The sequence below is a fragment of the Mytilus trossulus genome, chromosome 5, assembly GCF_036588685.1.
Source record: "Mytilus trossulus isolate FHL-02 chromosome 5, PNRI_Mtr1.1.1.hap1, whole genome shotgun sequence".
NCBI lineage: Eukaryota > Metazoa > Mollusca > Bivalvia > Mytilida > Mytilidae > Mytilus > Mytilus trossulus.
In genome coordinates this window covers 35,863,133-35,984,914 of record NC_086377.1, presented here as the reverse complement: position 1 = coordinate 35,984,914, position 121,782 = coordinate 35,863,133, and the positions used below count along the sequence as shown (strand labels likewise).

The window sequence follows — 121,782 nt, the reverse complement described above, 5'->3', positions numbered from 1 at the left end:
TGACCATTCTGCAAAAACTACACTACATAAAGAATAATACTCACTAAAATTGGTAACAAAATTGAAAAGATTGACTTCGAATCATTATGTCTTCCCTTAATAAATTGATTTCCGTCATTTTTTTTGGGCGTTTATCCTACCTTTTGACAAGAATAAACTTATTATCATTCCAGAGCACCTCATATTCGTGGTGGAGGGCCGTTCTTTGTATACTCACTCAATCGTTTTTAAAAGCTAATGTATCATTGCCATGTAGTGGGACTGGTGTACATTTAAAGATGATCGAATAGGGTGCGGGAATTTCTCGTTGCATTGCAGACCTGTTGGTGACCTTTAGCTGTTGTCTGTTTTATGGTCGGGTTGTTGTCTCTTTAACACTTTTCCATTTTCATTCTCAATTCTATGTTTATATGACGTGTGTCTTCTCATTCATATATAAATTTAAATTATGAATTTTAACATTGAATGACAAATGTCAGCTTTTTATATTTATATTTTTCTTATAAGGACAGACATACAATGCAATAAAAGTTATATTCACGTAAACAAAAAATGTAACATGAATAATTTATAATAATAGTGTATAATAACTTAATTAAACAGCTTTTAAAACATTGAAAATTAGCAGATGCAAAACCATTCCTCATGTGATGATTGTATAGTGAAGCTTTGAGGAGAGAAAATCTTATAAAGAACAAAATGAACAAAGCAACATAAATTCGAAATGAAGGAGTAAAAAAGCTAATTAGAGCTTCAATCATTCTAAAGCTGCCCAAAAGCTCAAGTGATCGAAGTTTGTTTTACTACAAACAGGTCAGGTATACACTCAACATTATACATTTTTGTAAAGGTTGGATTTTTTTTAGTATGATCCTTAAGTTAAACATATTTAGGGGGTTGTGCTGGATGTTCCAATTTTAAAAGCTAAGTCCACTTCGAAGAAAAAGTAAAGAAATAACTTGATCGTACACTGTAAAAGTGTGGAATGTTATACATTCTCATACACTTTATTAACTTTACTGCTTTACACTTTTGGAAGTAAGCACATACATGTGCTAGGGATATGTAATATGTTGTCAATGTGACAACAATGCACCAACATTTAGATGAAATGTACTGATGCAAAACTAGACAGCAGTACGGCCTTCAACAATTAAACAAACTCATACCGCATGTTTTTTTATTAATTTACTTGTTAAACCGTTAACAATGATAGATGTAGTATAATAACAGAAAACAATACAACTAGGGAAAGGTTTGATGAACCTCAACACCGATAAGGGTCTTATACTGGTAGGATACCAGTGCAATTTCACACATGTGTCTTGCAATATTTGTGTTCCTTATATTAGTAAAGATATAAAGGTAAACATTCATGTTCTTAATTGTTTAAATGAAATATAACATTTAAAAATTACCTGGTTTGAAAAGGTTACATCCCATTGGACATAACTTTGTTTACATTTGTGTGAATACTTTATTGACTTACTGAAAATGCGTTAATATGAATATTTGTGTGAGTTTATTTTTATGTTGCAACTGTAATATATATTTTATATTATTACCTTATAAAGGGCTTTTAACTGTTTAATCAATATTTCTATATTATTTGCTATTTTCTGTCATTATTTGTTCCATGGTCTATTGCACTGGAAATTATCCTTCTTTTGCACCTGTGTACATTCTATTGCACTGACCTGTTATGAACTCTTATTCTGAAATCTGATTAGTTGAAAGGTACTTATGTTGTTCAATCAAATTTGGTCTTTTAAATGTGTAAAGCCGTTACATTTTTTAGAATATCTAATATGATGACTTTCATGATTTCTTGTCATTTAAATTTCTCTGATTTCATTGATTTTATAGAAATTCTAAAGTATTGGTTGTACATGTGTGTTCCATACACATTATAATTAATACATTTTTTACTTTCATGTGTTTTATTTCTAATAATTTGTTAGAACTGACTCAGTATGTATGCGTCAATAAAACAGTTATTGAATGTGTAGCAGTGCAATAGATCAAAATATGTTCCCCTTTGTTGGCTTGGGGCAATGGAACAATGAGCTGATTTTCATACATCGGGAAATATATTTTAATATTTAGCATAGTACCATATTAAATCATTGTATATCATTCCATATGAAGGGAACAATACCACTATATGCAATAGATCTGTATACATCTTCACTAGAGAAAAAAGAAGAAAGACTGAAAATAAAAGAAAACAAATTAAAAAAGAAAAATTATATATTATTAAAATATCTGCCTCATAAAAATCAGAAATTGTTTCATTCCGCAAATACTGAAGCAAGAAAAAACATGACATTATAGAAAGACAAAATATAGATAATATGTTGTTAACACTGTATAAAAATACATATGTACTGATATAGTCGCAAACAAATGTTTACTTCTTACTTCTGCTTATACACATGCGTTGTAAAATAGTTTGAATTAACTGTTAATGTATATACTGTATAGTCCTGCTCTTGTATATATTACAGGTACAATTGAAACAAATTCTATAAAAGCAAGAAGACACCAATGACCAACAACATCAACTGTTTAAATCTATATTTAAATTCTAAGCTATTATCTGCTTTGATCAAGCGTTTTGCATTGCGTTTGTTTTCGTCTTTTTCATTTTGTGTACTACCCAGGAACATGTAGCTGCCTCCGAATTTTGTAAAATAATCTTGTAACTTCTGAGGAAGATTCTTAATATAATTTTCCTTTGTTACACCTTCTAAACGTTCACTATACGTAAACACTATTGTGATTTTTCTACGATCTTCTCTTTGACGATACTTCAGATAAGTTTCCAATAAATTTAAATCTTCACTTGTAAAGCGGAATGAAACAGGGATGCAAAACAATACAGAGTATTCTTCTGAAATTATTAGTGACGATAACGATTCCTTGTCGTTTGCGTCCACAAATGTTAATTTTACATGTCTTCCGTGTTTTCTTTTAGAACCGTGAAATTCTAGATTTCTTGAAGAGGATGTATTTTTTGTCCCTTTGGTTCCAAGTGTGTGGCCATTATCTCTTGTTGGAGAGTTATTTGCATTATCTTTTCCAAGTAAAGCATTACAAACTAGATCGATACCATAACCACGTTTACCAGATATTATGATGTGCTCTTCTTGATGTCTTCTTTCTATTTCCTTTAAAGACAATAATACTAAACTTAAACACATCTTTTTTAAAGATAGAGAACTTTTTACGCATAAAAACAATAATATCGCAATAACGATTTGTTCTCAATTGGTGTGCGATTTAACGCCTATTATATATAAGTAAAGTCGGTACCATAAGGGGCATACAGTAAATGTCCGATGATGTTGGTGTGATATTTTTGTGTTCATCAACCTTTTGATTTTTTTTAAAACATTCAATATATGAAAAAGCTCCCAGTACACACTGATTAAAACATAACTGCTTTTCCACAGGAGGAGAGATATTCATATAAATTTATAATGTCAACTTTACCCGCCACATGCTTTTCATATAAACGCTTGTTGATAAGGCTTAGCTACAACATTGCATTAGACATCAAAAGTATAATTGCGTATTCTGTTGCATGTTCCTACTCTTTTTATTAAAATGAAAAACATGTAAATCCATTTCGCCTTTTTCTTTTAAATGTAAACACAATTATACGCAGTTTGTGTGGTTTTTTTTTTTATTATATTAAAAGTAAACCCTCGTCAACGCAGTTTGTCATTGTAACATTAAAACGCTGACATACATTTTACATAACAAGCTTCTTAAAAAGCTATTTTTTTCACAAATAAACAGATTTGCGCTACGTGTCTCATTCAATCAATTGAAATATCAGAACTTACCATAAGTAACACAACGGATATTCATCCGGAATTGTATTTGTTTTTGTTTTTGCCGCTTCATTATTTTTTAAAGAAATTATTCACATCTTAAATTGATGTAGACACTTCATTAATCAATTCCCAACTTTCAATCCTTCCCTTTTATATCAATCAACTAAACTTGAGGTGATAAAAACGCGGTGTAAATTTAAGTATAGTATAGACTCTTTTTGTGAACACCTATTTATCCTAGGTTAAAGAAAAATGTTGTAACATCTTATCTCAGAGAAAGGGAAATTTGCAAACACGTTATATTGGTGCCGACAACTTAAACAAAAAATGTCATCCCTTTATGTCGACCAATCAATCAAGTGATTCTTAAAAAAGTCAATTATCTGACCTGAAAGCGACCATTGTTTGAAAAAGTTTTATCTCCAATTTCGCATTCTAAATCGATGCACAAGAATGTTTGAAAAAACGTAAATCTCAAAATTGAGTACATTTCATGCAAAACTGAATGTGTATGCACACTTATATTGTTTTTCAGCAGAATATTTTGTTTTCGACAGATTAAACTGGGTCAGGCTTAAAAAAAATATCATAAATCGAAAAGTTTTGTTTTCGGAACAATCCATTACCTCTTGGGAATATAAAAATGTAATAAAAAAAACAAAAACAAATACAATTCCGGATGAATAACGTGCACTGGCATGATTGTTAAGTTCCTAAGACTAAACTGTTTGCCATAAAACATAGGAATGCCTTCGACGGTCAATTTGTTTTACAAAAAGAACAAATTGCTTTGGTCAGCAGGAATAAACCAATTATATAATTGAGCCATTATATAATGTGTATATAGTTCGACCAATAAAAAAGTTGACATCATGAAATTGTAGCATGATTATCAGTCCACAATAAACTCAGAAGATTATAGTTCTCATCAAATATTCACAATATTTGTTTTGATTATATAGCTATATATATAGAGTATTTGAAAAAAAAATTATTTCAAGGATTGACACTATGTCATGTGGGTTTTTTTTAAAGAAGAAAAATATGCACGAAGTGCCAATGAAACAATTATAATAATGACTCACAACACACTCAATCATCACTGACCTTTAAAAAATGCGGCTGGAATTCTAAAAAACCAACAGCCATCTTAAAAGTCTCTGACAATCCATTACCTGAAATATTACAACAATAAATTTGTAATTTACACTCGCATATATCTTACTGCATGTGTCGATTTTTTATAAACAAAGAAGACCTGTAAAATAGCTACATAGCAATCGCACGGGTAGTATGGTCGTCATATCGAGGAGCGTTTAGTACAGTGATTTTGTCATAATTGGTTAGGTTGGTCATAGATAAGCTATGTTATTTCCCAAATGAGCAAATAAAAAGCAAATTAAATGTTTGAATCTGTATTGTAAGTCAAACTATCTAAATTGAAATTGTTGTTTTTAAGAAATTAACCCAGGATAACCAAGATATCCAAATTAGTATGGTTTGGTTAAGCGATTGAGTTGCTTCAGTTAAGAGTCTAGAAATTCGTCATGGTTTTGGTTACATTTGTCATGGTTTAGGTAAAAATTGATACAACTTTGTGGCACCTTAATATTTTGTTTGAATACGAGTGTGAAAAATTAAAGTAAAATATTTAGTATTTGAAAATGTACATTATTACATTGGATTGAGAACATAATTCAATGATACACGTACTGTTCTGCTTAATACAAGTACATTTAAACTGTGTACAGCCTCAATAAGATGAGCATTATTCTATTCTGATAAAACAACGTCATATCTGAATGACATTGTATAAAGACTACAGTATGTTATGCACTGGCTGTTGTTTTTTCCTGTATATTATATTTATTTTTTGGTTTTGTTTTGGACATAAGTCAGGCTGTAGGTTATATTATTTGAATTGCAGTATCTTTAATTTGGTCGGAGCCTTTAATTACTTACTAAAAGGTATGAATTTTGTTAATTGTTGAAGGCCGTACAGTGACCTAACATTTACGTCATTTGTTCTACGGTGGATAGTTGCATCATTGGATATCATATTGTATTTACTTATTGTATATTACTATGTGCTTTCTTAGATCATACATTGTTATAGTGTATTCAGAATACCCAAACAATACAAAAAAATGTTATTATTGAAATTCATTTATTATATATTACTCTAGTGAACTCTTTATATATGCTTGTTCTATAATTGTGATAATTATAATGATAAAATCTTAGTTTTACTGAAGATGACTTATTTTCTTACAGGTGTATTCATGCGAGTAAAAGGTCATCTTTAATATGTAAAACTCAGATCTACTCGTCTGGGTACAAAACAATAACATAGAAAATAGCGACACTATATCGAGTGAAAATAGGATAGTATGGGTTAAACACGAGTACAATTATCAGCGAAAATATTGTTTAACAGTATTTTGATACTTGTACATAATGAATGTTTATTTTAATCGTTACACTTCCATCATTCACGACAGGAATCACATAACTGAACCATGTCGAACATGAACTTAACCATGACACTAGTGAACCAAACCATGACACCGAATTTTCTGTAATCTTAAAATGTGTGCAAATGTAGGCTTTTTAAGGAATATTTGACGGCAGATTTATACCATAACGAAATATGGGATCTAACAGACAGTAAAAAAATAACTTTACTTTATGCATTAGCAACGAACAACAACTTATACATTTTGACATACGCAAGCTGCATTCTGTGTCAAATTATAATTATATGAAAAAAACGGTAATGTACTAACATATTAGCAATAAAAAAAGATACTTACCAGCTTGAATTTGAGGTTCATTTAGGGAAAAATTCGATTTTTTAAGTTGTGTCATTGATTGTCAATAAAAACTCTTAACACAACCATGTCTAACTAAACCAAACTATGACAAAATCACTGTACTTAAACCCATCGATATGACGACCTTACTACCCTGAAATCGTTGTATTCAAATGTCAGCCAATCAGAGAACGTGTTACATACAACTTAAAAACAAAGCACAATGTACGATAAGCATCAGAGAACTGTCCACAATTTTCGTTCAAATTGAAAGTGACGTGCCATGAATTATAATTCTATATTTTTGAAGTTTAAAACTTTTATTTTTGAAAACAACAGATTTGTCAATTTCTGCTTAAACTATTCATGCTTTGCTGCTAGAACACATCAAAATTCGCGAACAGGGCAAAACAATGGCAGTTTTAAACCTTTGTCAACATTTTTAGAATGTGAGCTACCTTCGGGCCACGATCATATGTATACCTGACTTTCTTGAATATAAATCTCGATGCAGTTCAAATATCTTATTGGGTCATATACTCATAATAAAAAAAAACAAAAAAGGTGAACATATTATAGTCGTTATTTTAGATTATATCTGATATTCACAGGATCTGATGACAGACGCTTTTCGTGCTTTAAATTAGTAAAACGGCTAGTATCTTTAAAACGTAAATTGTATACGAAGTAATACGATACCATTCAATTATGTAGGTGTAACAGTAATGAACATCAACTAAAATTGTGTTGTAGAGTTATTGTTTGGTCATGATTGTTTTTTTATTTATTGTTCTGATGATTTGTAATCGTCCTACGACTTCTCAAACAGCACTTAGTATTTCTTGTCTGAAATTTGTTTTCTACAGTAAATTATGTCATGATTATGCATGAAGCATTTGTCACAGGCTGTCAGAAAACAACTTTCAATCATTAAATAACTGATCTTAGCTGACAAAACCATAATGACTTTAAATATATTATAATACAAGATTCAGTTGATTTTTTATCCGATATTCATACATCGAAAACACACCGAATATCAAAGGAACAGAAAACGCATCATAGTCATATATCATGCTTGTAATTGGGTACGCCAGACGCTTGTTTCATGTACAAAAGACTCATCAGTGACGGTAAAAAAAAACAAGTCAAAATATCATAAAAAGTTCAACATTCAGAAATGTTTTGTCAAATACAGCTAAGCTGATCTATTCCTGAATAGAAAATCTGTTATTTTTTAAGTTATTGAAGATTTTGTCAACAGTTAATATATAAATTTGACTAAATCAATGATAATTCTGTTATCACAGCTGACTTCTAAACATTAGCTGTTAGCGTCTTTATTTTTAATTTGCCAAATATAATGACAAATAACCATAACTATAAATTATGACTCCGACCCAAATAGTGTTTACTCTTCCTCTTAATGTTCTGTCATTAACAAAAATCGGCAAATACCAATACCTAACTCTTTGGTTTGACCTGGCCGGGATCAGAAACCACGATATCCGAGACAACCGAAGTGGTGTTTGTCTCATGGATGGAAAATGGCTAATGAAGCGAAACAGTGCATCAAAATGTGAATTTTGCGAGAAAAAAAAATAGATTTATTATAAGCAATTTAACCACAACAAACAAATGTAATTTTAAATGTTTTATATTTGAAACTTGGAAAACATGCTATCCCTTTATTTAAGCGGTATCTGTATGCGCATTTAATAAGTGAAATAACAATTTATGTTTGTTGTTTGGGTGTTAAAGCAATGACCGAAGCACATGTCGGATGAAGCGGGAAGGTTACAAAAAAGACTTTACTGTCTACAAGTGAGAGGTTTAGCTATGAAAACAAATTAACCGTACCAATTCAGGAATATAACAGTTTTTATCCATCTATTTGTTGTGTTTGAGATTTTGATTTTGCCATTTGATAATGGACTTTCCTATTTGAATTTTCGTCGTTGTTAAGTATTTTCATGATGCTACAATCGTGAAAATCGAGTTCCATCAAATTGCTTTTTTTGCTTATGCATTCTTGTGACATTGCTAAGGGAAGTACGTGATGTCAAGAATGTAGCATTTGTTTTAAATATCATCTGATTTTGAAATGCTTATCAATGGTTGTTATCCAATCAAAATCATGGCTTGTTATGAGACATAAATGTAATGAAATAATTCAGAAATAATTGATGCAAGCTATACTTTATTGTATTTTTAACATGGGTAGGCATTATATTCGTGATTAGTTTTGCCCGAGCGATAGTAAGGTAGTAAGGGCTAAAATAACACGATGATAATGCATACCCATGTTAAAACTACAATTAAGTATAACTTTTATCAATTATTTCGATTCAGATTAGGACAATTTAGGTAATTTATATGTCCGATGTGTATAAGGGTAAAGCAATTGTGTAGGATCTTCCATGAACCTCCCTGTTTTGTTTGTAAAGAAGCAATCAGCTGGCACTGTGATTTTTCTGAGGGAGGAGTTTTTGAACAGCCAGTATGAACGGTTGTCGTATATAGATCAAATATGTCAATTTCGGAATGCAACACATCACAGTCATAATAAATGAATTATTAACAACATATGCATCATTAAAGAGTTTTGAAGTCTTTTAAGATAATGAAATATATTAAATGCATATCAATTTAATAAAATTCATTATTCTACAGTAGTCAATATACTCATGTGCAAACAAATATTATGGGATTTAGAGCATGGGTTTATTCATGGAGCGAAAGAAGCACTTCATATTAGAATTGACAATAACAAATTGAGAAAACAAACGTCATTCTATTACAATTCTTAGAATTTTTTTATTTGATAACACATTAAATATGCGGTAAGTTTTGTCAAGATTTTGTATAGTTTTAATTTAGTTAACTATACTATTAATTAAAGGAAGAAACCTTATCATAGAAATTTTAAAGAACTGTTTTTCTAATGTTTTTTTCTTGGGTTTTTCAAATTTATTTGCATCCAAAACTTAAATAAATACATTTAACAATTTAAACAAAGATTCAGAGTCATTACAATCTTAGATGTCATGCAAATAAATAGCGCACAACATTCTTTTCAAATTGTTCTGAAATTGTCGGTTACATTTACCTCTCATAAAAATCTGTTGTAGGATTCCCTTGTTCTCATGCGTTTTCTCAGGTTCTTCAAAACTATTGCAATGAACTGCTTTTCGTGCTGGCGCTAGTTTGTAGGTAATTCTACGCCACATAGTTATTCAGTAGAAAAAAATCTAAAAGACAAGAGTAATTTGTAACATCACATCTCTTATTATTATTCTTTTCTATTGGCATTGTAATATAGAACTTCTGAATGTATCCTACATTTTCCATCTTCCTTTTTACGAAAAGAGATTAACGTCATGGGTACAAATTTAATATGCAACTTATTTACAAAGCTTACAACGGCTTGGAGTGTACAATACCGCGTTATTTTAAGCAAATAACTGATTCAGATAGTATTTTTGTTGTTAATTTTTATTTTTTTTTAATTATCATATAATGTGAGGCAAACATATATAGAAGACAATGTGGGTTCCTGACATTGATCACGCTAGGGTCTTTTGCTTTAAACAAGCCAAGTGACAAACTATCGTGCAACTTAAACAAGAACTGTAAGGGCATACGATGAAGTATGGAGTGAAGATTAAATGCACCAAATTCTAACGTCGTTTTTGTAACGTAGTGTAGAGTTTAATTTTCTCGAAAAAATTGTTAACGTCATCTCCAAATTGAGCCATCAAATGCAAAGCACATAAATTATGCCTTTTATTCTGTTCTTCTAATTTCATGTAAAAAACTTGATTTATACTTAAAGGTGATTAGTTCCAACCGAAAAGAGAACTTTTTGGCAACACAGAAAGTCCTGTCTTGGCTATTCAGATGTCAAAACATTCTCATTTGTTTACAACCAGGATCATTTTCCTATCAAAACATGTCTCCAAGGCAGCCTTGAATCCTCAACTGTATTGGCGGATGATTCAGATGCTTCTAAATGATTCCAACCCCTGCCGATCTTAAGAAATACTGACTTTTTTCTTTGTGATCAGATATTGTTTACATTCAATATCATGGACCATGCTGGAATGGCAAACTCGTTTTATTTTCCTTCGTCCTTTTATGCTTATATATTTTAATGTATAAATAATATTTTTCATACAGGCACATATTCAATCTGTGCAGTTGGTAATCACATATTTTTCGACTCTTTTCTGTACTTGCATTGGTTTAATTTATTGTATATGATCATACCCTGTGTATGAATATTTTACTGGATATTTGGATATATACTAGTATACATCTAAATGTACCTGATGTAGCGAAGACCAATTAATGACCTACTGTTTGCTGCACTTTGGCCGGTTTGTTGTCTCCTTGACACATTCCAAATTTCCATTCTCAGTTGTCTCGATCTTTACAGGTTTTGTGAAGCTTGCAAAACTCCCGCACATTAACTGTAAAGCTTTTTCCTTCTCGAACTGTAACTGTATTGTCGATATGTTTATCCAAGGATACGTTGATTTTTATTATTATTGTAAATGTACTGGCTTCAACTGTGTAATATGTAATACTGTGGAGTTTGCATGCTTTTTATATCACTGCCGGTTTTTCTTTGATATTCTTATAACAAGTCTTGTTTTGTGTTTTAACATTTTTTCCATATCTTTTGCCAGTCTTCTTTATATATATCAGGTTGTTTTTTTATGAAGGTCACTGTCTACTTGGGTGGAAAATGGTACAAAAGAGAAGGCTGTCATCGGCGAATGGTTTTGTTTCAGATTTCGTTGATGTTTTGTCAAGTCATTAATGCAGTGTGGAACAGTAATATTTAAAAAAAAAAGCTGTAGATTTTGGTCCATCAGCAAGTACTAGTACTTATAAAGGGACAATTCTTCCCAGTCAAACGTTCTGTTTGCCTTATGATGATTTGTGTGAATGTTGTTAAGCCTGCCAAGACGAGTCAATATTTAGGTCTTTGGAGATATTTTTTCTTTTGTATTAATTAAAAACGTAATTTGAAGAACGTGGGAAATAGCAACATAACGACGTTACATAACGACGCAGTTAAAACCCACAAAAATACTAGCAACAACAATAATAATTCCTGTGAAGATTTGGATATTTTATTCCGACATTCATTTATTCGTGTCTTTCATTTTTGTTTATGTGTTGTGAATATTAACCGTCTATATGCCATTTTGTTTTTCAAAAGCTGTCATAGTTGTTTACATTTAATAATATATTATAAAAACGATTTGGACTGTTTTATCCAATTTATTTTATATTTCAACTTTATTGCTTCCACATTTTTGTCTTTATTGTAAGGAAATTATGTGAAATTGTCATGCAAGTGAGAGGTTAAGCAAACGTTAAAGCAGGTTTATTTCATCCAGTTATCTACCATACTAGGAGTATGACAGTTTTCTTCCATTTGTTTCAGGTGTTTTGGGTTTTGATTTTGCCATTTGAAAAGGAAATGAACATACATTTAGTATATTAGGAACTTACATTACTATAAATAACGTGTATTTGCTTTTTACTATCAATTCTTAGTTTACTTATCAATCCACGGCGGACATTGATATATTATATAGCTTATATATAGACCCTCTCTATTTAATATACTGAATGACCCGATGATTTTTATTTTTTTAAATTTTTTTACACTTTTGCTGTTAACAATTTACTCAATCTACAGCTTCAATTAAGTAACCCGTAAATTAGTTATTGAATATTTAGGGGACATGTTTACGCCGGACAGACAGACGGATAGACGGACAGACGGATAGACGGACAGACGGATATACGAGCAGACGGATAGACGAACAGCCAGAAAAACGGACAGACGGACGGACACCGAACATTTGTATACCATAATACGTCCCGTCAAAATTTTGACGGGTGTATACAAACTGCATTTTACCACCATGTTCTATGTTTAATCATGGCGCCCATATTTGATGATTGGAAGGGTCATCGGATACATTTTTTTTCAAAAGGCTAACCCTAAGGATGATTAATGCCAAGAATAATTTAGTTTGTCTCAGTTGTTTCAGAGAAGATGGTTTTTGTTAAAGATTTCAAAAATGTTCGAAAAATTGTAAAAATTCAACTTATACGGCAATATCTCCTTTTTTGGTAAAATAATAATTTTGGTCCTGCTGACTTTTTTGTAGAGCCAAATTTCCTGAATAATTTAGAGTTTTACAGTTTATCTATTTTCTATTATTATATACAGGATAATAATCAACAAGAATGTGTCCAAGGTACACGGATGCCCCATCCGCATAATCATTTTCTATGTTCAGTGGACCGTGAAAATGCGGTAAAAAAAACTCTAATGTGGCATTTAAATTAGATAGACCATAAACTTTAATATGAATTGGGACGAACGGACAGACCAGACAACAAAATGCCCATAAATGGGGCATAAAACTACATTTCCTTTTAATAACAAATTCAGAGGAAGTTATCCAACAACGGGTTTTCAGACGCGTCTGAAAATTTCAGGGTGAACAGATCTTGACCTGTTAAACATTTTTAATCTCATGTCAGATTTGCTGTAAAGGCTTTAGATTCAGAGATATATCCCAAAACTGCATTTTACCCCTATGTTCTATATGTTAGCCTTTGCGGCGATCTTGTATGATTGGCAGAGTCATCGAATTCATTTTCAAAACTATATACCATAAGGATGATTTAGGCCAAGTGTGGATTAAATTGGCCAAGTAGTTTCAGCGGAGAAGATCTTTGAAAAAGTTGACGAATATGACAAAGGCGACGGACGACGGACAACGGACGTCAAATGATGAGAAAAGCTGGCCAAATGATGAGAAAAGCTAAACACTGTCCAAATTATATCACGTTAAACAGGTTTATAGATCATAATTAAACATGTCTGTTATTGCTAGCTTAAACAATTATATAATTATCATTAATAATTCAGAACTTGGTAAAAAAACGAAATGAAGACTGTCGAATATCTTCATACCAACACATGAGTTTATATAGTCAACCAATTCGGAAGATCCACCAACATATAAACATAAATAATATGAATTAACTTTATCAGAACAGGTAGTAAAAAAAGTTAATTAAATAAACACAATGGTTGCATTTTTTTCTGACTAAATGCTTATTTCTTGAAAAAAACATAAATAAAGGATAATTTTTATTTAAAAAAAATTGTTCTGTTACACAGACGAGTGTTGAAACTGAGGTTTAACTAGTGGAAGTTATGAAAACATATGATGGAATCTAAAAAAATGACAGTTTTATGAAACATTATCTATACGTTCATTTGTACAGTTAATCAATGAATTTTGTAAATTATTTGAGAACAGAAATGTCTTAACTTAAAAGATCAGGGAACCGGATAAGAGTTAAATATGGTTGATGAATAGTAAATTATAACCATTTCGATTCTATCACAATACGTATATATATATGCATGCAAAATAAAAATGTCTTTACGTATTTCATTGAATTATGAATTACCTATGTTCCTTGTTTAAATCTGGAGAAAGAATACGTTTTAGCTGATGCTGTAACAGTAACTCATATTAAGATGAGAATTAGTCTTACCTTTAAATATGAATAAGTATTCTGTGTTGTTAAATAATTGCTTATTTATATTTATGCGTGTCTTTTTGCTTTCTGAGAATTAAACACTCGTATATTTAAATATACGTAGTTGGTTCTTCAACTTGATTCGCTGAGCAATAAGTCACCTACTTTTAAAGAGAAGGGTGACCGGTAACCTAATACTAACTGTAATGATGCGAATTAAAGGTAATTCAATATACTTTGTAATAAGTGAAATAATGCCGACATTTAGATTAACTAACATTTTTTTCAGAAAAAAATAAGATTGTTTGTTTTATTTAAAATTTCGCAAATTCGATTTTTTTTTCACACGTTTTACACGTATTGTCTTTTATCGTCTGGATATGAAGGATGAAACAAGTTCAAGGACATGAAACCCAACTGCATGTTGAGGTTATACACTCATATGCGCCTTAGCTTAGCGAAAGGTAGTGCGACGTAATCAGTCAAACAAACTTTATTTCATTAACTCTCTAAGGAACGATCGTTTCCATTGGTCAATTCAAACCTTCGACCTCACACCTTCGAAAATAGAACACGCATACTATAACGTTGAATGGACTGATTAATATTCACGTATCTGGTCAAGGTCGTTTAAAGCTTCCATCGACGTATTCTCATACATGATTCCAATCACTATTCTAGCTTTTATAAATGTGCATGTGAAATTCGTTGGTTTTATAGTTTTCTGCAATTGGTAGTAAAGTTTAAACTTTAAAATATTTTAACAGTTTTCACATCTAAACATTCAATTTAAATGTTCAATGTAGGATAAAAAAAAAAAAAACTCATTTCGCATATTTTTCAGTTTCATTTACTTCCCCTCCTCCCAAGTTGCTTATCCTGTATTTTATTTCCTCAATGGACTCGATAAATTAACGTTGTACTTGAAATATGAACCGTATTTTACTACAAACACTTCATATTCTTTTCCAAGTTTTATATATTCGACCTAGGATAGCGATTTTTTTTCTGATTCCGTTTACTTGAAGGAAAAAAAATCCCGAAATTGTAAGTAAATTCATAACATGTAACCAACCATGCTTTGTTAAGAAAAAACGGAAATGGCCAATCATGGCACAGGGGATGATTAAATGTAGTTTATAAACTCCAACGATATACTTTATTAGGTTTTGCTATTCTCGGTGGAAAAATGTATTGTAAATATTTAAAGACCGTTGGTTTTCCCGTTTAGTAAATAGAAACAAATATTTAAAAAAAAAAGTGTTTATTCATTAAATCATTTAAATGTATCAATAAAAAGTCGAGTTTCTTCTTGTACATACATTTAGTCATCCTTAATGTCTTGATATTTTGTTTATCAGTTTATCATACACGTTTCGTTTTGTATTTCATTTTAAATACGAATACATACTACAAGTACTTTAGCGGATAATTCAACAATGTTATGCAGCTCTATTCTTACAGTATAAAATTGAAAGATAAATGTTCATTCATTTAAAATCGAAAATAGTACAATCATTTATGTACATTCATATTTTAAAAAAGATGTGGTATGATTGCCAATGAGACAACTCTCCACAAGAGACCAAAATGACACAAAAATTAACAACTATAGGTCACCATACGGCTTTCAATAATGAGCAAAGCCCATACCACATAGTCAGCTATAAAAGGCCCCGAATTCAAACAAGAAAATTGTTCCTTATAAACTATGATTTCTCACAAGTATTAATTTATTATTTAGTCTAGATCCACACATGCATAAGAAATAATCTTCGCTGATGTAACATTTCAATTTATTGCAACAACCTGCCTTCACTGAATTCATTCTCTTTGGGGGACAATTTCCTCCGTTTATGGTACGCTTATAGCTACATTTTTGTTCTGTGTGTATGTTTTATAGCATGAAAATAATAAAAGAGGAATGTCAGTGCAACCCCTCATTAATTATTGTAATGGATCAGTATTATGAGATACTTATCATAAGTGACTATGACATTGTTAGGATTATAACCTATCGTCAGTATGAAAGAAATTAAAAGTGGTTCACATATTCATTCGTATAAAAGCGGCACAAATATTGTATTATATCCTTATATTTCTCATCATGCCGGGTACAAGATAATTGAGTTGCTACATGCATAAAGAACTTAGAATATTACTTTAAACAAAATATCAGTATAATATGTCGACCCCACTATTTGAAGATAACAATTCTTTTGACCAAAGGTTTGTAAACTATACAAATCATTGTTTTTACGTTCGTAGTAACATAGTAAATTCCATTGTCGGTCATCTGTGTCAATTCACGTGCACACTGACTACATTGTTGTTGTATTTAAATCTTACGGCCAATGAAATGAGACGTAACAAGTTGTTTGTTTATGATACGCCAGAATGTTATCAATGAACTATCAAATGCTAAAGTTGACTGCGTTTTAGTATAATACAGGTTTCCCTTAATTGAAAAGTGTCTTAAATGTAAATTGAACTTAGTTATCAATATTAACAAAGTTAGTTTTCCTGATTAAAACCTTCAGATGTCCATAAGGTGTCGTTATTCTTTGAAACACCAGGTTTATATTTAAGATTAGTGTCATTCATTTTAGCATTTGAGTTTTTACCCAGGCAATTCATCTTTAACAATTGGGCATTCATGAATATATAGCTGATCTGTAATAACAACATATCCATGCCTTATACATTGTATATCATGTACTGTAGTACGACGCTAGAGTAAAACTGATGAGGAAAGGTAACACACGGCCACCGAGAGCTTTATTAATCTGAAGCCCAGGTGGTCGTGTGGTATAGCGGGACGGCTGCAGTGCAGGCGATTTGGTGTCACGATATCTCAGTAGCATGGGTTCGAATCACGGCGAGGGAAGAACAAAATATTTGCGAAAGCAAATTTACAGATCTAACATTGTTGGGTTGATGTTTAGACGAGTTGTATATAAATAATGTACACAGCCATATATCACCATCATAGCTGGTGATCCGATGGATAAATCTGTTGTAGAGTTGTCACTGACTCAGGCGTACTTTTAAATTTAATTATTTTCTGTGACTGTATCTTGCATTAATTTGTAGGATCCTTTACTATATATAATTGAGCTGATCTGTAACAATAACATCTCTCCATGCCTTATATATCATGTACTGTAGTTCGCCGCTAGATTAACACTGACGAGGAAAGGTAACACACGGACATCGAAAGCTTTATTATTGTGAAGCCCAGGTGGTCCTGTGGTCTAGCGGGACGGCTACAGTGCAGGCGATTTGGTGTCACGATATCTCAGTAGCATGGGATCGAATCCCGGCGAGGGAAGAACAAAACATTTGCCAAAGCAAATTTACAGATCTAACATTGTTGGGTTGATGTTTAGACGAGTTGTATATACATAATGTACACAGCCATGTATCACCATCATTGCTGGTGATCCGATGGATAAATCTGTTGTAGAGTTTTCACTGACTCAGACGTACTTGTAGTTATAATTATTTTCTGTGACTGTATCTTGCATTAATTTGTAGGATCCTTTACTTTAGATAATTGAGCTGATCTGTAACAATAACATCTCCATGCCTTATATATCATGTACTGTAGTTCGCCGTTAGATTAAAACTGACGAGGAAAGGTAACACACAGCCACCGAAAGCTTTATTATTGTGAAGCCCAGGTGGTCGTGTGGTCTAGCGGGACTGCGATTTGGTGTCACGATATCTCAGTAGCATTGGTTCGAATCCAGGCGAGGGAAGAAAAAAAAAATTCCGAAAGCAAATTTACAGATCTAACATTGTTGGGTTGATGTTTAGACGAGTTGTATATATATATATATATATACATTTAGACGAGTTGTATATACATTATGTACACAGCCATGTATCACCATCATTGATGGCGATCCGATGGATACATCTGTTGTAGGGTTGTCACTGACTCAGACGTTTATATATATATATATATCTTACATTAATTTGTAGGATCCTTTACTATAGATAATTTAGCTGATCTGTAACAATAACATCTCCATGCCTTATATATCATGTACTGTAGTACGCCGCTAGATTAAAACTGACGTGGAAAGGTAACATATGCCCACCGAAAGCTCTTTTTTTGAGAGCCCAGGTGGTCGTGTGGTCTAGCGGGACGGCTGCAGTGCAGGCGATTTGGTGTCACGATATCACAGTAGCATGGGTTCGAATCCCGGCGAGGGAAGAACCAAAAATTTGCGAAAGCAAATTTACAGATCTAACATTGTTGGGTTGATGTTTAGACGAGTTGTATATATATATATATATATACAAGTAAATTATTTATATAAACTACGAGATAATTTGCACTGCCGATCTTGTGATCAATTGACTGATCCTGAACTTGACGAAATTGAAACACGTCTTGGTGATATTAACCGTATTGAATCACCTAAGCTCCACGTCAAACAGATCAATAAATTTAAACTTGATGGTGTGCAAATTAATCACCCTTTAATCAGACCTTCTAACAAATCTCATAAAAAGCCTCGAACTCGTAGATTTCAATGAAAAATCCGAGTTCCGACCAATCCCAACAACACGGTTGTCAATTTATCCACAGTCTCTTTATCCGAGGACGAAACTAAAGTCTTGTCTAAGGGTTTAAATTTTGATAAACAAACATGTAACACATAAACAAACGACAACCACTAAATTACAGGCTCCACTGAAGTTCTTTCTGAAAACTTAGATTTGCACCGATATGTTTGCGTGTGGTTTTTTTTCGGAAGCATAACATGCAGAGAGTTTTTCAGATCATTTAAGCATTGTATTGCCAACAAAGGATTAAAGTAATTATTTAAAAATATAAGAATCAGTGAGGAAACGTTATTTTACCTAATGATACTTCAATTTTATACTTTAACTTTTTCACGTAAGGCTAAATAAACAAAGCCTTGTGTATAGGATAGTTACGAAAACTAGGACAGGAAACCGTAAAGAGAGTAAAAAATATGATAACAAAAGATAAAATATACTTTTGAGAATGTCGTTGAATCAATCTTAAAATATAAATAAGAATCGTTTGATACTTACACAATGATGAGCAGTATAATTATACACTTCCTTAAATATACGTTGTGTAATAAAAGTTACTTGTCATTATGGGTTATACTATTAGACAAAGGCTACAATTGTGTATTATATGATACTCACAAGGGTAATATATTTGTATATACCAATAAAACTTCATATGATATACTAGGGACAATGTATACAGATCAGGATGTGTCTCTTTATTTATTAGATGAAATTGTCAGTTTTCATTCATGAGTTATTTTACACTAGTCTTTTTAAGGCCGTTTATAGTTTTTACCTAAAGTTGTTAACTTTTAACACAATTTGACTGGGACGGATATTTATCGCATTTACCACATTTTTTTATTCAAATTTTGTTAAAATAGCTTCTTGTGTTCATCCTGTTTAGTGACAATATTTTAATTTCATCAATTCATTTATGTTCACAATGTATACCTCTCAACTAAAGAAAATGAAATTTACTGGTAAAACCATAAAAAGAGCAATCAAACTTCATTTAAGAAACTCAATGTGTAATTGACTGACCTTTGGATACTTTTTTTGATTTTATTAAGTGTTGGAGAGAATATAAATCCCTTTAGAACGGTATAGAAACCAATTGTAAAATTCATTAAATACATATTGATGGTGTGAAAATAATAGGAAAGGAGATCTACAAAAGCAAAACAAAAAATATATAAAGATAACAATAATAAGAATTATTTCTTTGTTAAATGACCGGATATCCTTCATAATGTGTCTCAAAGATCTCATATTAATAAGAAAATGCCTGTGCCAAGTCAGGAATATGACTGTTTTTATCCATTCGTTTGATATGTTTGAGCTTTTGATTTTTCCATTTGATTTGGGACTTTCCATTTTGAATTTTCCTCGGAGTTCGGTATTTTTGTGTTTTTACTTTATATTAACTTATATAGACTTTGATCATATATTTGTGTGATTAGTCTGATACATATTTAAAGCCAGACAGTAAACTTGTTTGAAAAGAAAACGTTTTTAATACTGATATAAGGCATAATTACTTGAATGAAAAACATGCCAATGTATTGAACGTTATACTCATGTTGTAAATGTTTTAATATCTTAAGCCATTTTTAAATTCAAATTCATGATGTAATATGAACTTTTTAAATGTATGCACTAAATCGAACGCTTGATCAAAACATAATAAGTATATCATCTAAAAATCTGCCGAACTATTTGATAAAAATTAGGAGATGATGCATGCCGAACTAGAGTTGAATTGTCCGTCAAAATACAATCTTTGAAAAAGAAAACACAAGGTGATTAGTTCGAGAAGATTATGCCATTTTTCTTTTTTCTTAAATAATTTTTATGAAAATACAATTTTTAGAAATAGCAGAACAAACATTCTTTCTTTTTTAATTTTCTAAACAATATAGATTTCTTTTAAAAAATTAACAATGACATGCACATAAGCCATGGTCGCTTATATGAACATTAAAACCTCCTTATGTCATATATTCATAGTATGTTGCTGTCAATGAGTCCAGACAGCTTACAAACCTGAAAAAAAATGGAGAGAGCTGATAACGAATTTGTTCTAAGAAACTACATTATTACACTTGTTTTGTTTTTCCTTATTCTAAAATTATAGCCAGTTATCAAAAGAATATGTATATTAATGTTACCTTTTGATTTATAAATCACAACGCAGTGTCGTAGAATTTTTGATTCTGATAAATTAGCAAATATCTAATTACTAAATACTATCGTTACATGTGTATTGGTATTAAAAACAAATACAATTCTTTTTTTATTATCCTTATTATTACTGTTATTTGCATTATCATTATCATCAATATAATTATTACTTATAATTACTTTTTTATAACTTATTAATATCATAATTACGATGATTATCTCGTGGTTCTTCAGATAAAAATCAACATTTACATTTGAGAAGAGAACTTCTTTAAAAAATTTCAAATATCAGATCCATCTGCATATATATGCATGGACAAACAAGGCCTTTAAGATTTGGGATTTCTTCTTTGTAACAAAAAGTATTTTATAAGCATTTTCAATCAACAGTTCCCTGTTCCATTTCTTTATAAATTAAAAGAAGGACGAAAGATACCAGAGGGACAGTCAAACTCATAAGTCGAAAATAAACTGACAACGCCATTGAACTTTAGTGTCTAAGCCATATTACATTGATGATTTTTTCAATATAGATGATTACACAAAAACGCTAAGAGAAAGGAAGTTTTAAGACGGAATGTTAGATGTTAGATCAATATTTAAAAAAAATATTTGCATAATTCTCGCTAATTTTTACAAGAGTTACGAGTGTATTTAAAAAAATTCAATAAAGGTTTGGACAAAAAAAGGCCGTTAAGATTTGGGATTTCCTATTTGTAACAAAAAGTATTTTATAAGCGTTTTCAATCAACAGTTTTGTTTTCCATTTCTTTTAAATTAAAAGAGGGATGAAAGAAACCAGAGGGACAGTCAAACTCATAAATCGAAAATAAAAAACTCATAAATCGAAAATAAAATGACAACGCCATGGCACATTTTTTAAAACTTGAAAAATCAGCCTCTTTTTTGGATGAAATATAATAAAATATGTGTATAATAATATTAAAACATAGTTTATGATAACATTGGCATTGAAACGAACAAAAAAATTTTGAAAAAAAATGATTTATATAACCACAATTTTTATAACAAAATGAAGTGTTTTTTTTTGTACAAAAAAATGTATTTTACACTTTTTACTGTAGTCGAACTTTACAATGTCAGACATTTCAAAATTAATCTTCAGATAACTGTTCACATCATGGTAGGTCGTTATAAGCAACAGAATTAGTACTTTGTGCGCAGCCTCAATTTAAACGGATAACCGCATCTAAACGTCTTCTGATTCCTGCCATAAATCGGCTAATTTGTTGCTAAGGTAGCAGCAACCATTTCTGATGAAGGGCATTGTTTATTTCATGATGTGTTTGAACTGGGGTGTCCTTTCGCGCACTTTCCGCCTAATAGTGTAAAAAATATCCTAGATATGGTTCAAATCCGGGCTTCGATCGGGCCAAGGAAGATGAACCGACTTCTATTTGAACATTGGATCTTCCTCCACGCTGCTAATTACCAACTTTGGCGAGCTCTGCACTACATTGGATACGGACAACTGTGTGCCTGTTCGTAAGCAAAGGTCTCCAAAATGTTCTTATCGCACGATAACCAGTAGCGATTAGTCGATCTCGAACAGTTCTTGTAAAATGGCTCCTGTATGGCCACCACTCTCTTTTTAGGATTGTCTTGTATGCAATGGGTTTCCTTCTGACCAACCTTCATTATGTTTGTTTTTTCCTAGCAAAAGGTATAGAAGGTCTTCATCATTTCGAAAGGTCTTTAACAGAATTTATTGCCTGATTTTTATTCTCAAAACGACTTATAGTGGAATGGTGATGACCAACAATACGTGCAGTTGTTACAGCGACATCGCCGCTTCTCTTAGGCTGAAAATCTGCCATCTTGCTGCAGTTAAGAGTTGTTCGTTAGCAAAGGTCTCCGAACTGGTCTTATCGCACGATAACCAGAAGCGATGAGTCGATCTCGAACACGTTTTGTAAAACGGCTCCTGTATGGCCACTACTCTCTTATTAGGATTGTCTTGTATGCAATGGGTTTCTTTCTGACCAACCTTTCTTATGCTTGATTTTCCCTAGAAAAAGGTTTAGGGGGTCTTCATTATCTCGGAAGGTCTTTAATAGCGTTTATTGCCTGATTTTTATTCTTAAAACGATTTATAGTGGAATGGTGACAGCGACATCCCTGCTTCTCTTATGCTGATAATCGGCCATCTTGCTGCAGTTAAGATTTGTCAAGGACCCATTACAAGGTGTCAATCACATAACTTTAAAAATTTGGTTATTAAAAGTGTTGAAAACAATGAGGATAAAAACATCTGTTTTGCTGTTTATGGGTACAGTAACTGCATGTGCAGGTAAAAACTAATCGAGTCGATATTTATTGATTAAACTTAGGTGATACTTAAATAATGTTTAACTAGTTCTATTTTACCAAATTATATCACAAAACAATAAAGAGTGTTTTTTTAATTTCAATTTCAATTTGGTGTTGCAATACTTTTTTCCATGTGTATAGATAAATACACAAAATACTAGGAGAAGGGAAGTTTTAAGACGGAATGTTAGATTAATTTTAAAAAAAAAATTTGGCATAATTCTCGCTTTATTTAAAAAGAGTTAAGAGTGTATTTAAATTCAAGCCATGTTAACAGAAACAAAACACAGAAAATCTCATGAATTCATTTTATATTGTTTATTTACTCGGGACCTATCAAATGTTTTCCGATTTCAAATCTATCACATTTAACAGAAATTGCACAAGAACAAATGGAGCAAACTGATTCCAATAATGAACTTTTCATAGATATAGGAAGATGGGATGCGAGTGTCAATGAGACAATTGTCAATCCAAATAACAATTTAAAAAAAAAAGTAAACCAGTATAGGTCAATGTACGGCCTTCAACACGGAGCCTTGGCTCACACCGAACAACAAGCTAAGGGCCCCAACATTACTAGTGTAAAACCATTCAAACGGGGAAACCAACGGTTTATCAGTTCGTTTATACAATCTTATATCAAAACACATCTGTCTAGTTTTTGTTGTTTTGCCATACCACATTTTATTATTGATTTAAATTAATTTTCTCTACAAAAAAATCAGGATAAAGGTAATTATTAATACAATTTACATGTGAAACATATGAAACAATTTGAAACGGTCGTAATTCAAAATACATCATGCAACTTTTTTAATACATATTTCAATCTTTATATACTATAAAATAATTCTATTGAAAAACCAAACCAAAACAGTGCTATATAGCGGATCGTCTAAAGGAGACAAAATTAATTATAAATATGTAAGTCTCAAGAATAGCACGAAGGTACTAATATACGATTATGTAAACATGTGTTGACAAATATATATGATAAACATTGCTTTCTTACGTTACAAAATGTCGCAAGTGTCACATGTGAATACATTAATTGAGTTCTTCACTTGACAGTGCAGATGGTATTTGAGCGTAACCGATGTGTCTTGTGTAGACAAAACGCGCGACTAGCGTATTAAATTATAATCCGGATACACCTCATTAACTATTTACAACACTGGGTTGATGCCACTGCTAGTAGACGTTTCGTCCACGAGGGTATCACCAGCGCAGTAGTCAGCACTTCGTTGTTGACATGCATATCAGTTATATGGTCATTTTGATTAATTTCCTGTTATAAAACTTAGAATTTTTCGAAAAAATCAAGGATTTTTTTATCCCAGGAATATATTAACTTTTTTGGCACAACTTTTAGAATTTTGTGTCCTCAATGCTCTTTAACTTTATACTTGTTTGGCTTTACAATAATTTAATCTAAGCATTACTGATGAGTCTATATATAATTTTGGTACCTATTACAAATATGGTAATTAGTATAATTTTGTTTTAAATATGAGCTGGTGTAAGTTTTGCTAGTATTGACAGCTTTGCAACATAGGTAATTCCTTTTGCCACGTTATTTGTACAGCTAGTGTACGCTATTGTGAAGGCTATAAATGATGGTGATATCTTTTTTTTTCAAATTAGAGTCATTCTCTTTAACCCCTTCCTGTTCCCATCGGTACTCTGGTACCGATGGACTATATATTTGGGCAACTAGCTTGTGTAAAGTATTGAATCTTTGACATTTGTTGACGTACAGAAGTGGTTGATGGCTCAAATCAATTCCCTATATCACAGCTCGGTGATTCGTGGTGCCTAACACCTCTTTTGAGTACGGTTTGGTATCAAATCGCCCCTAACGGACAACGTTTCCTCCTGTGAAAACCGTGTTTTTTTTTATATTTTGAACACAATATTTCCGTAGAGTTAAGGAAAATATACTGTTGATTTTGGGGGCAATATAACTTTTTTTTTATTAACTTCGCCGTGTATTTTTGAAGGAAAATATTTTTAGATGGTGACGTTCCCTTGTCACCATCTTACGGTGTTTATAAATCTCAAGTTGTACGATTCGCTCGTGTTTGAAACAATGTTTTAGATTTTAACGAGAGAAATTTATGTATTACTGAAAAATTATTACACCAGGGTTTTCGATATCACAAACTAGTCAAAACTTTTACTAAATTTTATCATCGGTATAAAGACATCATTCGTAAATATAGCTCAACATGCAGACTTTTTAAACGTTCAGGTATTTCACATCCAATTTTTTATGGAAATATTCTTTATAAAGCACAAAGGTGTCAGTATTCACCTCAGAAACTTACAAAACCTTTAAATAGACTGATTAAGAAGGGATATAATTATGATACTGTTGTCAAGTCATTAAAGATTGCATATTTTGGCGTTAATATTGAATCACTGATAAGGTCTTTGCGTCGGAACTAAAGACATTTATTCTAAAAACAGTTGTTGGCATGACACGGGTTATGTTCTTCTCATATATGTTATGATGGTATGATACTAAACCCCTAAAGGGAAGGATTGTGCCTGATGTTCATATGATGAAATCATAATCTTTTAGTCAGTTTAATTGAAATCTGGAGCTGGCATGTCAGTTAACTGCTAGTAGTCTGTTGTTATTTATGTATTATTGTCATTTTGTTTATTTTCTTTGGTTACATCTTCTGACATCAGACTCGGACTTCTCTTGAACTGAATTTTAATGTGCGTATTGTTATGCGTTTATTTTTCTACAGTGGTTAGAGGTATAGAGGGAGGGTTGAGATCTCACAAACATTTTTAACCCCGCCGCATTTTTGCGCCTGTCCCAAGTCAGGAGCATCTGGCCTTTGTTAGTCTTGTATTATTTTAATTTTAGTTTCTTGTGTACAATTTGGAAATTAGTATGGCGTTCATTATCACTGAACTAGTATATATTTGTTTAGGGGTCAGCTGAAGGACGCCTCCGGGTGCGGGAATTTCTCGCTACATTGAAGACCTGTTGGTGACCTTCTGCTGTTGTTTTTTATTTGGTCGGGTTGTTGTCGCTTTGACACATTCCCCATTTCCATTCTCAATTTTATAGTATGATTAAAACTTGTAACCAAGTAAATAAGTGATTGCAAGTGTACCAACGCAATCATTTACTTTAAATGCACTCTCAATTTGTGGTCAGTTCTTTCCAAATTAATTGAAAAAGAGACAAAAAAAGACAAAAAGTCATGATTTTTTTTTCGAAGTTGACACTTTTGTTTAAATAAAGAAATCGGCAAAAGTAAAAAAAAAATGGCAGACTAAAGTATGATATCATCCTATATTTGTACAAAATGATGGGATTTACAACAATTATATGTTATATCAAGACTTAATTTTTAAACGAAACCAGACTGATTATTTGTTAACTCTTACTTCGTGATTGGAACAGTTAACTACTAAAATTTCAAAAATTAAACTGGAACTACCCTGGTTCAGTGGGAAGCTGCACTAGCCCACATCAGGAAGATTGCATGTTCGAACCTCAAAGCCAGAGGTGAAAAAAATAATATCCTATATTGAATGTAACTTTACTTTCAATTTCAAAAAGAGGGTCATGAATACATACAAAACTCAAATAACAAACAATGTTTGTATGTTTTTAAATAATGTGTGTCCTAATTGCACCCCGCCCCCTTTTAACTAAAACATATTAGGCCCAAAACACCAAAGTAATTATTGGTAATTCATTGAATATTTACTTTTAAGGTCAAAATTATATGTGCTGCTTGAATAAACATAATTTATCCTGAAATTTGTGTCAAGGATAAGATTTTTGACGAAAAAACGGCTGAAATCCGTTATTTTGCATATTGCGGGCATCAACGTTTGGAAGGCATACATCACGTATTTCCCCCAACTATACCATAATGGTAACTTTCGTGTTTCTATCAGACTTAGGACATTGCTTTGACACCAAAACTATATCCTATTAGCCATTATAAAAGTCTCCAATCGACCTTTTTCGCAAGATTTTCGTATTTTTTAACTTTTTTTCCGCAAGTCACGTGACTTTTGGACAAATAACACGTGAATTCAAAAGACAGAATTTCTGATATAATTATTTCTTTGAAATATTGAATCAATTATCTCTCCAATGGACCCAAAACGACATTTGTGTCAGCTTCAGTGCGAATGCTATATGCGATTGAAATTTGATAGTGTCTTTCCATAAGTTTACGTCCAATTTGGCGGAACGTGAAAGGGTTAATATCCCTATGCTTTCGATAATGTATGCCATAAAATCAAGATGATAAAGAGATGTTCTGTTGACTGATTTATGCGTATCCTTGTACTCCAGAAGTTCTCGGTTACTTCTTTTGATGGCATTTTCAAAAACTGTTGCTATTGTATCCTCGAACAACAACATGTTTAAATAGTTTTTCACATGATTTTTGTCGTTTTAAATCCATATCATTTACTACTTATCCGTTTCCAATAAATCTGTATGACCAGCAATATTTTGTTTTTGTTTAGCAAATTTTGTTTTCTTCATATATCATTTGTATATCATGTATATTCAAAACAATAATGTTTTGCATTGCAATATGTCTTACTGAGAATGTAAATTGCCGCCAGATATTAATTTGCTATTTACTAATGACTCAAATTACATAAATGCCATGAGACAAATAACTTTTCTAACATGTTCTTTTCTGATTTTTTTCCCATTATTTAAGTTAGCATTTACATTGTAATGAATGCCGCAATGATGAGTCTTACATAGTCGAAACACGCACCTGAAATTTCAAATCATTATTCCGTTTTTTTTTTAACAATTACTTACCTCCCCCAAACGATTACCATGTACGATTCTACATTCTGTTTGTACAAAAATTCAAAAGTAATTAAGGATTAAATCATGTATTGGTCCGAGAACACATTTATAGTTCTTTGATTTTCGTTGTCCACAAATATAGTCCCTAGTGTCAACAGTGTATAACTTGCCAATTTATTTCATACCCTTTCCCTATTTATTTCTTGATATTTTATGCATGAAATATTAAGTAAGGGGATGAAATTACATGATAAAAAAAAAATTGGTGCTGAATCTTTATGTTAGGTAGTGATTTGGTCCAGTATAAAAAGGTCGAAAATTAGTATGTCTGAAACTGTCACACTAAATTTTAGATCCCCTTAACACAGAATTGTCAATATTTTGAGTTAGAGCTGGTAGAAGTTGTTTCTATAATTTTGATATAATTTGTCCTAATAGTAGTGAACTCCCCTGTAAAAATCTTTTTGAGATTGAACAGAGGCGACTTAAAACTTAGGTAAGACGACAAAACTTGTAGCAAATATCACACCCTCACTATGTAACCATGTGAATTCAGTTTCTATATTTAGTTAGGTTAGTTATTAATAATACTGCACATATCCTTTTTAAAAGTCAATCGGGTTTTTGTACATTTTCGGTCTTTTGTTTATAACCTTTCAAAACGGCTAAACAATTTTGTTCTGAAAGTTTCAAACAAGACAATTGTTTCATTTGCAAAAAAAACTCGTGCGTTTCTGCCAAGAAAATCACGAGCTTTTGTAAAAAAAGGGAAAGAAGATCATAACGCGGTGTATTTGCGCATTTCAATTGTTTCAATATTTGTTCAACACGACCAGTTCACTGCTTCTATCATCATAAAAAGTACACATAGAAAAAAGGTACATATTACCAATAAAATGCTATACATGTATCTTTTGCTGAAAGTGTAAGCAAAACATCTTATAGGAAAAATTTATTAAAATTGTTTTCAAAAAGATAGATTGATTTTTTTTATTTTAAAGTACAAGTGGGTTTTAAACATTTGCAGTCACAAAACATGTATATGACGCCCGTCAGGCAAAAATAACACTTATTGCATTTGACGTCGTTATTGGTAGTTAAACTGATGAATATTCTTCTATGGTCTGTGTGGTAGGCCCTGAATAGGCCAACAACGAATGGAAGACAAATCATTAGTTACATTGTATCATTAAAATATACGAGATTCTAGAGGCTTGAGCTAATTCAAAAAGTGGTTGATTTTTGTATACTATTTTGGATGCATACACGAGATTGTTTGAACAAGTTAACCATTGTTACAATGTTGTCATGCATATTTAGTGGTCACAGTTCAATTTCTGTTGTATCAATTTTCGTTGATTATGAATAAAATGAAATGTGGGATATTGTTTGACTTAAATTGCGTTATTTAATTTGTTAAAATGCATATGCAACTCTAGTACAAAAATTAAGACAACAAGCATACAATTTTGAAATGATGTGTGTGTGGTTTAATGAGCAGAATACACTGACAATAACACCCGTAGTGTAAATCTCTAAAATGAAAGAACTTAAAAAGCAGGTTAACAATCCGATAGTAAACTTTCAATGGTATTTTTTTGACGCCATGTTAAATCAGAAACATAAAACATACAGCAATAACGTTGTCATATACTCTAAAATGTGATGTATCCAAAGAAGCTAAAGACATGTATGCATTAGGTAAAATACAATGAAAAGGCGTGGATAAATCCCGTTTTAGGTACGAAAAAGCGAACAAAGTTTGAATATACTTGTGACGACAGATAAGTTTGTTGAGATGAACATCACCTCATTATATTGGAGAGTCTTATTCAAAATCTTATAGCAAACATGTGAAAATACCAAGAACATATCTACATTTTAAAAGACGTCCAAAAAATGCATCTTCATTTGAGGGAATTTTAGATATTGTACAAAATTTGAAAAATTATGCTAAGTTGCATGGTTGACCACAAACAGTTCCTCATGACTCAGAACTCAAATTGTTATATCCTCTTGTGAATCACAACAGTCGGGTTTTGACACATATGTTATGGCATTTCAATCAAATGGAACTGGATGTATATATAAAGATGTGGTATGAGTGCCAATGAGACAACTCTCGATCCATGTCACAATTGTAAAAGTAAACCATTATAGGTCAAAGTACGGTCTACAACAAGGAGCCTTTTAAAACTGGATGTGCACCCTTAACAGAATGAACATATGTCTGAATAAGATTTGCATCTACAAATGTACATATGCTGATGTGTGTCTTAGTCTTTAAGAAAATTTACGAGAATCCGTTCCATTGGCACATGAAAAAAAAGAAAGTTCTCAAAATGACATACTACATATTGAAGCTGTCAGAATATAACTGGAGCGGAACAATGAATTATTGTCAAAATCGCGAGAAAAAAATAAAAATTGCACTTGGATTTGGTCAAATTAATAGTTAGCCGCATCATACCGATCAAGTTTGACAATTGTATTATTATAAGTAAGGAAGGTTATCGTTGTTGGTGTATGTATGGAAGGGAAAAGGAAACTATAAAAATATTTTGTTGATGAAGAGTAAAGCAATTTTATAATAATGTACCGAGACATAGGGTTCCAAACGCAACAATGTGTATGTTTAAATTTATCATACTATTGAGTGTTATAGACTGAATGAGACTAAATGAATTGTGATAAATATCCTAGTACGTTATTTTCACTTTTATTTTATTAAGTGTTGGTTTTAAATAATAAATTCTTGGCAATATGAAAATAAAAAGATGTGGTATAATTGCAAGTCAAATAACTTTGACAAAAGTTCAAATGAAGTTGATGTAATCTTTTATAGGATTCAACAATGAGACAGTACGTACCGTATCGTCGGCTATGTAAGACCCCGATATGAAAAATATAAAACAGTTGAAAAAAATTATTCAGAGAACAATTGAAGGTCTTTCCACAAGTTAGGATTGTTTTGAAGGTCAAATACAGCGTCAAATGACAGCTTATTATACGCTGAACCCAAAACAAGATGGTTTCTATACAAACCAAGATATATTAGGGACATGATTTTGTTCTTCAGGTTCAAAAAATGTTACTTCTGGTATTGTTTGATAGCTAACTTGACACCGAATCAACGAATAGCTGGTTATATATACATTTACATTATTTAAGAACAAAAAAGCTACTTCCGGTTTACAAACGGTCCCTTCCGGTTGTTTTTTAAATGTCACATTGCTTTCAACCTACTACACAAAGTCCCATGTCTTTATCATGTATACATATGAGGTTAAAGGAAAAGTTATAATCTAGAACGTTAAATTTACCTATTACCTTGAGCTCAATTTCAACCTCATTAACCGGAATCTCAAATTGAAAGACTCTCAGCCTCTATTTTATGTTGTTGATTAGTCATATTACCATATAACTTATATTAGATATAAAACGGGGAAAACTCACAGCAATGTCTGCTTACCATTTCAACTGAAATTGTACGTGTTACGACATGTCGCAACTAACAATTCTTAAAAAATATTTTTTCGATATCTTATTAGATTTCTGGAAATAATTGATAACAAACCAAAATTAAAATTTTGAACATGAACTTGACCTTTGACCTTCACCTCTTTTTCATTTTTTTTAAACAAGGACCTAAAATCAAAAGGCCCTAGGTGGCTATCATATATGGTTTTCCAGTTAAAATACATTTCATTTATATCAAATCTTGCGATACAAAAAAACAGCGAAGGAAAAAATTAAGCGCAAAGTAAAATAAAAAAAAAAAGAAATGTTCACAGTACTATTGAAGGTCTTTCCACAACTAACAATATATTTTTATTTCACGAAGAAAAATAATAAATTATAAAAAAAAAACAATATATTTTTATAAGAAAATATTAAAATTCAGTTTAGAATGTCAGTTCATATTGCTTTATGATGTATAAATATAAAATTAAAGCAACGGTCAAACTCTAGAACGTCAAATCAACCAAAAACCTTGACCTTTATGTCAAGGTCATTGACCAAGAACATCAAATAAAAAGACCATACGTCTTTAATATGTATGGTTAATGATTATTATCATTTTACGAATAATTCTAAATATGAGATGGACCGACACTTCAAGTTTTTGTCTACACACCCTTTCAACAAAAATTTACATGTAACGACCTGTCGCAACTAACAATTTAGTAAAAGTAATTTCTCGATCTTGCATAAGGTTCATAAAAATAAGTGAAAATAAGCCAAAATTAAAATTTAGAAAATGACCCTGTTATTTGACCGTGACCTAATTTTTTAACCAAGGATCTTAAATCAAAAGACCCTATGTCTCTATCACTTATAGTTTACCAGTTAGAAATGCATATCACTTATATCATAACAAATAGTCAAAATTCGCATAATTTTATGGAGTCTCCAGATAGCTGCGGTGGGAATCAATCAATTCATCCTTAGTACATAATTTGTTAAAATAAATTTGTCTGTTTCTTAAACTGTTGCGACATAAATAATAACAACACAAACAGTGTTCGGGGAGATAACTCTCACATGAAAAAGGTTTTGGTTACGCGGTGTTATTAACTGTTCAATATTATATACCTTATGTGTAAGCGAAATCTTGGAAAACAAAAACATAATGAAAAAAAATAATAATTCAAAACCAAATGTTCAAAGAACAATTAAAGGGTTCTACCAGTAAAGATCTATTTTGATATGACAAATATTAAAATTTTGTTTTAAATGTCAATATCAGCGTCAAATGAAAGCTTTTTGAACGCCGATTCCAAAGATACATGGTTTCGATATAAAAGGATATAATTAAGGGAGATATGTTTTACTTCCGGTTTTAAAAATGTTACTTCCGGTATTGTTTTATAGTTAACTTGACACTGATTTCGCAAATATATGGTTTAAAACATTAGATGGACAACAGCTTCTATTATTTGTCTAACGCCCTCAAAAAATTAACATGTTGCAACTAACAATTTAGGTAAAATAATGTGTCGATATCTTATAAGCTTAAGGTTAGTAAAAATAAGTCAAAACAAGTCAAAATCAAAATTTAGAATATGACCTTGACCTTTCACCTTGACCTTGTTTTTATTGACCAACGATCTTAAAATCAAAAGACTCTAGGTCTCTGTCAATTATGGTCTACAAGTTAGAAATGCATATCACTTATATCATATTCACAAGGGGGTATAACTCTAATATGGGTGCTCTGAATAGCTTCGGGTAAAACTTATCAATTCATCCTGAGGATATAACGAGCAATTTGGTGAAATAAATTTGTCTGTTTTTAATGCGGTTTCGACGTATTAGTAATAACAAACAACAAACATTGTTCGGGGGAGATAACTCTTACATTGGAAAGATTATGGTTACGCTATGTCAGTTTCAAAAGCATATTAACTGTTCGATATCATATACCATATGTCTGAACAACATCGTGCGAAATAAAATAAAAAAACAGCGACGGAAAAAAAGTTGTCGGAAGAAAGAAAAAAAGTAATCAGAGCAAAAGCAATAGCTCTTTCAACGGATTGTTGGAAACACTTACCAATATTCAGAACAAAATCAATATGTCTTTCCACTGAAAGGTGGACAGTTCTAAAAAATAACCATCAGAAGAAAACCAATAGGTCTATATACTGAAAAGTGTAAGGACCTAATAATAATAATAAAAAAAAACCAGATGCTATTTACAAAAAGTGTTGTAAATGTCACTCCTTGATGAGATGATTTTCCATTATGACAAAAGTGTGTTAGAAATCATATCTGATATTCTTCCTCAGTCATAATAACCTTCCATCATTACCGAACTGAACAAGGAAATAACATGACGGTGCCATATACAATGCAGTAAATGCTTACTCTTCCAGAGCACCTGATTTCACTCCCGGTTTTTAGAGGAGTTCGTTTTGTTTCTTGTTTATTAGTTATAAATGTTGATGTAAATGTCTTTTGTTTTTTTTAGTCTGTTAACTCCGGCTTTGTTTTGGTTGTTCTTTGTATTTGTCTCTTCAAACTGATATATTTTTTCAATGGAATAGTCTGAAAAAAAGATACTTCCAGTTAAAATACGGTCATTACCGGTTGACCTTGTACATGATGAAATGTCTACAAATAAATGCAGAATACTTCATTGTAACATAATGAACAAGACAGAATTTTTAGCAAAGGCAAAATTCTAGAACGCCAAATTGGCTTTTGACCTAGACCTCAATTTCAAGGTGATAGATCATTGATCACAAATCAAAATATCCCATGTCAAACACTTGTTTGGTTGTGGAGTAATACTGATTTCAAATACAAAAGGGTAGATAACTCCTTCAAAGGTGACTAAACACTTTGACGAAAAGGGGTTGAAGTAACGCCATATCGTTTACAAATTTTTGGCAAACACATCATATGATTAACTGTTATGGTTTCTTTGATCAAGATAACATGCAAAATTACCTTGACCTCAATTTCTTCAACATGGACCCAGGACTTCATAGCAAAAAACGTTAGGCCTCTACGACTTCTAATGTATGAATTTATCCGACATATCAGCTTTTTTTCCATTTTTATAGGGAAATAACTCCCTTAAGATATTATCCGATCACTCCAGCTCAAATTAACCAAACCATTCTCAAGATTAGACGATCAATTTGGCGTAAACAGTTTGTTAAAAAAAAAATACGGTTCAGAGACATAAAGATAACAAGCAAAAGAGGAGGCAGGGAGATAGTTCCTATAAGAATAAGTTTTCGGTTACATAGGGTGAGTTTTGAAACTCCCATTACTGTACAACATCATTAGCCAAACTTCCTTTCCATATACAGTCAAACCTGATTAAACCGGACCCTGAAAAAACCGGTTTTCTGTCCATTCCGGCCGAAAATGAAAGTCCCATATTTATCTATTCAAAGTCTTTGTTAAAATACCCTTTGTAAACCCTGTGTATTCCGAATTCCGGTCTATTAATGAAGTCCCATAACTCTTAATTACATTAATTATTACCTGTCAAAACCGGTTTGTCTAATTAATTTCAATGATCGATAATATGCAATCAAAACATATTTGATAATCAATTAGTCAGGTGTGAAACTGTGAACCTACACTCGAACAGTAGTGAACTGTATTATTTATTAAAACATTTTATACTTGTCAAATAAACGAAAAGACACACCGAATATATATCTCGGATTGAACTTACGTTTTAACTTGGATAAACAAATTAAAATCGCGGAGTAAGAAATTAACATCGTGATTTCGAAATCCTGGGTTCCCTGTTGTGAACCCCTAAACAAATGACCTTGAAAATGGAAAACACCCGGATGACAACAATCAATGGATATTGTACACTGTACGACAACGTTTCGAAAGTGATGAAATTACGTTTGATAATATTCTGGCTTTTTAATCGGCCATTCCAACATTTCAAATTATTGATCATGGGAGTAAATCGAAACTTTCGTCTTACAATCCAAACAACGCGATCATTATGATGCAAATGCAAACAATGAAAAACGAAGTGAAAGTTTTTTTAATTTATCAGATATAATTTACAATCAGAGAGAACTTTCACATGCAAAATGTGGGACGTTACAAGTCATAACGGTCAAAAAGGAAACCTGAATAAACCGGCTCACTGTCTAAACCGGCCCTTTTTCATAGTCCCGTAGCCAGCCGGTTTAAACAGGTTTTACAGTATTCTGAAACAAAACAAAAAGGATCTCTGACGGCGGTAAAAAAAAATAATCAGAAGAAAATAACAAGGTGTTTCCACGAAAAGTTGAGAAACCAAATAATAATTAAAAACCAGAGAACAATAGAAGGGTTTCCACCAATAAGGCTATATTTTGATAAGAAATAGTGAAATTTGGTTTTAAATGTCCGTTTTTCTACGTTCACCAACATTTTTTACGACACCATGTTGTCTTGCAAAAGGGGTTATTGTTTCCCAAAATGGTAAAACCTGAATATCAAAGTGTTTTTTTTCTGCAAAGTCATGTCGCTATTTTCTTCGTTTATTTGAGTATCGATTTCTCTTATGTTTTTGTCATGCTATAACCGTTTTGACCTTGATTCCGAATTGCAAATAACGCTTCCTTTTTTTCTTGTAAAACAAAGTATTGTAGATGTATATATATATATAAATAGTATGTGTTTCTGCTTTATGTAAAATCATTGCATTTAATAAGGCTTGAAACTATTTAGAAGGTACATGTACGTCAGAGAGAAAGAAATGTAATTCGTATTTTAATGCGATATATAGTAAAAATACTTTTATAAATTCCTTATTTTCTGAAACTGTAATATGTGTGCATGTAATTTGTTGGTAAGTCTTAGTTTATGTCCATGTTATTGTATGGTTGATTATAGCTTGTGTAATAAGTATTTGTTTGCTTAATATTGTTTTCTATATAAAATTTGATATTCAATTGATTGGAATTAATAAGCCAAAACTCTACGGCCTAGATCAAAAGACAATAGTTATGGACTGCTCACGTGTTTCTTGCAAAACTTAGTTATCGTTATCAATGTCAAAGTTCAAGGTCAAATGAAGGTCGAAACTCTGAGAGCACACCACTTCTTGGTGATACATCATTATGTCAAAGACGTAAGGTATAGGTCAAAAAACAAAGTTATTGCCTGGTTGTGTTTTTGGCAAAACGAATACATTAAGTTGATCTCGAGGTCAAATGTTAAGGTCATATGAAGGTCACTATGAAACAAGACACCTAACCATATGACTATACATCCACATATCAAGTATCTAAGGTCTCTATCATAAGAATAAAACGTTAGGGCCCATATAAATATATACAAATCAATTCTGCTACCTTCAGGTGTCGAATGTTTACAAGAAAGAGGCGGTGTATTCTGACAAATTTAATATCGTACAAGGTGAAAAAATGGTCTTTACCGGAAATAATTACGTCAAATCATAATAAGAAGCAACTTAAATTTGAAAAAAAAACAGAATACGATTCAAAATCCACTGCTTGTCGGCCAAGAAAAATTGAAAGTTTGGATGCTAGTTCTGTTGTTTACGTATAATTATAATACAACGTGCGTCTTTTGCTTTGTAAACACCACCGTGTAAAATTCTCGATATATCGATACTTAGCAAAGACCTAGAAATATACTTCATACTAATGGTTGTTACAATATACCTTCCACGTAAATCCACATATGATTGAACCTATTTGCAAACGCTTTGCAGAATTCATTGTATAAGCTATTATTGTCAAAAATACAAAAATAGGGAAACAACAGTCAAAATTCTGTCAAAATTTTAATCACTATAAAAACAAGCAAATATATCAACAAATATAAACACAAAAAGGTATATACACAAAGCACATTAGAAGGTTAAACTGTAGCGAACAGTCTAGTACACATTCATTTTTAAAACAGCTACAAGTAACTAAAAAGAAGTAGCTCCGGTAAGGGCCAATTTTTGCTTCAAATTCTAAGTTCACCGGACAAAAGATTTTGGACACTTTTCAGATAGATTGGCAACACGGAGGATGAAATCTCAAAATAACATGTTTAATCCCGCCGCATTTTTGAGCATGTCACAAGTCAAGAGCCTCTGACATGTCTGACCTTCGTTAGGCTTGTTTGATTTTAAATTTTAGTTTCATATGTATATTTAGGAGTTTAGTATGACGTGTATTATCACTGAACTATTTGTTTAGGGGCCAGCTGAAGGGCGCTTCTGGTTGTGGGAATTTCTCGTTACAATGAAGACCTATTTGGTGCCATTGGCTCGTGTCTGATAAACGGTAGGATTGTTGTCTTTTTGACACATTCCCCATTTCCATCTCAATTTTATTAATTAGCACCAACATATTGTAACCAACTCATCAACACTATTTCGTCACAGAAATTCTCTGCTCCAGATTGTTGTATTTGTTCAAACAACTGTGAGCACATACTAACCTTCAAATACAACAAAGTTATTGCTATGCGTTGCAAATAAATAAATGATTAATGTTATTCATGTTCGCGAAATTATGTTATATTCTTTTGTATTTTAACTAAGTGAGCTCATTGATGTATTTCCGGGATCAGTCGTAATCATCGGTAGTCTGCTCAGCGTAATCTCCGCCTCGAAATATAGTAAAGTTAGGTTCAAAGAAGAAGTCAAGGTGCATAAAAAGTCTATTTACTTGGAATTGAAAAAAAAAACCAAAAAAAAACATGTCAACATGGTCAATGCATTCTGGCTGGAAATCAAGATGTTGGCTAACTTTTTTACAAACATGTATATAAATAATTTTACGCTGATTATCATTCGATTTAGATCCATTTATCCAAATAAAATGAACGTTTGAATAAACTTTTAATGAAAACAAAGTGTAAGCGCTAAAAAATATATGTATTACTCTTGCATTTTTATTTTGCAATGTCGTAACTTCTCCAAAACGGCCCCAATAAACTGTGCAAATTACGTCATTCAATCAACGAAACGACACCGTTGTGCAAAATGATTCACAAAATTAGGGATCATTTTAACTTTATCTCTTGAAATGTTCATTATAATCGGATATTTATTGATATTGATTATCGTTTCCTGCAATTTGTCTTCTGCGTGTTTAGATAGCTTGCAGCTGGCGAATTCCTGTTTTCTTTGGTCCATTGACTTTGTAATTTTGTTGATAAGGTCATCAGTGTTGTCCTCATCATCGTTTTTTCGTAGAATGATTAAATCATCCTCCTTCTTACCGGTAAGTGCAAGCAGATGTTCAAAGTCGAATTCGTGTCCCTTTTCACTTTTGAGCTGGTCGTATCTAGTTAATGTTAATACAATAAAATCAGAAATGTCCTTGAAATATCGTTTGTAAGGCTCTAAAACTTCTTCATAGCGTTCAACAGATGAAGTTGCTGAAATGCACACAAGAAACGCGTGTGGTCCTGGTGCCGATAAAGCTATAGCCTTTTTTATTTCACATTCTACATCCTCTCTTCTTTGTCCAGTGTTGACATTTGCTGGTGTATCAATGATATCAATCTTGTAAGTTTTTGAATCCTTTTCCCATGTCAGTGTTCTAAGTGTCGATTTTTTAGTTTCTGAGTTTGCATAGCACGACGTTTTAAATCCTTTTTTGTTTTTCAGTAAGTGATTTCCTGCAGAACTTTTACCAGATCCAGTAGCTCCAAGGAGAATAATTCTGAATTCATTTTCGGGAGGTTTTGTTTCTGTTAATCCATCCGCATGAAACGGTTTTTCCTTTTTCTAAACATAATGAATTCATAAATTAATTATATAAATAGTGTTATATTTCCCCGACCATTTTGAGTTGAAATTATGAAAGCGTTCAATTTCTTCTTAAATCTAATATACAAAACGATGTGACTCCTATATGATCTACTTAACATCAAACGATGGTTTTAAAATGTATGCCAATTCCTCTGGAAAGACATAGTATGTTCCTTTTTGGTGTAAAGTATCGGCCTATCCTCGCTCCCAACCAAATATATAGAGGCCATGCATTTTTTTTTCTCGGTCAAACACAATACTGTAAACCAACTTATTTTCGCGAGCGATTTATTTTCGCGACTTTCGCGGTTAGAAAAATAACGCGAAAATAAATCGTCGCGAATATGCAAACCTTGGATTTTTTCATATTAAACTTCATCAAGTAAATCAGAAAATCGCGAAATTAAATAGCCGCGAAGTGGTCAAGAAAGGGTAAAACGAAGTATCCGCGAAAATAAGTTGGTTTACAGTAAGCTGAAGTTTCATTTTTGAATAAACAATATAAGAACTCATATAAAGACACAAGTTGATACTTACGTATATCATTACACTGTTTTTGCCTGTTGATTTCGTGGCTGCATCAGTACTCTGGCACCTGACAAATATTATTTTTATATATATTACGAGAAAAAAAGCTAATGACAAATAAAACTTTGTTCGGAAAAAAAGCAAACATTTAAATTTCTATGTGGCGTTATGTTAAAGCAAGTTTTATTTGTATATAGAGGTTTATTAAGTTGGTTAATTGAAAAGTGACGCAGATTTGAATCAACAATATATTTTCTGGATCCTTTGGACGACGGAAATAGACATACAAATATACTATGATTAATCAAGGCATATTTGATTTATTGATTATAATAAGTAGAATAACTTTTTAAACTTTGACAATCATAATCTAAATCACGGGTGTCATTCGGTTTATCGAGAGAAATGAGCGTGAAAGAATATCTAACGGCTGTCAAGTATTGAGCAACGATCGTGAAATATCTGGTAACGGATCGTGAAAGACATTTAATGGGAATTCTTAGTCAGAATCTTTAAAAATATTGCTTAATTTTCAAAACGCGGAACAAGTCCGAATACAAAAATATGTCTGTCAAAATGGTTTAACTTCCCCAACATAATTGTGAAATAAGAAAGAGAAAATATGCAGTACTTTATGAACAAAAAACACAAAAGGCGCAATGCATGTATATGCAATTAATTACAAATAACACGCTTTTTGTTACTATAATGGTCATGTTTCAGTTCATCGTGATATATTTGAAATGTAATCTTTGGAGTATCTGATAGTACAGTAAAATTAAGATATATTCTGCTCTTAAAAGCATTAATTTGTATATGAAAACCTTGAATTTGTTGAATATCCATCAAACTTGATCGTGAAAGATCAGGCAACGCATTATTTTGATCGTGAAAGATAATGCGTGATCAGACTTATTACTAGTAATCAAACATCAGTATTTCTTTTACCATTTGATAAGCCTGAAACTGGTTGAAGCCTGTAACTATTTTGATAAGGATGAACATTTAAGCTTTCTTTTTTTTATCTAACGCTTTACATCGAAAGTTAAAAAACAACAACTAAAACATCTCTAGATAAGTTTGAAAGATTCAGCTCTGAAAATCGGTCAAGTGCAATTCATGCAGACTGACTCTACTTACTAATAGCCACAAATATGGATATTCAACGTTTAAACCAAAATGATATCCATCAAACAAAAAATTACAGCAAAACAGCATCTTTCATGAGTAGTTTGAGATTGAACGATACCCAACATTTTGTGCAACAGTACTTTCTTAAGTTCTGTATATACAACGCAGATGTGGATTGATTTAACTATATACTACAGACTATAGAATACCAAATCGCAAATGCTGTAATGTCTCGTCTGCTTTACTTATGATAGTTAATGTTATGGAACGTCTATCATATCAAGTGTTTTACTAGAAGTGTCAAATGCGCTTAATGCGCTTAATGTATTTTTGTCCATCTGATGAATTAAGCCTTTTCAATTGATTTTTATAGTTCGTTCTTATATTGTACAGTTATACCACTGTCCCAGATTCGGGGGAGGGTTGGGATCCCAATAACGTGTATAACCCCGCCACATTTTTAATGTATGTGCCTGTCCAAAGTCAGGAGCCTGTAATTCAGTGGTTGTTGTATGTTTATGTGTTACATATTTGGTATTCGTTCATTTTTTTATACAAATAAGGCCGTTAGTTTTCTCGTTTTAATTGTTTACCATTGTCACTAAGTGGGCCTGTTATAGCTGACTATTCGGTATGGGTTTTGCTCATTGTTGAAGGCCGTAAGGTGACCTATAGTTGGTTATGTCTGTGTCACTTTGGTCTCTTGTGGATAATTGTCTCTTTGGCAATCATACCACATTTTTTTTTTAAATTATGATTGTCAATGGTTAACAAAAAGAGTGCAAGGTCAGATGAACCATGACATACAGATCTCTACAATAAAATCAACGGTACCAATTGTGTTGCACCAGATGCGCATTTCGACAATACACGTCTCTTCAGTGATGCTCGGGGCCAAAATATTTGAAATCCAACGCATATATAAAAGATGAAGAGCTATAATCCAAAAGGTCCAAAAAGTATAGCCAAATTCGTAAAAGGAATCAGAGCTTTGCATGAGGGAGATACATTCCTTAATTTATAATAATTCCTAATATTTTGTAACAGCAAATTTCAATAACACAAAAAATCCGTATTTTCATGCCAGTATCGAAGTACTGGCTACTGGGCTGGTGATACCGTCGGGGACTAATAGTCCACCAGCAGAGGCATCGACCCATTGGTAGTAATAAAATCAACGGTACCAATTTTGTTGCACCAGATGCGCATTTCGACAATACATGTCTCTTTAGTGATGCTCGGGGCCAAAATATTTGAAATCCAACGCATTTATAAAAGATGAAGAGCTATAATCCAAAAGGTCCAAAAAGTATAGCCAAATTCGTAAAAGGAATCAGAGCTTTGCATGAGGGAGATACATTCCTTAATTTATAATAATTCCTAATATTTTGTAACAGCAAATTTCAATAACACAAAAAATACGTATTTTCATGCCAGTACCGAAGTACTGGCTACTGGGCTGGTGATACCATCGGGGACTAATAGTCCACCACCAGAGGCATCGACCCAGTGGTAGTAATAAAATCAACGGTACCAATTTTGTTGCACAAATATCCCGTAGACCAAATAAATGTGTTCCGATCCTTACAGTGCCTTAGAAACTGACAAATATACAAGTTATGCTGGCCAATTAATTCGAAACATAAGGTCAAAAGTATATGAACCCTGACCGACAGCCAGCCATGGACATCTTTCTATCATTCAATATATCAAATACAATTGACGTCATTATGATCATTTATGAAACATGCAAACAGACATGTACACCATACACGAAATGCCATGGCGCTATAGCATACAGGTATATATCCAAAGGCTAGACAACATAAAACGAGCATTGTCGAATGATGCATGACAATGGGTTCAATGTCAGTTGAAACCTTGCAGAAGTCGAAAATGTACACCTCACAATCATAACAACAGACAATTATTCTAAAGCTTAGCGAATCCGCGATACGGTCTTGACCACAAAAATGAATCTTCATCCATGAAATAAGGCAAATTCGGGGTCAGGTGAATCCTGTCTGACGGACATGTAGTTTATAGGATCCAATATACCAAATGTGGATATCCTATAACTCGTGATAAGTGGGTACTTCACATGATAATAAAAAGCTTCATCCTACAATCATCCACATATTTTACATTTCATTTTCTGAAAATATTCATACTTTGAAAAGCTTAGACCTATTGAAGATGTTGACCTATATAGCTTTTCTCAATACCAATAACCAATATTGACTATGATATATCTATAATACTAAAATTACGAGGTCCAATTTGTCAGCCGTCATCACGTAAAAACGACGAATCGCAGAATTTAATATTATATATAACTAATATAGTACAAATATGTAGATTAAAAATTACACCCCTCCAGGCCTTTTTGTTTTCCACGTTATTAATATTGCCAATAATTAAGAAGTTCCGAGTCGAGTCCGCTACCGATACCAATAGTATATTCACCTGTTACCTATAACCTTACCTGTACGTTCCGCATCTGACAGGCGCACCACCAAACAGTGTTTTCAGGATTAATATGCTATATACACGGGTCAATCATAATCACATCTATAGTCGAGATTCACGTTGATAGTAAACATGCATATTTAGAGTATAAATATGGTATATTAGTATATATATGGTACAAATAAGTGATATTTATCGAAAAATTTGAGATTTATGATAATAAGGGGGAGGGACTATGTGGGGCTCATACAGGATCCTGTCCACAAGCACCTGTGCTAAAATAAGGCTTGCACATAGTTATATACTTTAATTCATTCACGGACCCGTGATCTCACGGGTGTGTTCTAGTTTGAAGAAAAATTAGAACATCTTCGTAGCATCAGATCTTTCACGATCCTTTTCATGATCTTCAAAAATACGGTACATGATCTTTCACGATCCAAAAAATCCATTTTTGTGCAAATAGTTCTTTTTTTACCAAGTTTCATATTATGTTTATACAAATAACTATAAGAACCATTTGATTAATTCAAATAGAATGCCCTTATTCGTATTAAAGTAGGTTTTCTAGTCGAATTTGTGACAAAAAATCATGTTTTTTTACATTTTTTATGTGATTGAAATGTCGAGAAGCAATCTGCCTTTTGTTGTTTTGTAATAACTATGTACTTTTAAAACTGGATATTCTGACATACTGATCATAATGTTGAACCATTTTGACAGACAGTTTTATTTTGTCGTAAATTTGTCTGTGTAATTAATTTAATTAGAATATGTTTTGACCTTTCATATGTCTTCTCGATTAAATGTCTTTCACGATCCGTTACCAGAACTTTCACGATCGTCGCTGAATACTTGACCGCCGTTAGATATTCTTTCACGCTCATTTCTCTCGATAAACCGAATGACACCCGTGTAAATGCTACTAAATCCGTTAGTTTAAGCTTACTTGGCTTTAGTTTGCTGGATCCATGCAGTATACCATTTACGAACTTCATAAGGAATAGTCTGATACTGCAAATAGTTCAGTGCTGCATATGACGATGCAGAAAATATGCCAGTGCATACAACTTTAACGTACATTCCTTGTTTACCTAAAACAACACACTTGATTTGTAAATAGATATTCCAACTAAATCGAGAAATTTAATCTGACTCATTGTTAATGTTTCTTACAGATGTTTGTTTAGTGATGTGAATCGCTCCTGTATTTAGTCCTCCACCTTACGTATCACAAAACACACACTAGCCTTACGTCTAGTTATAGCTTATATTAGAAACATACATCGCTAGAATAAAAACAACCATTTGATTAGAAAAACCGAGTTTTCTAAGAAGAAAAAAATTCGCAGAGATATTAAACCATATTCAAGATCAGACACACCAACATAGTTGAATGATCCAACAATTTTCCTTTAAATAGAAAAAGTCGCACACTATCTCAGTCGATATTTAGTGCCAATTTTCATAAGGGATTTCGTCAAAATAACAGATAGAGGTTAATCATAGTATGAGGGTTGTCACACATGTTCAATTAAAAAACAAAACAAATTATCAGTGAGTTAATCGAGCAAACAAACGAATGGTTTGTTGCAGACGACATTCAAGTCAAACTGTATATGCTATATAGAGTGAAGAGTTTTTTTGCGATGTCTGCAAAGAAGGATTTTGTGGCATTGTCTGCGAAAGTTCGGTGCAGATGGTCGTTGATCCGTATTTGTCCTTCTTGTAAGCGCATGGTATTATTATGGTCTGGGATGTATAACTAACTATGAGGTCGGACAAACAACTTGTTTCAAATAGAAAAATGCATTAAAACAAATTGACATTATTCAAATAAAACATTTCGCAAGAGGTTGTTATTCATTTTCAAAAAATGTGTTCGGGATTATTAAAGAAATCGGGCCTTATCTAACCAGCTCAAAAATCTTACTTTTATATCATCAAAATTCTTTTGGTGACAATGAAAAGTTGCAAAACCTTACTTTAACATGAAGAAATGAAAAGGAATGAGCAGATGAAATTTTCATTATATACATGTACGACCAATATTGAAGATGGTAATACCAAATGACCATGGCTCCATGAATCCGATTACAGAAAAACATTTTCTTCCTTCCATGACGTTATTGGGCAAAATTATTTTCTGGGGGACACCATTTACCAAAGAACGGTAATTTTAAAAAACAGAAGTTCAAACTAATAATGCTGAACTCTCATTAAAAGATTATTACAATGTTTGCCATCAATTTGTTTTAAAAATCATACAATTTCTTAATTTATTGGTAAATCGAAATTCGGCCCCATGAGAAATCGGTCAAATTTATACATCGTGTTTGTGGATAGATGTTCTTGTGTTCTGTTAAATTGTTTCTTTTGAATTGTTAAAGGATGCAACAGACGCACTGACCAGAAAACATAATGCCCCTCTTTATTCGTAGCTTGGGCATAAACACAAACCAAGAATATTTCAAGTTAAAGTGGTAGACTGTTTATAATACATCGTGATTCTATGTTCATGACACCATAAGCAACACAAAGGGTACCAAATCATGTGGAGCAGGATCTGCTTACCCTTCCTGAGCAACTGAGATCGCCCCTAGTTTTTGGTTTTTGGAGCTGTCAAACAGATTTATAGACCCTTTCACAACAAATTATTTAAATTGCAGGTGAAAGATGCTCAATTGATTTTATAAAAAGTCCACAAAAAAGTTTCCAACACTATAGCATTTTTGTTTTATTTTGCAGTCATTGTTTTAAAGAAACGATTACAAAAGGAGGTCGGAGTAAAACCCGTATGCTTTCCATATCCCCCTTTTCCCTATATCAGCACTTTGTCATCTCGAATATTCCATATCCTCTCTTTTTACAGGCAATATCCTTAATTCCCTCTTTTTGTAACCCTGTTTATTCGTCCACTTCCAAAAGGCGTGGTATCCCCTCAAATGAGTAATCAGGCTTTATACAAGTTTCATTTATGGACTCTAATTAAACTTCATTGAGTAAGATATGTTTTGGTGAAGGATTTCTTCTCCAATCTTGCTTTGACCAGCTGTTCCACCTTTAAAACATCTTTAGCAAGTCAAACTTTGTAAAAAATATAATTTTCCATTGATTTTTACTTCCTTTTTGTGATTTTAGTTTTTTTTAGTCCATTTTTGTCTTGTATGTTCATACTACATGTTCTATCGTATTTCTGTGATCGGAGTGCACGCCAAACCCCTGGTCCTGCTGAAGATAATAGTACACGCGCTCCCGCAAGCACATGCGAACTTTAATGCACGGACAAATTATCTTCGCACTATTCGTCCGGCTAGCTTGACAAATTGCCACTCATTACTTTTTAAGAATGCATGAGTCATATTGAACTTCAGCTGAGCACATTCATATCTTGCGGCAATGAACTGTTTATGTGTACCACTGTCACAATTTTGTTGTTGATACGTGATATCAATTAGAATGATAATTGAAGAACAATAATTACATATCAATGCAGAACAACAAACTATATAATCGTTGATCGTAAATATATATTGTATAGTTTGCGTTGATACATTTGATAAACTTTACCTTTGAGCAAGTTTGCAAATTTCTGTATCCCTGTATACATGTTGGTCTTGTGTTCGGTCTTTTTCCTTTTAAAAGTACACTTCTGAGGAGCCAAACAATTCTAGAATTAATTTTTTTTCTTATCCTGATTTTTGAATTTATAAGACTGTAATAAATAATTGGTGAAGAACAAATCATATGGTGGTGCACTTTTTTTTTTGCTACGGCCCTTTGAAAATGCCCAATTTTGATGATTTCCCCATCTTTCATCGATTTTTACATTTTTTGGGGCTGTTATCCTGAAAAAATCACAGCTCCAAAATTAAACCTTTTTTTTCATACTTTCTACAATGATGAAGTGGGCCAATCTGCAAAGAACTTTATGTAGGTGTTAATATAAGAAAGTTTTATCATATTTTGACGCTTTTTTGTGTAAACCTAACCATGGTGTCAATTTTGTATTTTTGAGATTTTTCTCAGTTTTAAGAACAAGATGCAAAATATATCAACTTTTTTTATAAATGATTAAAAAAATACATATCTAACAAATTTGAAAAGACCAAAATGATATGGGATGTACATGAATCCTGTAAAATATTTTATTGTATCCCTCACCCATTATCTCAAAATTTTGGCTAAAAATACAGACTTGATTGGTCCTAAAATTTGAAAACTGGATTACTCAAAAACCTTTCATTGTAAATAAACAATTTTTTTCACAGAATTATGTTTGATTATTATATTTTTGAAATTCAATGATATTTACACCATTATCACACGTTGGTCCGTGTATATCTGCGTCCAATCGTTTTTCGTTTTCGTTTTCGTTTTTGATTTCACAAAAACTAAAATCAAAAAATTAAAGTGTTTTTATTTTTGATTTAAAAAAAACAAAAAAACGAAAGTGTATTTATTTTATCTTTCCAACACTGTTTAATTGTCATTAAAAAATGACAATGTTGTCATTTGTCATTCTTTTAAAGGTCGTTAAAGTATACATGCACAGCGGTTGTCAGATCAATACTACTTTAATCGAAGTTAATGTCGACGGATGCAAAAGTCTTTAGCAATCTAAACAATAAGGATGCGTGAGTTTACTTTTAAGTTTGGAAAGGTTAATCTAAGATGATAATACTGAAGCGTAACTAGCCTCTTTTACACTTTCGTTTTTCATTTTGGTTTTTAAGAAATCAAAAACGAAAAATGAAAACACTTTCGTTTTTTGTTTTTTGTTTTTGATATTTCAAAACGGAAAACGAATGGACGCAGATATACACGGACCTATACACGGACCCACGTTTTGGTAATAATTCAAAAACGAAATTTCAACGAGACTGAACGAGACTGAAAAGTCAGAAGAATACATCCTCAAATGAAAATCATGCATAAAACTAATATACATGCTTTCAAAGACTACCATATGAAAAAAGGTAAAAAAATAAAATAAATGTAATATTTGATTTGATTGAAAATATTGTAGGTATTTTTGAACTGATTGGTTATTGTAAGAATCTGTAAGGGTTATTATCTGAAAAAATGCCAATTTTACAGAATTGAGAGTCTTACTTACAACATTATTTACCACGTCAAAAAAGGTGAAAATAGAAAATGTTCAAAGTTATATGATTCCATCAATTTATTAAATCTATTATTTAAAACTGCACATTACACTTTTGACAAACAACTCATTAAAGAATTTCCTCTATAGTTATTTAACTCATATTAGTCTCCTGATTTTTCCCATAATTTTGTGTATCGCATTGAAAAGTTTTGTTAAAGATTTGAAGGTAACAGGGCTACTGATTTAATAATTTCATTTAAAAATGTATCAGGTCCTGAAGATTTACCTGTTCTTTTGTTTATTTGTATCAATTTTGATCTCAGATTGTATGAAAGGTTGTGTTTATATATACTGAGTGCCAATGAAAACGCAACACTTGGTTTTTCAAAAATAAAATTTATATTAGAAATGATAATCTTTCAAAATAAATTGTTCTTGAAAATTTACAATTTTAACAATAGATCGATATCAAACAAAAATGTTTCATTGTCATCTGTCAGACGCTATAGGTAAACGAATTATCCGATGTCGAATCATCAACTCACAGTCCTAACAAAACATGTTACAACCCCGTTGTGCAGCGCAATCTCGACAGCACCGTGGAACTAATCATCCCGGATGTTTAATGTGATCACGGGGAATGTTTTTCCACTTGTCCCGCATATCAAACTCAAGCTGACTGTATGATATTGGTGGTGGTTTTCATCGTCTAATCCATGTCCAATCTGATGCAAAATATGCTCGATCGGACCAAAATCGGGCGAAACACATGCATTTTGGCCAAGATTGGTGCCAAATGTCTATGTAACCACCACTAACGGTTTTTGGTACACAAAGAATGAATTTTGGTCTACAGAATTCTATATTTACGCCTTACGATCGTTTAGATGTCACTAAGGAAAGACTTTGGTGCTCTTTAACAATTTCTGCGCAAATGGTGCTTCACTGAATTTGTTTCCAAAGGATCTACCTTGACCACCATTGAACTCTAGTTACCTTTGTACACCAATTAGTGTCAATATCGAATATGTTTAAGACCAAATGTATCGGTCTGGCTGAGCTTTTCCTGCTTTTTGTACCCCGGGATGTCACTTATCATTAAATGATCCATTTTGCTTGAATTTGTGGATGATTTGGGTTATTGTAGAGGCTACAACTTCAGTCTTCTCGTAATTGTATGCAGTGAAAAGCTTCATTTCATCATGCCCAAAACTGCTTGTCGCTGGTTGTCAGAAAGTCCTGGCATTTACTCAGATGTTTATTGCATTTTTTTTAAAATAAGGGCGGGAAAATTCACGACATTAGCCAATCTTTAAATGACAAAATCGTGAAAATGGTGCGTATGTTGAAAAGCGGTGAACTCGGTTTATGTCCGTTCAAAATAATCCTTACTTCTCATTTGTTTCAAAAATCACTCAACCGTAAAGTTGTTGTCAATTGTCTTAAAAGTCATTTTAAACCAACTATATACAGTTCTTATATAAATAATTTAAAAAGTATAAGATCTTTTTGAAAAACAAAAGTGTTGCGTTTTCATTGGAACTCAGTATATAATAGAATTTTATCTTTGATGTTTTTAAATTATGTTTCTATGTGAGTTTTTTTATATTCTTTGTTGACAGAAGAGCAGCTTCTTTGTTTTGAATATGTTGTTCTAGCTCTTCTAATTATTTCAAATATTTCTTTTAGAGTTATTTCCGTTTGTGTGGCCTATTTTTATGTCTCTAGGTATTTTCCAATATTCCGCTGATTTTTTTCTACAGCAGTTTTCAGGTTTTATATTAAAGTATCTTCTTTATTTTAAACTTTTTTTTTGTTTAATTATCGTTTAAAAATAGCAGGTTTACACATATCTAGTTTGATATTTTTTATCAATATAATCTTTGGACTCTTATTTAAAACAGATGCGTTAATGAATAAGTTATTTCATAAAATTCAAGCAGATACAACTGAGTAGTCGAGGAATCAATCTCGAGATGTTTAAAAAGGGATGCAATACGGGTTAAGGTATACGACACAGGTTGGATGATACGAACTGGAATAAAGAACGTTCATGCAATATACAAAATATATAAATACTAAATATATGATATTTGATAAAAAGAAATGTAGATGGTCAAACATATAATCAACATTACATAAGGCAATGTCAGTTTTGAAATAATTTACCCACATATTGAAAAAGATTGCGCTGAATTCTACTGGTTGCTCAAAGTTAACATACGGAAAAATATTTTTAATCTTAAGTATTTAGTTTAAATATGTTTATTTATAGTGGATTGGGAAACAAGTTATTGCAACTTATATTAATCTCTTCCCACTTTGCGGGTGCGAGTGCTGCCTTGTACCGGCATTATCATGTTATCTTTCAAAATCTACATGGCTGACGTTTACGTGCAAGATATATGTCTCTCTCTTAACACGGGTAACCAATTATTGGATCCTTCGACGGACTATCATCGTGTCCTCAAGACCATACTAGCAAATGGTGTCAAGGGTTTCTGAATGGATTATAGGTAGAAACGCTGTTATAGTTTTATTCCCCACCTTGTCTAAAAAAAACGGAATCAAAGCAAAGGAAATAACAATTTTTGTTTCTGTATTAACATTTTTAATTTTAATCTTATTGTAACATTTTTATTTTAGTTTTTTTTATTAGGTCACACAAGTTCTTAAAAAAAGTTTCCAATCAACATTGATAGTTTCGTTGACTGGCATATGAGTTTGTTTGACTATTGCGCATCATTTTTCAATGACAAGTTGCGATGTGCAATCATACACACAAAGACAAGTAAGATCTTATTTTTTTAAATTGATACATGGAATAAAAAAGAAGACTTACCCTGATTCGGTGAAGTTATACGCCAGTTTGTTAATGGAATTGAACAATTTTGTGCATTTTAAACTTCTTTGTCAGAGCACTTTTTTCAAATTAAAACTAATCCCTTATGCTCAGGTATTTAAAGTAATACCCCGTGACAAGTTTGACAAATCGAAAATACTTAATATTTAAATCGCTTTCTTTGATACCTTATTGTAATACCTGAAAATGCTATAATTGTGTAATAGGTATCTGAGTGACTATCTCAAATACATGCACTGTTAGTACTTACTAGTTTCATACACATTATCGGGTCTAAATCAAACGAAATAAAACATTACTATGAAATACTCATAGATTGAAAAATTAGAAACAAAACAAAACACATACGGCGAAACAAAATTTTTGAGATATATCTTTTTAATCAAATTAATTCTTTACCTGGACCAGCAAGTACCCTGAACGAAAAGGCAGAACATTCCATCGTTCAGGAATGAAACCAGAAAAGCTTGAGCCTGCCTTAAGATTTTTTATCTATAGTTCATTCAACTATCACCATTTGGAATTCGTAAATTTTAATTAGAAAATAATGATAGAATAATGATTCCAGAAGTGATACAATCAACATGCAGCTCGATTTTAGTAAACATTTACATTTCTTACGGTAAAAAAACGAAATTGTTCCATTGAGTTCTATAACACTCTACAAAATCTATTATCCATGTTCAGCAGCCACAAAAATAAACCTTCGAGGTTTTAATAATATTGCTGCAGACGGTTCTTCAGCTTGTGATGACCTATAAAACTAACAGTAGTATACGGCTGTTCAAAATTCCTAAATCGATAGAGAAAAAAAAAAACAAATCTGGGTTACAAACTAAAACTGAAGAAACGCATCAAATATAAGAGAACTACGACACAACAGTAACACAACATACAAATGTTACACACACAGAAACGAACTATACTATAACAATGGGAATTTCCCTGACTTAGAATAGGGCATTGTAAAATAAAAATGGTGGGTTGAACCTGGTTTTGTGGCCCGCCAAACTTCCCGCTTTAATGGCGATGTTAATTATAACATTTAAATGACAACATTACATGAAAGGAATACAATACAACTTAATTGGAGGAAATATAGCACAGAGAAATAAATAATAATGAATAAGAGCCAGCAAAAAGTAACAACGTTAAAAATGTAATACGCCAAACGTGCGTTACGTCCACACAAGACCAACCAATGACTCGAAGTGACGTTAAGTCTAACAGAGCTCTTAAAGACTATTGCAAGTAATTCTGTGTTGACTAAAGATAATCTGACGAAATTTTGCTGCACATCAGATGTTCTAAGACAATAACAATCAAAACCAAGGAATACACAAAGACTCAAAATTCCAAAGGACATTTACATGAACAGTTATCATTAAAAAAAAAGAAACAAAACGAACACCACTAAAACCGGGAATGAAATCAGATGCTCCGAAATGGTAAGCATTGCCTGCACGGTATACGGCCCCCGTCGTGTTATTTCTTTGTTCCGTTCGGTTATGAAGGAAGGTTATTATGACTGAGGAAGAATGTCAGATATAATTTCTGACACACTTTTGTCATTAAGGCCAATCTACTTATGATGGCGACCGTAACATGTCTTGAGTAATAACCTTAATTTGATTGATTCATAGCCCTGTTTTAGCAACTTTGTAGAAAGCAGTATTCCCCGTGCAACAAAATCAACGTACTTTGAGCTAGCTTTAGAGTAATGTATCAATCGAGACACATATACTCCATATGCTGGTGCCTCTGGAATGTTGCTACACAGAAATGGAAAGTTGACTATAGAAAAATTAAAATCATCGTGTGTGTCGTAAATTTTTGGTATTAAACCTACCATAAGTAGTCATTTCAAGAAAAAAGGTCTGAATATGAAACATATTATCACCAGCCCAGTAGTCAGCTGTTCGGTGTTGACATGAATATCAATTATGTGGTTATTTTTTATAAATTTTCTGAATATAAAACTTTGAATTGTCGAAAAACTAGTGATTTTCTTATCCCAGGAATGGATTTCTTTAGCCTTATTTGGCACAATTTTTTGGAATTTTGGATCCTCAATGCTCTTCAACTTCGTACTTGATTGGCTTTATAAATACTTTGATATGAGCGTCACTGCTGAGTCTTATGTAGACGAAACGCGCGTCTGGCGTCCTAAATTATAATCCTGGTACCTTTGATGACTATTATCTGTGTCGGTAGTATCTTAAATTTCCGGTTCACTTGGATATATTAAATGTGAGTGATCACTGAATCTATTATTATTGAGAGACAGTACATCATCAATATACTGAAAAGTGAAATTAAAAGACTAGGCTAATTTCTTTTCTCCTTGGTGTACAAGCCCTTGGATATATTCTGTTTCATAGGACTACAAAAACAAATCTGCAAGTATAGGAGCGCAATTGGTATCCATTGGGATTATAATAGTCTATTGGAAGATAAAACCTCCAAATTCAACATATATGTTGTCAATTAAAAAGTCAAGCATTGCAGTGATATCCTCTTCGATGTATTTTTTCCTAGACTTTGTATGAATTTTCACAAAGTAAGCTGAATTTCTGCCCAAAACAAGATATTTAAACGTCTAGTGCCCTTTGTGTTAAAAAAACATATGCTGACGAGTTCTTTCAGTCGAACGTTAAGTTTCGTATGTGGAATATTAATAGTGCTATAAAGAGTTGAAAAATCAAAGGTTTTGATGTTGGTACAATGTAATAGGTTGCACTTTGTAAATACAACTGTTTCTCAAAACACGCCTCTTTTGGGGAGAAATTGAACATTCATAGAAAATTAATTTTGTTTACATACTGGTTCCCAGTTATTGTCTCTGTGTTCCATATCAGAGACAGAACTTGGGAATGTTACCAGTAAACAAACACGTGCATATTGTTTACATTAAAATCTGTGGTAACCTTTCATTCGGGGTAGGGGTAGTTAAGAAAATTAGTGTAAGTTTAAACTCTGAGAAGTTCTGGGCATATACACGTTGAAAATATGCCGCACAGCCCTATAGTTTGACCTTTGAAAAAAATTGTGGTGCATATAAACTTTCAATTCTAAGATAAGATTTTTTCCAAAACTTCATAGTAAAAGTGGTACAGTTTTAGCCGTAAAAGGAGTTCCTATTGGAAATTGCATTGTCAATATTTACAGAAATGCACCCTTTGATGATTGACATTGTAAATTTAACAATAACTCTTTTGAATTTTTAAGTAATCCTCTGATTTACACCACTTCTGAAATATGCCGTTTCGGTATATTTCTGAATTCCTTTGACTGCAGTGATTATGGCAGTAAGAACTTCAGAAAGGGGTTTAGTAGAACACTTGGAAGAACCTGCAATATATCTTTCCTTATAAGGATTCTTGTGATGCTTATGAATCCAGTAAAAGGATGGAAGATCCTGGTCTTCATCCTTTGTATTCACATCAAAAGCGATTAAAACCGATTTGTGGTAACTTTACACGAAAATGGAGTATAAATTGCATAAAAACAAAATGATGAGTGTGCAAACCACTGTATTAACTTGGCACTTAGTGACCCTATAGATGCGCTCTTACAAAATCCCTGCCAACACACACACAATATAAAGTGTGATAGATGTTAACTGTTTCCTGATCTTATTCGGTTACTGAAGGAGACAATTTCTAACAAAAACGGTATGTACCAATTTAAAAAATCCTTTCACAACTTTTCCTATATACTCAATATTTTTTTTGAATTGACCTTTAAAACTCCCAATTTTCAATTTATTTTGCATTATATTTATACTAGATTTTGCCGAAATCGCAGACAAACTGCATTGAAATGTCTCTTTCCTTTTCAGGTCGAAAAAGGGTTTTTCGATCCAGAACACACCGGTTTGATAATTACACATGATTTTAACGACAGTATAAAGACAGTGTTACTCTATCAAAGAAAAGAGCCAAAACAGTCGAGTCAGAAGACAATGTAGAATTTGAACAGGAAGCCACAAGAACTGGGGATTCAGAAAATTTATCTAACTCAAGTTCGTCAGTTTTTTGTTGGTCTGAAATCGGCTGCACCACACACTACCAATCCTTCTCTAAAATACAAAATCATATAGAGTTATGTCGTCATGTGTACACATTGGAACGAAAATCCACATATTATGAAAGCAAATTAAAATCGGCAGAAGTTTGTTACGATGTTGATATCAGACTGAGAAAATTAGAAAATGCCAAGAATCATGTAATGAGATAAATGAACACGAATTAGATTGTGGATGGGCACATAGAAAAGGACAGGAAGTTATTAGGCACTCAAAAGCTCATCAGCTCAGTAGTCAGTACTTTGGTAGTGACATGATTTAACAAACATTACTAAAATAGTCCGTTTATAAATTTTGAAATCATTAATAAACTAAGCTCTAAACTCCCCCAATCAAAGTTGGCTATAGATGAATTTGGCTTTTCATGTTAGGAATTTTTAACATATAGCTCTTCAACCGTTTCGGTACTTATACATCTTCATATTTCAAATGTTTGGCTTTGAGCGTTCCTAATGAACAGAACGGTAAATTCAGAAAAGTGCTTCAAATGCAAGAAATTGTTTAACGTGTTGTTTTAAATATTGTATGGACTTATGTTTTGGTTATTGGGATCGTTACATTCAACAAAAACATAAAAAAGGGTTTATAAATCTTTTATTATCCCTTTTGAATGATGTTTTGTAGGAAAAATTGTTGTTGGTATAGTTGTCTTTAGTCAATCCTAATTATGCATGGTTCTCGAAAAAGACGAAATGAAAAAGATCCCCTCTGAAACTATGCAACAGAATTTCATGAATCTATGTCGGTGGTAAGAACACTATAAATAAATGTGCATATAATAGCCTAGGGTAATTTCAAACCGCTGAATATTTTTTTTAGTTTGAGCCATTAAAATTTCCATAAATCTTCAACTGAAACAGTTGTTCAGCTCAACTCCTGAGACCACTCATGAGAATTTCATGAAACTAAGAATTTAGTTAGGACACACTTGTGCATATTATCAGAAAATGTTAATCCGAATAACTTCTTTGGAGATATAGCTTTTTAAAAGGAAAAAGACATTCCACATGCAGTTTGTCAGAGCAACGTCTTTGAAGGTTTTGCGAAATTTAATGATTTGTTACAAAAAGAATTTATCTTGAATTAGCTGTTTGTGACTTATTGCAAAAGTAGGATTTTTTTTGTCCCAATGAAACGATTGAATAGTGGAAAAGTTTCATTTTGACGCAAACAAGCATTCTTAAAACTTAGTTTGTCCCCAGGAATACTAGTTATTACAATATATAGAAAAACATATTAATTTATGAATTTGGGTCTATTTCAGGGCTTGTATTATTAAAAAAATAAAAATGATTTACTTCAACACAAACATATATGTATATTAGAGTGTTCATTTTCAAGTGAAGACATGAAAATATGGCGTAAATTAGATTTATCTGGATTTTCTTTGCCTTTAAGGTGGTATGGGAGTCTAAAATAAAAATGATAGAATTTGTTCATACTTTGCCAAAATGTAGTATCTATTGATATATGTTGAAAAATATTATAAAAATGATAGGTCACCGTGCATTTTTTCAAGCTACGGATCGTGACAAAATGACACATTTTGTATGGTTTATACAGGAAAAAACACCATTTTGTGAATAGAAACTAAACGAAATGATAGAATTGTAAAATAAATTAGGAAAATATAGCTTTCAGACAATGCTTTGATAATATCAAAAGAAAAGATAGGGTCACCGTACGTTTTTTCTGGCTAAAATACAAAGTAGGAACATTCCATGAACAATCCTTCAGAAAATGCACTGTTTTAGAGTAACCTCCCCTCAAAATGACAATTTCAAAATATTTAAAAACAACCAAAAATAATCTACACTTGTACATATTATATTAATATGTATAAGTTATATTCTTATAAATTGGATCTTTTAAATGTAAAAACACATGACATATCTGCATTCTTGCATCAAATTTTGCTAACTTGATAGAAAATATGGACCTTAGATTCTCTGTTTTTTACAATCCAAGATGGCGAAAGACACCCATACCACCTTAAATTGATAATTTCAGTCTTTCCAAAGACTGTCGAGAACTAACTAGAGTTGTGTTATTTGGTAAATGCTTCATTAAGATATATAAATTTAACTGAGAAATTATGAAATTGCTTTAAAACAAAATCTGGTTAAGTAATCGATATAATACATGTAATCCATAGATTTCCGAAAATCCAACCAACAATAAATTAGCAACATCCTTAAATCTGATTAAAAGTGGGAAATAATATAAAAACCTTTTAGGCATTGTCTAATCACTACTATTTTTATATTAGAATGTACATGATGTATAGTGTCATGAAAACAATTCACAGTTAACTTCTTCAGAGGAATTGTATTTTTTATTTTTTTTTTAAATTTAATGTTTATCCACAAAATAAATTACTTTAGGCCACACCAATTTGATTCCTTGTTCGACGGACCCGCCCGCACCTATTTTTTTCAAAACAGATTTTTTTTATTTTTTTTTATATTCCCGCTTCCCGCATCCGGAAATGCAATCATGTCCATTTCCCGCACCGTTTTTTTGTAAATATTATAAAAAGATATCAAATTGGTTTATTTCCCCCTTACTTATATTCCCTCTAAATAAATGTTCGTTGTTAGAATAAAGTACAAAGAACTTCTGAAGGATTTGCCTTCAACTGCAATTATATTGTATGCTGGCGAAACAAAACTATCCATAGCCGCTGAATATTTATGCAACTGTCCTGATTGATTCAGGGGCCTGTCGTTCATCAGTTATCGTTTGTTGATGTTGACATTGTTCATTGGTATTTTCCCGTTTGGCTATATAAATTAGATCGTTGGTTTTCCTGTTCGAATTGTGTAAGCTAATAATTTTAGGGTCCTTTATAGCTTGCTGTTTGGTCTGTATCAAAGCCCTGTGTAAAAGGCCGTACTTTGACCTGTGTTATTATCAGGTTGAGAACAACCCTCCCTCAGACAAGGGGTCATTTTACTGATGAAGAAAAGAAAATAGAAATACCAAGGATGTGTATAGTTCTTATATACAAAACCTTTGAAAACTTAGAATGTTGTACTCAAAAAGAGGAGAGTTACATCATATTTTAAACAACTTTTTTTTAAAGAGGGGTCCACTTATTTTGAATAATATTAAACTATTAAAGTAAATGTGTTAATTTAATATGGTTAAAAGTCCAGGAATAATACAAAATTCTTGGACTTTTTTTCCATTAATTACAAGATAGATATACAGATCTTTGAGAAAATATGACTCCTTTTGTACAAACAAATATGTTATAACTTATATTGATCACTCATAAAACATGTAAAAGGGATATTTATAACATTAAGGGGTTACCCCAAAACTGATTATGACTTGGATGGAGAATTGCCTCATTGTCAGTCACACATACATAGACCAGATTTAATCATTTCTTGGTGAACAGGGAAAAAATACTTCAGAAAATTAAAGAAATGTAAAAGTACAAGTGATAAATTAAGTTTTTATATAGTCAAAACCTACTATTTTATGTTTACAAAAAAAAATTATAATCGCTCGCTTTTACTTTTCAAGCTTCGCCTCAAAAATTAGCAAATTAAATATTTTTTTATTAAAATTTTCAAATCGCTCGCTCGCCCCAAATTTTGGAGTCCAAAAATCCGTAGAACAAGAAATTAAATTGGTGTGGCCTTATGATAAAAGTCACACGAATTTCGTTATATTTTCTTAAAAACCAATATCTGAAGGCAATCATTTAGATATATTCCATTTACTTGAATTTTATTCTTTTAGGTTGTTAAATGATATGACATCCCGAATCGGGTTGATATTTGAGATTGAAGTGGGGTTTTTTTCAGGTGTAAAAAGTGTGAAAAACAGCGATTTTTTTAATTTATGGTTTAAACATCGTAACCATGGCAACGATTTATTTGCAAATTTGTTTAAATGATAAATCATAAATTTACACTTGAATAGATACATATGTAGACCCCATTTCTTACTAAATATTAAAATGCCATTATATCACCATTTGCATGATTTTTTTATGAAGACGGGGACTTCATTTTAGGCGAGTGACTTTAACCATAAAATTAAATTTTTAATGCACCTACCTAACACACGGCTAAATTATATATCATTTTAAAGATACACATCTGTACTATCTGTTTAGCCCGGTCGTAAAAAAATCGTACGGTGCAATTTTCGTCAAATCGAGATCAAAGGCCAAGGACGAATAAGTGGATATTTTCAAATATTTCAGCCTGATTGCGTTATATGACTTTAATATACTTAATTCACATATGCAAACAATTTAAACTTTCAGCAGAGCGATTAACAGTCATTATTCAAATGCATTTTTTAATATTCAAAGCGTGTTTTTGACAGAGAGCACATGTTTCCTGAAATTCGAGTAAAAGTTAAAAAAATGTGTGAAAACCCAAAATTTTCTTTTTGGTGCAACTGATAATCACTTTAAACTAAGTAATACCCTGTAATGACTATCAAAGAAGTTTTTGACATCATAAAATTTCCTAAAAGTGTGCTTACTTCTAATCAAACAGCAAATCATAACAACTCATACAGTTGCCCAAAATACCGCCATCTGCGAACACACTGCTTTTAAGAATTTCTTCCTATTTAAACATTGTATGTGGTCAATATAAGATTTAATAAACAAATTCTTAAGAATCTGAAAAAATTTAGAGTAAAAAAAAATGTGCGCGAATCATCTTATTGCTTGAAATAAAAGGGGTGAAACTTAGAGATTGCAATCTGCATTGTAACTACCAGTCTGAAATAAACATATTTTGACTTTTCTTATTGTTTGATTTGTAGCTTCATTATAAATATTGATGTAGTGAAAAGACCTTTTTATTTATTTTATGTGAATTGAAAATTTAGAACAAAATAAATAAAAATAAATTGATGAAAATTGAAATTTCAAAGAAGTTAAAAAAAACAACTAGTAAACACATTATAAAACTTGATTTCTTGATTGCTTGAATTGCGTTGTTCATTGTTTACATGTATTTATTCATAAGATAAGAATAATTTTGAATTAAAATTATCCATTTATACGCAAAGATTCTAGTTACAACTAGACTTCCTGAATAGCTTGAACGACTAGATCATTTTTCATACGAGGATGACTTCATGCAAGAGCTTCTGATGACGACAGCAGAGAAGCTATCATTATCTTGAAACTTCACTTTCCACTATATAGAGGATGTCATCTCACTAAAGAGTGCAAAATTTGTGACAATGTTGGACTCGTTTTTTCCATTGAAATTGGAAATAAAAGACCCAACAGATATAGTTTACTCCATCACGTATCTTGAAATCGATGATGAGGGTTGGTTGAGAAAAAGTTTTACGACAAGAGAAATGTGCATAAAACAACCCATAAAACCACCCCTTACTAAAAAAATATAAACGTCTCATTTCCATCTAACAACATTATAGCAACGCCTGCATATCTATACTACTGAAGGAGGAGACCGATTTCTTTGAGTCGCGACTCCTCTGAAATAAAGGCAACTATAGTATACTGCTATTCAATAGTGATCAATCGATTTACTAGTACAAAATGTAACTGAAATAAATCCGGGTCACAAAGCAAAAACTAGGGAAACACATCATATAAGAGGAACACACCGATATAACAGAAACACTGAACTGCTACAAAAAAACTCACGCCAACATACAAAGAAACAAATTATTCGATACCAACTGTCATATGCCTGACTTGGTACAGGACATTTGAAGAAAAATGGTGGTGTAAACATAGTTCTAAACCAGAGTTCAAATGCAAATTTAAAATCAGCCCTTTGAAAATTTCATGGACGCCACTACGAGTTGGTTGACAATTTTGAGATATCTGTTTCGCCAGATGACGACTGATAAGTTCCATCGACGTAACCAAGTTGCCGTCATCTCTGCCGTGAATTTCACCAACCGATAAGGCTTGGCACCGAGTTAGGAAATACATGAGCCACAAGACGGGTAAAAGAGAGCAGTGGTGTAGTGGTTAGTGCATCGAACTACTAACAAAAAGGTTCCAGGTTCGATTCCAGTTCCGTGATGAAAATTTCAGGGACTGAATTTACGGCTCTTCCTAGACAACATTTGTGAGTATAGCCTTAACGAAACAATGAAAGTCCGTCTAACTTGCACACGCAAAGTGGAAAGAGATTAATTTAAGTTGCAAACTTGTTTCCCAATCCACTATAAATAAATATGTTTAAACTAAGACGGTTGTCACATGTGGAACATAATCTGCCTACCCTTTTAGAGCCCCTGAGTTCACTCAACATTTTAGGGGAGATTGTGTTACTCAATCTGTAGCTTTATATGTTGTTTTGTATACTGTTGCTTGTCTTGTTCGTTTGTTGCCCTGCTTTGTCAGTTCGTTTTTAATTATGAGTTTGGTGTCCCTATAGTATATTTCGTCACTATTCAAGTAGTAAAAGGTTTTGAAATGATAGATCAGTGTTGCTAAATGTATCATGATAACGATTCGGTTATATATATATATCACCGTGAGCAAATTAAGTTACTTAGTATTTTCGCGGATATTTGTCTTATTGCATTTATCTTCTTCACTTTACTTTGAGGTGTTTTTGGCCGATTTTCATTACTGCAACTTAATGTCTTTGAAACAAAAAAAAATACCAAAGGGACAATCAACATATAAATCCATGAATCAAATAAAGTTAATTAAAACCATGAACAAAATAAAATTAAAGTCCAAGAGACGAACAACAGTCCACAAAACACAGCATACCATGAAAACGAACAGAAAATGATCTTATAAGTTAAAGAAGGGTATTTAACTTTGTCATTTTGTTATTATACACTGCTTATAGTGTTTTACATCTACAATGACGTAATTTTGTATTTAAAAAGCTTATCTAGAAATTTCTCAAAGCATCTTTTATTCAAATAATTAAAGCGATTATACTTCTTAACACATTAAATATGATTTAATATAACACGATTTTAAACTAAATAAGAAACAGCCGCATTTCATTTAGTTCGTTTACTTCCTGCTCTAGACAACCAAGTGTTTCTAACCAAGGTTTCTTATTTCAATGTTGCCTACGATTTAGTAGCAAAGTCATGTTTGCATTTAAATATAATTACAAAAAGTAAAAAAGTTTGACTTAGTAAAAAACAGTTTAACCTCAATTACCTCGCATATATTATGTTCTAACTTTAAATATCCCTTCTTTAATATGAAATATCATTCTCCTCCCTGATATTCACAATTAGCAATGTGCTATTTTAACATAAGTTAACAAAATGATCGCTATTTGAAGATGGTAGATTTTTGGGCAACTGCAAACACTTCAATAGAAGGCTGTTCCATGAACAAAAATAAATAATAACATCTTAAAATTACAAAACAAATATTCCTTGACCTAAAATATATACATTTATCTATTTTTTTAGCATACAAATATCGATTTCCCAAGCTATATTTTGCTTTTTGAAAAACAATTCATTTTTTTAGGATTTGTGATAAATTTCAATTTTCGGAACATTTTGCGCATCGAATTTCTTATTTTTTGTTTGATTTGGAAATTATGTATCATGTTCCATAAAGTTCATATGATTTTTTGAAAAATTTTAGGCTACAAGAATTAGAAAATAGCGTTTTATTTAATAATCGCAAAAATTGGAATTTTTTTTCATGACCTTTAACCTTGATTTAACAGAAAATGCACCGTACGATTTTTTTACGACCGGGCAAAACAGAAAGTACAGATTATCAGCTTTCGAATGATATATAAAATAGCCGTGTGTTAGGTGGGTGCATTAAAGTCGTTAACTAAGCGTCTTTTTGAAATAAGTCACTCGCCTATTTTGGGAAATAAACTACCCCCGGCAAGTATTGCACACCACATGCAAAATGGAACACTTGGGGAGGTTTTTCGATCGATGATATGGCCGATAACTTCATCCAATTTCCTTATGTTCTCCTCTTCACTTAATGTGTTACTTAATGTGATATGTTTTTTCATTTTCTTTAAGACATGGTGTTGTTCCATGGCACGATTGCTGTCGAACTCACGGTTGTTCTCGTATTTATACTGATCACATCTAGTAAAAACAACTATAGTAGAATCATAAAGTGCACCATCAAAGTATTTGTTGTAGTAATCGACATCCTCTGTAAAATATTCCAAAACTCCATTCGCTGGAATGCACAAAAGAAAAGCATGTGGTCCTGGTGATGACAGTCGTTTCGCTTCTCTCATCTCATTTTCGAATTTCCAATCTGAAAGTCCTGTATCTCGTTTTGCAGGTGTGTCAATGATATCAATTTTGTATTTCTTGCTTACTTCGTGTGTGTCCATTGGTCTGTTAACAGATTGTAATATAGACGATTTCGTTTCTGATTTTGCAAAACACGATGTGTTGAACCCTTTATCATTTCCATGTTTTTGTAGCAACACATTTCCTGCTGTACTTTTACCAGAACCGGTGGCTCCGAGAAGAATAATTTTTAATTCAACCTCGGGTGGTTGACTGAGTGTGTGTTTCTCCTGTGATTCGTTTGTTGAACTGTTTGTGTCTTCCTAAAATATTGTATTTTGTTAGCCAATGAAAGTTAAGTGTTTTTCAATAATCCATTGAGACATTAAATTTAGTACAATGTTTGCAATCATTGAATACATTGACATATGACGAGATATCCCCGTACTTTTGAATTACAGTAAATTTTTTATTGAATATACTTTTGAAACGACAACTGGGGATCCCGTTACTGTGGTTATGTCGTATGTTGGAATTAGTTACAAAATACAAAATCGAATATGTAGCTCACCTAATTAATTTATACAATAAGAATATTATATACATACTTACACTTCGATATGTATTGTTTGTTGAACTGTTGTCTTGAAGCACCATACACCTGCAACGTTAGTTTTAAAGTTATGCTCATAACCGTAAAAGTTTTCAGGGAACACTGAAAGATATTTTCAAATTAAAAATGGCATTTTCTTGTAGAAAATATAAGATTATTTGATTGAAGGGTTAAATAGTTATCAAAAGTACCAGGATTATAATTTAGTACGCCAGACGCGCGTTTCGTCTACATAAGACTCATCAGTGACGCTCATATCAAAATATTTATAAAGCCAAACAAGTACAAAGTTAAAGAGCATTGAAGATCAAAAATTCCAAAAAGTTTTGACAAATACGGCTAATGTAATCTATGACTGGGATAAGAAAATCCTTAGTTTTTCGAAAAATTCAAAGTTTTGTAAACAGGAAATTTATAAAAATTACCACATTATTGTAATTTATGTCAACACCGAAGTGTTGACTACTGGGCTGATGATACATGATTCATTAGGAAACAAGAATGTGTCCATAGTACACGGATGCCCCACTCGCACTATCATTTTACATGTTATCTGGACCGTGAAATTGGGGTCAATACTTTAATTTGGCATTACAATTAGAAAGATCATATCATAGTTAACATGTGTACTAAGTTTCAAGTTGATTGGACCTCAACTTCATCAAAAACTACCTTGACCAAAAACTTTAACCTGAGCTTCACACTATCTTTTTCTTTGTTCAGTGGACCATGAAATTGGGGTCAATACTTTAATTTGACATTAAAATTAAAAAGATCATATCATAGGTAACATGTGTACTAAGTTTCAAATTGATTGGACTTCAACTTCATCAAAAACTACCTCGACCAAAAACTTTAACCTGAAGCGGGACGAACGAAAGGACGAACGAACGGACAAACGGAGGCACAGACCAGAAAACATAATGCCCCTCTACTATCGTCGGTATATAACTCAATATATATATAGCTTTTTTTGTTGAATTAAGCTTGATATAAACTATGCTATAAAAAAGTGTTAAACCTTTTCATATATAAATTGAGTTCATTAATGTAAAAATCTAATACAGAATTTCGTGGAACATTTTTGTAGAATTCAAATGCAGATGGTGATCGAGACACCAAATGATAGTGTTCTTATTCATTATTAGTTTAAGAATCAATTATACAAAAGTCCTTGAAAAGTTTTTTTTATCTCATGAAAGGTAGAACCTACAAATAAATTAATCTACATTACTGTATGATGTCACAAGTTGACACAAATTGTATAGTCAATACCTTGATTGATATCGAAAGAACGCGTACAATGTAAGTTTGTGTTACTTGTAGTGAAATGATGAAACGTTTCATTTAAAACAAAAATTTACCCGGCTTTATGTGTACTTCTGCTGGTCTTACATTTCTCAAAATGTTTATAAAATACTGCTGGAATTGAAAACTTCCTTTCCGAAATAGTGTATGTAATAAACATGGCAGAACCTATTACTTGAAGATTTCTACCTACAAAAGAGCAAAAAAAAAATTAATTGTGCTGGTGGTTTGTACCACAGGATTGTGTATGCGTCTAGTGTGGTTAGGGCAAAATGCTCTCTATCACCTCTGGATAGCCCGCTTTGCAGGTGAAAAGAAAACCGAGTGCGTAAGTCTTTCTGCCAGTACATAGTATCTACACTAGTCAAGACTTCTACAATGCCTACTCTCGACAGCACATGGTAACTAGGAATCCTAGGTATTATTGTAGAGGATTTCGGAGCAGCAAGGGCCTTAGAGATGCAGTGTGTAGACAAATCTGCGCGTGGACACGTCCTTGCACTAATCAAACTTGTCCCAACTATGGGTAAATAGTACCACTGCCTTGTGGTTACATCTGTGAAGATCGCAAGGCTATGGGAGCAGACACACAAGGAAAAGCCGGGATGATGGAACTTGTCAGCCATGGTAGGTAATCGTCAATGTGACGGAAAACCTAGACATCAAAACTCCATCCTACAGGTAGTAGGTGTCGTATGTCTAATCACCAGGCAGAGTAAAAAGAAGCTGATTACGGAAACCCAAAATACATATAGTAATCAGCATAAGGAGAACACCTCCGCTATACATCATGGTTTAAGGGACATGACGCTGGTGGATAAAAGCCCACGGGAAGTCCACAAGCTGACACCCTTGTGTACACCAAAATATAATATACTTCTAGGCAGTTGGAATGTAGGAACTATGTATGTCACTGGTAAAACTGCAGAAGTGGAGAGGGAAAAGGACAGATACAACATTGTACAATTGGCCTTAAACGAAGTCAGATGGCTAGACAGTGTAAAGCTTACACTTAAAATGGTAAAGTATTATTATACTCAGACAGGAATGACGGATTACTACAGGCAGAGTTGGAATGATGCTGTCAAACCGAGGCAAAAAATCACTGATTGAATGGAAGCCAATCACTGATAGAATAATGTATGCCAGATTTCACACAACAAACATTAAAATAAGTATCATCACTGTATATGCACCGACCACCGATGCTACAGATGAAACAAAAGAAAGCTTCATAGAACAACTAGATAGAGTCATAGCAGGAATACCTAAACATGACATCCTCTTAGTAATGGGAGACTTTAATGCAAATGTTTAGATGAACAATGAAGGTCTTGAGAACATCATTGGAAGGCATGAAATAGGGAGAAGAAATGAAAATGGAGAAACCTCTGTGATATTTGTCAAAGGAACAACTTAGTCATTACTGGCACAATCTTTCCACATAAAGACAAACACAAATATGGATATCACCAAAAAAAGAAAACAGAAAACCAAATAGACCATATCCTGGTTACTAGACAACACAGATCTTCAATACCGGAAACAAGGGCAATGAGAGTAGCAGACATTGTAAACGATCATGAACTCCTCAAATGCGAATTAAGAATAAAACTTAAGAAATACAAAATAGTAACAGACACTTCAAGATAGAGATTTGATACCACCAAAATACAACGTCCAGAAGTAAGAAAAGCATTATAAATTGAGCTAAAGAATAAATTCCAACTCTTAGACAATCTAGAGGACATAGAAACATTCTGGGAAGGTATAACTAACTAAGAAGACATCTAAAGGAAAGAACTAACAACAGTAGATCAGAACGAGTTAAGACCAGTTTAAATGCCAAGTATCGTGACAAAGACATGGAGGTTAAGAAAAGTATGAGAAATGACAAAAGGCAATGGACAGACCACTTAATAGAAGGAGCAAAAAAAAGTAGCAAGCAATGGTATGATGAAAACGGAATATGAAGTAACAAGAACAATTTGTAATGAAACACAGAAACCAACTCAAGTCATCAAAGATAAGGCTGGAAATCCATTATTTAACCATGAGGGAAAACTTAAAAGATAGAAAAAACACTTTTAAGAAGTATTGAACAGACCAGAACCTCATATACCATTTAATATATACTATGAAATCGACAAAAAAGAAATTGATACAGGTCCAATCAGGAAAGAGGAAATTACAAAAGCCTTGAAAAGATTGAAAAATGGGAAGGTAGGAGGCATAGATGGCATAACAGCTGAGATACTACAAGCTGATACAATAGCAACGACCAAGTATTTACACAAGCTTTACAATATGATATGGATTGGAGATGAAATACCAAAAGAGTGGAATAAAGGTCTTATAGATAAAATAGTAAAAAAAGGAGATCGAATATGCTGCGATAACTATAGAGGCATAACACTACTTTCTGTGCCAAGTAAGGTATTCGCAAAAATTATCATCCAAATAATACAAGAAGGAATAGACGAAGAGCTGATACAAGAACAAGCTGGCTTCAGAAGGGGCAAACACACAACTTTTCACATTAAGAAACATCATAGAAAAATGTTCTGAATGGAATGCTCCTTTGTACAACTTTGTAGACTTTAAAAAAAAACGTTTGATTCCATCCACTGGGAAAGCTTATGGTCCATACTTAAAGCTTACCACATCCAAGACAGATTCATCACAGTTATAAAACTATTTTAAGATTCATTTGAGTGTGCAGTCATAGACGAAGGAATACATCGGAATGGTTTGAAGTAAAAACAGGAGTAAAACAAGGATGCGTGATGTCTGATTTCCTATTTCTGTAAGCCATTGACTAATTGACTATGTCATGAAACAAACGATTAAAGATCATGAAACAGGAATTAGATGGAAAGTTACCACCAAACTAGAAGACCTTGATTTTGCTGACGACCTAGCACTACTGTCTTCCAAATTCCAACACATACAACTTAAAATAAATCTCCACCAGCAGTGGCATCGACCCAGTTGTTGTAAATAAACTCATCATAGATACCAGGACTAAATTTGATATATACGCCAGACGCGCGTTTCGTCTACAAAAGACTCATCAGTGACTCTCGAATCCAAAAAGGCAAAATACAGTACGAAGTTGAAGAGTATTGAGTACCGAAATTCATAAAAGTTTTGTAGACAGATACTAAAAATAAAGATGGCCTGATACTATATCAAACGAAAACCTTCACATAAAAGCTGGAACAAAGGAGCTAAGACACCGTTGGAGATGGATTGGCCATTTACTAAGAATGGATAACAACAGTAAATGGTCAGTTTCACTGACATTGAAACCAGAGGGAAAGACGAAAGTTGGACGTCCCAAAACCACATTGAGACGGACTGTAGAGACTAAAAGAACATCAATTTGATGGAACAGCTTGGCTACAGCAAGAACAGCAGCTAAAGACCGTGTAAAATGGAAAAAAAAATGTATCAGGGCCTTGAATGCCGACATGCATGCAGAGGATAGGTGTGAGATGAGGTCCTAAATCAGTGTGCTCATTTAACAAATATATGTGCATGTATGAGCTACCAGGAGCACATGCATTTATTCTTATACTATGATCATGTGTTCATGTTAATACTATCTGGTATTCTTATTTACATTATTCATCTTAGTTTAGTAATTGAACAAAGTATAGTTGTTCGATAAAATATACTGGTTATTTGCTGTACAAGTTATCATTGAACACATAATTTTATATGTTGATTATTCGGACCTTAATCTAATTAAAAATAGCATGTTTCCAAATCCATCATCCCATGTGAACATTTGATGTGCATTATTTATCACTGTAAAACAAAACGTTCTGATGCAGTTTGAATATACACCTAACTCACACATGTATCATGAAAGTATTATACTGACAGGAACTCCAACAAGCGGACCTCAAATATTTATAGTGCGATGCCGCGAAATCGTTAAGTATCTGTTAATTGACTCAACATGTCTAATGGATACATGGGTTCTTTTTTTTTTTTTTGAACCTCGTGAATGATCGTAATTACGGAACATACCGAAATAACCGGATGTCGGTACTTAACACCCATTCTCTGTAACCGTCAACCAAAGTTGGGCACGGGTGGTCACCGATTTTGTTGAAACTTTCTGACAAGAAACATTTATATAAAATATGAAAAAAAGTCTGTACATGCCACCTTGAATTATGTATGGTTACCATGGCAACGGGCTTTAAAATGTTGAAAATAGCTGATTTTTGCTATTCTCAACTTACAGTGACTTATATACAACATAATATGTTTGATGAAGTTTATATCATATCAGTTTCTTTTAGATACTTGTTCCGGGACATTTTTTCACTTTTTCTGATATTAAACTCAAATTGACCTTTTTCATCTAGGTTATTAGTATGAATTTTGGCATATTCTAATGCAATTATGAACCAATTTTCCTCCTTATTTATGAAAAAACGCATCCATTCCTGAAAAAACTAAAACATAGCTTTTATTCCAAAAGATTTATATTTCTCATTTCTGCAAAAACATTTTTGGGGCTCATTAGATTTTTTTTATAAAAATTGGATAAAAATGCCAAAAATTGCCTGAAATCTACAAGAGTTATTTCCCTTTTTAGAACTCACCAAAGTTTAAAAATAGAAAAAGTCATTCGTTTATCTACAGAAAAATGGAGACAGACGTCTGTAACATGTTTTGCGTGTTTAAATCAACATATTTTACACTTTACATCTAATATAAATATATCTGTATACATTCCTCATAATGGCTGGTCAGTTTCATAACAATGATAAGCATTTACTATGACAATGTATGTTCAGAGGACATAAAAGTCATAACAAACTTGAGAGAACATGTGAAAATCGTGATGAAGACCATGATGAACAGGATGCTGTTTGTACAGAATGTGATTTGCTCCCGCCACCTTCATCAATATTACAAATATGTTCAATCCATTGTTCAATGTACTTGGACACAATGAAAAAAGAAAAAGGGGGAAACTAATGTGAAGTTCCGTTTTGATCAACACCTGTGACATGAACAGTCTGCTGCTAAAAAAATGACTGTCACTGTCTAATGTTGAAACTATAAATACACTTCATGGATTATTCCTTCAACTTGAAACAGGTAGGCATACTTTTAACTAAATTATAAATTTCTATTTTTTGCAAAGACATGTGTTCCTTTAGGCATAACGGGGGCTGTCCCATTTCTTTGCATGTTATTGAAATATGAAGATAGGTAAATAGATTTCTTTGTTCAAATTGTATAGGCCTTGCTGTGATCTAGGACAGTTGCAAAAAGCTTGTTTTAATACCAGGTGGAAATGATGACCAACTTTGTCAGTGACTTTTAATCTATTTCCATGACCAAAATTATTTTATTCAAAATGTACGGTCTCACTAATTAGCGACAACAAGAATTTTAGCGACAACAAGCGTCAACAAGCGACAAGAAGCGACAGCAAGAATTATTTTAGCGACAACAAGCGACAAGAAACTATTTAGCGACAAGAAAACATATTTTTTTAATTAAAATTAATTATTGCAATAGATATTGAAAGAATATGCAAAAGAAAATAATTTAAGCGACAAGAAAGTTAAAATTGATAGAAAAAAAGGAAAGATTATATACATAATATTTTATCATCTATTATGTATAACAACCAGTATTACGTTTAATTATTGTATTATGAGATTACTTTTCCTTGTATTTTAGAACATATTATTTATCTTATATATTGTTTTTTAAAACTCCTTTCGTGCAATACATGTATATATTAAGCTCACAAAATGAATTATTTGTGCATCATTGTCCTGAAAATATTGACACAAATGTTGGTTGAAGACAGGGTTTCTAGACAAATATTAAATGACAAAGCATGATTATTAAAGAAAGAATCTCTTTCTTCCCGGTCACAAATGTTTCATTTCTTCGTCTATCTAATAGTATAATAAAACATTTTAATAACACATATCTGCATGTCTGCTTGTATATTTAAATAAAACCATTACATACAAATTTCTTAAATTCTAATAAAAAAAAATGTTTTCTTGTCGCTAAATAGTTATCTTGTCGCTTGTTGTCGCTAAAATAATTCTTGTTGTCGCTTCTTGTCGCTTGTTGACGCTTATTGTCGCTTCTTGACGCTTGTTGTCGCTAATTAGTGAGACCCAAAATGTATGTTTGCTTTGTATACAGTTCCAGGGAAGAACATTTCATCTAATATCCAACAGCCACAAGTTTAAAAATCTATAAGGATCTTTATGTCAGAGTGGGGTTTAAGTCACTTTCTTTAAGAAGGCAAATGTGAAAAAAAATGTCTACATATGGAGCACATTTATACATGTACATGTTTGTATAAAACTTGAAAGAAGATGAGGATTATTGCCAATGAGACAACTGTCCACAAGAGACCAAAATGACACAAATAGGTTATGCTCCATTTTTGCACATTTGAATTAAGATGCTGTGCTGACCTGGTCAAGTTGTAACCACATACATTTTAGTGGCATGCTAAATTAAGTATATACTTTTGGAATAAATCATAATTAAACAATAATTATAAAACATATATGTCAGACCATAAAAATGTTTATGTAAAACAGTTTTCAAAATGATACTTTTATATATAATTCCAGGTACATGTATTTGCAGAGACTGTAGTCTAGACCTGGTAGACAAATGTTAATAAATTGCCAAAGCAAAGCAGTGCAACATTAAAAATATGAATGTAAATAAGGTTTGTATTAAATACAGTGATATAGGGTAATAATTTTACATTTGATGCATGTATGTTTATTTCTTTAAAAAAAAAAATTGAAGAAGACATGCAAATGAATTAATTTTGTTTATATCTATGCAACTGAACAACAGTGTATCTCCTTAGTTTCATACATGTACATGCATGTTGTATTTTAAATATTTAAAGTTAGAAAAAAAGTTCTGATATAAATGTGGCTTGTGCATGCTTATTTGAGGCACATACATCATTGTACATGTATATACTAGTTTTGGTATAATTTTTTTTAAGGATTTTAATAAGAAATACAGACTAATTAATAATTATGATCTTCACTGTCCAAATATGCACTTTCTTTTTCTATTTTGAAATAGATCATGTCACAGCTTTAGATGATTCAGGTCCAATCAAAAGAGCAAGAAAGGTAAATAGCAGAACACTGTTACAGCTATTCTATAAAAGCATGCAAAACAAAACTTTCATAGACTTGTTTACTATATTTGCTTGGATGTTTGCAAACAATATATATACTGTGACTTGATTGGACAATAGAAATTAACATGAAATGAATTTAATGTTTTTTGTCCAATCAAATTCCAGTATATAGTAAACATACTGAAACAGACTACATACTTGTTGTTTACAAATAAACATAAATGCAAACATACAAATGTACACAGTCGATCAAATGTTTGCTTTGCATGCTTTCATAAAAGAGCTGTAATTAAGATTCAGGAGTAGATCACACTTAGTCACAATGAAATAAAAGTTCCAGTACTTCCCAATTAAAGAAACAAGGGGTTACCCCAAAATTCTAGCACTGCTTCACTGGAATAAATCTGACCTCACTAAGATCTGATACCAGAATTGATGTCAATTAAGGAGGCTTACAAATATTGACTCAAACAAGCTTTGTCATTTATAATGAAAATTGTGATTAAATATTCTAATATTGTACAGGCCTAAACTTAAGTTACAGGAATAGATATCCTTAACATGAAATCTGGGATTAATTACTATTAACATAAAACTTGGGAATATATATATCCTTAACATGAAACATAGGAATATAAATCCTTTACATAAAACAAGGAAATAATTATCCGTAATATGAGACAAAGGAATAAATATTCTTAACATAAAATATGGAAATAAATATTCCTTTCATGAACCATGAGAATAAATATCCCTGACATAAAACATGGGAATAAACATCTTTTACATGAAATCTAGGAATAAATATCTTGAAAAAAGATCATAGAAAAAATATCCTTTCCATGAAACATTGCAATAAAATTCTTAAGCAAGAAATATTGAAATGAATATTCTTCACATAAAAACTGGAAATAGATATCCTTAACATGATTCAAAGAATAAGTGTCCTCAACATGAAACCTAGGAATAAATATCCGTAACATGAAAATTAAAATAGATATAGCTTGATTAATACAATTATTCATTGTTATTACACACATTAAAACTAATATATGTAGTAAAGAATTTTATTTTTATTGTTATTTTCTCCTTATATTTTGAATTTATTTCAGACAATACCAGTTAAAGGTGTCCATTGTTAATCCTAGAAGACACAATTAAAAGTGAGCAAGCTGATTTGAGTCAAAGTTCAGATTCTTCTATTTGTAATCCCTTAAAGCTGGAAGCCTTGGACTGATTGCTCAGTTTTTTAGGTATGAAATATTATTTTTTTTTAATTTGTATTCCAAGTACATATTTAGCTCACCTGGCCCACAGGGCCAATTGAGCTTTTCCCATCACTTTGCGTCCGGCGTTGTTAACTTTTACAAAAATCTTCTCCTCTGAAACTACTGGTCCAAATTAATCCAAACTTGACCACAATCGTCATTGGGATATCTAGTCAATTTTTAACCATTTTTTGTAAATCTTAGTTAACTTTTACAAAAATCTTCTCCTGAAACTACTGGGCTAAATTAATTCAAACTTGGCCACAATTGTCTTTGGGGTATGTAGTTTTAAAAATGTGTCTGGTGACCCGACCATCCAACCAAGATGGCTACAACGGCTAAAAATAGAACATAGAGGTAAAAATGCAGTTTTTGGCTTATAACTCACGAACCAAAGCATTTTGAGCAAATCTGACAGGGGAAAATTGTTTATCAGGTCAAGATCTATCTGCACTGTAATTTTCAGATGAATCAGACAACCTGTTGTTGGGTTGCTGCCACTGAATTAGTAATTTTAAGGAAATTTTGCTGTTTTTGGTTATTTATCTATTTAGATAAAAATAAACTGTAAACAGCAATAATGTTCAGCAAAGTAAAATTTCCAAATAAGTCAACACGACCAAAATGGTCAGTTGACCCCTTTAGGAGTTATTGCCCTTATTAGTCAATTTTTAACCATTTTTCGTAAATCTTAGTTATCTTTTACAAAAATCTTCTCCTCTGAAACTACCAGGCTAAATTAATTCAAACTTGGCCACAATCATCTTTGGGGTATGTAGTTTTAAAAATGTGTCTGGTGACCTGGCCAACCATTCAAGATGGCCACCACGGCTAAAAATAGAAAATAGGGGATAAAATGTAGTTTTTGGCTTATAACTCACAAACCGAAGCATTTAGAGCAAATCTGACGGGGATAAATTGTTTATCAGGTCAACCTCTATCTGCCCTGAAATTTTCAGATGGATCGAAAACAACCCTTTGTTGGGTTGCTGCCCCTGAATTGTAATTTTAAGGAAATTTTGCTGTTTTTGGTTATTATCTTGAATATTATTATAGATAGAGATAAACTGTAAACAGCAATAATGTTCAGCAAAGTAAGATCTACATATAAGTCAACATTACCAAAGTGGTCAGTTGACCCCTTAAGATGTTATTGCCCTTTATAGTTATTTTTTAACAATTTTCATTAATTTGGTAATTTGTTGTACATTTTAAAAAAATATTTACCTCTGTATCTAAAGGAGATAGATAGAGAAAATTTTAAGTAGCAAGAATATTTAGTAAAGTAAGGTTTACAAACACATCACCATCACCAAAACATTATTTTGTCATGAATCCATCTGTGTCCTTTGTTTAATATGCACATAGACCAAGGTGAGCTACACAGGCTCTTAAGAGCCTCTAGTTTCTAGGAGTAATGCCCCTTTGAACTTATTTGCCTCAATATACTACTGCAAGTTTTTCATAACAACTCCTCTAAAACCACACAACAGAATATCATAAAACTCTAGAAAAAAAATATTGAATCATAATTTCCTGATAATATGCACATCTACATGTATGTATAGTATGTTACTTAAATACACTTTTAGTTTTAAGGTGTTTACAAGAGGCCTCATCAAATTGATTTTTTTCAATGTACAAAAAATGGTGAGTTTTTATGTGACAGCTTTAATTTTTAAATATTTTTTTCATTTCAGAAAATGGAAATCGAGAAAACTATTGAGGAAGACAGATGCACATAAGATAATTCTTAACAAAAGCATCAGTGGAGAGCATGTTATCATGCAACATAGACCTATAGTCTATACTTTGTTAAATGATGTAAAAATTAAAATATCAGAAACAGTGAATAGATTGTATGCAGATAAGATAAATTCAAATCAGCCTAAAAAGTCTATATCTTTAGAATCAACAAATAATTCATAGGCACTTAATTCAGATAAAGTTCTTCAAATGAGATGGGCATCCATGTTAATAAATCCAGAGTCACATTACTTCAACAACTAAAGCAAGATATTGTACATGACTGAAAAATCTAATATTGAAAGGCAAGTGATAACAAGGTAGATCCTGTGGCTGCTGATGAGATGAGATCTTTATACAACATGTACAAAAAGGAGAATTTTGATCAGACCGACAAACTGCTTCATTTTTGTCCTGCCTTTGTCAGATAGAGAAAAAAGACTTCGTTGTTCTGAAGATTATGTAGCAGCAGAGAAAAAAGACAGAACAGATATATAAAGTACTTTTGGAACCAAAAACAGTTAAATGTTTTTAGTTTTAAAATTCTGTTCATGCTTACCGCTTTCTTGGCCAATAAAACTAGATATTAGTGTCTTTCAGTTTGTAAATACATGTATTGACTGCATTATTTATGAATATAAAACTTTATTTTGTCTGTGTCACTTTATGTTATTCCTCAAAATTACAGTTAACATTTCTGATCAATTCACCTTTATTGCCATGTGTAGTGTCTCTTATTTTTGTAAGACGACTTTTTATGCCCATCATGTTTTTTGGTCTGTGCCTCTGTTCGTACTTCCGTTCATACGTTCGTCTGCCCGTTCATTCGTCCCGCTTTAGGTTAGAGTTTTTGGTCAAGTTAGTGTTTGATGAAGTTGAAGTCCAATTAACTTGAAACTTAGTACACATATTCCCTATGATATGATCGTTCTAATTTCAATTTCAAATTAAAGTATTTTCCCCAATTTCATGGTCCTAAATAGTATTCTTCTTTAGCATATCAAGGCTATAGCAAACATCTTGACAACATTGAAACTACTTTTTATGTTTACACGAGATATGTTTTAGCATTTTTAATATTTACACTTCAAATTTATTGCAACAAATAAATAGTGTTGATGTTCATTTGCGTCCAAAAGATGACATGTTAGACCTTATTTCAGATCTCCAGATATAATCCATATATTTTCATGGTAACCATTTTCATTGTCAGATTTAAGCTGAAGTTAAACTTTAGTCTGTATAATTGCCATTTGAATTCGCTAATTGTTTTAATTTTTTTTACTTTTCTAAATTTGCAGATTTTACAAATTTTTACAATTTTTGGCTAAAAAATGCAATTTTGAAAGCCCTGTTTCCATAGCAACAGACCTTTTATTTGTCATTAAGTTAAATTTCTCCTGTAGGTAATAAATAATAGGTAATGTAAGATTAAATAAGTTATTGGTTAACTTTTTAATTGCACTTTTTAATGAAAAAACTGATAAAAATTTGAAAATTTAACTTTTTTGTTTCCATGGTTACAGCTCTTGGAAACAAAATCCCCAAGAATTTTATTCCATATATCGAAACTATAATATGTTGCCTCAAAGGAAAGTATAATGTCATATTCCAACATGGATGCGTAAGTTTGCTACACGTCCTCAAAAACTGTCTAAATTGGGTATTTTATATACCTGTTGAACTCTTCCATGTATCCACGGATCAAATCAGGGCAACATAAAATATTTTATATTTTTAAATTCAATTATCATTTCAATTTCTAATGATATTCATATAAATTATAGGTATTTTTACCAATATAATGCTATTTTAGTAGATATTAATGCCCAAAGTAGACCTATTTCATAGTTGAAAAAGAGCAATTTTGAAGGTAAAATTAGAATATCCCGTTACCATGGCAACCATAATCCATAGCAACAATATCAATATTTTTTTTTCATTTATACATAAAAGTGTATTAACTTACAAAGTTTGAAGCTTTTCTGAGACTATGCGTGCCACGACCTATATGTGGCATGGTTGATATTTACAGAGAATCCATGTAAATTGTCAAGGAAATGACATTTACCGACCATGTGAATGACAAATATGTCACATTTTACGGGTATTGCTGCTTAAAAACAAATAAAAAGAAAAGAAACGAAATTCCCGCGACTGTTTTCACCAAATTAAAAAACAACAAAAAAAACCTGAAGAGTTAAAATACTTACAAGCCATTATTTCAGTTAAAGTTGCAATCAATTTTAAAATGGTAAGATTTTTATTCATGAGAGGGCCGTTGCATGGCTAAACATGCGTAATTGTTATATACATGTTAGGCTTGCAAGTCATAAAATTCTCATGTAGAGTAAACGGATTTGTTTTTATCAGTAATTATTATCGCGTGTTATGCTAACTTTGACAAACGACGTGTTAAATGAAAGAATTTCCAACAAAAATTCTATCCAAAAGATGGCCGGGGTTACGTATACGGGGTTTAAGAGCTTTCATCCGAAAAAAATATCAAATATTTTGATTTATTGTTTACTGAAAGTCCAATGGCAAATATTTCATGCAATTAAACAAGAAACATAAATTGCTTAGCATACGGTGTTAGATGTTTCAGAACTGTTAATCTTTTTTAAAACCCATCAATAAATTCTAATTTGGTTTCCATGATAAAAAAAAATAAAACATAAACTGCATAGGGCCCATCATGTTGATCGTTCTTTAAATGCATCCAGAAAAATTTAAAGTCATCCGTAAAAAGAAATCTGTCAGACGTTAGGGTAATCTCGGACTAGGTTGAATATTTAAGGTTGTTTAAACTTTGGAATTATCATAAAAGGTGGAACAATTCATCTGCATGTCTCGTAACCTGATATTGCTATGTAGTGGTCATATCACATGCGTTTAATTATTTACCTCTTCAGTCTTTAAAACATATTTGAAAAATAAGTTAATAACATTTTACGATATTTTACGATAGATAAAACCATAAATATTTGTGTTAAACTCGATAAAAGTTTACAATCTGTAACTTAAAATTTGAGTTAACTGGCAATATCGGGCACACTACACGCGCATCCCATTATTGTCTGTAAACACTCTACTTCAGAATCACGTCATTTCCATAATCGGTTATTTCCCGATTTTCAAGTTTTAATGATTAAAAATATACTCAACAAAATTAAAAAAATAAGCTGGCCCTCTTTCCGAATGCAGTTATTTTTCTTAAGTTATTCTGTTAAATGTGGACCGAGTTTTTCGATCTTTTCAGCTTTGTTCTTCATTTATTGAATGGACACAGGTGTTGTTATTCATGTTGCGATTCAGAAATAAACACGGGAGTTTCCGTGTTTATTTACATTGGTAGGTAGATAAGACAAACGATACGAAATCACGTGATAAGATCAGCTTCAGTTATAAGAACAGGCGAAGGCGGCATCGCAGATACCCCACAAAGAAATTATCACGTTCTTGACAAACTGAGTCGGAACCTTTTATTTTACAAAAAACAGTGGGATGGGAAGGTGCTAATTTTTCGTTGGAGTTCCTGTCAATATAATACTTCCATGCTCATATATTGATTTATGAAAAAGACTTGGACAAATTGTATTTCTTAACAAAAATTAAAAAAAAAATGTTTACACGACATGTAAAGGCGAGCTGTAACCATATGTATAGTGCAAAAAATATGCAATTGTGTTCACGCGTAAGTTATATATAATGCATATTTTTAAGGTTTTCCATGCCGAGGTGTGTCAGAATGGTTAAAATTAAACACTGAATGAAAATTGGAAAAGTGATTGAGAAAACCACTCGGCCAAAAAGCTGAAAAAAGCTACACAGTCTTCCGCACGGAGACAAAATCTCGCACATGGAAGAGGGATTCTGTTTGCCACTAAAAAAAGTGGAATAGTTAAGTGAGAATGAACAAAATATATATATGAACTGAAATAAAAAAAAACGTAAAAAATGCGGCATAGTCAATATGTTTTATGAGATACAATACCCCCTTTATACATCTAGTCAAAGTAGAACATACAAACACACATCAATACGCACAATTAATTTCAGTTCAAAAGAAGTCCGAATCCGATTTCAGAATAGGTTACAAAGAAAATAGGCAAAATAGCAATGAAATATAAATCAACAAAGGACTTCAAGCATTTCAGAATTAGATATCAATTAAACTGATTGAAACATTATTATTTCATCATATGCAAATCAAGCACACTCCCTCTTGTTCAGTATTTTGTGATTTTACTTTTTTACAAACTCGGGATTGAACAAATTGAGATATGTACACACAATAAGATGGTCACAAATGAATGTCAACAAAAATAATTGAAAATCATCTCTTTTATAAAATAAATTGGTATTAAGATTTCAGATAAAGATATAGATGGCACGATTCAGGAAAGGGCACGGTTCATTCTCAGTATAAGCTTTATTTAAAATCTGCCCAGCAGGATAAATCTCTTTTGTGTATAGACTGAAGTTGGCGTTATCGAGAGGCAAGATATAATCCAAATATTTAAAATCGCATGTTATTATTTTTTTGTATCAGATGTTTCGATGAGTCTTTACTGATTATAGTCATAAATTGATACTCATTACATTTAAAAACTGGTCTGCAATTAGTGTTGCACAGTGATTTTGTATTAACATTCCGTGCTGTTGTTAGGGTACTAATACTGGTTCATTGAAATGCAAATTCTTTTGTTTTTTTTTATTTAATTTTGATAAAAATTACTCATGCGCATCCACACTCGTGAGGCAAAGTAAAGATTTATTAATACCAAAATAGTAGTCTAATTTAGTAATTATTATGTGTGTCTTCCAACTTACTTCGATTCGAGTTTTTAACTCTATATGTATTCAACAAGCAAAAAGTAAAATCACAAAGATATTGAACTTAGAGGAAAATCCATTCGGAAAATCCATATTCACATGGCAAAATAAAAATAACAAAACGCATCAAAAACGAAAGGACAAAAACTGTCAAAATCCTGACTAAGTACAGGCATTTTCAAATGTAAAAAATGGTTGATTATACCTGGTTTTACAGCGCTAACCCTCTCACTTTGATGACAGTCTCATCATATTCGTTATATTTACCAAAAAAAATCTGTTTTTCAAATGTATTAGTAATGACAATAGTCAATATCATAAAGAGAGGTTTATATTTTAAATAACATCAAAAATTAAAGATAATCCAAAATACCAAAAAACGTAAGGGTACAAGGTTTTACACATGATTTAAGACAATTATTGATGTTGTTCTTACCTGTCAGAAGAACTTGAAATTGCGAATGTAACTCATTATTTCGGCACTCGGACCAGGAAATGTTGGATGCAATATGAATTTATGTACAAAAAAAAGGTTCAAGTTTTATTTACATGTAGAGATATTATACTGTTGATCGGTTATTATTTTTTTATATCTAGAAAGTCTCAAAAAATTGGCGTTAAAATCAGCCTTAAAACTTTTTTAAAAGATTAAGCTGAAATTTCCTATTGCTTACACATTTCAAATGTATAACTCGTGCGTAGATCGTATTTCCCTCTCATAGACTTATTCAAATGTGTTTATCTCATAGACGGCGTGAAAGTATCACTACACCAGGCATCGAATATACATTTCTGAAGAGGCAAACGAACGCACCCATTTATCAAGGGTACACTGTGGGACGGGAAATGTCCAGAAATGTCAATATTTCTATACCCAAGTTAATCATGTGGCCACTTACATGACGGTGAGACCCCTTTGATCTTTCTATGTCAATAAAATAACAAATAAAAAGACTCTGTATATACAAAATTGTATCAAAAGGATTTTCCAGAATAATGTCATCTTCGAAATATACGGAGGGCTTAAATTATCACTTACAGCTAAAAATTGTCAAAATTTCAGGACGCAAATTATTTATAACCTCGTTTGTATCTTTGTATTGACTAACTATCATCATTATAACAGGAAGATTGAGAGATCAGGGGCTCTAGACGTCGCCCTGTGCCCTTTATATATATTATTATTTCAGATGGACATCAGGATACACATGCTAATTATTTAAATATAAGTGTTGTCTGCGTTTTGTTTATGACTAATCTAACTTAAAGTATCGAGCTGTTTTTCGAACTTGTTCAGACAAGCGATTTTAACTTTTGCAATATTAAGAAAAATGTTGTTAAATCATGTATTTATTTTTATTTGATGCGAGTTTAAAATCAAAACGAAATAAAAAGCTTTTCTAAGGTCAATAAATGTGGCAATAACGTTTGGATTGTTTTTTATGATGATGTTATGGGTGACTATATGATCCTAACCAGATTTTTGCGAAAGCTATTTTGTTCCTCATAAAGTAATCATTATCCTCCAGATATGAAGACACTCTAATCCACTGTACAGCTTCGAAACACACGACAACAAACGGATTCCTCGATAATGTAGTGGAATGCGTTTATCTGATGATTTGTATATAATTATCGGCCAGATATTGGCTTGATGCAATAATAATGGTACAATGCTCGTGTCGAAAACTTGTTGAAACATAGAATATAGGACGGCGATAACATTTTCTGTCTTCAAATCTTCATAAGGAATATTATCAATTCCACACGGTTTACCGTTTTTTTGTTCTCAAGACTAGTCGCATAATTTCATCTATAGTCAAAGCTGAATTCAACTCTTCATTTTCAATAAACAATGTCTTCTAATAAGACATTATGACTTTTAAATGATTTAAAAGTTACCATCGGAATCGTCCACGCAATTATCCATATAACATTTATTTTGGAAATCGGTTTTCAATTTTTCTAAAACAAACTCACCATCCCTGTCATATATTTCCATTGGATGAGAAGAATGTCTACGAGGCCTTAGCTGTTTGATTTTGTTCCAAAAAATCCGTTTTATTTTTCGTCGTCATAGTTTCAATGTCAGTGCACAGACTTTCATCCTGGCATAGCTTGCGGTCAAACTTTTGTTTGCGCTAGCTGACACTTTGTTTCAGTCTAATGTTCACATCACTACGTCCCTTGAACTTCAAATACTTCTTTTTCTGTTGATTGCATATTATTCCATAATGTTTGAGGGTTAACGTTTCAAAATTGACTTTTAAAATTTAGACTTTTTTTAAGGACCCACTGGTGTTAAAGTAGATGGGGTAACTAAATTATAATCCATATATTTTTTATATAATGCATTTTAAAAATAATAATAAAAATAATGGGTCACCCGCCTTATTTTCACGCTACGCGGTGTTCAAAATTGACAAAATTTGTACAGATTATGCATGGAAAACATAATTTTCTGCAATAAAGCGTAATCTACATCCTATAATTTTGAGATAACATATGAGAAGATGGTATGCTTTTAGTTAAGAAACAAATGGGATCACCAGACTCGTTTTCTTGCTACGTTATAAAATAGGTAAATTCCTAACAGATTCTATTGTAAAAGTACCTTAATCTGAATTATTTGTCCTTGCATTTGAGTTGCCTCCCCTTATGTGGCAAAGTTGGAAAAAAAAATGATCAAACAAAAAACTTGTTTTTTGTAAAATACAACCATAAATATGATAAAACATGACATTTTCTGTATTTAAGTGTAAGTTCTTAAACATGAATTATCTACTACTCTAAAAATGTTCACATACTATTAAAGATCTAGAACTTGTTTTCTGGTATTTCCAAATCCAAAATGGAGGGAGACGCTTTATCTACCTTAAAACTGGAATTCTATCGTTATAATCCTGGTATCTTTGATAACTATCATACGAATATTATAGATTTATATTATGTTTCTAATAGATATAGGAAGATGTGGTGTGAGTGCCAATGAGACAACTCTCCATCCAAATAACAATTTAAAAATTAAGACTGAATGATCCGGGGGTTGCTACATTCACCAAGGAAGTTGAAAAGATTTGCCTTTCCTACAATATATCTTGTTGTGGTCTAGATATTCTTGTCGGACACAAATGTAGTCTACCACGGATTTCACTTTCCCTGAAATGAATGTGAATTTATCTTTATCTCGATCGAATCTTCCATTTAGGGTGCACATTTTCGATTCGTTCAACAATTTCAAGAAAATGTTTCCATGTTGGTTTAATCAGGCGATAATCGTAACAGTTACTGTAATTCATCAAAATCAGAATAATCCTTCAGTGATCCTATTTTTGAGTTAACACTGCCACAGAGAGCGTCCGTATTGCATTGTTGGTATATATCAGATGAGATTTGTGCAAAATGTTCTTGTAAGTCTCAATCACAAACTGAGTTTTCATGAGATAAGTAAAATAAAAATTCAATAAAGTTGAAATCTGTGCCTTTTGACAGAAATTTGGGCCATTCCTCTGCATGTTTTGTCAATTTAATCCTTCCCAAGTATAACCATCAACTTCAATTTCATCGATTTCTTTCAAATTTGTTTCCATGGTAATATAAGAAGCCTTAGAAATAAATTGAATTATATTGTCGATATTATTGAAGATTACGATGTCGTATTCTTGACAGAAACCCATTTAGACTCAAATATTACAGATTCTGATTTATATATATCCGGTTTTGAAATACCAGTTCGAAAAGATAGAAATTCTCATGGGGGTGGCATTATTATGTATTATAAAAGTTATGTTCGCATAACTCGTCGACATGATTTGGAGAATTGCCAACTTGAGAGATGTGGTTTGAGTTAAAAACTAAATTGCGATCAATATTGATAAACATCAATTATAGGTCGGAACGGCAATCTTCAGTTTATTTCTGGCAGTATTTTGATCAAATGTTGAAAAATGCCCTTGATGAAAATAATAACATAATTTGCTTAGGTGCCCTGAATAAAAACTTAATGTCAGATCTACCGTCAAATATAAGAGATATTTTTTTCATCAGTGGCCTTGTTAACATAATTGACAAAGCTACTCATTTTGACACACGCACTGGTAGCACGTCTTTACTTGATCCTATTTTAGTCACTGATTCGATACCGGTTTTAGATAAAGACACAATACCTTTTGATAGAGGTATTAGTGATCATGATGGAACATACGTCACAATTAATTGTGGTTTTAGTAAAAGACGAACTTATAATAGATCAATATGGGATTATAAAAAAGGTGATTATGACCTTATGAAACAAAAAGTAGTTGAAACAAATTGGGAATATTTGATTTCTGATGCAAGTGATGTTCATGTTGCTGCGACTAATTTCACGAACTCATTTCTTGATATAGCCTCCGAGTGCATACCTACAAGGGTAGTAACTATAAGATGTGTCGATAAAGTTTGGTATGATTCGGATTTGCGACGTGAAACGAGAAAACGCGACAGGCTTCGTAATATTTTTATTCGCTCAAATAGTACATCCGCAGAAATGAAATTTAAACAACAAAGAAACAAAGTAAATAATTTGAAAAAGCAAGCAAAAAAATATTTTTTTACCAGTATTAATGAAAATTTAGATGAACTAAAAGTTACAAACTGTAAACAATACTGGAAAACGGTTAACATGTTAATTAAAAGTGATACACCGTCTCATGATTTACCACCCATGACGGACCCTGATCACAACTTTAAACTTGCGTATGAGGGAAGCAAAAACTCCGACATTTTAAATAAATATTTTTGTTCAATTTCTAATTTAGATGGCGCTAGTAAAGATTTGCCGGAACTTGACGACCGATGTCTTGAATTTATTTCACAAATTGTAGTTAGTGAACAAGATGTACTTGATATTCTTTCAACGCTCGATGTTAATAAAGCTGTTGGGCCAGATATCGTTAGCAACAGAATGTTACTTGCCGTTAGAAATGAAATTTCCAAACCATTATGTCTACTTTTTAACAAATCTTTAAATGATAAAATATTTCCGGACCAATGGAAGATTGCACATGTTATTCTCTTATTCAAAAGTGGTGACAAGTCATTACCGTCTAACTACAGGCCAGTCTCCTTATTGTCATGTGTGAGTAAAGTCTTAGAAAAGATTTTTTTTTTAAATATTTTTAACCATTTACATGGAAATAAATTATTATACAAGTATTAATCCGGATTTATTCCAGGATACTCAACTTCGCATCAGTTGATAGAATTGTATAACAAAATTTTGAGTGCACTAAATGAAAAGCTTTTAACAAGCATTACATTTGCTGATATAAGCAAAGCATTTGATACTGTTTGGATTAAGGCTTTATTACATAAACTTGAAAAATATGGTATAAAAGGAGACTTGCTATGTTGGTTGAAAATTTACTTGTCTAGACGATCTCAGAGAGTTGTCATAAAAGATTCATTATCAAACATTGGAAAACTTAACGCTGGTGTGCCTCAGGGGTCAGTATTAGGACCCTTGTTGTTTTTAATATACATAAATGATATAGCTGATGGTATGTCTGGATTCGGAAGGCTTTTTGCAGATGATACTTCAATAGGTCATACTGCACCTGATGAATCCACTTTGAAAAATTCAATCAGTAGAGATCTTGATTATTTAAGTAAGTGGTCAGAAAATGGCTAGTGAAGTTTAATCCTAATAAAACTGATATTATGATATTCAGTTTGAAAAATATTTACAGTGATATTACTTTTGATTTTGGTGGTGCTACATTGAAACCAGTTAGTGCGCATAAACACCTAGGTGTCATATTTAGTAATGATTGTAAATGGAATAAGCATGTTGATAAACTGATTGAGAAAACTACGAAGCAGCAGGAAGATACAGAAAAGAAGAAGAAGCAGCTTAATGTTTTACGCAAACTAAAATATCGACTAAAAAGGGAATATTTGGAAAAATTTATATGATTTTTATTCGTCCGATACTTCATCAGAAGTTTGGGATAATTGTGGAAACACAAATTCTGATCGGATAGAAAATATTCAAATCGAGGCTGCTCGCATAGTTACTGGATAACCAAGTTATGCTAGCCGAAACGCTATTTACAGGGAGACGGGATGGGAAAAATTAATCGTAAGGCGGGAGGTAAAAAAGTTAGCCATGTTTTATAAAATCATTAACAATCAGGCTCCAGATTATTTACATGACTTGGTTCCAGAATTTGTGTCTGATATTAGTAATTACAATTTACGAAACAGACAGAATATCACTATTCCAGTGAATCGTTTGTCGGTTTATCAACATTCTTATTTCTCAGCATCCATAACATTGTGGAACACTTTAGATATTATTATTAGACAGAGTCCTACATTTTCATCATTTAAAAGCAAATTGCACATGTTATACTATTAGAATAAAAAATCTCCGAGTCATTTTTGCTCTGGAGACCGCTTATTATCTGTATTACATGCAAGGTTGCGAAACCATTGTAGCACTCTTCAATCTGATTTGTTTAATGCAAACTTAGTACAAGATGCCAATTGTTTATGTGGCTTCATCAATGAAGATGCTAAACATTATTTATTATATTGTAACAATTTTTCATCAGAAAGACTATTAATGATGAATGAAATCAATATTTTTGCTATCAATATTACAATTGAGTTATTGCTCTCTGGTGATGAGTCTTTGAGTTCTGAAGAAAATGATAGTGTTTTTCTATCTGTACAAAAGTATATAAAAAGTACCAAGCGTTTTTCTCAACTTTGACAACCTTATTCTGTAACAGATCTTACTAGAACATGATCAATGTATGTATGCTCTTTTGGGAACGATAATCGAATGATCTTTATGATTGACTTTTGTATTCTGAAACGTTTCAATGGATTTAAGTAAAAAACAAAATTGATACTTACAATTACGTGTAGATTTATTCCGTTTTTCTGTTAATCCGTAACTATAAACTATGAGTGTGTAATTTACATTTAAACAAATTCACACACACACATGACTAAAGTCACTTGTCATGTACACTAACATATTTAATTTACAGTTCGGTGTGTTTGCATTTATTTCTTCTGAAAATAGGTGCATTCGATTGGTTATATTAAGTGTTAAATATCCATTGATTCGATTCTAAAAATTTATATGTAATTTATTTTTTATATCTTCATGCTAAAATAATAATTGGTTAAAGTCAGATTTATGTAATGTTCATTCATGTGTATATTTATGTATATATTGGAGAAGACGTTACTAAGTTGGAAAACTTGTGTCTATTCCATTTGTCTCTTTTTGCAACAATAAAATATGTTTAAACTAAATTTGTTTCACAGATACTAAAAATATCGGCATTCACTTCCTCTAAAAGTGATGTACGTAATTCCTTTTTTTTTAGTCCATCGGCATATATCTAAATGTCCCAATTTAACATTATCGTTGTTCCGGATGCTGTTCTTTGTTTTCATGTCTGTATTGTAAGTATCAGTAACTGATACATTTACATCATTTGGTCTTGGATAGATATGTGTCTCATTGGAGGTCATACTGTATTTACTTATAGTATATTACTATGTGCTTTCTTAGGTCATATTATATTCCGAATACAACTAGTTTTAAAGAAAATTGCTATAATTGAAGTACATTAATACATTACTCTAGTTATCTCTTTATATGTGCTTGTTCTATAATAATTATTATCTCACATCCTATAGATTTATAGATATATGTTATGTTGAGGGACTACACGTGGTGACTATGTTTATTTGATATATCGTGTCCTAAAAACCTATGATTAGTTACCATACATGGTTAGTTACCATATGGGGTTAGTTCTGGAGTTACCCCCCTTTCATAACAAAAAAGATGCCACAATCCTTTATAAAAACAACATAGTGTTGAGGTAAAATCTGAATGGATTCAACAGACGACAAAATTGATGATGAAAGGTTGAAAGAAATTCATTCAACATAATTAATATTGGCATAACGGAGTTCCCTCTCTTTCAAAACCAAAAAAAGAAATCTAAAAGGATTCAACAGACGCAGAAATTGATAAATATAACGAACGATTGAAATAAATGCATAAAACAAATTTAAAGCCAACAAGTTGTTTTTGTTGGCATTTGTTTTCTGTATAGACAAATGGAAGTAATACTAAGTATTGAAGACTTGGTCACTTTAATAGGCCGCTAGTTTGAATACCACATGTGGAGTTAGTCGGTAAGATAAATGTGTTACACGGTTTGCTAGTGACCTTAGAGCTCACCCAATATAGAATTTACTGGCCCCATATATTTCGTATTATGTCATTAACACACCATTTAACTAATAATTAATCTGAGATTTACTGTCGACGACTTATTTTCTCCAGCGATGTATTTTTGCCAGTAGAAGATTATCGTTAATATGTTAAACGCATATCCAATCGTATGGGACAAACTAACAATATAAGAAAAAAGCGACACTATACTGCCTCAAAAAAAGATAGAAAATGTTAACACTGTTAAAAATATCAGCGACAATATTGTTTAACAGCATTTTAATAGTTGTACATACTTTTTTTTTATATTGATCGAAAGGATAGGAACAAAATAACTGAACCATGTCGAACATGAACTAAACCATGACACCAATGAACCAAACAATGACACCGAATTTTCTTTAGTCTTTAACTGTGTGAATATATAGTTTTTTTATGAAGTAATTGACGGCAGATTTATACCGTAACGAAAAATGTGATGTAACAGACAGTAAAAAAATCACTATACTCCACGCATTATATATACCCCTTTTATGACAAGAGTGCACACACTGAAATACCTCGCCCTATTTACAAATCATTGATATTATTTTGATAGTTCAAAATATAAAGCTTTAATACAACTGTCACATACCCTAAACATTGACCAATGAACCATAACATGAGGTCAAGAACAGATGAAAGGGACAAAATTATCCGAAAATTTGATATAATTTATATTTTCAATCCTAAACTAAAGGAAGTAATTTGATGAAAAGGGCCAAAGTCAGGTGGTACAAATCATATGAATAAAATACCCTTGATTTTTCCATATACTTGGAATTGTGTATCCTTAACTAATGCTCTTCAACGTTGTATAAATATTTTGATATGAGCGTCACTGATAAGTTGCATGTAGACGAAACGCGTGCCTGGCGTACTAAAGTATAAGCTTAATACCTTTGATAACTATCAAAATTAGGTTAAGTGTTATGCAAAAAGAGGGACGAAAGTTACCAGAGAGACAGTCAAACTCACAAATTGAAAATAAACTGACAACGCCAAGGCTAAAAATAACAAAAGACAAATAATAGTACAGAAGACACAACATAGAACACTAAAGACTGAGCAACACGAACCTCACCAAAAACGATCACAGGTGCTCTGGAAGGGTAAGCAGATCCTGCTTTATATGTGGCACCCGTCGTGTTGCTTATATGATTACAAATCCGGTTTGGCGAGTGTACTTTCCTTATGTTTTTTACGGTGTGTAAATAAGTGAACGTTCAATGATTAAGTTAATATTAACATAAACAGACCTCCTAATAAAAAAGACTGTTCAAATACCCTGGCCCTTCGGTCACGGAGATTTGAAAATCATGTTTCGTTTTTGGTTCTTTTAATACCAATATAAATATATCAAAGAGTGTTGACTATAGATTTATTTCCCCTAGGGTATCACTACCCCAGTAGTCAGGACTTTTTTGTGCTGACATGAATAATCATTGATATGGCTATATTTATAAATTAATTGTTTTAAAAATTATGAATTTTTGAAATACTAAGGCTTTTCTACCTCAGGCATAGATTCCCTTAGCTGTATTTGGTAAAACTTTCAGGAATTTTGGTCCTAAATGCTATTCAACATCGTTCTTTATTTGGCCTTTTTAACTTTTTTGGATTCGAGCGTCACTGATGAGTTTTTGTTGACGAAACGCGCATCTAGCGTATATAGAAAATGTAGTCCTGATATATATGATGAGTTTATTTACTAAAAAACTCAACAGTTCGCATGGAGTAAAAAAAATAAGAATGCAGTCAGAAAAATCACTGCGATGTATATTAGGAAATTAAAATCCCTGTCTATTTATTAAATGATTGTTTTTTTTTGCCCCACTATATAATATAAACATTTAACATTACGTGTAGTTCCATTTCTCATTGTCTTCATCCATCCATACATTTTTTTCTTGTTTTGAGATTCTCTTGACAGAAATGGTGGACCTACAAGATAAATCGAAGAGTTTAATTCTTAAAAGTTTAAAAGAAAATTATAAATATAATAATATATTGTTGCAGAACCAATGGTAATATTGCCTAACAATTGATTTGATGCGAGGTTAAAATACCTTGAAAGACACATAGTTTTTGTCAGTACACGATCTCCCAGAGTCAAAGGCCTTAAACTTTACCTATAACGAAAAATAATCAAAAAAACATGCTGGCATGTTTACATGTACTTTTGTTTAATCGATAGAAGTTTCGCTAATTAATAAGAATATTTTCTATTCAGGATTCAATTTGTGTACACTTATATCTACTATGAGGGGGAGGACAGGGGTACCCTTCTCCCACCCCTCTTCTCCTTTCTCCTACCCCTTTTCTCCTTATTTTTTTTTAATTTACCGGAAAAAAGAGAGATATTTTATTTTTTCATATTTTATTTTTTTTCTCCAACTTTTTCTCCTTTCTCCCAGCCTTCCTCTCATTTCTCCTTCCTCCTTTCTCCCTGTCTCCCTTACCCCTGTCCCCCTCCTCTACTATTCAAGCCGACCTTTGGACATTTGAATTTTTGTTGTTATTTGTAAATGCAATGTGAAGGTATTATCTCATTAGCTCATTTAACAAATTAAGTTAGTCACAAAATATTCGTTATAGCAAGTCTGCCGTTGTCACAAGTTTCGTGCCTTTTAAAAATACACGGGCTTTGGATTACTTTGACGTATATAATGCACTAATTTGTCATGTAAATTATGTGATACTCTTATAAGACCTATTTTGACATACAACTCTTACATTTAGTTTATGGATAATTTTCAGTGAGCTTTAAAGTCATCTAACATTTTTGTCGAATAGACCAACAGTAAATAATACTTTGTGTGATGCTCTTGCATTAGCAAAAACATACACCTTTGAGAAGGTTCATTCTAAAATTTGTAAAGCAGTATTAGGACTGAAAAAGACAGCCACTAACATAGGTGCTAGATCAGAATTAGGTAGATTTACTTTGGACTCTATATAAAGACTCAAACACTCATGTATTTTAAAAGAACAAATTGTAATGATATAAATCCCCCTGGTTAAAGAATCTCTACAAACAAACATAAATTTACATTCGGCAGGACTTTATTCTTGGTACTCATTAGCAGATAAAAGTTTTAAAGAAATGAAAATAAACACAGACAATTACTATCAAATTAATTAGCCTTTTAAACAATCAAAAAACGTGTGAAGATATAGTATAAAAAGTGTGTGTTATGAGGAATATGAAAAAACTACTTAAAACAAAAAATACATAGGCAGTTACTCTCAAAATTTAGACTAAGTGATCATTCCCTTTACATTGAATTGGGAAGGTACATAACATTCCAAGAGCACAAAGATTATGTAAAAAAATGTGGAGTTCTAAATAATTAATTTCATTTCTTGTTTATTGTGACATTAACAGGACATTGCTTTCTAATCTTTTTACTATCATCGTTTATCAAGACCATACACGCAAATGCTGTCAAAGGAGAGCCGAAAATTCAGTACCTGGAATTTTCTCCCCAAAATGGGGATCGAACAAGGAACAGGCGTTAGTAGTCAACTGAAATAACCAGTACACAACGGCTCAACAAAAATATGTGAAAAAAACCAAACACATAATAGAAAAAAATATGAAATAACACACTTAGTCATTTTACCCATATGAATCATTATTCATTGCTAAACTCATTGAATAACCGTCTAAATGCCGTTACATTGATGTATTCAACAACACTGATCGTCATCTGTATGGTATATTTACGTAAAATAATCACGAATTCTCTAAATATACTGTTGATTTAACTGATCCAAAAGAATTAACATAAAACATTGTCCTTTCATAGATTTCCCAACTAAGTTGGTATTTGAGTGCTTGCGGCTGCTACTCATACTTTGTTGAATGTCACGGATGTATGCACAGAAAGTGGAAGAACCAGGGATATGTCAAAGTTTTATTTTCATCGGAAGATACAAATAACTATTTAGAAAATATACCGTATTAATTTCACTAATAAACACAACGGTCTTCAAGTATAGATTCTGTATACTTACGTTGTTTATCATTTACATAACATGCTAAAGTATTCTTTTATTTGTCTTTGTGAATTATAACTTTTACTGTTTAGTCTGTGTTTGTTAATATTTATTTGACGTGGCTCGGTACTTATTCATCTCGTCGATGTGTTATTTACTATAGATTTAAGAAATTAACTAATGAAACCATACTGAATCTCTAAAACAATAGGTTTTATTGTGATCAAATTATCATTGTATAATGTAAAACAAATCACCGTTTTTAAAGATTGAATGATCTAACATTCTTGTGAATTACAACATTGCAAATATTTTTTTCATTCACTGCAAAATAGATTAAAGATACTATTGTTTCTGTCCGAATCCTTGATAATTAAAGCTTGTATGTTGCATAAATGTTATGTTACAAATGTATTCACTGTTCAAACATGTGGGACATAAAATAAAATTTAATATTAATATTTTTAAATTGAGAAATCTAGTGTCAGAGTTTCAACTTAACAATTTAAATGGATTTGCTCCATATCTGTTCATTTATTTATGAAATTACGAAACAAAAATTGACATACATATCGGTTATTTTTTTGGGACGTATTTCAGTTTTTTTTTTTTTGTTATAACATCGTGGAAATGATGCTCTCACACAAGCCTGCGTTCTAATGTCGTAATAACAATTTTTGAGAATATCTCTGAAAGCGAGCTGTTCCTAAATAAAGAGTAAGCATTAACTGTTAGAAACCTGTGTTAAAAACTGCGCTATATTTCATTGCCTAACCAATGTAACCTTGTTACTAGTTTATTATTTTCCCGAAAAATATAATGCTTTCTGTGTATTAAAAAGTAACCAAGTGTCGTTTAGATCATCTTCTAGGTCGACTTGGACCAATTTGTAGTGATGCATATACAGGTTGTAGGTATTCGAATGGGAAACAATTGTACCCCTTTAATAGCAGGCTTGTTTATGTACTGTTCTGAATCACATTCTATGACTATTTTGATGATACCATATATTTTGATATATAATCAAGAATTTTCAAAACAGCTTCCGAAATTTACCCAAAGGAAGATCCATGGTATACTGCCATCTTGGATTGTACAATCACAGTACAATATCGGTTTGGTTTTTGTCTAAATCTGCAAATTAGAAGACAGATTTGCAATCCAATGGTTAGACTGTTGATAGGGGCTTTAAAATAGCTGTAACTGTGAGTACTCTCAAATCTTTACTTAGTATCTTTTTGTTGGAATATTTGAGAACCCGGCCTCGTGCATTCTATGTTGTATTTCTGTGTGTATCCATCTGATGAATTAAGCATTTTTCAACTGATTTTTATAGTAAGTTCTCTCTTATGTTGTTCTTTTACAACACTGTCACGTGTTAGTTGGAGATTAGGGATCTCACTAACATGTTTAACCCCGCCACATTATGTATGTATGTGCATGTTCCAAGTCAGGAACCTGTAATTTAATGGTTGTCGTTTGTTGATGTGTTAAAAAATGTGTTATTCGTTAATTTGTTTTGTACATAAATTAGTTAGTTTTCTCCTCGGAATTGTTTTACATTTGTCATAGCTGACTAAGCGGTATGAGCTTTGTCTATTGATGAAGGACGTGTGGTGAACTATAGTTGATAATTTCTGTGTCATTATGGTCTCTTATGGAGAGTTGTATCACTGGCAATCATGCTATGTCTTCTTTTTTATATTTAATTGTTTTAAAGTGTACTTTTTCTCTCTAAATCTGATTTTGGCCCAGATTTGAACTTATCTGTATAGCAATGTTTATATCAATAATAATATGTATAAAGACATGGAAATACGCAATATTATTATATCACATTGATGGTTGCCTATCTTTAATACAGATTGCCAGTCAACTTGAATTGCTTGCCCCATTACTCTCCAATAAAATGTTCACCAAATTTTTTTTCTCATGTGAATTTTACCTAGTTTGTAAATGTTTTTTTTGTAAGAATACAATTTCCCTTGATTGTTCATTTGACTGGCTTATAATCTCAGCAGGTTTTTTTCCATGTTGTTGCAGGCTATTGGCATTCATCGTGCATATATGTATATTGTCTTTCATTTTGGATGATTTTGTATGATAGGAACCATTTTCTAAACTTATTTTTTTAAATAGTTAACGTACATTTTATATATATAAAATACAGGTATTTTCATGTTTGTGAACTCTATCTGCTATATAATTGAATTTCTTTATTGGTTTGCCGAAGTGGTTATCCTCTTTATAGTTTTTTTACTATTCTTAAAAGAATTACACATGAAGGTTCTAAACAATTTGTTCTTAAAATACATGAACAGATATTTTACATTTAAACAATGTGTCTTTAAGGTTTATGACCCCTTCTGTAGCCATTTTTGTACGAACTTTTCAAACCTCAATTGTTGCAAAAATACAGATATAATGAATAATAGTGTATTTTCTATATAAATCTTGATTTATTTGCCACAAAGTCTTCTTTTTCAATTAAATGCAATGAAACAGTAAAATATAATGCTTTGCATCAAGTTTCCCCTTGGAATATATACAAAATGGCCTATCTCTATTATTCATTATATCTGTAGTTTTGATACAATTGAAGTTTGAAAAGGTCGTACAAAAATGGCAACAGAAGGGGTCATAAACCATAAACAATTCTAAAGCTTGAAGAATCGTGTGAAACTAAGGCAATCGTTTGGTTATTCTTTTTCTAGTTGTAAGTTTATCGATTTCTTTTTCACATAAATAGCAATGATTACTAGTTTACTAACGATATTACGTCTTGTTAAGGAATCTAACATAAAATTTGATATTTGGTCACTTTTTGATAGTATGCAGTTAGTGTTTAGTTCAAAGTTATTAACACATGTGGTATTACAAATTTGCCTGCAATGCATGAACAGTTACGTTTAATGCGCCGCTATTAATATCATGTATGTTAAATGTGTTGTTTAATATTGAACCTATTTGTGTTGATGGAATGTTTTAAAATCGTTGATTAATAGATGATATAAGATGATTTATCTGTATATCTTGTTGTGCGATCCACCTATTTCGAATGTAATTCCACCTTATGTATAAATGCTGTATTGTGATTGGATGAGAGACATGGTATTTTTTACCAATTTCTATGTATTGATATTTTCTTTTCTCTACCGGGGTATTTGTCATTAGGGAATTCCATGTGCCGGGGTATATAAATACCATGGCAGATGGGGAATACCATGTCTAAAAATAACAAATGAATTATTTTATTTTAATATGACAAATACATGGTCATTTTAAATATACGGTTCCAGATGAAATATTTAAAAGGATAAAAAGCATCATTATTGAATGACGTAAAAATTCCAAGACACTGTACATTTAATGACCTCATAAATAAAATTCAATGGAAATGAATTATGAGGGTGGTAAAGTGGGGTACTGAACCCGTGAAATAAAAATCGCAAAAACGTGGCACAAAAAATAAAAATCGGGAAAAACGAAACACGAGAAATAAAATCGTAAATATTAAGAAAAAAAGTATGAGTAGATATTACTCAGCCGTTCTTGGAGATCATGAAGACATTGTAAATGGACATAAAAACCTTGTGGTAACCTTTAAGCGTCTGCTATTTGCATCTGATTTGAAAAAAAAAATTATTATGATGAACTGTATTACATGTATAGCATACCTATAAAATAGAAAGTAGAATGGTAACAATATACATAAATTTCTATTATTTTACACAAGTTTCAAAAGGTACTATAACTCACTGACTTTCAGTTAGTTCAAATTTACTTTTAAATCAAATTCGGAAAAAGGCAAGAACGAGAAATTAGGACCACCTACACGAAACATGGAAAATAAAAAAGGGGAAATACGAAGCACGTACATCGAACCAAACACGAGAAAACAAGAAAAAACGTTGCACGAAAATAACCCTTTACCACCCTCAATTATCAACTGGTCATATAAAACTTGAATCCTGTTGTATTACGCCTCACTGAAAGTGATGAACTAAGTGAAGAAGTCAGCCGGGAATCAGCACATTATCACAAAATAGTCAGCTAGTGACTACATAAAAAAAATGATTATACGGTCAATGCAATTTGACTGCGCAAATAGCACAGCGGCAGTATTTACAAAAAATATACATTTAAGTAGAAGCTACATATGATACCTGATTATAATAAATTTACTGGGGTGGAACATTCGGTGTAATTAAACAATTATATCATGCTTACAAGGGGTGTTTGCCAAAAATACCGGTTTCGAGGTAATCAAATTTCCCTCGCCTATCGGCTCTGGAAATTTGAACCTCTCAACCGGTATTTTTGGCAAATACCTATTGTAAGCATGATATATTTGTATATAAAAAAAATATCTGTGTAAGGTCAAATTTCCTATATTTACTCTTCCAAGTGACACTGTATGTTATAAGTTATCTAAGGTACCAGGCTTATAATTTAACAATCTGTTTTTTTTTTCAAACACACACAATGATAATTGAATATGTATGGACTTGTCTTCCCGATGGTTTAACGAATTTATGTTGTATAAGATTGAAGCACATATCAATAATGTCGGACTACTAACACAAAGGTTTTTGGTTCGATTCCCGTTTGGGATGAAAATTTCCGGAACTCAATTTCCGGCTCTCCCTTGACACCATCTGCGAGTATGGTCTTGAGGAAACGATGATAGTCCGTCGGAAAGGGACGAAAAATGGCTGACCTGTGTTAAGAGAAAACCACATATCTGGCACGTTAAAGACATCCTTGTAGATTTCGAAAAAGAGTAGGCTAATGTCGCTACAAGGCAGCACTCGCACCCGCAAAGTGGAAAGGGATTAATATAAGTTGCAAAACTTGTTTCCCAATCCACTATAAATAAATATGTTTAAACTAAACTAATTAAACTAATCAATTATGTGGACAAAAAAGGGAGATCATCGGCAGGTTATATTAATAATAGCAATTTTATAACACTAATAAAAATATGTCGATCAAAATATACTTCACTAGATTTCACATCTTACCTTCTTATCCTTCTTAATCTAGAATATTCATTTCATAGGAAACCACCTCATTCGTTCTACACGTAAAATGTCAACTATTAACTACTTGAAATACAATTTAAATGCGCAGTTCTCATGTGACAGATCGATAACTCGTTTAATTAAACATACCTTTATAAACGATACAGTACTATGTTTAGTTGAGTAGAAAACGAAAGTGCATTGTTTAAAGAACTTCTACAATACCTTTGTATATAAGTATGATGATGTATAATGTTTGAAACAAAAATGACATTAAAATGAATTTGCCTTTAATAGCAAATTATACAGTTACAGTGGAAGATATTAGCAGGCAAAATCGAGGGAATTGTGCAAATGATGATACAAGCATGAAAATTACCATAAAGCATCATTATTATATACTTTTAAAGAAACAACTGCTGGCCATTAAAAAAAATCATTTTTTCAAGATGGCCAGCGCCGTTTTCTAAAATGGCTGTTTTTTCAGTTTTAAAATACTGATTTTTTTCTAAAAAACTTTTCGTTTACCTTCTTTTAGTGAAAAACAGCAGTCATGTTTGGTAGCTACCTTCTTTACATGTGAATAATTCACTAGACATGAGTATTTGACACAAACCTGGTTTGCGCATGCGCGAAAATGTAACAAAATTCATTAAAAAATATTTGAACTATTTACTATAAAATAAGTGATTTGGGATTTTCAATGACATTATGATTTGGTTTGATTACATTTTTTAAGGTTATAACACACATGATTCAACCATTTTGCGCATGCGCAAATCATTTATAGACATAATGAGTAATTTGTATGCACTACCAGGGCAAACTGGTATAAATCGTAGTTCATCTCATTACTCTAAAAAGTAAGTAAGTGTAAAATCTATGATACCACTGTTTAAAAAAAAGCCAATTCATTTGCAATGATCAGGCATTTGATAGATAAGACGGAAAGTGTGGTTAAAACGAGAAAAACGCCAATAGTAACGGCAGATCAGCCACTTTTGGTAATAGATATTCAGTGGGAATTGCCTGATTTGTTTAGAGAAGATAAGTTTATTGTCATGTAAGGTGGATTTCACATTGAAATGACTTGTTATAAAATTCTGGGTGATATATAACGTGAAGGTAGATGGACACCTGTGTCATGTGTCCTCACTAAAACAATTATTGCAACACCTAGAACGGCATATTCTTGTATGTATGTTCAAATGTACCTAGGACTAGACACGCGCATCAGATAACTCTATGTGTTTTAGCTTGAAAGGTATATATCGGCTTAAGAAAGCTAAACACAGAAATTATAATCATGTCATGACTCTGTGACGTTCAATGATTTGATAGACTGGCATAAGAAAATATAGTCATCTCTACTACAGCTCAATTCCTGGCGTTCAATTATAAGATAAGAACTTCTTTTGAATTTGGTAGTATGCTTATTCATGTTATTTCATTAGTCAGATTTTGTACAAACAGTCCATAGTAAGCATGATACTGTATTCATTTAGGTCTTGATCGTGTAACATATTCTCGATCGCGACCGACCTTCTCCGAGATATGGCTTCCCTTCTCTTAAGTCACCCACAGGTGGCAATTGATTTTGAAAATAATAATGTTACTGTACGTAAGACCAGAAAATATTTTTCTTATAACACAATTGATCAGACAAAAACAGAATAATGCAATTGTAAAGGGCGATGAGTTGTCATAGATTTAATTGAAGACCTCATTTAGACGTATGGATGGTAGTTAGACCAGAAGTCAGTAGGCTATCAGATAAATTTGCAAGATCTGTGGTTAGAGGCATTCTATAATAGATGGACGACTTAATGAACACACAAGGTTTTTTTTTAAAGATCAAAGGCAAATAATTTGAAGATCCTTTGAAGCAAAAACAAAACGAAGGAGAACCGGTTTCTTATAACCAGATTAAAACAACTCCTATTATGTCGGTAAAATAAAACTGTAAACGTTTTTGTAAAAAACAAAGCTAGAGCGTTTTGGTATCTTTTCTAGACTTTTATTTTTTGTCGCAGTGGACAAATTGATTTGGAATATTTCTCAATCCATAAAGACAAACTGCTCCTCCGTTTTTGTCTTCGGATGTCATTTTTAACAGTGGTATTAAATCGGTGCAAATGGATAAACTTGAAACATTTTGTAATTTGCAGATCCAAATTCTGACGCATTTATCGTTGATAGAGCAGCAATGGCTAATTCCAGGCCACCTTGTAGGGAATCAATATTGGATGATTTTGCAATTGTGCTAACGGCCTTAAATAAAATCTTGCATCGATAAGTATGCAAGAGAGATATTGTTTCAGATTTACTAATTGAATCATTGAAAGGCTAGATGTGAGAAGACAAAAGTTGGGTTCTGGAGTAGTTTTCTCTATGAAGATGACAACGAAACGAAATTTTTCAAGTGTCTTGTCGACAGAAATGCTTCTGTAGAGACTAATAAGGATACTTTCCACCTACCCCTTGTAAGCATGGAGAATCAGATATACGAATGTTTGTCCATGTTCGGCCTGATTATGAAAATTGTTGTAGGACGGTAATTTAAGGTAGCACCGACACAGATGTAGTAGTAAAAATTACAGCACTCCAAAAATATGATGGAACAAACTGTGGATAGGTTTTGGCAGGAATGAAGACTTTTGATGGCTTCCTGTACGTGATTTATCAAATGCGTTTGGTCCTCGTGTAGGAACTCTTCCTTTCATTCATACATTCAGTGCATGTAACACTAAGGGAATAGGTCAGTTTGGATGACATAGAAAGTATTTCAACATGTAAGGGACGTATTTATTTATTTGCTGAAGTGTAAAGACACGTACAAGGACATAAAAGAAGCATTTTTTTGCATCATGTATGACAGAACAACATCACTATTTGCTGTTAAGGAAGCAGCGGCATTGTGATGTAGTTCCGCCTACAAGAGGTTTTATTTCGGAGCACATCCAAAGAGCAGCATATCAAGGAGGATAAGTTTGGGCTCAGCCTTATTTATGTACCAATTCATGAACACTGGGGTTGGATGAAAGAAAAAAAAATCGAGGACTTCTTCGGCTACCGTTAAAGTTGCAGGGAACTTTTAAAATGAGGAGGCGAAAAATCCAGTTGTGTTGGTGACTGTAATTGCTACCGTTCTGTCCTTCCTTGTACGAGTTTTGTTATTGGCTTCTGTCCGATTATTTTAAGATAACGAACCTGTCTTTCTAACAAAACTAGATATTTAATCTTAAGAAAGAATGTGATATCACTTGTTAAGTTGATGAAAATTATAAAAAAATACATTATCAAAAATTTTGCCGCCATTTTGAAACCGGAAATCACTATTTTTTGTTATTTGTGTGTTGTTTTTCAGTACTTTAGGAACTGTAATTTACGCTTAATAAAACCTTACATTGGATTATACTATAACACAACGTTCAAAGATTTACAACTGGATATGACGCCATTTGCAAAATGATCGGTGGCCATCTTGAAAAAATGGAAATTTTTGATGGCCAGCACCTGATTTCTTTTAATTATCGTTTAGTCTAGCTGTATACCAAATTTTATGCTTGTATTTCATGCTTGTGTTATTACTTGTTAAGTTGATGAAAATTATTAAAATATTGTTTACGTATTTGCACCTAATTTGGAACCGGAAACCACTCTTCAGTTATGTGTTGTTTTGTCGTACTAAGGGGCTGTTTTTAACTTTTTATCATATCTTACATTGAACTATACATAACACATCTTTCAAGGATTAAAATCCCTTGTAAAATTGCTTGAAAGTAAAAAAAATCTAAATCTTTTACTCGTAAGCCGACATTTTGAAACCGGAAGTCACCTTTAGTTTCATTAATGTATTGTCTTGTCTTTGTTTATGAACTGTCGTTTTCTTTTTATCAAATCTAACAATGGATTTGACATATAACACACCTTTCAAAGGATTAACAAATATTGGCTAATTTGTTATGACGCCATTTTCAAAATATGTGGTGGCCATCTTGAAAAAAATGATTATTTTTTTCTGGCCAGCAGCGGATTTTGTATAAGTATCATTTAGTTAACCTTTATACCAAATTTCATGCTTGTATCACGATTTGCACAATTATGTCCATAATATCTTACGATGCTACGGTTAAATGTTATTTTCGCGACCCCAAACTGTGTCATATTGGCAGAAGATGCATTTACCACTGTTTTTTTTAAATTTAAACTGATTTAATATTAAACGAGTACATTGTTTTAAATGTCATTACGTTTGGTTACGTATGAATAGTTTTTGTACTAATTTAAATGAAGTTGTCAATTTTAAGTTGATAAATATACCTACAAAATGTAGTTTTTTCCTGAAATGCTGAAACTTTAAAAAAAAAATTATAATATTTGTTGTATACATGTAAATAAACACATCATAGACAATAATGATAGACAGGACTAAATTTTGTATATACGCCAGAGGCGCGTTTCGTCTACATAAGACTCATCAGTGACGCTCAAATTCAAAAAAGGTTTAAAAGGTCAAATAAAGTACGAAGTTAAAGATCATAGTAAAGAAGAAGTTCATAATTTTATGACTTTTATGAAAATCTGATTGTGTTTATCTGTTGAAAAATAAGCAAGTTAAGTATGTCTATCCAAAGGATAGATGTGTAAAAACACGAAACTTTTGGGTAAACTGTAGACCCCTTTTACTTATACAGTTTCCCGATAAAATGTCATTTTTATAATTTTGAATTATGTTGTTGGCCTCGGCGAGTTATAAAAGAAACCATAGGTCACCATGCTTGTTTTCGAGAAATTTATGGCTGAAAATTGGGGATTTGTGCAACTTAATAGAAAAGTTAGGCAAAGTTATAATTTCTTTCAAGTATATATTCTTCGTTGTAAATTTATAAGATCATGTTCAATCTAAAGCTGTAATAATTGAATAAGTGAAAATAAGGGGGGAAAAAATACTACAAGAATGACTATACTTTTCAAGCCTTGCTTTAAATTGTGGACCAGATTATCAAAATGGATTTTTTTTAACTTAGCAATATGGAACTAGAGTGGTTCTGAATAAGAATTTTCTACAATAACTGCATTTTGTCATTTTGCTCCAAATCTCAAATAAAAATATATGTCACCGTGCTTGATTCGCGGATAAAGACGATTTATCCTAAACATTGCGTCCACCCTTGGTAACCTCAATGTTAGCGCTCAAAAGCACAACATCACTGGCAGAAAAGTTTGACGTCTCCCTCCAATTATATCTGCACGTTATTAACGACATTTTTCAGATGTATAAATGTTGCTTCTAAAGAATTACATATAAATAAGTAATATTGTTTTAGGAAATATAATCATTGTTAAGCGTATATACCTCTCTCTGTTTATTTGGCTTTTAAAATTGAAAGACTTGCGGCAATTTAGAACTTAACATGCACTTAAATGTACTGTAAAACACTCGTGTAATGTCCTTTTCCATATGTTTACCTGTAGATGTTTGTTTTGTTTTGAGGGCTACTGTTTCATTACAATACCCCCTAAAATTGTTTTATTCACGTTTTAATCATTTTTAAGAATTTCACATTTATTTATAAAATCAAATTAAAATTCAGATTAATGATTGCAGTTGATTAAATTTAAATGCTCCACTGGATCATAACACAAATGCTACGTACATGAAATAATTTCCTGCAAACGGAACTTGTCAGAAATAAGAAAAAATCTTATTAAGCAGAATCTTCAATTTACTAAACAAAGATACAATATCATAATTTAGATTTTTTTTCATATTTTTACATAACTTTTGAAAAGTCCCTTTTAGTAAGCATTCATGTACTTGTACTATTATATACTTTCTCCGCAGTGTTAATGTTGGGTCGTTTTGTTTTGTTATATTTTGTTGGGGGGGGGGGGGAGAGGATGGCAAGTTGCGATTAAAACCCGGATCCTTCTTTTATAGCGTGATTTTATTGGTAAATAACTATATAGGTTTGTCCACCGCACGACGCATTGCAGGGTACATAAAATATCACACGGTCGGTCCTCTTTCTGTCATTCCGGTCCTTCCTTTTTTAGATTTTTCAAGAGTATTGATAGCTGCAAAGGTTAATTTCTGTGCTCAAATGTGTTGTTTGCTTTAAAAAAAACTCTGTCCTGCACCAAACTTTGTGTCATGAAAGTACAATGTTCTGTAATGCAAATATGAATACCATGACGAAGAAAGTGATCCACATCCCTCTATATTGAAGCCTATAAAGCTATTGTATGTAGCTTCTAAAAGACAAGTTATATAAGGGTCATGGCCAATTTTAAATTACAGCATTAGCAAATTGGCATTACATTGTATTTTTCATTACTTCGCTATACAAATATGGGTTTTCACTTTTTTACCAGAATATTCAAATAAGACATAAGATAATGTTCATGCACCAAAATGAGTTTGTTTTAAATTCAACCAACCGCAACTTTGTTTCGGTTTACTATGATATTTTTTGTGTCATAACTGATCTGTCCGGACTTTGCAAATACATAATATTTATTTTTCCATAACTAGATACAAATTTTCACAAAATGCACAGCATTTTAAATGCAAAATCAAAAACACTGTTTCAGCGCTTGAATTTAGTTTTTTTCAAAGATATTAAAAATATTCACATAATTTGATAAACTGGTGTGTTATGGTTTAGAAAATAATTCTGTTATATACTGTAATGAAAAATTATAAGAAATATGAAAGGTGAAAGTTGTACAAAGTTCAAGGCCACTTCTACTTTTGCTAAGTCTTATTAAACCGTTGGTTTTCCCGTTTGAATGGTTTTACACTAGTAATTTTGGGGCCCTTTATAGCTTGTTGTTCGGTGTGAGCCAAGGCTCCGTGTTGAAGGCCGTACTTTAACCTATAATGGTTTACTTTTTAAATTGTTATTTGGATGGAGATTTGTCTCATTAGCACTCACACCACATCTTCCTATATCTATTAAATGGAAAAGAATCAGGAGGTTCCAGATTAACGCCATTTTGTGATGGCAGCTCTTCATATAAATAGTCATTTTTCGTTTTAATATTCTTTGCAGCATATGCTTATGATTGAACCGTTTTTGTAGCAATCTTGTGAATGCATATCAGAAAGTTTCTCCTTTTTGTCCTTGTGGATTAAATACTGATATATTCAGGCTTTACAAAAATGTGACCACTCTAGAATTTTACGACTAAACTGTTCTAATTCACACGCTTTCGTCTTTCCATCGATATATAATTTAGGTGTGTGTTCTTCTGTAGCATTAAAATTTAAAAAAAAGATTTCTGGTTGCAGTACTACTAGACTAGTGGATATAATAATATAAACTTAAACTGTCTATGAATGAATAGGTAGATTATCCAATCAGTCAGTGTTTTGAATCATATATATGAATATCTATCATGAAAGAATTTTCGTCAACTCTTTCATTTATGCTTTCCTAAATAGAACAATAATAATAAAAACATGAAAAGAAAAGAAAAAGAACATAACAAAACAGGATGATTTTTTGAATGCATATTGCACGTTTCGGGGACGTATCCGTATATGACGTATTTCTGATTATGCTAAAATGAGTATTACATGTATCCGTAAAGACACGAATTAATTATTATCTGTCCTTAAATAGTTATAAAGAAGTGAAGTTCTGTAATAAAAAAGAATTGCAAATCGAAAAGTGTAGTTTTTATGCAGTATTTCGTTGAACTTTTTCGTTATGAAAGTGGAGTTTGAAAAATATCTCAATAGTCCGTTTAATTTCCATGAATCTTCTTAAATCGAAAATTGATATTTATTTTACAGTAAATATTTTATTTAAGTGCTATACGAACTTTGACAAATAATTTTAAAATGCTTGTTGAATTATGTAATTTGAACGTTAATACTATTGTTAAAAAAATCAAAACAAGCTTAATAAATACTTCATGACAAGATAAATAATCAGAAATGGAGAAAACGAGTTGGACGTGACAGTAACTGGTCAGATGAACTATTTATAATTCATACAACATAATTTAAATACGAATGTTAATTATCGTGATCACAGGCATTCCCTTTGACTTTGAGTGAATGTTATACATATACTGCTATGGACTAGCTAATGTCTGGATTCTATAGACTGTTGTATACGAATTCATTACAAAGATTAGGGGGGGTCCAGATGAAGAGAGAAATGCAAAAAAAAAGAGTTTCAAGGTGAAAAGGGATAGGAGAAAGGACGGGTTTTAGTAAGGTGAAAAAGTTACCAAACAGTAAAGAAACATGATCAAACTTTATCATTTAAATCAAAAATTCAAATCGCGTTAAAAGTGAAACTGGTAACAAATGAAATTTTACGTTTGATCATGTTTTTGACTTTGTAATTTATAAATTGAGCTTTCAACTTTTTCAATCATGGAAAAATAAAAATAAAGCCTTTAAAGGTATAATTATTGGTGGATATCCTTATGACAGCAATCCCTTGTATAGAATAGTTCATGCATAGGGTTTAGTTGTATATATTTATATTTATATAGCTTTTTCAGTAAATAAAATTTACAAAAGTCTCTGCAACTTGAGTAGTCACACATCAAGGGTCCGGCTGATCCGAACTAAGCGTCGTTGTAATAATTATAAAAAACGGTTGTCAAGACATTTACAAGAATTTTCATTTTCATTTTTATTTAAATTGAATAATTTAGATTTTGTTTCATAGAGACATTTATTGTTCTGGTGGAATAAAGGAGGGTGTTAGATGGGAGAAGACTACCCCATGTCGTCCCCTCATTGAGACCTAATGACTAACTTTAAAATTTATTGACAAAATCTGATGAAACACCTTGCAATATTGGATAAATATCCCTTAAGCTGCCTGCAATACTGGAGATTTCAATGAACAAATTCCAAACACATTTCTGTATACCACTATATAATTTAGCTAAACAAACCAATTTGAAGCCGATGAAGGTCCGTACGATTAGCACGACAATATAATGAACCGGCTTGAAAATCATCTGTATGTATCGAGCAGCCAATGAAATACTAGCATACAAATTGGAATGATCCTCTGTGTGACAATCATGTATTATATGAATATATTATATTTGAAAAAAAATCATAACTGATAGTGGATCACAAAACCGAGCATCGCGTCATATAAAATCGATTGAGTGTTTGAATACAACAGTAAAGCATATTTTGCATAACGAACACCTGTGGTTTCTGTCTTTTGAACAATGTTGCAACTTTGAACTACAGAAAGGGCATTTTTTACATAATTTATTTATTATGAAAGACATGTTTTAAGATAAGGACAACTATTAGGCAAAATGTGCGAGATGTTCAACTATAATTTGTATGATAAACAATTCAATTTTTAAAATAAGTAAACCTATTCATATTTCATTTACTTGTTTTGATCTCAAAATTATTGATTAAATTAAGACGATTATTTGAATAATGCTCAAGCCGATTCAGATACCATAAACAATGAAAGGAAATATCTACTAAATAACCTTTGTAATTTAAAAAAAAAATGATTCCGTAAGGAACAAGCGCTTTGAACAAGGGTGTCTTAAGTAGAGAGAACATTTTGTAAACATAGTATCATCTTAAGATAATTGCTAAAATCAAAAAGATATACTTATTTTAAGATTTTATCCTTAATACTAAAATAACGGTGTCAATTGTGCCAGCCGACCTAAATACGACGAAGCAAAGTTTTTAATACAATATATGACTAATAACAGACATTGAACCCTTTTTTCACATTTAATATTACCAGTAAATTACAAGTTCATGATTGAATCCGACACAGGAACCAATAAAATGTGAGTCACAGTTAGTTTCCTGTTGTTATCATATACATATTTGCTAATTTGACTAATGTTAATAACTAAATAAAGACATTAAACACACTATATCGGTGCAGATTTTATTGGAGCATTTGCCTTCCCATTAACATACCCTGGCAGTGCCATTCATACCACCAGAAAGTTACAAAACTGCAACTCGTACAATACAATGCCATTCTGGAGTTATACCACCAAATGTTGGTACGTCACATCCGGTTGTAAACAAAAATAGGTCGAATAAAAATATTTCCTTGAATATTACAGTAAGTTGTGGATAATTAATCCTACATTTTATTGCAATAACACATTTCTGTTTCATGAACATTATTTAAAATCACTGTTATTTTTTGGGGGTTTCTATAGAATATTTTATAAACTTGAGGTTACATAACACAGGTTAGATAAAGAGAGAACTTGTATTGGTGTATTTCCAGTGATTGCAATGTTCTTGTATGCAATAAAATGTCATATGAAATTGTGTCTATAGTACTGGACAGGATAAAACTTTACTCATGCGAAGTATTTCTTTGATTTTAAACAAAGATAACGTCTGCACATTTTTTTTTTTAAAAGTGCAAATTTTACAAAGACAAATAGGGGTAAATCAATGGTGGTATTACACATACAAAATATAAACACGCACTCACCAAAACCGCTCACAAAACATATAACAAACAATTGTATATAAAATTATAGGAATAGTCACACACATGTGAAATCAACTGAAGGGAAACCAGTATTACAAAATTCTCCAGGTTGTTGTAAAAAACAAGGATGTGTTCAAATTGAAAAATTTTGAAAGCAGACAAAACCTTGCACTTATAAACGGCATGATTTTATATAATTAAAAAAAAAAAAAAAAAAAATCCAGTCTCCTTAATTAAAAGTTATAAATTATGAATGTTATATCAGAAAAAGTAACATCACGACCATTTTCAGACTTTGTTATACTTAATTAAGGATATGTTTTGACTACATACATCCAAGAAATACTAGCAGGTTCTTTTAACATACTGTTTTCCATTTTTTATAAGAGCAACGTAGAAGAAAAGGGGATGATGTGTCCGATGTTCTACCTGCTGGTAATACTATATAACGGGCTAATTGTCATAAAACTGTAGGAATGTCATTCAAATGTAAATCAAATTTCAGTGCATAATCATGATAATAGGATTATAGTATTCACTGACAGAACGTTTACTTTTAAACTTAATATAATAAAAAATACTAAAAAATACTACATAATTTATAAATTTACACATCACTGAGATGGTTTGAATTGAAATTTGAATAGTTTTTCTTATTTAAGGATTATTATTATGATGTCAATGGAAATTTTCCAAATTCAACAAGCCAAAAAATAAATAAAACAAAACGACGAAGAAAGATAATAATACTCTTCTGAGTAGTAATGTAATATGTTTGCTATGAAAATCGTTATAGTTGAACAAAAGTAAAAAGAAGATGTGGTATGATTGCCAATGAGATAACTATCCACAAAAGACCAAAATGACACAGACATTAACAACTATAGGTCACTGTACGGCCTTCAACAATGAGCAAAACCCATACCGTATAGTCAGCTATAAAAGGCCCCGATAAGACAATAACAGGGAACATATATTTATTGTAGTGAGCTTCCTCAATGCATGCTTGGAGGTTATATCGTTAATACACCATTACACTCCCATTGATGTCATTCAAATAGAAAAGTTATAGTTAAGAGCTTCTATGAGCTTTTTGTGAGCCTTTCGTACGCCTGTAATAATAAAGTTTTACTATGTTGCACTAGAAAATTGGTTAATTGCCACAAAAATAGATACATCAAAACTTGAGGTTAAACAAGTTAGGGACATTTCATCAACATGAGAACTAATAGCTCTATTATAACTTAAACATATTTATATAAAGCCAATCAAAATAACACAAAAGTGGTTGTAAATAAAATCGATGACATTATAACAGAAACAAGTCAACTTAACAGTTATCATTACATTAAATAATCATTAAAGTTGTTGTCAAATCTATATAAGATATTGTTGAAAAACTATATAGTGAAAAAAATGGATTCATCAGCTTAAATTTTTTGAAGAATGATAACGAATCAAAACATGGACACATATACCTTCTTCTGAAAATTCATAAAATCAATCTAGAAATAATTGATGAGGCATTTCAAACTGTTCAAATAAATTAGCAACATAAAAATTTCTTACCGACCGATCATCCATAAGTGTAACTCTACCACGATACGCATTGAAAGATTAGTGGATCTAATTATAAAACCATTATTGAAGAGGCATCACATTTACATTCAAGATAAGGAAGACTTCATTTATAAAATAGAGTTGCACAAGGTCAAGAAAGAATGCATTCTTATTGCCTATGATGTAAAATTATCAATGCATTTTCATCAGTTGACAAACAAGAATATGCTTTAAAAATTTATCAATTACTTCTAAGTTATATTAATCTTAATATCTGATTACTTTTTGGTGACGATTCAAAATTTCGTTTATGAATTATTGAGTATTATGTAAAAAAGGGGGAGGGTTTTTTACATGTCGCGCCGTATCTCAAAAACGATTTATAATTATTGCTTAAAACTTTACACGCTTCTTTGTTATATTAATCTGTAGATCTATATACTTTTTAGTCTTAATTCAAAATTTTATGTTAGTGACATTTTGTTTTTTGTTAAAAAAAACCAAGGGGGAAGGGAGTTTTAACGTGTCTTGTCGTATCTCAAAAACAACATAAACCTTCTCAGAAACTATTTATGATTGTTGCATAAAATGTCAACACAAGACGTCAGGCATATCATGCGCTCATGACACAGCTGTTTATTTTATATTTAACTTAACATCATTTGATGTTTTCTATCGTTCATTTTTTTTACATAAATGAGGCCGTTAGTTTTCTCGTTTGAATTGTTTTACATTGTCTTATCGGAGCCTTTTATAGCTGACTATGCGGTATGAGCTTTGCTCATTGTTGAAGGCCGTACGGTGACCTATATTTGTTAATGTTTATGTCATTTTGGTCTTTTGTAAATAGTTGCCGCCAAATATGTTATTATTATTGAATCTTTCACTTCGGTAAATTACGAATAGGTCATACTAAATCTAGACACCTCAAAACTGATTTTAAGCAGAGGGTGAATGTTTTTTGCTATGTTAAAGAAATATTGTTCGAATGTGCCTGTGAAGAACATAAAACTGTCGTCTTTGTATTGACAGTGCAATATGATGTTTTCTATCCATTGGAAATTAAATTAATATCTTAGATATTTTTAATAGACCCGACAGATGTAATTCTTCATGTCGGAGAAAATATAACACCAATAGGCACTCCTATAATTTGTTTGTATAAATGTCCATTCAATTCAAGTTCATTGATTCTTAACTTTACAAATGCCGTTAATTCTGTTTGTTTGAAATTTTTAAAGCATACTCTTGTTTGTCAACTGATGAAAATGCTTTGATTACTTTTACATCATAGGCAATAAGAATGCATTCTTTCTTGACCTTGTGCAACTCTATTTTATAAATGAAGTCTTCCTCAATATCTTGAATGTAAAAGTGATGCCTCTTCAATGATCTTCAATAATGGTTTTATAATTAGATCCAGTAATTTTTCAATGCGTATCGTGGTAGAGTTACACTTATTGATGATTGGTCGGTAAGAAATGCTTATGTTGCTAATTATTTGACCAGTTTGAAATATCTCATCAATTATTTCTACATTGATTTTATGGATTTTCAGAAGAAGGTACATGTGTCCATGTTTTGATTTGTTATTACACTTCAAAAAATTACAAGTTTGTGAATCTATTTCTTTTTTCCTAAATAGTTTTTCAACAATATATTTTATAGACTTTATAAGTACCCGGTCACGTCCACTTGAATTTTTTGTCTATCTGATGAGTTAAGCCTTTTTCAACTGATTTTTATAGTTCGTTCTTATGTTGTACTGTTATACCACTGTCCTAGGTTACGGGAGGGTTGGGATCCCGCTAACATGTTTAACCCCGTCACATAATTTATGTATGTGTCTGTCCCAAGTCAGGAGCCTGTAATTCAGTGGTTGTCGTTTGTTCATGTGTTACATATTTGTTTTTCGTTCATTTTTTTTATATAAATAAGGCCGTTAGTTTTCTCGTTTGAATTGTTTTACATTGTCTTGTCGGGGCCTTTTAGAGCTGAATATGCGGTATGGGCTTTGCTCATTGTTGAAGGCTGTACGGTGACCCATATTTGTTAATGTTTGTGTCTTTTTTTTTCTTTTGTGGATAGTTGTCTCATTGGCAATCATACCACATCTTCTTTTTTATGTTGACAACAACTTTCATATTTATTTCATGTAATGATAACTGTTAAGGTGACTTGTTTCTGTTGTGATGTAATCGATTTGATATAACCACTATTGGGTTATTTTGATTGGCTTTATAGTTATTTGAAATATGTTTTAGTTATGTTAGAGCTTTTCGTTCTCATTTTGATAAAATGTCCCTAACCTGTTTAACCTCAAGTTTTGATGTATCTATTTTTGTGTCAATTAACCAATTTTCTAGTGCAACATAGTAAAACTTTATTATTACAGGTGTACAAAAGGATTACAAAAAGCTCATACAAGCTCTTAACTATAACTTTTATATTTGATTGACATTAATGGGGATGTAACGCTGTATTAACGATATTAGCTTCTCTAAAATGATCGGAGCATCCTCCAAGCATGCCTGGAGGAAGCTCACTAGAATAAATATATGTCCCCTAAAACAATTCAAACGAGAAAACTAACGGCCTTATTTATGTAAAAAAAGAATGAAAATCAAATGTGTAACACATGAACAAACGACAACCACTGAATTTACAGGCTCCTGACTTGGAACAGGCACATACATAAATAATGTGGCGGGGTTAAACATGTCAGCGGAATCCCAACCCTCCCCCTAACCTGGGACAGTGGTATAACAGTACAACATAAGAACAAACTATAAAAATCAGTTGGAAAAGGCTTAACTCATCAGATGGACAAAAATAAGAATGTAAAAGCGCAATGTTTTTGTGAGCATGTTAAAAAAAGGGGGCGGGTCGGAGAGTGATAATTTTGAAACTTAAAAAAACCCAAATAAATCAAAAAGATGAGATCTTATATAAATATAATAAGAACTTAATGTTTTTGGATTTAGTCCTTCATCTGCTATTTGCTTACGCTAATGAGGTTTAATTCGTATGTTCCTGCTGACAAAACCAAAAACTAATTTCGTATACAATAAGTGCATAAACGTATATGCAACTCGAAATTAACAGCGTGTGTCAAAATAAACGCATTGTGAAAACAGTTCGATTTTTTTTTTATAATAAACTATAGTTAACTAGTAAATAAACTCATCATAGATACCAGGACTAAATTTAGTATATACGCCAGACGCGTTTCGTCTACAAAAGACTCATCAGTGACGCTCGAATTCTAGATGACTAGATAGATTTAAAGACCTATTAAACAACTCAGATAAAATAATGAGTAGAAAGGGGAATGTGTCAAAAAGACAACAATCTGAAGCTTAAACAGCCGAAGCCACGAATGGGCATTTTACACATCAATTAATCTCACACATGGAGGCGGTCTTTATCTGGTCACTAAATACAAATGTTTGTTTATAAAAGAATGATATAAACTCGATTATATGTTTTCAAAGAATAATAATTGTCGTCTTTTGATATGTTGATAACCACGAAACACCAGTTCCATTCACATTCTAAATGCAGTTGCTGTTTGAACTATAACGTTTTGAACTAGTGGAGCAGATTTTTATTACCTTTAGAATTTTTAGATAAGCTCCTCTCATTTTCTCGAATTTACGGTTTGGTTCTTACTCGTTAGTGTTTTTTTTGTCCACGTCGTTTGTTTTTGCAAGGACTTATATATACGTCCCTGGTTTTTGGTACTAAATATATTTCCGTCATGTTTTGTCATGTTGGCTGTTAATATTTGTCAGTTTGTAGGTTTTGGATTTCTTTTTGTAAACCCATAAGATAGTAGTAAATTGCTCAGGAATAAGAACTTCGTAATGATTACTGAAGATTTTGTTATGGATCGAATGTTTTATTGTTCGTCAAGTTTGATTTGAGGAAAATTATTTGACTGCAGTTCATTCCCTGTTCGTTTATTTTGCACTTTAAATTAAAATGCGACAGACACATTCTACATTAGATGAATTAGTGGTTTAAGAAAGAATATCTTCTAAATACACAGAAGTTAACATCGGATATTTTTAGATGTACTTGATATCTTTCTTTAAAAAAAGATACTGTTTGTGTTTTTCTTTTTTTTTTATGTTAAACGATATAAATAAAATTAACGGTACTAATTTTCTTGCACCAGATACGCATTTCGACGACAATACATGTCTCTTCAGTGATGCTCGATATAAGATACAGGAAAAAAATATATTCCCCCCTTAATTCTATTTTATTGGAACTAAGTTATAGCATTTATATTGGTTACAAAGAAAATCGACAAAACAAGACAAGGAACAGTTAGTTAGATTTCTTCATATGTTTTGTTTTTCTTTTGGTTCAAATCTAATTACAAAAAATTGTTATTCGGTGTCGTCCATGTATAATGACAATATCTGTAGCGTTTATTTTTATTATATATCTATTTAAACAATGTTATGAATGAGACTGACAAAAAATATCTGATCAACAAGTGTCAATTAGTAGACGGTGTATTGTATGCAGTTTATTTTTATCAATGTGTATTCTAATTAATAGATATAACAAAATAATGTTAAGAGGTTAACACCATACATATTTATATTCCATTCATTAAAATTAAAATGGATGGAGTATCTAATTTCTGTCATCATTATTCATATATCACGGGAACTTCCGTATTCCTTACAATAAGAAATATTTTACAGATAAAATTTTGAAACCAAACTCTTTTCATTAAATGTCATTATCCAACAAGGTAGATACAATTACATCTTTAAAACTAATTAATGTCACCTTGCTTATCATATATATATTACAGACAGGGTTTCATACAAATGTTATAAAAAAGATTTCAACTATTCATCATATTTCAGTTCATAATGTAAACTGCTTAAAATTTTTACACTTGAGCCAACATATAGAATATATAAAACTTTCATTTCTTTAAATACAAAATTAGATTTCAAATAAATCAGTGGTTTGAACTATAATTTTATGTTAATATCTATAGCATAAAAAAATACTCGTCAACTCTTTCATTCATGATTTTCAAAATAGAACAATCAAAAAAGAAAAGAGAAAAAAACATAACTAAAAGATGAGCGAAAGATACCAGAAGAGCAGTCACACTCATTAATCGTGAATAAGCTTACAAAGCAATGACTAAAAATGAAAAAGCATAGAAAACTAAATAGTGAGCAACACAAACCCCACCAAAAACTGATTGATTTTTTGAATGCATGTTTTACGTTTGGTTAAGACAGTTTTTCACCAAAGAAAAAAAACATTTGGAAGATAAAAAAAGCAAGTTCCAAAATTCAGGTCATCACATACCAAACATCGCTATCACAGTAAGCCAAAAAAAAATCTGATTGAAGTATAACAATCATGAAACTTACACAATAACAAAGTTAAGACCGAACACAAACACACTAGTACAATTCTAAAATTCTAAAACTGTCGTACAACATAGACTGTCTTTTCAATACTATATAAAGGCATATCAAGTTAAACCTTATCACAATAAAGTACATTATAAAATTTCTGCAAAATGTTTAAAACAAAATTTATTGTTGCACATCTGGTTTTCCAAAACACATCGTCATATATTGAAATGTGAGAAAGATGCATATGTTTTAAATATATTTCTTAAAATGTAAATAAACGACATTGAGCACACGATAGAGATACCATTTATATGCACACTTAGATACATGCCTAACTAGGTATGAATCATTTCGAAAATCGAATATACCGCACTTGAGTTAATCATGTTAAAATTTCTTTTAAAAAAGCTTCACCGAACTCGAACATGCCTTACTAACCATTTTTCCTTTAGAAAAAGCATGTTTACCTCGTATAGTTCTCGGAAGCCCACTATGTAGACATTTCGAGAATGATATAAACAGAGCTATTTTAAACTTCAAGGCTGAGGACATGAGGTGCAAATTTGATATTTTGAATAATATGACAATCATTTCTGACAATAGTTATACCTCAATTAAGTATATCCTATCCCAGTTTTTGTTCAAAATAAACGATGAGAAACAAAACATTTGTTTAAAGAATTCTTTAGATTCGGTGATACCATAAAAAAAAGAGAAACTTTTTATCAATTCTAATGAAAAAACAATTTTTTTTGGAACACTTTTCAGTATAATTTCAAGATTTATAACCAAGATACAAAAAAATGGTTACATTTTATATCGAGTATACACCGCAGTAGCACAACCGTTATTTCTGGATGACACCTTATACATGTGAAAATATGGCAAGACATATTGTGCAATTTGCCTACAAAAAAAATAAATGTGCGAAGTCTTTTCACGACGAAAAAGATGACACATTTATAGTGTCAGACAGTTTGATAGAGACAAAAGATGAAAGGGACATTCAGATTCATAGTTTGCACTGATATTGATTTGTTAAAAACATATACATAGATAAACAGACACACAGTAACAAAATAAGTCATCATCAACCATCATTAACTACCACGAAACGACCGCTAAAAGATGTATTATCTATGATATCGGAAGGGTGAGGAGATTCTGAACCAGACGTGTTGCTTATATTATTTCAACAATGTGATATGACTAACTCGGTAGGTAACATTTAGGGAAAAGGGGACGAGATTGCAATAACGCCAATTGAAACATCGCCATCGTCATTTGAGAAACACATATTTTGTATTGTATAACAGTCAACCAACTTGTGATGGTGTCAAGCTAAAATTGGTTAGATATTGTACGTTGGAAGAGCGATTTATTTTTAGTTGGATTGGTTGATAATCTTGACACATGTTTTTGTCTTCTTATTGCACCACCGGTTTCCCAAAATATGTCGAAAGATATATATACAAATTTGATTAAGACACATACAGCTTAAATAACAGTTTTAATATACAAAGTCATGTTATTGTAAGCTTAATGTAAAGCATGACTAATAAAATGATTATGTACAATCTATGTATATGCCTAACTATAAATGAAATAATACGAATATTGTACATGCCGAACTGGTGTTACTTTTCTCGCTTAAAGGCAATCATTTGAGTATAAAAGTAAAATAAGCATTATAAAAAATCACTAGAATAATCTGTCGACATATGTTTGCTCTTTCTTGACATGTTGTTTTTCTTAAATGACAATGTATACAGTAAATAAATGGACAAAATATTTGCCGAAGTTGTATTGATCTGTCTGACATTGATATTTGTTTATTTCATAGATCTATTTTTAGCTAAGTTTCTCAGTAGCGTTCAAGTAGGAATACATCTCAGAGGTCAAAAGTCTAAAACTAGTAAAAACAAAATTAAATTACTAAGTGGAATATAAAGAGAAGACAAAAAACCATAAGAATTGAAAGACAGCAAATTCAAATAAATATACACAGACAAAAACTCTGGCCGATTTCACATGTTCTTATAAGCACGTGCGAATTCAAGGATTTACTGATCGATGATTTGCATTTATATATCAATTTGATAAAATTTATCTCAACAGGGATAGATGGATAGTTTTAAAAATTGATAAAAGGTATAATGGTTTTTTTTACCGAACACTGAAGGTGTTATTTACAACTGCACTTCGACAAATAAACTAAAAAACAAATTAAAATGGAAAATAAAAAAAAATAAAAATTGAAAAACAACTAAAAATCTAAATATCTGATTTCATAGAATTATGAAGTGTATCTTACTTAAGCATCATGTGTGCTTTTATTTGCGTTACATTTATCTTCAAAAAAGAAATTCATTAATAGAAAAAAAACGCTTTGATTTAGGTCATTTTACTATAACAAATAAGAGGCCACCTAGTATTTTTTTAAATCTTCTTGGTAATCTGACGGTGATTAATGTTCAGTTTTCTTAATTAATTGTATAATTTTTTCACAACAAAGATAAATATCATACTGTCCAAATAAGGGATTACGTGAAGACACATTTTGTTTTAGATATCTGTTCTGTCCTTAGCAGCTGGTGGAAACAGTTTTTTGTAAATGGTGACATTATTATTAGGAACTTGTGAGTTCTAAGAGTCACTGTGTTTAAAGTGAAAATAATATAAGACAGATATATCACCAGATATGCAATTTAAGAGACATAACATATGTTGTAAAGTCGGGATTTTTATCTGCACGGCCGATTATTGTACAAATGTGTCAATTTCAAGAAGAAGCTACTCATCAAATCAATATAATTAGAATGAAAAACCAAATACAAGGTTGCAGAGCATTTAAATTGAAATGCCGCCTTTACAAATAATCTTCGACAATTTATACTGTTCATTTATATCTATTAACATTCATTAGTTCTTTATTATCAAATGTATCAATATATACTAATAAATCATATTAATTATGTTTATCTTTGATTCTTGTGTTGACCTTATATCTGAAGTCTGCTTCGTAGCAAAGTCAGAATAGAAAATACATGACAAATTTACTTATATCAGAATCATTATTTTCATTCAATTGTATTTCATTTTTTTCCATCTCATATTTCTAACTATATTAAATATAACAGTGATTTGGCCCAAATAGTGAACACACATTATGTAGATAAGTTTGATCGCAGTAAAATGATTTTTTTTTAAAGTAACAGATATAGTTAATTTATTATCAAACACTATATTTTTATAAATGTGTTCAAAATCTAAAACAAGAGACAATAAAACATATTTAAAGTATCTATATAGATAACGACAACCAATGCATCGCTCATTTGTAAACAAGAACATCGAAAACAAGATGTTCATAAATATACCAATACAACATGTACAAGGTAAATCAACAGCACAACCCATGTTTAGAAATGGTGAGTTCCTCGTATAGCAATAAAACAATGCTTATAATACATGGGCAAAACCCACAAATTATATTTGCAAAAGGAAACTGTTATGTTCGGTATGCATTAGCAGCTTATTGTTTTCCCTCATCAAAAAGATGTGATATGCATAAAACAGTGTATCCTTCGCTAATACGAGACTGGAGAAGTTTACGTGGATATAGTTGTGTAATCATATGACCTTTGCTTGTGTAAACAGAATGCATTGTTGTTCGTTTTCTTCAACATTTCGCACCGAAGAGCTTTTTTATTTTCGGCATTGTGTTTTTTTCTATTCGTAGATTTTTTTACAAAAGATTTTTAATTTTACACAAAAGTCCTCGTCTATTTTTCTTACTAATATTCATTCCAAGGATCGAAAAATCAAACTCATACTTAATGTTATACACTGTTCTTTTGTCTTTATGGATTGTTCAAATGAATGATGTAAATTATATAAACACATTTAAGAATACTCATCTTCAAAGAATGAACAATACTTAGGATATAGAATAAACAATGAAACTTACTATGAAATTAACTTACTATTTACTGTAAAAGAAATTATATCTACAAAGCATATTATACCTCTAACTCAAAGAGATAAAAAAAAATAGATATCTTAAAACTATTCAAAGCAGAAATGAAATATTTAGTTGAAGTCAAATATGTTATTAAAAGACAAAAATAGCAAATTAATCATAAAAATGCTAAACTACACAAACAATAATAATCATCCCTGAAGTCACATGACCCTAGTCTGAAGTCTCATGACGTGAGCATGTCAGATGACTATTATGTACTTTAATATACCTAACACATCTTAGAAACAAAATATTATTCAGTATTGTATAATACACACATTTTTGTTTTCTTCTTTTACTTTTTTATTTTATTCTATTTTTGACAACTTTGTGTTGTATATTGTGATGTTGTGTATAATCATATTTACACGAGTAGTTAATACCAAATACCTCAATGTTCAAATAAGTGAAAACTTTGCATATAAATAAAAACATCAAGAAAATCATAGTCAACTTACTTTTTAAATAAACAACTTGTCTGAGTATTATATTCCGTCGATATTCAAATATTCTCAACTAAATTTATCAAAATGAAACATGATGATGGCAAACACGATGCACATTTATCTTATATATAAAAAAAACATTATCGGATGGAAGTGAAAATCTCCGGTAAATATGAAATCATTTAAAATATTGTAATATTGTAATGTAATATCAATTTACTTTTATAAGATATTCTCCCTGGATAACTAATAACTTATATATCAGGAATACTTAGTGCAATGCTGTACACTAAGTAAATTTTTAACAGCAATAGTATGCAAAAAAATATATTAGTCATGTTAGAAAAACAACATTATGACTATTACATCGTAGGAAATACATATTGAAACTCTGCAATTATTCAAACAAGCGACAAGTTCAATCAAAGTAGTGGAGTACTGTTTACTCGAATCAAGATTTGATGGCTGAATAATTTACTTATAGGACAAGCCCTGGATTGGTTTTATCTGTACTGGAGAACTATGACATTAATAACTGTTATAAATAATTGCTTAATGAATTCTGTAAACAAGTTATGGTCCGTGGCACAGTGGGATACCTTATAGATAAAGTTAAGATTATCTACTGATAATATGACAAACACATGTTGAAAGTGATGAGAACATTTATAAGTTAATATGTATGTACAGGTCAATATTTAAATGTAACATAACTTCAAATATGTTTTTGTAGAAAAGATATCATTATATTAAATAATGTTTATTTAAAATTTAACTTCCTAAATATTGATTTTCCAAATTGTATTGATTTTTCACAAACATGTCTCTTTTCAAATACAGGTAATAATGCTGGTCCCTTAACTGTTTTCAAATCAGGAAGATCATCAGTAGATAAATTGAACAATTTTTGTTGACAGGCATACTTCTTGACCATTTGCTGCCCACCACTATATGACTCCTTGTCTAAAATAGCATCAGATAAAATTCGCATTGTTTGTCCATAGACATTCTTAGTAATTGAATCTTTTTCTAAACTCAGTTTTCCAACTCTTAATATTAGTTTAGCAACAGGTACAATGAATTTCAGGTCTTTTTCCGTGATATTGAAGTTGACCTGTTTTTGTTCATCAGATGAAGAAGCAAAAGAAATGTCCTCCTCTTCTTCATTAATGGTTGTTGTGTTTAATTGAGATGTATTCAAACCTCTTCTTGCGGACTGCACATCGGTAAAATGATCTACTATAGCCATTCTTGGTATGACTGCATCTATAGTTGATCTAGGTCTGAAACCCTTGCTTGCATCCTGATGGTCCATTTCCTCTGTGTATCTAAGGCGAAGTTAACATTACTGTCCTTGTGTGGTGTTGAAAACAAGGATTGCTTCATATTTTGGTGAAACGTTCCAGCTGTGTAGTGAACATGGAGTAAATCAGTACAAAAAGAGGCATATGATGTGGCACCATTTAAGAACGAAAATGGCAATGACGATTTTACACATCCAAGAAGAAGGTTGTAACCACTGGATCTTCCCATTCGCTCTGCAATGCTAATTTCAAAAACTTCTTCACAATGCTGCATTAAACCATCATGAAAAGCAAATGTGGCATTATTTTCCCGCCCCTTTGCCATAAAAGAGCTGAGACGGTCATACCATTGCGTTCATATGTTATTCAGGTCAGTTGATTTGATGTCTTGTATTAAGTTGTTGGCTTCTAGCTTTGTTAATGTTGACACACATTTCAGGAAAAATGCTAGATGTATTGCAAGTGCCAGTCGTTTTATATATCGTGCTGCTGTTTCAATATTTGATGATAAT

At 31.7% G+C, this 121,782-nt stretch overlaps 1 protein-coding gene and 1 long non-coding RNA gene across 2 annotated transcripts; one reads left to right on the top strand and one right to left on the bottom strand.

Annotated features, from left to right (window-relative positions):
• Positions 1–2,525: 2,525 nt before the first annotated feature.
• Positions 2,526–64,449, bottom strand: LOC134717896 (GTPase IMAP family member 8-like). The gene is made up of 6 exons (XM_063580394.1): positions 64,405–64,449; positions 63,436–64,115; positions 39,922–39,979; positions 38,733–39,360; positions 4,950–5,017; positions 2,526–3,170 (listed from the first exon to the last, which is right to left on the bottom strand). Exons 1-6 carry the CDS (start codon positions 64,447–64,449, stop codon positions 2,526–2,528), a joined length of 2,124 nt encoding a protein of 707 aa, XP_063436464.1.
• Positions 64,450–70,178: 5,729 nt separating this feature from the next.
• LOC134719616 (uncharacterized) lies at positions 70,179–75,953 on the top strand. The gene is made up of 5 exons (XR_010107631.1): positions 70,179–70,837; positions 72,352–72,452; positions 72,827–72,876; positions 74,000–74,140; positions 75,856–75,953. It is a non-coding gene; the product is annotated as an uncharacterized LOC134719616 (long non-coding RNA).
• Positions 75,954–121,782: the final 45,829 nt, after the last annotated feature.

Bases quoted from the DNA above. Each gene is read 5' to 3' on its own strand.
- LOC134717896 (XM_063580394.1), bottom strand. From the start codon at position 64,449: ATGGTGCTTCAAGACAACAGTTCAACAAACAATACATATCGAAGT. The intron at 39,361-39,921 runs GTAAGTATCAAC...CATTATGTTTAG, and splicing joins AAAACAGTGTAATGATATAC to AAAAAGGAAAAACCGTTTCA. The intron at 5,018-38,732 runs GCAAGCTATCTA...GTAATATTTCAG, and splicing joins AAAACAGGAATTCGCCAGCT to GTAATGGATTGTCAGAGACT.